General features: G+C 43.0%; 1 protein-coding gene and 1 non-coding gene across 2 annotated transcripts; both read right to left on the reverse strand.

Annotated features, from left to right (window-relative positions):
• Positions 1-2,576: 2,576 nt before the first annotated feature.
• Positions 2,577-79,966, reverse strand: RASSF3 (Ras association domain family member 3). Its single transcript, XM_007179746.3, has 6 exons — positions 79,308-79,966; positions 12,784-12,891; positions 10,328-10,556; positions 8,140-8,249; positions 5,142-5,287; positions 2,577-4,667 (listed from the first exon to the last, which is right to left on the reverse strand). Exons 1-6 carry the CDS (start codon positions 79,416-79,418, stop codon positions 4,640-4,642), a joined length of 732 nt encoding a protein of 243 aa, XP_007179808.1. The 5' UTR covers positions 79,419-79,966; the 3' UTR covers positions 2,577-4,639.
• TRNAK-UUU (transfer RNA lysine (anticodon UUU)) lies at positions 70,471-70,543 on the reverse strand. The gene has a single exon. It is a non-coding gene; the product is annotated as a tRNA-Lys (tRNA).
• Positions 79,967-144,179: the final 64,213 nt, after the last annotated feature.

Consider the following 144,179-nt stretch of genomic DNA (forward strand, 5'->3'; position numbering starts at 1 on the left):
GTGCCTAAAGAGGCCTGCTTTCAGATGAACTGCCCATTCGAGGCATCCTAATGGGCCCTTCACAGGTAGTTTTACTGAAAAACTAGGTAGAGCTTATAGGAAAAGCCAGTGGACAGGCAGGGCGGCTCTGCCACTCACTCCCAGAGGGGCTGCGGGCAAGTTGCTGGACCTCAATGCGTTTGTTTCCTCATCTGTAAAATGGGGATGTTGACAATACCTATCTCATGGGAGAGAAAATGAGTTAATACATATTAAGCTTTTCAGAATAATGCCTGGCACATGGTAAGCACTGTGTTTGAACTTGCTATTATAGTACAGAATGTCCCCAACTTAATGATGGTTTGACTTACAGTTTTTCGACTTTACGATGATGTGAAAGTGATACGCATTCAGTAGAAAATGTACTTGGATTTTTAAAAAATTTATTTATTTATTTTTACTTTTGGCTGCGTTGGGTCTTTGTTGCTGCGTGTGGGCTTTTCTCTAGTTGTGGCGAGCGGGGGCTACTCTTCGTTGCAGTGCGCGGGCTTCTCATTGGGTGGCTTCTCTTGTCGCGGAGCACGGGCTCTAGGCACGCAGGCTTCAGTAGTTGTGGCACTTGGGCTCAGTAGTTGTGGCTCGCGGGCTCTAGAGCGCAGGCTCAGTAGTTGTGGTGCACAGGCTTAGTTGCTCCGTGGCATGTGGGATCTTCCCGGACCAGGGCTCAAACCTGTGTCCCCTATGTTGGCAGGCGGATTCTTAAACACTGCGCCACCAGGGAAGCCCCTGTACTTGGATTTTGAATTGTGATATTTTCCCGGGCTAGTGATATTTTTTGTTTACGAGGGTAAACAACCAATATACTTAGAACCATTCTGTACCCAGACAACCATCCTGTTTTTCACTTTCAGGACAGTATTCAGTACATTACATGAGATATTCAACACTTTATTCTAATAAAATAGGCTTTGTGTCAGATGATTTTGCCCGACTGTAGGCTCATGTATGTGTTCTGGGCAGGTTTAAGGTAAGCTAGGCAGAACTATGACATTCGGTAGGTTAGGTGGATGGAATGCACTTTTGACTTACGATATTTCCAACTTACAATGAGTTTATTAGAACATAACCCCACTGTAGATTAATGAAGATCTGTATAGAGACTTTCCCCCTTCTTTCATAAACACAAAACTCATAATCAGGATCACCTGACAGAGTCCCAAAAGAGTGTACAATTCTTGAGAACTAATTTTGCAACATAAGAATATTCATTTAAACTATTATCAACAGGTAACAAGTTCCTAGGGCAGGAAGCTAACTCCCTTTAAGGGATAAAAATTCCAAAACACTCCCACTGCACCTTGGGTAGTAACCCAGGCCAAACTTCCAAACTAGATTCTTCTGGATATTTTGGTGAAAAAGATCTATACTGAGCCATCATTTCTATCATAATATTTTCACTTACAAAGCAGCTATGGTACTTGAAATGCTTTCCTCCTTACCGATTCACCAGTGCCTCTAGGGGGCAGCGCAGTAGTAAGAACACTTGCACCTGCTTCGCCAGTGCCTCTAGGGGGCAGTGCAGTAGTAAGAACACTTGGACCTGCTTCACCAGTGCCTCTAGGGGCAGCGCAGTAGTAAGAACACTTGGACCTGCTTCACCAGTGCCTCTAGGGGCAGCGCAGTAGTAAGAACACTTGGACCTGCTTCGCCAGTGCCTCTAGGGGGCAGTGCAGTAGTAAGAACACTTGCACCTGCTTCACCAGTGCCTCTAGGGGCAGCGCAGTAGTAAGAACACTTGGACCTGCTTCACCAGTGCCTCTAGGGGCAGCGCAGTAGTAAGAACACTTGCACCTGCTTCACCAGTGCCTCTAGGGGCAGTGCAGTAGTAAGAACACTTGCACCTGCTTCACCAGTGCCTCTAGGCAGCAGCGCAGTAGTAAGAACACTTGCACCTGCTTCGCCAGTGCCTCTAGGCGGCAGCGCAGTAGTAAGAACACTTGCACCTGCTTCGCCAGTGTCTCTAGGGGGCAGCACAGTAGTAAGAACACTTGCACCTGCTTCGCCAGTGCCTCTAGGGAGCAGTGCAGTAGTAAGAACACTTGCCTCCAGCAGGCTTGGAAGCCTAAGAGGACAAGCAGTTGTGCACCCAGCCCATGTGAGACAGTCACATTGACCCCAAGATACTTTAATGTTGAAAGTGGTCTATTTTAAGGGTAGGAGGCCTCTGGGCAGGAACGGGTGGTGAAGGAAGAGGCTAAGAAAGAGACAATGTTCTATTTTGGTAGTGGTCACAGGGCAGCCACTTTATAATAATTTTTAACCTATTCGCATGCTTTATAAACTTGTAAATATATGTATATTTCACAAAACAATTGTTTTAGGAATGTGTTGTATGGGCAGACACTCACCTCTGGTTATTCTCCCCAGAGGATAAGGCAAAGGAAAAAATGACATCTGGGAGAACAAATGTGCCCCATTCAAACCTAGTGAAAGTTGTCACATTCCAGCCCGTGTCCCCACGTATCTGCAAAAGCAGCTCCTTCCACCCGTGACCTTCTTTTATCTGGCATATAACCATAAATAAAAACACTCAAACATCAACTAACAACTTCAACTTTTAATAATGGAAACGATTTGCCATACCAGAAACAATTTTAGGGAAGCAAACTCTTCCCCATAAAAATAAACTCATCAAAATTATAAATATTATAATTTTTTTACTTCTGCAATTTAAAATGCTCCCCTGCAATACTACCGCTTCATTTAACCTCGTTCCTGTACCATCACATATTGAAGAGAAAACAGTATTACAGCAAAACTTAGATAGTTTAATTTAACATAAGAATTTGTACAATGATTTTTAAAAATCTTTGGCCTCAGTGGCCTTTTACACATTAAAAATGCTGCTGCAGTCACCAGTGTTTGGGAGAGACCGTCGGTCTTCAAGAACCACGAACCGACAGAATTTCAACACAGTAAGTTTTCCAAATTGCAACTTGTAGTGCACATGACAATGAGCGAGGTCCTGGATAATACAGACGAGGATGCCTAATTTAGACAATCTACTTCAAGTAAAAAAAAAAAAAAAATTTTTCACAGATACCCATCAGCTACTACTTTAAGGTTCTAACAGTGTCTTCATCTGAGAAACAAAGGCTTCACAAAATATGAACTTACTGGGATGGGTAATTAAAAGACCAGGTGGTCGATAACAGTATACTCACACCCAAGCCATCATCTGAATAGTAAAACCAGTATGAAAATCATGAAGGCGTTCCCTGAACAATGAAGGTAAAAGCGTTGGATGACAATGTCACTAAAACCTCACTGATGCACTAAAAAGAACTTACATGCAAAATTAAACAAGATGTGTCATACATATTTTATAGCTATTTCTACCTTTTTTTTTTCTTTCCAACTTTCCTTAAAAAGCTTAGGAAGATATGATTGTCTCAGTACGTGTGCGGCACAGTAGAAGCGACACTTACATCTGCCTCCAGCAAGACGGGTGTTCTCTGAAAAGTCAGAAGAGCCACCAAGAAGGGAACAGAAATGCAATAAAAAAGGCACAGTTCACTTAAGAGGCAAAGAACTGAAGCACCTTGGAATTTCAAAAAGAATCCATTAGGTGTCACCAAAGTGTTAACAATTCCTTGGGAATTTATAAAAAAAAAACAATATCTAAACTAAAAATAGACTGGCACAGTACACCTTTCCTGTTGTTTTCAGATTAACTGCTGCGTAAAGTGAGGTTATTAACCTGCTTTAAGGAAGGCTCTTATTGCACATGCATTTCTTTGGTTTGCAGGAACATGCATTTCTGTTAAAATGTTTCCATAAAGAACCCCTCCTCCTGTGTGGTCCGCTGGGGGGTGGACACTGCCCACCTCCTTACAGTCAGGTCACCCTTTTGGAACTGAGGGTCTGACTGTCCTGGGTCTTTAATCCATACCCCTGTTCTACATTATGTAAGATCGCACTTCTATTGATAAGACAAAGGGAGAAGGGAAAGCAGGGAGGAGAGGGAAGGAGGAAGAAGGGAGGGAAAGACAAAAGGGAAACCGAGGGAAAGGAGGGAGTGACTGTCACAAGTATACTGGGAGCTCCTCACCTGACAAGTCCCCCGGATGCTAACAATCAGGGCGAGTGCCTCCTCCCCAAACTCCTTTTCCACTTTGAAAACGACCTCGGGGGAAAACTGTCACTTCACGGGAGTCATAGCAGATGCTCACTGCCCCATCGGCCCAGAGAAGCTGCACCAATCAGACCTTCCACTCCGGGAAGGAAGGCAGAAGGGGCGCTGGTCCACCGAGAGGGCGGCTCTGTCCCTGTTTCAAAGATCCACCTGCCTTCTCTGCTCAGCTGCAGTTAGTCCTTCCTTCTGGTCCAGCTCCTACTTTCTTTGGTTCTGCTCCCACATTTTACTCACTCATATTGTCAAGCAACATGACAATGGATCTCATGTCTCTAAACTGAAAGCTTTTAACTCGTCCACAAGCGAATTCACCTTCTCCTCTACCATCCACTTGCCCAAAACACCTCCCCCATCAGGGCTCCCCACTTCCACCCCACCTTCTTCCAAACTTGCCCTTTACTTTCTTTGTCAGACTCCTCCAAAATCCTTCACCAACCCCTCAGAGCTCCTAGCTTCCTGTGCCCTTCAATTCACATGGATCGTTTCCTGTGACCTTTAAAAAAAACAAAACAAACAATAACAGACAGGTAGTTTCAACATAAGACAAGTATTCAGATAGATTCCTTGTTAAGCTTTTAAAAAATCATTTGCACAACCTTAAGCTTAACATCATCATCACATACTTAAAATAACTAAAACAAAATAAGAGAAGAGGGGAAAAAAAACCCAGAGTCCATGCTTCAAAACACTCTAGAATGCTCCAGATGAGACTACAGGTTCACAGCTTGCCAAGAGGTAACACCGCAGTGCCGTTAACAGAACAAGCTTGCAGAATCCCTTACAGAGGATGCCCAAGGTGCAGGATGCTGCGTGACCGGTTTGGGGAACTAGATCTAGAGATTTTTAAAGGGGAAAGGCCCTAGCATCATGGGGCAAGAAAACCGCCCTCCGACAAGAGACACACTGGCTGCTGGTTTGCACACAGGTCCCGCACTGTCCCCGAGGGGCAGGGAGCCCCACGCTTTACCCGGGTTTCCAGGCCTCGCTGAGGGCTTCTTCCAGCTTGTGTCTGTAGGCCGCGTAGCGCTCCTTCAGGTTCTGTAGCTGCTCGTCTTCTTCCTTGTCCAAGATCCGCAAGAAATTCTGTAGCTCTGGCAGGCTGAAGGCTTCCCACTGTGAGAGAACACAAATATGAAAAAATGCCAGGTGTTTAATTCAGCGTCAAGACTGAGGAATACGGACGGCAAGCAGAACACAGGGGGGTGTGACTGCCTTCCCCTCCCAATGCACACTGCCCAGCACCGCCCGGCCCTCTCGGAAGTCCTGCTGGACAAGAGCTGAGCCTCCCGACCAGACCTCCACGCCCTCCACGCCCCGCCCCTCCCATCGCCCTCTTCTCCCCTCCTCCCAGCCTCCTCCAAAAGGGCTCTAAGACCAAAGTCCTCCTTATGCCTAAGTCCATTATAGACACTCTAACCCCGAGAGGCATGAGAGATAACTCCACACTCCCTCCACCTTCCCTCTACGTGGAGCCCTCATTGTCACCGTCTTCTTTCCCAGCTCCCACGATCAATCTCACCACCTCCTAGGCAGCTCTCCCTAGTGCTGTCCACCGCCATCTTCTCCTCCATCCCTGGGACAGCCTCCTAGCTCCACCAAACAGCCAGCCTGAATATGAATACTCTCTGTAAAACGCCAATCTAAGCATGACCCTCCCCTGCTTGGAATCATTCAATGGCTTCCTTTGGTTGTTTCTGCTAAGTCTGAAAGGCCCTACCCTCTCCAGCCACATCTCTCTCACTGTGCCCCTCACTCATTACCTGACATGGCTTTGCACATGCTCTCCCTTCCTCCACTTCGCCTGGCGAACTCCTTCTCAACCTTCAAGTCCCAGCTTAAATGCCACTTTCTCTAAGAAGCCTGCCATGATTTCCTCCCCTTCTCTCCCAGCCAGGATTAAGTCTATTAGGGGCTCTCACTGGGCTCTGGTAGCCTTGAACACAACCTGATCACAAAAGATCTAAAAATTATTATAATTATTTGCTTAGTATCTCTCTCGCCTACACTGCAACTATTGTACTCCTCACTATTTGGGCTTTGTCTTTGGCCCTTGAGTTTCTGAGTTCTCTTTCTCTAACAGCAGCTGGTACTTAGCAGGCACAAAATAAATGTTCATTGGGTTTTTCTTTAAAATTTTTTAAATTTAAGCAGTAAGTATCAAGAAGGGTATATGGCTTCACCTGGGAGGGTTTTTTTTATTTTTCAACCTACATGTCCTCCCCGCCCAAAAGGAGGCCCTGGGTCCTGGGCTGAGAATCACTGTCTCGGCCAGGAGCAATTTCTGATAGGGGATTCCCAGGGGTATGGGGTAGGGAAAAGACGAGATGACCTAATACAGGTGCAGAGAGAGGAGACACAATAAAACCACCAAGTGGGCCAATGACAGAAGGCTCTCAGAGATTGAGTGTGAGCTAGTTTTTAAAGAAAATGAGAAGTGAAGCAGGAGAGCAAAACTTTCTCCATTAGAATATTCTGTTAACTTAAAAATTAACATCTTATTTTTCACATAAATGCCTCAAAGTAAAGACATTATAAAATATCATCTCCCTCCCACTCCCTGACAGCTATGGAAAGTTTCTTCCCTCAATTCAGTTAACCTTGAAAACCCGAGAAACAGAACACAATACAGAGGTCAGAACAGCAGTCCGGAACATTAGAACACAATGTGAAGTGAATTTCAAAACTAAGCCAACATAATTCCCTCCCAGACAATGTAGCTCCAACTGCACTAAACTATGTGCAACACTTAGAAACCAGCACCAAGAAAGATAAGACGCTGACAAGACTACGCTGATGCGTCTGGCTTGGGCTTGCAGAGGGAAGGCTGCTATGTGCCAAACTCAGAAGCCAAATTTTAGACTTCTGCACCCAGCCTTCTCCCCAAAATGAGAGTGGATTTTAAAAATTTCAAAACATGAGAATCGAAAGAAGCTTCCAAAATGTCCAAAATCATTGTCTTCCTAAAACTTCCTAGTTAAGTTCCAATTTACACTGACATATAAACATACTCTTTACTAAGCATGTTTACATACATTTCTAGTTTGCGACTCAAAACCAACTGTTCAAGTCTTTAGTCCCACTTTACAGATTTTAAAACTGAGGACTGAAAAGATTAGAACATTTACCCAAGGTCGTGCTCCTAATCTAACAAGAGGAACAGTAGGAAGCAGAGTCTTGGTTTCCTAACTTTTAACCTGGAAACTCTATTCTCACCACATTACAAAATGTTCTGCATGGACAATTCATGCCATTTCCGATTCCAGACAAAAGGCTGAGACCCAGAGCTTGAGAGATTTCCTCAAGTGACACTTCATCTAGAAGGACAGTCTGAAGTGCTTTTTCCTTCAACTGAGTTGACCTAAATACAATCCTCCCTGGAGAGAAAATGGCAAATGATGTACATAGAAACATAATTTCTTAATCATCTGGGCAAAGAGGAAACAAAGATTCTAAAAAGTTAAATGTCTTTCCTAGTAAAGAGATGGCATTTCCTTTTACTTCCCTTTAGAGCGAAGGAGCCTGGGGGCTTTGGTTAGCAGCAAACATATGGAGAGTGTCGACTTTCAAAGCTCAGCTGGATTAGAGTAATTCCAGGGTAGAGGGGTGAAAATGACTCTCTGGGTGGAGATCAAGTTAAAAAGATTTTATTTCCTCCCACCTCTGAAAAATCACAGACCAACATAATGAGTGTTATAAAAGAATTATATTGTAGGCTAACTTTGGGTTCATTTCTGACAACTCAAAAACACACAGGAAGCTACCCTCCCTCCACAGGACAACCTCTCCTCCCATGACAGGCAGACAGACAGACAGACACACAGACAGACACACAGGCACACACATTCCCTCTCCCCTCCACCGCCCCCAACCCATCCTCCTCTGCAATGGTAAAGTCACTAGAGCAGAGCAATAAGACAGGGCCAGCTGGTCTGTAGAGTCTAAAGCAAGAAGGAACAATCACTTACCTCTCCAAATTCATGTTCACGAAGAACAAAACTGAGTGTGTCTGTCCTGGGCCCTGCTACCAAACGCAGAAAGAGTGGATGTTCCCGGTCTGAGAGCTTGCAGGCGTAGACTGGGGAGGAACAAGCGCCATGTCACAAACAGAGCACGACATCATTCCCCAGACCAGCACCCCTCACCACCCTGCCCCCAGATCAAGGCAACAGTGTTATTACCCTGGCTACCAAGGCACCATCCTCCTCATCTTGTTACTAATAAATAGCCCACAGTGGAATGAATTCTATACTATTTCTATTCTATCTGCATAATATGAACTGTGCCTTGAAAAAAGGAAACCATTCTCAAGAAGGAATTTAAATGAGTATCGCTCCTCAAATGGGCTTATGATTAATTCTGCTCCTCCTTTTTAGAAAGCAAAATAAACTTAAAAAAAGGATTTGCAAACCCCTTTAAAAACAATAAAAAAATACCATCCCAAGAACATGAAATCAGAACTCTAGAAGCAAATCTCTCTACAGATTAATTTAGAATTACCAGCCGCAAACAAATGAAGCAGTCCATCCAAACACAAGCTCTGGTGGCTTTAAGCCCAGCTACATGTATCTTGTGCTATACACACACACACACACACACACACACAGTACTGGCATTGCCTTGCAGGGTTGAAAGATTTGCCGTGTAATATATCAGGAAGATGCTATCACTGTCACATTATGCAGCTGAAGTCCAGGTGGGCAGGCAAAGAAGCTGGCAGGACAAAATGCCATCTGAATTGATCTGTATTATTTCAGTACTTCTGGATACAATTGCATTGTAGGTGCTGATTTCCCTGTAGATGTAAACTTCCCCCCACTGCTGAGCCTGTGGCCTCTGGAGGACAGGAACCTTACCCTATTCATCTCTGTATCCTGCAGGCCCAGCCCGTAATACGGTTTGAAGAAACATGACCATACTCAGCATCTAGCTGGGTTTCATCCCCAGGCAACCAAAGGATTTTCCCATGATGCCAAGATGAGTTTATTTTCTGCTCCAGCTGCTATAGGCTCAACCCAGGAAAATTAGGGAAAGCTTAAATGTTCACATATACACACCATTTTCAAATTAGCACTTAGTGAATCACTGAATCACTTGTTGTCCACCATTGGTATCAATTTCTGTTCAATGATGACCTGACCTGGAATATCTTATTCAGTTTCATGCAGTAATTTAAGATTCTCTTTTTAATCCACTGATTGTGGGTATTAAGTTCAGACAGGCGGACCTCAGATCAAAACGTTATTTGCCCATTGCATGCGCCCCTGGGGGGCCAGGGTGCCAACACGCCCCCGGGGAACACCTAGTGGGAGGCAGGCTAAGGGAAAAGGAGAGCCCAAGGCTGTGGCATTTACATAAGTCTGCAACGTGCACTAATACACATGTGCCTCCTGATCCTCGGGTCTCGGGAATGCAAGGCCACCAATCACTCCATGTTCGGATGCACATCCAACGTCGATGTGCTACTGAAAACTTCAAGCGCAGGTGCATTCCTTTCTGTCCGAAAGAGAATTAAAATCAAAGCGACGGAAAAAAGAAAAGAAAGGGCTTCCCTGGTGGCGCAGTGGTTGAGAATCTGCCTGCTAATGCAGGGGACACGGGTTCGAGCCCTGGCCTGGGAAGATCCCACATGCCGCGGAGCGGCTGGGCCCGTGAGCCACAACTGCTGAGCCTGCGCGTCTGGAGCCTGTGCTCCGCAACGAGAGAGGCCGCGACGGTGAGAGGCCCGCGCATCGCGATGAAGAGTGGCCCCCGCTTGCCACAACTGGAGAAAGCCCTCGCACAGAAACGAAGACCCAACACAGCCAAAATCAATCAATCAATCAAAACATACGCATCTGATTCAAGATCCTCATTAAAAAAAAAAAAAAAAAAAGAAAAAAGAAAAGAAAAAAGGCTATCCTCCTGTGCACATCACAAATCCTCCATAAATACCCATCCCATATGGATGCCTCTGGGCTCCTAAGACCCACAACTGTCCAACTGAAAGACACAGACAGCCAAGAAGCATTAAGCACACACCGCAATCACCATTTATTCCAGAATCTGGCCCTGGGCCCTGACATAACTGACACACCTATCACTCCCTTCCACTAATGAGGCCAGAAGACAGAAATAAAAGCAGGGACCATTTTCATTTTAAGTGTGGCAGGGTACCTTGATCTTCCCTGTGACAACGCTTATAAAGTGCAAACTTGGTAGGGCTCTCGGTCACAAGAAACTTCTTGAGCAGGGCCTCGATCACTTCCCCGACAGTGTTTGTGCTGCTGATGTGAAGTGTATTCATACAGCCATTGCTACTGGGAGCAAGTTTTCCAGAAGTCTGTGAAGGTTTGCAGAGTTCCATCTGTACTTTAATGAAGCCAGTGTAAATCCCATTTGAATTCTGAAGCAGGAATAAAAACACACACATTAGCTGGGCATTTTAGGGAAGGAGCATATCAAAACAACAACAAAAAAGGAAGGTGAAACACTCCTTCTCTTGTTCTTTTCTTTTTCAGCTCTGTGGCAGAAACTCACTCAAGACTGCCCCTCAGGGAATGACCTCGGGGGAGGTTAACACGCTCCAGGAAAGTGCTTCCAGAGGAGAGGTCTGCAGGGCAGATGTGGGGACCAAAGTCCAGGACTCCTGCCACTGAAGCTACATGTGAAAGGTCAGGGCCCACGGGCGAGGTTACAATCCCCTGGCACAGATGCTGGCCAAACCACAAGGCTTATTAAAGCTTGGGGATATGTCCAGGCTAACTGCACAAAGGAAACAACATCAACTGATGACCAGCTATCACACAAAAAAGGAAAGTCACAATTAGGACTTTGAAATACTCAAGCAACAAGGAGCAGACGGGAAGAAAACAAGCTATTTTCATTCCTAGTGGTACCAGAGATTACCAATTTTGCTTAACCTATTTTATATAGCATGGGATCTGCCACAGCATGGGATACATGATGAGGCATTTCAGACACCTCAAGCAGCAACATTTTAAAAACAAATTCAAGCTATGATGTGAACTATAGACATTATAACACAAGCCCTTCTCTTTTTCTTTTTTTGGGGGGTGGGGGACGGGGAGGCCAGGGCACACAGCATGCAGAATCCTAGTTCCCCAACCAGGGATAGAACCCATGTCCCCTGCAGTGGAAGCATGGAGTCCTAACCACTGGACAGGCAGGGAATTCCCAAGCACTTGTCTTTTTTGATTTAACATGGTATTGATGCCTCCTTCTATATATAAGTATGTTTTTAACAGCTTTACTGAGGTACAATTTTTCCATACAAAAAACTGTGCATATTTAATATACACAATTTGATGAGTTTAGCACTTGTCTTAATTGATGTAGAATTATTATTTCTTAGTTGCTAAAAATAGTTACAATAGTCTGGTCTTCACTTTTAACTTTTAGTATGTTTAGGTAAAAAACATTGTAATGTTTTATTTAAACAAATCTTCAGGTGTTATAAATAAATGACACAGTTAACACAGAACATGAAAAATCTCCTTTATAGGCCATTATTTTTCTTCCTTTCCACAAGGTCAATTTATAATACTAATTCACTCATTCATTCTTGTGGAAAGTATTATACAACACTTCACATTTTTTTTTATCTTTGAAACGACATGGAAACTTGCATCTGTTTTAATCTCCAAGGGGAAGAGGAGGGATGTGGAATTTTTCTGCTTTGATAAAAACCGTGTTTGAAGAAGGAGAAGTACGACTGCTGGAATAATGAGGAATAATCTTGAGATCATCCGCTGTCTCCCCTTTTTGGTGGAGTCCCCCTAGGGAGGGATCCTTTATCACAAGGGTTTATATTTAAAAGCTCCTCCCCAAGGGTCACAGAATTCAGTAGGGCCTGTTCTAACCGGTCGCCCTGTCCTTTGCCGAACTCTGTCAGTTCACAGTCAATAGACTGCCAGGCAGGGGTCCAAGGGCCCTGGACATTGGCACCGAGGGATGGCAGGTGCCTCGAGGAAAGTCATCAGGTGGATGGGCGAGGCCAGACCAGTTAGAGGAACGTGCATCTGGCTCTGCCTTGGGCTCCCCTTTCTTTGTCACTAAGCCTGTGCTTCTCCCTCCTACACCCTTGCTCCCCACCGAGCTTCTAACAGCATCAGCACAAAGCTGCAGGAGCCTGAAACAACAGTGTAGAAAGCTGAGTATTACATACTCCATCTTACACATTTTTCTCCAGCTGAGAAAAATCCGAGCTCAATTAGATCCCAATCCATGGGCACAAGATCCTTTTCCTGACACTTCCAAATTTATTTACACAAGATAAAACTTATCTAAGGCCTTATTAGAATCTGAGTTACTGCCCATGTGTTAAACAGGCAAGGGATTACACTCAGCGTTAAAAATCCTTTGGGGGTCATAACGTTTTAAAATAAAATTTTAGGAAGTGCTGATTGATTTTGAGATAAAGCTACTTCAAAATACAGCTTTCATTTGAAAGATGCAGAAATATCCCATTCTCCGGCCCTGTATACCTTGACCATTAAGCTTCTGCGAGTATGATTCAGAGATTTTAAAACATACAGACTGTAGTAGCAACAACTTATAGTTGTCTTTCAACACGTGTCAACCTAAACAGTATTATTAGTATGGCTGCTCACCAAGGTCATCTTCAACTTGTCGGTGACTGCTAAGTTGTATTTATGAACTTTCTCTTTGATTTCCTCTTTGCTGAGGTAATTGTGGGTTTCCTTATCTTTCTCCACATCCTAGAAGAAAAATAAGCCAAGTCACACATGAGCAATCACAGAAGAAAATGCAGATAAGCCAGGATTCTTTTCACATCCCATATAACAACAACTACGGAGCACTTTACCTTGAGACACACACACACACACAAATCCTATGAACTTTATGATCTTTATAGCTTTACCATCTTTATCAGCAAAAAGTATGGTAGTTAATAAGTGTTAAACTAGCACTAATCACTGACCTGTCAAATTCTATACAACTACCAAGGTCATTTAATCTTCCAAACAAATCCTCATGCCAAGATACAAGTAACCAGACTTCCTGGACCCACCCACTCTCAACCCCTGCCCCTCCCAGTCTCACCCCACCCTTGTCTCCCCACACTCTGGAGGGGAAGATTTTAGTTAAATCCTCTCATCACTGTGAAACATTCACTAACTGTTTTTGTCTAAAGAGCTCAACCAGGGCATGACATCATGCGATGGCTAATATGCAATCACTAATGGCCACACTCCAGAATATGTTGGCCCCATGAAGCCCGGTATATCAGGCACCTGACTTATATTGCATTTACTTCTCCCAACAACTTAACCAAGTCGGCATTTTTACTCTGGTTTCTGGATGAGATCAAATTCTAAGAAGTAAATCAACCTACTAATAAAAACTTAACTGCTCTGCAGAAGTGCTAGAGCTTACCTGAAAAACCTGATTCCAAAGCCCACCAACCCTCAGTAACTCCAAGTACTTCCATATGGGATCCCCATTTAATCCTCACTAATTAGCATATCCCCTTGTTACAGACAGGGACACTGAGACTCACAGAGGTCAAGTGGCTTGCCGGGGACAACCCAACTGGTTAAGAGACCAAGCTCAATTTTAATCCAGGTCCTCTATGTTGTCTCCACTAAATCGAATAGATCCCCACCATTCCCGTGTGGGTGTCTGAAAACGTAAAGAAAGCCTGCATAATCAGATTCAAACCTGAGAAGCAACTCAAAAAAGACAAAGGGTCCTAACAATCTTCAGGACAGAGAGGAAGAACAATAAGATCGGATGATTTCTCCCCCAAAATAAAACCTTTAAAAAGGTACCTCTTTTCCAGCCAGATAATCACCCCAACCTCAGAGCTGGAGGTTATCGAAGCAGGTGTTTGTTCCCAACTATGCACTGTGAGCTACTGTGACAGATACACACGGAACGGCCACGACAGAAACTGCAGGAGAGCTTTAAGGGTATAAAATCCATTCAGGTCTCAAGTTCCTGGATTGGAGACCCCGAGGGGGGTGTGCCGACTACAAGTCATCTCAGTAACTTTTCGATGCCAGCCCTGTCCTAGTGTGGACTGAGGGGTCAGTGTTGGGGGGACGGCATGGTCATGGCCCAGCTTTGGGAGCAAGCCTCCAAGTCCCTTGGGAGCATTCTATCTACCAGTGTAAAACCCCAACGCAGTCTTATTTTTGGCGTCAGTGGTTAGGGGGAGAAAACGCCGTAGATTAAAGTAACTTTTCAGAAGCTTCAATGACTATTCCCAACGTGTCTCTCACATTTCTCTGCTGGCCCTGCCCCTTCCAATCCACAATTAGGCAGCTACAGGCCATAGCTAAAGTAGAAAATGAGACAGTCTCTGTTTCAACATTCATTTTTCACTATGAACTGTCCGAAGACTCTTCAAAGCATATCCTAAAAAGTACACAGTAAGAGGGGGGAGGGATAAATTAGGGATTTGGGATTAATAGATACACACTACCATATATAAAATAGATAAACAACAAGGACCTACAGTATAGTATAAGGAACCATATTCAATATCTTCTAACAATTTATAATGGAAAAGAATCTGAAAAAGAATATATGTATCTGGGGACTTCCCTGGCGGTCCAGCGGTAAAGAATCCGCCTTCCAATGCAGGGGACGCGGGTTCGATCCCGGGTCGGGGAACTAAGATCCCACATGCCGCGGGGTAACTAAGCCCGTGCGCCTCAATGAGAGAGCCCGCATGCTGCAACCCACAGCGCCCTCGCACCCTGGAGCCTGTGCACCACAACCAGAGAAAGCCCACACGCCACAACTAGAGAGAAGCCCAAGCAGATCGCGCGCCGTAACGGAAAGATCCCACAAGCCTCAACAAAGATCCCGTGTCTCGCAACTAAGACCCGATGCAGCCAAAAGAAAAGGAAAATAAATTTAAAAATATATATATATCTATAGATGTATCTATAGATATATATATAACACTGAATCACTTTGCTGTACACCTGAAACATAGTAAATCAACTACATTTCAATAAAAAAAATAATTATAAAACAAAAATTTTTTTTAAAGACCAAAAAATGTATACAATAAGAGATTTTCCATTTCATGGGGGTGGGATGAGATGATGGCAGGGCAAAGGGTGCTGGGAAAGTGCCGCATTCCAGCCAGACCTGGGCCTAGTCCGGGTCTGTCACTGACTAATCCTGTGCCCTGGGCTACTAACCTGTCTGCATCTGCTCCCTCGTTTCCTATCAAATAAAGGGACTGGAGTAGGCATCTCCAAGGTGCTTCCTGCTTGCAGAGATTTGCTTCCCCGGTGTGACCAATGGGACAAGATGGCTCCACTCAAGGAATCGAGGAAACCAAAGGCTCACCATTAAAAATATACAAAACAGCAAATTACATGAATATTGTAGCATAGATACACCTTAGGGGCTTACTACTTAAAGAAGAAGGAAGAAGTCTAAGAATGAAGAGACAGAGAAGGGGTGATGGGAGTGATTAAGAGCAAAGGGCAGGGTGGTCAAGTTATCTTGGTCAGTTTTTTGTTTTTTGTTTTTAAATGTCTGTTCAATTTATTTGCCTCTTCTTTTTTTCTTTTGGCCACGCCACGAGGCTTTCAGGATCTCAGTTCCCCAACCAGGGACTGAACCCGGGCCACAGCGGTGAAAGCGCCAAATCCTAACCACGAGACCACCAGGGAACTGCCCCATTTTGGTGAGTTCTTAATCACAGGTTTTGCTGATGCTACTGGACTTAGCGTCCATCCTGAGGCCTCCTCAAGTCATCCTTCCCAGAAGCTTGAGCAAAGTCAAAGGAGCAAGCCAGTCTGGGAAGAGAAACTTGCTCTGGGTCATCCAAATACAGATAACTGAGACATGCTTGTATAACCACTCTGCTGCCTTCATCAGAGATTAAAAACCCAGGAAACTGTAGGAAGCAACGACAGAAAAGAGGTGGACCCAAAGATCCCTTCCAAAGCTAAAATCTCACTATTAAAAGTGAGATCAACTGGAAAGCAAATCCCAGAGAAGCAGCTAAAACCTAAAGGGCTATGATCCTGTATTTTTTTTCATCGAAGTATAATTGACTTACAATATTATATTAGTTTCAGGTATACAACATAATGATTCAATATTCTTATACATTAGAAAACAATCACCACTGTATTTTTTTTTTTGGCCTTGAGTCATAATAACAGGAAAAGAGTTGCTCGCATTATTTCTGATGAGAAATTAGTTGTCTTTTTTCAGTTGAGATATAATTGACATATAACATTGTATTTGTTTCAGGTGTACAGCGTAATTTTATATGTATATAAAAATGATCACCACAGTAAGTTAACACTCATCACCATACATAATTTTTTTTTTCTTGTGACGAGAACTTCTAAGATCTACACTCTCTTCTGTGATCTTGTTTTTGTTTGTTTTCACCACTCCCCGCAGCCTGTGGGATCTTAGTTCCCCGACCAGGGATGGAACCCGTGCCCCCTTACAGTGGGAGGGCAGACTCTTAACCACTGGACCACCAGGGAAGTCACTGTGATCTTGTATATTTAAGTCAACTGAGGCAGCAACTGTACACCAAGGCCACAGATCAAGGCCTATTCATTCAGCAAGTATTTGTTGAGCAGAAGCTGTGGGCCAGGCCTTGCTCTGCGCGGGGACGTCAGACGGCACCTCCGCCCTCACGGCACTTCCTGTCCAGCACAGGTGGAGTATGAGTGTAGAATGTCAAAGAAAAAAGGCCTCCAAGATAACTAAGCACAGTTCCTCCGAGTGAAGGAGTCTGGCAGCAGAGGGAAAAAGACACAGGAGTCGCAAGCTCAGGCCCTGGAGCGGAGGACACTGGTTTCTTTTAGTGTCAGAACTGGAGAAAGTCTCCTGATCCGGAAAACGTCCAGATTGTTTGCCCCTTTAAAAGAGACCCCCCCACCTCTTTCTCTCACACAGGGAAGAACCCCGCCTGTCCTCCAAACACAGTGCCTTTGGGAATACGGCTATCTTCGCAGGATGGAACCCAGAAGGGAGGAAGTAGGTACAATGCGTACAGAAGTGAAATCAAGAAGCAGAGGGTTAAAAAAAAAACCCGTGTAGTGGGCATGGAACAGAGACAGCGGAGCACAGACGTTCATCTTTAATTGTATGGCGAGGAGAGGAAATGGCATGGGCGCGTGAGTCTGTGAATGCATCCATTATTGTTCTTGGCAGCCGAGGAGGGTATGATGCCACGCCTGAGGGTGTCTGTTTGGGAAGTTACAAGTCATCTTTTTTATAAGCCACTTTTCTTTTACATTCCCCAAACCCTCCAGTTTCTCAGAGGAAGAGTTCTTCTATGCAAAATTATAAACCCTAGACTCTTCTCTCATGTTTACATCTAGCAAGCAAGCCCTGGACGGCTGCTCTCGGGTTTGCCTCGGTTCCTGGGTGGGGTCACATCACTGTTTTTACACCGGTGACCTTTCATAAAGGACACGCCCTACCTCGCAGACACATAGGAATCCCAGGCAGTGTGGCCCCGCCCTAGGCAAGAGCGGATCGCAAATCAAGACTGTCCAAGAATATACAGACCCCTACAAACTTGGACAAAGGGTCTGGACACTGTTCATACCCTTCTTGCTAACTTTTCTGTAATTTTGAAATAATATCAAAATTAAAGTTTTTTCCTTCCAGTTTTATTGAGATATAATTGACAGGACTATATAAAATGCAGCATAAAATAATTTAAGTTAAAAATACAATAAAAATAAACCTAACAAATATAAAGCATCTGAGAGTAACTATGTGCGAGAGAAAGAGGGAGAGCGAGAAGGTGAATATGGCCCTACCGCTCCCTCTGTTTGAGCCTGGTGAAGGTGTGTGGTCTACGGCTTAGGCACACGTAGGTCTGAATCACAGCTCTGCCACGTTCTGGCTGTGTGACCATAGGCAAGTTATTTAACCTCTCTGAGTCTCAGTTTTCTTATCTCTTTAGAATGTGAAAAGCAATACGGACTTTATAGAACTGTTATGAAAATATAATACAACTCATTTATTATCAACAACTATTTATTGCCTGCCTACTGGTGCCCATCTCTGTACCAAGCACTTAAAGCCGGGAGAGACCACTGTGGTCCCTGCCTTTCTGCCTTTTCTTGGCTCACAGTCTCGTCAAGTTCGTCTTACTCTCTGCCCCACCCCCTGGCATGTGTGGGGTTGTTTTGTTTGCATCATAGACCTCTTTAAAAAATAAAACTACCGACCCTTTTTAAAAAATGCAAATAGCACAGATTCCCTGACTGAGTGGAGGACAATATATGCACTGTGCCCGTGACAGGAGCATGACAGACAATAAGAGTGTCATCACCTCCCCACTGGGGGTCCTGCCGCTCTCATGGGGAGCAGCTCTGACTCCTGGCCAGGTTTGGGGTCCAGCCTGTGTCAGTGGAGAAGGGTAAACTTACCAAGTCAACAGGTGCCTTCTCTAAGCGAGGCTCCGTTCCAAACTCATGAATCCCTACTTGTCATCTTCTCTCCAGTTGGAGAAACAGGCAGTCACCTACTCATGTCCCAGACAGACTGGGGTACCCAGTGCAATTACAGATAGAACAAATGCCAGCCTTTTACTGTGTACGGAGTAAAACACCAAGCACCTCTCATCCTTAAGACCACACTTCCCTGGACCAGTCAGCCCTGCTGCAAATGGAATTCAGGGATAGCTCAAACGGAATGGAGTCTAGGTAATGACTCCTTCACATGTCTTTCTTCCAGGCTCTGTTCCAACAAAAGACATCGAACCAAGTATCGTGCACCTAAACGAAACAGAAAAATCTCCTCTGGGAGAGATCCTTCTACTGCAATCAGGGAGGGACCTACAAGCAAATCAAAGCAGGTTTGCACATAAGCACAGTATGCAGCAGTGATTTTCAGGAGCTAGTGAGCAAGCCGTCTGGGGGGGCTCAAAAGAAACTTTCAACAAGTCAGGTTAGATGCTCCTGAACTAGATTTTAAAGTGTGATTCGCAGGAAAACACTGTCCTTTAGGTGTGCAAAGTGGAAACCCGGTGATGAATACAGGAAGGGCTGTCACACAGAGCTAAGCTTGCAAAGCCCCAAGAGGGTCTTTTAGGCTGGGAGCATGTCTTGCTCAACCCTGATGAACGTGTGCCAAGAAAGGCCACGGGGGACAGCTTCGTAGTTACAGTTGATGTCTGTCAGACGTTCCTCACTTGCGGTACCACAACCTCTAAGATGTTAAAGTAGGCAGAGGTGGACTTCCTTGGTGGTCCAGTGGTTAAAAGACTCCATGCTTCCACTACAGGGGGCGTAGCGTCGATCCCTGGTCCAGGAAGTTCCACATGCCGCAAGGTGCAGCCAAAAAAAAAATCGGAAGCACATTAAAATGCTAAAACAGAACAAAACAACAACAAAAATAACTTTAAAAAAAGTAGCCAGAGGTGCTGAGGGGACCCAGAAAAGTTTTCCCAGACAAGGATCGGCATGGCTGATACACATCAGTGCCATCCACCAGCATTATCTGCAATGACGGAAACATTCTATATCTACCTTGTCCAAAAAAGAACCAGCCACACATGGTATCTGAACATTTGAAATGAGGAACTGAGTTTTAAATTTTATTTCATTTTAAATAATTTAAGTGTGCATAGCCCCATGCAGCTTGTGGGACTCCAGTGGACAGCGTGAAGCTGTACTGTAATGTGCACAGGTGTGTAAATGAACAACTAGGGAGGAAAAGCCACAAGAAAGCAAAGTAAAATAATATGTGACAGTAAAAAGACAACTGTTCTAGAGCAAGGAAGAGTCTATTCCTGAAGGGAAGAACCAGAACACTTGTTTCTGGGGTGTTGGGGGTTGCTGTTCTTGACCTTAAAAGAACAGCTTGCTGCTTGCTGCCGTGTTCTCACTGCACCAGGGTTGATCCCAGGACAAGTGAGTGCCACGCCTAGAGCCACGCTTATCTTGGTGTCCGGCCACGGCATGCTGATTCATCCTGGCCGCTCTCAGGTTGTTCCCCCTGCCACACGGGAAGATTTGTTTTTTCTTTTTTTTTAATGGCAGGATATAGAGCTAGGACTCTATTTCCATTTATATGAGGATTCGGGGACTCATCTTGCCCAAATTTAGCTTGTAGGCAACTCTTCTATGCAGCCATCTAAGATGTTTGCTGCTCCAATAGCAAAGAAAAAGGAAGGGAGGGAGGTAACACTCCCTCACCCTCCCTGGTTCAAGATATGCATCACTGTTATCTTGGGGTAGGAAAAGTAAATGGACAAATGGAGGGCAGCTAAGAGGGCAAGGGCAATGCACACAGCACTGTGAAACAGCAGGGTGCCCCATGGACCGCTAATCCTCCAAGATGTCCTGTGGACAGAAAGGGCTGCCCCCCTCCTCCTCCACTACCCCCCACTGCACTGATTCCCAATGCACTTTAGAATGCTAAAGGCTCTGAGAAGTCCTGCAGGTGAGAAACCCGCATAGGGTGCACACAGCAAGGAAACCTGAAGAGAACGGACCTTTAATAATGTTTTAAGTGTGACATTAATTAATTATGAGCAAATAAATGGGTACATTATACAGGTACAGATATTTCTTTTCTCATCAATTATTCACTTAGTGAGTAGACTCTGTATTTATTAGAATATATTAGCATACCCAAACCACATCTGTTGAACCCAACAATTTTAAACAACCTCTTTGTCTGCAAGGCTACTTGTTAAACAATAACAAAGAGAACGGCAGAAGGGAGTCTAGATGGGTATTTTAGAGGACTTCTAAAAAAAAAAAAAATGGGCCGCAAAAACAACTGGGCAGCAGCCTTATAAGGACGCGATACTGTACTAGCCTTCTCTTACGTGCACTTGTGAAAGAGAGAGATGGAAAGATCAAAGTGTGCCATCTATTGCCTTTAAATTCTTCCAGCCTTACCCCTACCACTGCACCACCCTACCACTCGGCCCACTTATCTCTCCCCCAAGAGTACCATGTGCTGTCCCCCCCAACGGCCCCCCTCACCTTGTGACCCTCCCAAGGGTCACGAGGCCACCCCACCCAGGAAGCCATCCTAACCACAGCAGCCTCAGGAACCCCTGCACTACCCCATCAATTCAGACTTAGCATTGCAGCACCTTTTACGGTTTGCTGTTTCCTGTGTTTACGCTTGCCTCCCAACAAGTCATGTTTTTAAATCTTTCACTCCCAGAACTGGAACGAGCTGGATGCTGGGCGCCTAGGAGGGAGCTCCATCCCCTTTTCACCTGATTCTGTCTGGTCCCAGAGCCCACAGCTACAAGACTGCATTTAAAACCCATCCTCTTTTGTACATCTTATCGATCTGCATCGTTTTGTTTGCTTCTCAAAACTGAATGCGTCTGCACGGGCACACAAAAGGCCTTTATGGTACCAGATACAAAGTCTGATACGCTTCTGCTATCCATCTGCACCATCAAAGAAGAGAGTCCTTCAAAGCATGCCCCTCGAATACCCCTGCACACCCAGGGCAGGAGAGCAGGCCCAGGCCCAGCATGTTAATAAGATTAATTGCAGTTGTGATACACATTAAAAGCGTTTCATCTGGGCCTTCCATGACCTCACTTTGTAAACCCCCCCGGTTACCAGTCTGCCATACCCTATATGGTTGTACTTTTAAAACCGGGTCGCGTGCCAATCGTCAAACAGCCACTCATTTGTTTGGAGCCAGAAAACAAACTTGGAGGTGGACCAGTCTCCCCAGCGTGCCCCAGCTGGAGGTCCCAACCTCAAGGCATACCAGATTACACTCGGACTTAAAAATCCCAGTTTGACACGTTTTCAAAGGGAGTCAATTCAGATGCTATTCATTTCTGAAAGGTGATACATTTCACAACTGGCTTAAGTTTCTTTAAATTCTAGGCAACAAAGAAAGGAAAGATTATGAAAGGCCTCAGAGCCAAGCACATCCAAATCCCGCTCGATAATTAGAAAAAGAATGTGGCCTGAGGTGAGCCAGCACTCCTGCCCCTGCCGCTGCCCCGGCTCCCATCTCTGAGATCTCGGTAAGAAGAGACTCAGGTTTCCAAAGGAAGACATGGCCTCAAAAACTCAGTTTCCTTGATTATTAAGAGAGCATTGGATTATGGTCCCTTTCAGCAGTAAGTTTTCTAAGATTCTGTACCATCTACAACATCACCCTAATCAAGTACTTACGAAGTCCACTGGGCAGTAGGAAAATTAATGGGAAAAATACATATAAGAGATGGCTGAGAAACCAGGAGGGAAGGGAGACTGGCACTACCATGGCGAGCGGTGACGTAACGCCCGCCCTAAATTTTAGATTAAGACCTGTCACTGCTCAAGGCTCTACGGGTCACCCAGCAGCCGTCCATTTCCTTTGGCTGCAATTACGAGCCACAGCTCCCTAATTCAGGTCACCCCAGGGACGAGAGAGGCTCTTTCAAAGGTCAGGGTTTGGAGGTCAGGTCTGGTGACCACCACATCCCTGGTGAAACCTTGGCAATAAGGGGAGGTTCCAGAGAAAGGAAGTGAGCAGGCTCGTCTGGAAGGAAGCCAGACAGGAAGCATGAAGGAACACTGCAGCAGCCAGGGAGGAGGCGGGTGGAGCCCATCTGGGAAACTCAGCAGGCTCCAGCTCCACGACAGCAGGGATCCGAGAATGAAGGGCAGAGGCTTGCAGACCAACGGAGTCATCCCCCTGCCAGCTGCAACCGAATCTGAACAGAGGACGGAGAGCCTCAAGCAAGTAAGACATGTCTGTAGACCAGCACTCCAAGAAAAGCTATCAGAAGCAAGCTTGGTGTCTTCTTCCTTGCCAATTATAATACGGAGTCTTAAGTTGCCACCACAGGGCTTCCCTGGTGGCGCAGTGGTTAAGCATCCGCCTGCCAATGCAGGGGACACGGGTTCGAGCCCTGGCCTGGGAAGATCCCACATGCCGCGGAGCAACTGAGCCCATGCGGCACAACTACTGGGCCCGCGTGCCACAACTACTGAAGCCCACGTGTCTAGAGCCCGTGCTCTGCAACAAGAGAAGCCACCGCAGTGAGAAGCCCACGCACCACAACAAAGAGTAGCCCCCGCTCGCCGCAACTGGAGAAAGCCCGCGCACAGCGACAAAGACCCAACGCAGCCAAAAATAAATAAATAAAATAAATAAATAAATTAAAAAAAAAAAAAGTTGCCACCACAGAATAAAAGGAGATTTAAAAGCAACTCAGAGTCTCCATTTTCAGGTGACACAGAGTTTAAAAACGTAGATGACAACAACTTGTTCAGGTTGACAATGTCCAGGGAGACAATCACATCCTGCTCCTCTAAGGCCTGGATTTGTAAATCCTCAATTCTTACTCAGTGCAGCCCTACTAATGCACTAGTCCAAACACATCTGTACAGCTCGCTCTCATACCAACTGAGGTGCCGAGATAGCACCACAGGAGTAGGGAGAGAATCGGCAGTCCTTCCAAGCCACGTGTCCAGACCATGAACTTCTTTTTTAATAGACAAAGGTGAAAGTCTGAAGGGACCCATGAGGAGTTAAGCTGCTTTATATCACTCTTGCTCCCATTAATTCAATCCACAGCCTCGTCCTGAATTCTCCTCCCCACCCCCTCCCCGCACTCCACTGCACTCAAGATGGCTCTGCTGATTAAGTCTGTTCATAGCCCTTAAAAGGCATGGCTGAAGTACCAAGTGTACGAGGACTCATTCTTCTGTATCCATGTATTCTTCATAGGCAATACATGGTGTGCTCCACTCTCAGAAGGATAATGATCTGTGCAGAAAATGGGCACACGAAGAACGTTTACAGATTCAGCGCTACCTCAGCTGTCCCGGGTGTGGGTTTTATCTGAGGAATCACCTTCCTCCTTCCTACCAAGGAGGTGACAGGACTCTGGAGTAATTAAAAGATAAGTTAGAGCAATTCATACAGAAATCAGGGGGATTAGTGCCTTGAAGAGCCTCACAGAAGTAACTGCTAAAGATGCTCTTTTCTACAGAAATCCCTTCTTGCCCTCCTGCTTCGCTGTGGATGGGGTGAGAAACACGGAAGACTTCAGGAGAAGACTTTCGGCGGAGTCTTCCGTCAGAGAGTCAGAGGCAGAGGCTTGGGGTGAGTCAGGTGACACCTACAGACAGGCCAGAAGAGAGACTAGGGAGGCAGACACCCCCCCCCCCCCCGGTGAATGCCCAAGGGCCTGGCGCCCCTGGACCACCCCTCCCACCTCACTGACCCCAGCCAGGGGGCTCAATCCGGGCCCAGACGTCCCTGCCCTGGAGGGTTCAGGCAGTGCCGAAACAAACACTTGAACTTTACACTCTTCTCAATACACCTCCCCCATTCTGCTTCCCTTTCCTTTCTGTTCTTCTTCCAAAACTGGACGGGCAGAATTAGCCAACCCGAACCCCTGGAAGGGGCAGAGCAGAAGGAGGATGGAAGCAGCTGCATCCCCCAGGTCCAGATACCGCACCACACCCTTCACACCTGACTCACAGTTCTTAAAATAACTTGTGATGGGGAATCACTCTTATCCCTATTTTGCAAATAGGAAAATGGAGGTTTAGAAGAATTCATGGGCCCAAGAACACGCAGTTAGTGCAGGGGCTGAGGTTCACAGCAGGCCTGTCTGATGCAAAGCCAATTCAGCCAAGAAAGGAGAAAGAGGAGAGAAGGACCGTGGACAAAGGCAGTGAAAGTGCGTGGGGAGACCCTCAGTTTTGTGCACCACTGGCTTCCTGAGGCTGAGGTGTTTGATACACAGGATTCAACCTGAGTTTTGGAGGGTGAGGTACTAACACAACTAGCAATTTACTAGGGAATTGGTAAACTGGCCAGGTCCACAGAGAATTAGTTTAAAAATCACAAACTATATGCCCAACGTTAAGGAACTGGCTAAATACTTTCATACACCTTAAGAGGGACCATACAGGAGCTGTTAACATGAAGCCTACAGAGACATTCTAAGGGGGGGGCGGGGAATCAGAGGAGAAACTGCACATCCAGTATAACAAACTGTTGCCTGAAGACTAGAAGGAAATATTCCAAAATGTTAAGAGGGTTTATGCCTGATTGGTAAGATTTGAGGCTTTTTTTTTTTTCTTTCTGTAAAAACTTTTACAAAATTCTCAAAAACTTCTCTGGTCTGTAGTTAACCGGGGAGGGAGTGGGGAGTAAAATCTAGTGTGGGTGGGAGAAAAAGACTTTCATGTATTAAAAAAAAAATTAAATTAAAAAACAGCCTTGGAATCAAAAGTAAACAAAAGCAGTGCAAGCACTCTGCCAGAGTAACTGAACACACTTTGATGTGCCGACTGCCCCTGACGGGCGAGCCACCCTCAGGGAAACAACTCTGACCTTGAGAACAGAGGCACCGAAGCGACGAAGCTAACGTCGTGACAAAGCTAGCGTCGGCAGCCAAATGCACTTACAGAGGTCAACATATGGAAGTTGCTAGAGAGAGCAAACTAGAGATCTCCCAGGTGACAATAAGCCACTGCGGTCTGGAAAATAAAGAAGGCTTCCCTAGCTATTAAAAAAAAAAAAAAAGACTGCTATTGCCAAGGACTGACAAAAGGAAAAGTAGCTTTTTAAACATTACCCTATTAGTCGACTAATTTATAAATAAAAGCTATATTCTAGTCACCCTGGAAATTGAATTGCCATTAATTGGCAGTGGTGGGGGGGGGGGGTAATTTACAAGCAATTTAGATTTTCTTTGTTGTGCAGGAATGTTTCTGTCACTTGCACAAGGGGAGGGCTCACACACCCTCCAGCTCCGTTTTCCTCCAGGCGTGCACAGGAAGCCCAAGGCCTGAGGAAGTGCCCTCCCGCCCCGCCTTTCCTCAGTACTAGGCGTCCTCGGCAGCCCCGCTGCCCTGCGCCCCCCTCTCCCCCCTGGCACCTGGAGCCGGTTTCGGGGTGCTGCTCAGCTGAGAGGTGTGGGCTATAAAGTGAAAGGCAGACCTGAACTGGAAGAAAGAAGAGAAACTGAAGTGAACTTAATGAATATACTGGCATTAGGGGTCTGAAACAAACATGTGGATCAAAGTTGTGTGTACTTCGCTAAACTGAAGATCTAGACAGGAAGCAAACAGCAGACACTGCAAGTGGAGGGTCAATGCACAGTATTCAACACAGGATGTGCGCCTGCCTCGAGCTGCATCCTTGTCCCCACGGGGGGCATCGCCTGAAACAACAGTGTCCCGGAGGGCATGGGTAACTGGTTCATCCAGTACATCTAAGGAAACACCAAGACAGGGACTACATCCCATCACAACGTACAAGTTCTGGGCCAGATCCCTTACACAAAGGCTGTTTCACCTTTCCACCCCTTCACTTAGGCCACTAATGTGCACACGCCACCCCGCCACCCCGAACTTTTTCATAGACTCCTCTAACACATGACAAAACAAGACTTCTCCAACAGCTACTTAAAGAATGTCCTAGAAATGAGAATATTTAGATTTGAAAGGCATTAGCTCCCCAAGGTTAAACAGGCCGCTTTCAACTCCTGACTATAAAATCAATTCTGATGTGATGCAAGTTTTTCTAGGGTGCGTGTGACATGTAAATGTCTTTCAGTTTAGGACTTTTCTTCCTTAGAAGCAATTTTTTTTCCTTCCAAAACATCAAAATTAAAATAGTCAACTTCCAAGTCCCACTCTGCTGAGAACCATTCCCCAATCACCAAGTTGTCTGAGGCTCCAAGCCAGATTTTTTAAAAAAAGAACTGGTGGATTGGTAACTGCCCCAGGCTGGCAGGGTGACATGTGTGACGCTTATTTAAGGAAATGGACTGGCCCAGGTTTTTTTTTTATGTATATATAAGTTTACTTATTTATTTATTTATTTTTAATTTATTGGCGGCCTTGGGTCTTCGTTGCTGCGCGCGGGCTTTCTCTAGTTGTTGGCGAGCGGGGGCTACTCTTCGTTGTGGTGCACAGGCTTCTCACTGCGGTGGCTTCTCTTGTTGCGGAGCACAGGCTCTAGGCGCGCGGGCTTCAGTAGTTGTGGCACGCGGGCTCAGTTGCTCCGCGGCATGTGGGATCTTCCCAGACCAGGGCTCGAACCCGTGTCCCCTGCATTGGCAGGCGGATTCTTAACCACTGCGCCACCAGGGAAGTCCCCGGCCCAGGTTATTAAACACAGGTTAGAGCTAATGTAACCCTCAAGAGCCCTTGAGGTAGAAAGTTAACCCCACTGTATAGATGCATAAACCCAGGCAAAGGTCACAGAGGTAGCATGCGAACATGAGGCCTGGGCAACTCCAAAACCATGTCCTTTCTACGCATACCAGATGGCCTGGAGAGGCCAGGAGAAAAATCTGTTGCCAACTAGCTGGGTGACCTTAGGAAAGTACATAACCTCTCCAGGTGTCATTTTCTTACCTCTTAAAAGGAAAAGAAGCCTTCCTCTCTCCACCCCATCAGTCTCTGCCCACAAGGAAAGGGAATGGGAGCAGTGACTCTGGAAGGAGAGAAAGTGGGCATGCATGCATAGCCGGCCCTTCCCTCTGTCCTCAGTGGGGGCCAGCATCCTGCTCTGACCCTGTAGGGGGCCCATCCCCAGCACAGCACAGGAGGTCAGCCTCGGGATGGCCCCTTGCCAACAGCGATAAGCTGCAGTCTCCACATCGGCTTTATCTGTTACCAGCAGTACAAGTAAATTTTTTGGTCTCTATCCTTATTCCAGTCTTCTCAACTGATTCAGAACTCAGGCAGGGAAATGGGATGTAGTCTGGTCCTGTAAGATGGGAACATGCCTAAGACAGAAATTCTATTGGTCTAGAGTACAAGCTATAGCCCCCTTCTCTCAAGGAACTACTGATAGAAAGAACACACACACACACACACACACACACACACGGACACCCCCAACTGAAAAACATTTCCCAACACTAACAAATGGAATCTGTTTACTAAGTACACATAATTTCACAAAAATAAATGTCATTTCCCAATCAAAGCAGGTAAACCATATTTTTGAAAGCACAGACATTGTTTTAAAAAGCAAAACACGTGACTTCCCTGGTGGTCTAGTGGTTAAGACTCCGCGCTCCCAATGCAGGGGGCCAGAGTTCGAGCCCTGGTCAGGGAACTAGATCCCACGTGCTGCAACTAAGAGCCTGCATGCCACAACTAGAAGAGCCCTCATTGTTGCAACAAAGATCCCAGGTGCCGCAAGTAAGACCCGGCACAGCCAAATAAATAAATAAATAAATATTGGAAAACAAAACACAACTTAGAAATGCACAAAGCCGTCTAAGGCTCAGGCAGAGGAGGATGGGCCCTAGAGCTGGAGGAGGGTGGGTATGAGACCCTCCACTCCCACCCTCCTCCAGCTCTCCTCCAGGCAAGGGGCTTCTCCCACCACATTCTGACCTTGTCAACACTTCCAAGCCACTCCCATTTCAACTAGTTTCTCTCCCACCTTCTTTTCTATCCCCACTTCCTTCTTAAATTTCATGTGAAAAGATAAGTCTCTTGTTCAACCTCACCACCAAGTAGTATTTTCCTTTCTATCTGCTTAGTCAATGCACCAATTTTAGTATTCAACAAATATCTGTTACGCACGTAAATATTTAGCCAACAGCTGTGTGAGGCACAGACAGGACAGTAAGCAGCACAGCATCTGCCCTTCAGGGCAGGGTGGGACATGAAAAGTGGTTTTAGTGGAGGATAAAGTGACAGATGGTCCAGAAGAGAGTGCAGGAGAGAAAAATCTGGGGAAGGCTCCCTGGAGGAGGTGAGATCTAAGCTGGAACCTGCCTCAGATATTTGCAAATTCTTCTGCAAAAGATAAAGTCATTCCCAGTTTGCTTCCCCATCAAACACACTATCCAGAGCTCTTAAAACCAGAGAGGAGGAACTGGAGCACCTAATGGAAGGCTTCTGAATACCAGAGCGCCTAGCTCAAATCAGCTAATTTTAGACAAAGAGAAAATACTTTAGCATGCTGCTAAAGGGTATGTTTAGAGTTTGCTTCAGTTAACCACTCTGACTTATCGGTAGTTAGAAAGAAAAAGAGAAAGAAAGAAAGACAAGGGGAAGGGAGGGAGGGAGGAAGATTTCAAAGTTGTAACAAATAAAAAACGGTCTTCCCTCTTTGTGTCCCATTTCTTTCACCCTAAAACAGAAAATAAACAATCGGCATTAGGCAATCTGTAACTAATTCCATTCTATACCTAAATACCATAGTATTTGCTTAGTACTTGGGGAAGAAAGTTGACTACAGCCTGAACTTCTCACTGCATATCTTGAGAAAACACTGAACAATGTAAAACACACATGAGCAACAGGCAATAAATTTGGACAAAATGCTGTTTTCCTTCCCTTCCCAATACCACCCAAGAAGGGGCTTAATCACGTTTCATAACCTGAGAGCAACCGCAGGTCTACCCTATGCTCTTAAAACCTAAAAACTAGCCCAGCCTAAGACCAAACCAAATTCCAAAGTTAACGATGGCAAGTTCCAGAAAGCTCAGCTTTCACGATGCACAATGGCACCTGCTTATTTTCTGCAAAAATACATCAGTCTTGGGGATTTCGGCTGCATCACCCAGTACCTTGCGGCTCCTTCTTCAGATCTGTTACTAACTCAGCCTCATTTCCCTAAAAACGCCCCCTAGAACTAGACAGATTCCCCTTCATCCTTCGATTCCTGCCAGTCAGCGAGTCTGCAAGGAAAAAGCAACAACCCCTTTCAGATGGTCACTGCTACTGTATCACTACTAGTTGAGCATTTTCCCCATTCCTTTAACAGAGATTAATGAGTGCCCGACACTGTGCAAGGTGCTTGGGGAAGACTCAAAGACAGACCGGACCCTGGAGGAGCTCAGTGTAGGGGAAGAGGTGGCAGTGCTGGCTAGTTTCTCTGTAATGAACTCCCACTCAGTGACAGTTACTGTGCATGTCGCCATGTGTCAGGCACTCGGGCCGGTGTAGCGACTGCCCTCAGTGGGTTTAATGCCACCGCTGTGCAGGGGGTGAGCTCTATTTATTTTTTGCAGAATCATTTCTAAATTGCAGACGTGATGGCGTTCTACCCCTTCATACTTAAGCATGAGAATCTTAAGAATAAGGTCATTCTCCTGCATAATCAAAACACCCTTATTATCATACCTAAGAAAATCAATAATTTCGTTTCATCATCCAATATCAATTCCATATTCAGAGTTCCCTATTTGTCCCACAAATATCTTTTATAGCTGTTTTTGATCCAATCAAGGTTCTTACCTTGGTTTGCTATGTCCCTTTGGACTTATTTTCATAACGCTGTTGCGGTGAGGTTACCCTCCTCGCCGCAACTAGAGAAAGCCCGCGCGCAGCAACGAAGACCCAACACGGCCAAAAATGATTTCTCTGCGTATTCACTAAAATGTTGGCATTCAAAGAGAGAAATAAGCACAAGTATAAGTGTGGGGAGCAATGCCGCGTTCTAGAACTTTAAATTTTTTGATTCGCAGGTAATTGGAATATTGGGTATATCAAAAGTTCTAAATTGGTAAGTTTAAGGACAGGTAACCGCTGATTCACCACAAATTCCCAACGGCCTGGAGAGCCTCAGCAATCCTGGAGGAAGACAGCAAGTGAGAGAAATCATGCACATCTCAGCTTGGTCACCAGACACCCTGGGCAGGCCTATCTGTTGTTTTCCAACCGATTTCCTTCCCTGCAAAACAGAGATTATAGGCTGGACTCTCATTCCAGTGAGAACTGACAGGCATCAGCAGTAATCCAGTTATTTCCCAGGGGAACAGATCAATTTAGAAGAAAGCGAAGTTAGAAACTTCCTGGGAATTTTCAGGGAGACTATGCAAATATACCAGACCTTTAGGATTCCATTCAATCGGCATTCAGAGGGCCCAGCGCTGTCTGCATGAAACAAACAGTGGTTCCACGCTGTAGCCACAGGACTGGGCTTCTGCCCTGCAAAAGGCTGACTGCTTCAAAATGCTCTCTTGTATAAGCAACCTCCCACCACCTTTCTGCTCAGATGTTACCTTGATCAACAAAGAGCGATCTTTTAACATAACATTTTTCTTTCCTTACTTTCTGAATCTCTTAATCTCACGAAGCCGCCTCAGTTTCTTGTCCTCAGTTTCTTGTCTGCAAAATGAACATGATATAAATACCTGCCCTCAGGTGGTCTTTGTTCAGAGTAACCAAGATAACACACACAAAGCACCTTATAATGATGGCTGGCTACCATCACTACTATTACTATTATTATTAAAGTTGGTGTTTAATAATAACATTAAGTGAAAAGCTAACATTAAAAATTAACGTCTGTCAATTGGGCAGTCTGACTGAGGGCTCTCAAAATCAATATTAAGAATGAACAAGGGCTTCCCTGGTGGCGCAGTGGTTGAGAATCTGCCTGCCAATGCAGGGGACATGGGTTCGAGCCCTGGTCTGGGAAGATCCCACATGCCGCAGAGCAACTAGGCCCGTGAGCCACAACTACTGAGCCTGTGCGTCTGGAGCCTGTGCTCCACAACAAGAGAGGCCGCGACAGTGAGAGGCCCGCGCACCGCGATGAAGAGTGGCCCCCGCTTGCCACAACTAGAGAAAGTCCTTGCACAGAAACAAAGACCCAACACAGCCAGAAATAAAAATGAATAAATAAATAAATAATAAAAATAAAGGAATTCCTTAAAAAAAAAAAAAAGAATGAACAAACTAGTTCTGACAGAAGTCAGATAAATCAGGTTAAATTTTAGCATCTACCTTGTGCCAAACACTCACACATATATTAATCCATTTAATCATCACAACAACAACCCTGTGAGATAATAATAATCATTACACATGTGAGGGACTTCCCTGGTGGCGCAGTGGTTAAGAATCTGCCTGCCAATGCAGGCAACATGGGTTCAAGCCCTGGTCCGGGAAGATCTCACATGCCGCGGAGCAACTAAGCCCATGCGCCACAACTACTGAGCCTGTGCTCTAGAGCCCACAAGCCGCAACTACAGAGCCAGTGTGCCACAACTACTGAAGCCCGCGTGCCTAGAGCTTGTGCTCCGCAACAAGAGAAGCCACCACAATGAGAAGCCCGCGCACCGTAACGAAGAGTAGCCCCCCCTCGCCACAAGTAGAGAAAGCCCGCACGCAGCAATGAAGACCCAACTCAGCCAAAAATAAATAAATAAATAAATTTATTTTTAAAAAAGATCGAGAAATCATTACACATGTGAGAAAACTGAGATGGAGAGATTAATCTGCCCAAATTTTATACAACTGGCTGAGAGAGGAGCTGACATTCTAACCCAGATCCATGCAAATTCTGAACTTTCCACAATACTTCACTGCTTTTCTGATTTTAGAAGATGATTTAGCAGTAGCCTTCAATAAAGTTTCCAGTATAACTTTTAAAACCAGAAATCCATATTCCTTAAACTAAAAAACAACATTGAGAAGTAATGAGAAACTGCCGGTATAAACCACATAGAATAAGCTTGCACTCCTAAATGGAATTCTGTATTTTCTAAAACCCACATTTAGTCACTAAACAAGAGATGGCCAAAGTTTAAGAAAGCACTGTATCTTTTTTTTTCACCAGTCAGCACACACCACATCTTTACTAGATTGTTATCCTCTTCTCTTTATCCCTGTACATATTTAGAAACCTGATTATTCTTTGAAAGGTTTCTTCCTTTTACCTATTGATTCAGTAGATAATCACACAAGGCGGCCTTTGTCGCAAATATTAACTGTGGTTCCTGCTTTAAAAAACCTATTTCTCCAAAATGGCCCCAGGGGATGAAAGAGGGAGGAGGAGAGAAGACGGGGTGTTTGAAAAGAGAAGTACCAGTGTGGGAAAGATGGAGGGGGGCGCGGTCAACATTACATCTCTGCTCCAAATTTGGTACTTACGTAATTACTTCTTCTAGCACTGGGCACTTTTTTCCCAAGAAAGTGGTCCCTCCAGTTTCTATTTAAAGCTTTGAGTTTTATAACAGAAGACACAACACAGTGTTAACATATAACAGCTAAAATTTATTGAACGCTTGACACTATTCTAAGCACTCTCCATGGATATCCAAAGACCACACACACACACACACACACACACACACACACACACACACACACCTCTCAAACCTTAAACCTTGCTGTGGAGCCCTCATTCCCAGCCAAGCAACATCCAGAACCCACCTTCTCCCAGAAACACCACGCCAGGGACAGCAAGGAATTTCTACTTCTACAGAGGGGTGAGTGCTGGCCTCCAGCTAGAGCCTAAAGACCCCATTACACACGGAAACAGCACGCAGCTACATTACAGGTTAAATAATTCAGTGCTCCTTCTCCCCCACCCCACACACCGTACCTCACCTTCCATGCTTCACTCGGTTCTCTTCAGCACTTACCACTATCTAAAATATCATATATTTAGTCATCTTATTTATTACTGCCTCACCCACAAGAATCTGCACTCCCTGAAGATAGAGATTTTTCTGTTTTGGGATCCAGTCCCGAGGGCAAGTCCTGGTACACAGGTGGTGCTCAGTAAACATTTCTGAACGAAAGAAATAAGCAGGTTTTGGTGGGCATAACATCCATGGAAAGGATTCTTTCTGAGAACCTGCTGCATAGCAGATAAGTCAGATAATTTTATCTAAAAAAATGTTATCACCACTGTGGACAAAGAATGTCGCCTACTGTATCAGTAAACAAAGCATGTTGTGGCCAGCAAGCCCTCAGCCACTGCGGCACCCCCAGTGGTGCACCCTGAGGGGACTCAGGATGGGAAAGCACAGGATACAGGCTCTGGATAGCTGGGGTGCACATCAACGGAATTATGTCAGTGAGCCAGACTCTTGCATCTTCCCATACGTAGAAAAGCGCTAAATGCACTAACTTGAGAGGTCTGGTTTTCTTTAATTAACAGTAATCTTTTGGGGACTTCCCTGGTGGTGCAGTGATTAAGAATCCGCCTGCCAATGCAGGGGACACGGGTTCGAGCCCTGGTCGGGGAAGATCCCACATGCCGCGGAGCAACTAAGCCCGTGCGCCACAACTACTGAGCCTGTGCTCTAGACCCCGTGTGCCACAACTACTGAGCCCACGTGCCACAACTACTGAAGCCCGCGCGCCTAGAGCCCATGCTCCGCAACAAGAAAAACCACCACAATGAGAAGCCCGCGCGTACAAGGAAAAGTAGCCCCCGCTTGCCGCAACTAGAGAAAGCCCATGTGCAGCAAAGAAGACCCAACACAGCCAAAAATAAATAAATTTATTTAAAAAAACAAAACAAAACACAGTAATCTTTTGATGTTCCGACTATCTGGCGCTGTTTGTTTGTTTGTTTTGCAAATACCCTGGCTCCTCCCTTAGCTCTTCAGACCTATCTAAGAGGCTGTCTCCCAGGCTTAGGTCCTCAGTATGTCCACCAAATAAAACATAATTCTCAGCTTTTAGGGTGTGCGTTTGTTTCAGTCGACACCACTTACACACGAGCATGCTGAGTTGAACTTGTCGCCGCTACAATTCGACTGAGTAGCGGGGCCAGAATCCGGACCCAGGGCCTCCCACACAGGGGCTCTTTCCCTTTGCAAGATGCATTCTTTTTTTTTTTTTTTTTAAAGGAATCTTATATATTGCTCCCTGCATAGTTTGCTCTTTCTTTTTCTTTTTCTTGTTAAGAAATTCACGTTCTATCTACCTATCTATCTATCTATCTATCTATTTATTTATTTTATTTATGACTGTGTTGAGTCTTTGTTTCTGTGTGAGGGCTTTCTCCAGTTGTGGCAAGTGGGGACCACTCTTCATCGCGGTGCGCGGGCCTCTCACCATCGCGGCCTCTCTTGTTGCGGAGCACAGGCTCCAGACGCGCAGGCTCAGTAATTGTGGCTCACGGGCCCAGTTGCTCCGCGGCATGTGGGATCTTCCCAGACCAGGGCTCGAACCCGCATCCCCTGCATTGGCAGGCAGACTCTCAACCACTGCGCCACCAGGGAAGCCCTGCAAGATGCATTCTTGATTGTCAAGCCTCAGACTCAGGCACAAGCCCTGGTGACACATGTTCACAAGTGAGGAGCCGCTGAGGGACGTTCCACTAACCAGACCACAGATTTCAGCGTTTAACAAACTGCAAGACAGGAAGTTGATGGGACAAGAAAGCCAGGTGACCGCCTTCCAAGTCCTCCAAACCCAAGAGACCAGAGAGCCGTGTCCTTGACGAGCCCCTCCACAAAGCAGATTTCCAAACCAGAAAGAACTGCTGGGATGAGAGAGAGGCAAGTCAGCAGAAACAAAGTTTGCTCAAAACAAAACCAACAGCTTCGCTGAAAGAAAGAGATTTTCCAGAAACGTATCCATTTTGTCTAATTTCCACGTTTTCTGAGTTGGGTATATATTATTTTAGTCATTGGGGAAAGTCTATTTTAAAAAGAAATTCCCTTGCTTTTATGAGGAAAATCAGACGATAGTGTCCCCCCTATTTTTAAAATATATATATTTGTGACCTACTCCCTGAAGGTCAAGAAATTTGAGTATAACGACAAAGTAGTAGCCTTTGTCCCTCATAGCTAACAGCACCAAGCCAGGTTCAGGCAGCAGTTTTCTCACGATACAGGCCAACACAAACTCCTCAGTATTCACAGCTTTAAACACAATGAGATAGCTCGTTACTCGCTTCCTTTAAAATGCCTATTACAATGACTTCTAAATGTAACTGGTTAACGAGAAGGGAATTGTGATTAAGTGGAAAGAAAGAAGTATCACTAGTGCAATTATTCTCTAGTTTTCCTTTTCTGGAAAAAAAGAGGACTTGTTTCCAGCAACATTAGAATAATAATTCTTAGCATTTGATTTTTCTAAACTTCCTTTCACATTTTGCTGTATTCTGAATTGCTGCAAACCACCACACACACACAGAGTGGAAAGGTGACAGGAAAATAAAGACTATGATTTACTTGTATTGTGAAATTCATAAACAAATCTCAAATCAGAATAAAGTACTCCACAAAAACGGGTCCCTCCCTTGGGACTTCCCTGGTGGCACAGTGGTTAAGAATCCGCCTGCCAATGCAGAGGACCGGGTTCGGGCCCTGTTCCGGGAAGATCCCACATGCCACAGAGCAACTAAGCCCGTGTGCCACAACTACTGAAGCCCGCGTGCCTTGAGCCCGTGCTCCGCAACAAGAGAAGCCACCGCAACGAGAAGCCCGCGCACCACAACGAAGAGTAGCCCCCGGGTTTCCCTGCTGGCTCAGTGGTTAAGAATCCGCCTGCCAATGCAGGGGACACGGGTTCGAGCCCTGGTCGAGGAAGATCCCACATGCCGCGGAGCAACTAAGCCCGTGCACCACAACTACTGAGCCTGTGCTCTAGAGCCTGCGAGCCACAACTACTGAAGCCCATGTGCCACAACTACCGAAGCCTGCACGCCTAGAGCCGGTGCTCCGCAACAAGAGAGGCCACTGCAAAGAGAAACCCGCGCGCTGCAACAAAGAGTAGCCTCCGCTCACCGCAACTAAAAAAGAAAGCCTGCACGCAGCAAAGAGGACCCAAGGCAGCCAAAATAAATATAAATTAAAAAAAAAAAAAGTAGCCCCCCCTCGCCGCAACTAGAGAAAGCCCGCGCACAGCAACGAAGGCCCGACACAGCCATAAGTAAATAAATAAATTTATTTAAGAAAAAAAATTAGCTGTGTCTTTCTTCTGTTACCTCAGGAAAGAGTAGCCATCAGATGGATTACCTCACTGTCATCCTGGCGGTTCCTCCAGCACCATGAGGAATTCTTTCTTCCACGAAGAATTTTTAAGCTAGTGACATGTCTTACTCTTCTAGAGACACTCTGTCTTTCCAAAGAGTACCTCTGCAACTATCAAATTTCAGCCATACGCTGATTTTACCACTTTAAATTAGGCTTCCAGACATCTCACGGTCAGCCCCACCTCACCCCCATCCAGTACTACCTAAATAGTGCCACCCACACTTCCTACCACAGATGAGCACAAGGCAATGCCACATTTAAAAAAAAAAAAGCAAATGCACCTCTCCTAACCTCCTTCTGCATTATAGATGCCTTGTGGGCACACTTTTATCCTTCCCCGGTGCCCAGCCCAGCTTCTGGAACACAGCGGACACGCCATGAGGGACTGGGGGAAGGACCAGAGAGAAAGTGAGCAGGTAGAGGCCTCACTAAGCACCTTGGTTCTCTCTCTCTCTCTCTCTCTCTCTCACACACACACACACACACACACACACACAGGACAGCAGCAGAGGCAAGGCCACCAAAAAAGGTGTCCAGTCTAGTAGAGAATCCAAATACCCTGTCTCTTCCTTTTTCCCCTCTCACTTTATTATTTTTTTTATTGTAGTTAAATAAACATAACACTGAACTTATAACATTCTAACCTTTTTTTTCCGGCTGTGCGGCACGTGGTATCTTAGTTCCCCGGCCGGGGATGGAACCCACGTCCCCTGCATTGGAAGTGCAGAGTCTTAACCACTGGACCGCCAGGGAAGTCCCCATTCTAACCATTTTAAGTGGTCAGTGGCATTAAGCACATTCACACCGTTGTGTAACCATCACCACCATCCATCTCCAGAACTTCTTCATCTTCCCAAACTGAAACTCTACCCGTTAAACACTAACTCACCATGCTCCCCTCGCCCCAGGCCCTGGCAACCACTGTTCCACATTCTGTCTCTATGAATCCGACGACTCCAGGTGCCTCACCGAGGCGGAATCACACTTCTGTGGCCGGCATATTTCACTTAGCATCACGTCTTAAGGTTCCTCCATGCTGTTGCACGTGCCACAATTTTACTCTTACTTTGCACTACTACTTTGTTGATGGCCTAGCATTGTCCACAAATTCAGGGACCAGTTTCAGGAAACCCCAGATTTCCCAGCAGGCAGCCAGGCCTATTTCTCTGGTCAGTTTTTGCCTGAGTGGGCCTTCAGCCTGATTTTTCTTATCTCTTGGGCTTACAGCCTCAAGGCTTGTGTAAACAACTTTCACTGCACAGATCTGGGGCCACTCACTCAGCATTTCCCCAGCACCAGAACAGAAGAGTGTTTGGTCTTTTTTATCTTTCGTCTCAACTACTTCGGGAGAGCTGGAGAATGGAAAAAGGAAAGCAGGAAGTCACAGGCAATTTTGGAATCTTCTCTGCACTGTGAACTCATTAATAAGATCTTTTTTTAAGCACCCTTATTGAGATGTAACTCACATACCATAAAATCCACCCATATGAAGCATACAAGTCAATGGCGTTAGTATATTCACAAGGCTGTACAATCATCACCACAATCCAAGTTTACAGTTCTATCAACCCAAAGAGAAACCCTATACCCCTTAGTAGTCGGCACCTCACTCCTTCCCATTAATACGATCTTAAACTTTGTCTCTAGCTGATAGTCTTATATTCCTTCCACATCTCCCAAAGTACTTAGCAGGCACCTGGAAGTCCCATAAATACTTGTCTACTACCGTCAAATGCATATATACATATACCGCAAATAACCTCAAAAATAATTCCTTCCAGTAAACATTGTGTTCAGAAATTTTGTTGCTAGGCATATGCCAAGATCTCTTCCTCCCCCACTAACTTGGATTCAAGTTAAGAATAAAAGAATTTATGATTTTTAAAAAAGTATGTTCCTAAAAAAGTAACTTTTGTTTCTGTTGCGTTTTTTACAATTAAATAATTTTAAAGCAGTAACAAACAGTGGCTAAGATAAGCATTTCAGGAGAGGCCTCCTCTGCAGAACGTCCAGTGTTCTTTTCTCTGGGCCTTGCCTCACTGACACCATGGGAGACTAGATCTGCCCACCTGTTCTACAGAGATTCCAGCCTCTCTCCCATCAATAATGACAGTACAGGCTATGAAATGACACTTCAATTGGTCATGTGTGCTTTAAAGTTCTGATGCTGTGTCCTCTTAAATAAAGCAATATCAAAGAAATGGGATATCACAGCTTTTAAAAAAACAAAAAAAGGCTAATTATTTACTCATAATCACAGAGAGCTAAATACTAGATAAAAAACTTGTGAGCATTCTGCCGATTTCAAAACCTCTGTGGATCTACACCAGTGTTGCTTAGAGGACAGCATGGGCTCCGTCCATGAACCAGTTTTGAATTAAAAATCTCCCCTTACCCTCGTTTCTCGTGGGAGCTGATTCCTCCTGGGACAGGTACTGGTCTCATTTGTTCTTGACAGTCAAATAATCTTAGCAAATAGGTAATTTTTTTTTAATAGCATTCACAGACGTTAACGCTGCAACAAAGGAGACCAGGACATTTACTGAAATCATTTACTTGGAAATGAGAGAAGGCAATCTTGGTGAATTCGTTCCAGGTGGAATATAGTGTTAATTAAAAAGCAGTCAGACTATCGGCAAGATCATTATGCCCAGGTAGAAACGACTCCTCCCGGTGCTACTAATTGACAGAGGAAAAACTGCCATCTGGCACTGGAGCAGGCAGATCTTTTTCCAAAATGGACTTGCTCATGATCCAGAAAAGGGGCTCCACTGAAAACTGCCCTCCGCCAACCTGGTGATCCTTCAGCGTCAACCTGAGCTGGGTCATTGTCCTCAGACATCACTCCGTAGGCATGCTACGGGTGGCTGCTGAAGATGCCAGGACTTCAAAGATAAGAGAATTACATACTGAAACAAAGCTCTCCAAGCACCGCACAATTAGGTAGTATAAGTATGGGATTACTGTGATAACCTTGACATAGTTCCATCATATATTCAAGGACCTCTCCTGGAGGTAAGAGGTAGCAAAAGACAACACTAAGTGAGACGTGCAAAGGCCTCATTCATCTCAGTACCGGATGGTCTCCGAGTCTGAGTGCCGCTCAGGCACTGGCCAGGCAAATAAATTAATCCGTTTCCTCTACAAAATGGACATAATGCCTGTAAACCATGGCCCAGGGATGTGTGTTTAAACAACAGTCTGAGCACCTGCCATGAAGAAAAACACTGTGCTATATATATATAGCACACACTGAAAGATATAGAAGGTTTAAAAATGGACAGTGTCTTTAAAGAAGTCACAGACGGGTTTCTATAAAGCAAAATAAAAATACACTATCTATTCAGAAAATTACATTATTCAAGAAACCGTAAGATTACAATGTTTATTCTGCCATTAGAAACTCTGTCCTCTAGTTTTTAGCTAAGATACCACCCTTCCTCATCTCTATTCAGTAAGTGAAGAAAAGGAAACTGCTGTTACACTGAAAAGCATGGTAATCTATATCTAACCACCAACTAGCTTGTTGTAGCAAACTTCAAAACTGTCTTTGCACTTCCAATAATTCAAAGCAAGAATGTTTAATAATTTACACATAACAATCACCAAGTCTACAACTAAACATTAAATGGTACCTTAAAAGTAACTCTCAATAGATGCCTCTTAAGGTACCATGGTCATTATCATTTTTATTGCCTCTCCAAATATCCTGGGCCTTAAATTAGGTAAGCTGCCAAAGTTCCTGACATTTAGTCAGCACTTTAAAAAAATAAAAATGAAGGAGCATCAGAGAGAGGCACAGCCTGTTAAGAGACTGCTTTTGCTATTATTAGATTTAAGTGTCTGAAATGCAATAGCATATCCTTAATAAGTTAGCTCTGTATATGGTTATAGGGCACTTTCCAACACCAACTTGAAATCTATTTATATCAAATGCAGCCAAGCACATATAGCAAATACCTCTTGGACACTATTCTAAAAGCATGTAAGAAATCAGTGTCAACAGCAGTAGAAGCAGAAGAACTAGCCACACAAACAATCTGACAGGCCCAAGTCATAAAGTTTGCAGAACAGTGTGACTAAAAGTAAACATCCAGTGCAGGGACATTCCAATGCACGTAATATATTTGAAGCAGAAATGTGTAAGAATCTATATGAAACACCTTCAACAGTAAATCTCTCTAGTGCAATTGGCTCTTTAAAGTGCAGGAAAAGGCAAGACCCCTAAAACTCCTTTCCTAGTAAACATCTCCTAGGGTGCAAAAGCAATTTTTTTATGTTAGCATCCAGAGCACAACTCAGTCAGTATTTTTTTTTTTATGAGGATGATTTTTTGGTTAACATCTTTATTGGAGTGTAATTGCTTCACAATGGTGTGTTAGTTTCTGCTTTATAACAAAGTGAATCAGCTATATGAATACATATATCCCCATATCTCCTCCCTCTTGCGTCTCCCTCCCACCCTCCCTATCCCACCCCTCTAGGTAGTCACAAAGCACTGAGCTGATCTCCCTGTGCTATGCGGCTGCTTCCCACTAGCTATCTATTTTACGTTTGGTAGTGTATATATGTCCCTGCCACTCTCTCACTTCGTCTTGGCTTACCCTTTCCCCTCCCAGTGTCCTCAAGTCCATTCTCCATGTCTGTGTCTTTATTCTTGTCCTGCCCCTAGGTTCTTCAGAACCTTTTTTTTTTTTTTAGATTCCATATATACGTGTTAGCATATGGTATTTGCTTTTCTCTTTCTGACTTACTTCACTCTGTATGACAGACTCTAGGTCCATCCACCTCACTACAAATAACTCAATTTCGTTTCCTTTTATGGCTGAGTAATATTCCACTGTATATATGTGCCACATCTTCTTTATCCATTCATCCGATGATGGACACTTAGGTTGCTCCCATGTCCTAGCTATTGTAAACAGTGCTGCACTGACCATTGTGGTACACGTCTCTTTTTGAATTATGGTTTTCTCAGAGTATATGCCCAGTAGTGGGATTGCTGGATCGTATGGTAGTTCTATTTTTAGTTTTTTAAGGAACCTCCATACTGTTCTCCATAGTGTCTGTACCAATTTACATTCCCACCAACAGTGCAAGAGGGTTCCCTTTTCTCCACACCCTCTCCAGCATTTATTGTTTGTAGACTTTTTGATGATGGCCATTCTGACTGGTGTGAGGTAATATATTAGTCAGCATTGATTAGATACTAGCATTTGGTCTGTCAGCTCCTAACTGAACTCACAGGTCATGTGATAAAGATATCCAGGTGTGGCTACCTCAGCCTGACTTTGAGGCCTGCTTCCTCTTCTGCTGGGAGAGGATCAAATTTGCTTATCAAATTGGCAAAATGACATCTGGGAAGGTGGGCCAGCTAACACAGTTAAGATCCACAGGCTCAAAGAATAGGATGAATCCAAGATGAAATTAAATGTATATTTAAGGTCTGTACTTGGGATCCCTCCACTCCCTCAGGGGGAAAAAAAAAAATTGCAGAAGTGTATTACCTATATAACAAGAGAGGAATAAACGGCCCCCTCTATTTTGTGCAGGTCAAAACGCCTAAATGCGGGGAGGCCTTTTTTGAAGAACAATAGTGACAAAGAGGAACAGTTCAAAGGGGATCATAATGAAGACTCTGAAAACGACATGAGAGTACACTGGTGGTGTTTAGGGTAGGAAAAAGGGAAACTGGCAAAGACGTACAAACTGTCTTTATAACCATAAAGAGTATCACTTGTAGGCAGGACCAGCTTTGTGCTCCCTGCAGGGAAGGTCCACCCTGTGAAAGCTATACAAGGAGATACTTTGGCTTATTTCACCAAAAAGCTTTTCTGATCCTCAAAATTGTCCAAAAACGGCTGCCTGGGAAGTTGGCAAGCTCTGGAAGTGTTTGAGCAGCGACAGCATGACCACTTTGGAAACAAGGCCTTTTTGGAGATATTTAATGCTGCTCCCTTGCCTCTCAAGACAGAAGAATTTCTGTCCTCTGACTCTCCTGCCCCTGAGATGTGAGTGGGTCCTAAAGGGGTCTCCGTAGACCCGTTTTCCTCAGATTCTAACCTGCAGGGCGGGGAAGGAAAGTGCATTAGAATAAGCAGAGGCTCCTATTAAAAGCCATCCCAGAACCACCAATCAGAAGCTCCGAGGTTGGCCCAGGCCTGTGTATCTTCAAGAGTTTTATGAGCAATTCTGACACCCACCCTTGGTTAACGCCCCTCCTCTAGAGAGCTAGCCAGGAGTCTCCGTCCACTCCCACAGCTCCTACAACCAGTTCTGTGTCTGTTTTCTCCAGCACAGGTCTCCCTCCTGACCTTCCATCCCACAAGGCTGACATCCTATTGCAAACCTTCCAGAGGCTTCTCCACCTCCACATGCTGCCATACCACTGCCCACACTCATCTTCCCAAAGCAGGGAATACCTCAAAAGGCTGCTCGGCCAGACATTCAAGAGCCTCCTTGACCTGATCGGGATCTGGGAGGCCACTACTCGCCAAGTTTATGCCTGACACATACCTCATGCCCCATCAAACACGAGTATCTGCAACTTGGGGCACAGATTCCACCCCCCCATCCCCCCTGGCCCACCCTCTAGCACCCACATGTCCAAGGTCCAGCGGGTTTTCAAAGCGCAGGCCAGACACCTCCTGCACAAAGCCTGGTACCTCAAGAGTCACAGCTCTTCATCCATGTCACGCACTTTCTAGGGCACGGTCGGCCATACGCATCTCTCATCTTGGGGACTACATACAGCACTGCTGAAGACTGGACCTATTTCCTGCTCATTCTGTTTCATATATTCCTTGGAGGGCCTAAAAACAGTTAATCTTGGGAATAAAACAAATATGGGCTTCATTTATCTTTTGCCAAGGTGGGGATAAGGAGGGGGATGTTCGGTCAAAATGAAACTGAGTTAGTAAATCGTAACTATGTAGAGATTTATCATTTAGTTAATGATTGACAAACTAGTAATAATAAGGAGGGAGGCTAATTTTGCTCATTGTAAGCTAGAAAGACTTAGATTAAAATTCCAGCTTCTACACTTACTACTGGATAAACCTGGGCGAATTACTTAACCTCCCGGGGCTTTAGTTTCCTCATCTGTAAAATGGGAATGAGAATAGTAAGTATACCTCACTGGGTTGTGATGGAAAATAAAGGAGCTAAGGAACACAAATCACTTAGAACAGAGCCTGGCCCAGAGGAGGCCCTCAACAAAAGCTGTAACAACTGTTATTAGATTGTCAAAACGTACACATTTTTTCCTGGGTCTTTCACTCCATTATCAATAGAAGAAATATGTGTTGAAAGGAGAGAAATCAAACACTTATCCCTTCTGAAGTACGAGGTTTCCTACAAGAATTTTAAGTAAAGTGATTTTTTTAAATAGTTCAGCATGAAAACGAGGGGGGAAATGATGAGTCTCTTATCCTGGAAAAACATAAGCATAATTGGGCTAGAATTTTGACAAAGTTGATTTAAAGAAAAAGTGGATGAATGGGGTCCAACCAGCCTTTTTTCAATTGTCACTGAAACAACCACTACATCTGAATAAGTTGCTGAGCAAAATCTTATGGCTGATTGTATATTGTTAATTTATCTTCATCTTATCCAAGTTGCAGCAATCAGCAAACTTCTCCCAAGCTCTGTACTTGAAGATGCAGCAAAAATTCAAACATCTAAAAAAAAACTTGTGGGCAAGGATGTGCAGCAAAGGAACTCTCCTCATACATTGCTGGTGGGCATTTACATTGGTCTAACCATGTCAGAATACATACCTACTAAAGCCAAACACTCATCCCATGACACAGCAATTCCACTCCTCGGTATATACCCAAGAGAAATGAGGGCATATGTCCATCAAAAGACATGTACTACAATAATGTTCAAAGCAGCTGAAAACAATCCAAATGTTCATGAAGAAAATGGATACATTATGGCATATTCATACAATGGAATACCACAGAGCAATAAAGAATTACTGACAGGGCTTCCCTGGTGGCGCAGTGGTTGAGAATCCGCCTGCTAATGCAGGGGACACGGGTTCCAGCCCTGGTCTGGGAAGATCCCACATGCCGTGGAGAAACTGGGCCCGTGAGCCACAACCACTGAGCCTGCGTGTCTGGAGCCTGTGCTCCGCAACCAGAGAGGCCACGATAGTGAGAGGCCCGCGCACCACGATGAAGAGTGGCCCCTGCTTGCCGCAACTAGAGAAAGCACTCGCACAGAAACGAAGACCCAACATAGCCAAAAATAAATAAATAAATAAATAAATTAAAAAAAAAAAAAGAATTACTGACACATGCAACAACATGGATGAATCACATGATATTGCACTGGGCAAAAGACTGCATAGTGAGTGCGTGGTTTCATTTATATGAAGTTCAAGATGAAGCAGAGTTAATTTACAGGGACAGAAGTCAGAACAGTGGTTTTAGCCAAGGAGCGAGGAGATTACTGACTGGGAATGGACACAAAGGAAACTTCTGGGGTGGCAGAATGTACTGTATTTTGATCTGGGTGATAGTTGGTGGTGGAGAGAGGAAGGGGCAGAGAGAGACACGCATTAAGCTGTACCATTAAGATTTGTATATTTTACTTTATATTTGTTATATCTCAATTTTTAACATTCAAATATCTACACAAATAAAGATGAAGCTTCTGTGTCTAAAGACACAACATACTCCATTCTTAACCTCAGGAATAAAATCTTTACCCTTTTTTCTTCTTCTGATAAAAGATGGCAAGATAGAGGGCTAGTAATAAAAAGTTTTACTTTATAAAACAGAATATAGGGCTTCCCTGGTGGTGCAGTGGTTGAGAATCCGCCTGCCAATGCAGGGGACACGGGTTCTAGCCCAGGTCTGGGAAGATTCCCACATTCCGTGGAGCAACTAAGCCCATGCGCCACAACTACTGAGCCTGCGCTCTAGAGCCCATGAGCCACAACTACTGAGCCCACGCGCCTAGAGCCCATGCTCTGCAACAAGAGAAGCCACCTCAATGAGAAGCCCACGCACCGCAACGAAGAGTAGCCCCTGCTCGCCGCAACTAGAGAAAGCCCGTGCGCAGCAACAAAGTCCCAACACAGCCAAAAATAAAATAAATAAATTTATTTAAAAAAAAGAAAAAAACAGAATATAGGGACTTCCCTGGCATTCCAGTGGTTAAGACTCCACACTTCCACTGCAGGGGCGAGGCTTCCATCCCTGGTCGGGGAACTAAGATCCCACATGCTACGTTGTGTGGCCAAAAAAAACCCAAAAAAGCAGAATATATACCAAAAGAACATAAAAACTTTCAAGATGAAAATATTTTTTAAGAAAGGATAAATTCTTCCCTAATGTACTCTCTCCTATAAGTGAAGATGATAATAGTACCTGTCTCATAGGGTTGCTGTGATGATGATGAACTGATAATACAATTAAGCACTTAATACAGTACCTATTCATCACTTAATAATTCACTCATTCAGTACACATTAGTACAGTACACGATATTCATCACTTAATAACTGTTTGCGTTATTTGTCCATTTCCTCCACTCCCTTTTGGCCCAACCCACAAAAATTCTCAACCCAGTGAGTGTTCTACATTTGTTGAATAAACTCAGAGAAGTTCTCTCAAACCATGCAAACCATCAACAATTCCACCTGAATCCATAAGAAAATACCCAAGCTGTCTGGGCCTTGCTTCTCATACCAGCACCTACACAAGCCTCTGGGCATTCCAAGGTATGCTAGAAATCAGGACAAATGTGGCGCATATGCCTAAGGCAATCTGACTAAAAATTGAGAAGAAAACTTACTGATGTTTAAACAGGTATTAAGGGAATTCCCTGGCGGTCCAGTGGTTAAGACTCCGTGATTTCACTGCCGGGGCCTGGGTTCGATCCCTGGTCAGGGAACTAGGATCCCGTAAGCTGTCGGTGTGGCCAAATAAATAAATAAATACATGTTTTAAAAAATAAATACAATAAAATAAACAGGTATTAAGAAGACTATAACATTTGCTAACACATGGCCCTGCTGAGAAATGTTTCGGTCCTTGGTTCCCCACTCCTTCCTATATTCTCTCCACCTTTACTTCGGGAACAGTTTTAACAGCACGGGCACAGGGAATCTAGACTATTCCTGGCTCTCTACCTTACTCTAATCAAAGTACACCTGGCTTTTGATGCAATTTTAACTGATGACGGTTTAGGCTATTTCCTTGAATTAGAAACACCACTCCATCTGGCTTACTAACCCTGCAGAGCAAAATATTTATTTTCAGCAATGTTGACATGCAAAATCGAAAGAACAGGAAACTACAGTTAAGAAAAACAAAATACCACAGTAAGATTAACAAACGATACACAATTTTAAGGATACCCTTAAGGAAGTGGCCTTTGTATGAAAGCACGTTTTCGACACAACTGTATGCAAGCCACAATGAACCTTAACTTTATTTACATAATTAGTCAACAACAAATGAAACTCTGAGATAAAGTGAAAAATCAAATTGTCCTTTTTAGGATTAACCTGCCAATAACAACCTCTGGGTGTTTTTACCCAAAGACTCCAGAAAAAAATTTGTATGCAAAATTTTTTTTCTATATATTACAAAAGAAAAACAGGACAATTATAGGAGGAAAAATAGCACAGAAGCAAAAGGAGATTAACCTATTACCCAGAGAGATGCTGCAAGTTTCATTTTTTTTTTCTGTATATAAGGATAAACTACACATTTTTTTTTAACATGATTGGAACAGATGATTTTCTTTTTTTTTTTTTTCTTTTTTTTTTTTTGCCTGCGTTGGGTCTTTGTTGCTGCGTGTGGGCTTTCTCAGGTTGCGGCAGCAGGGGCTACTCTTCGTTGCGGTGCGCAGGCTTCTCACTGCAGTGGCTTCTCTTGTTGCAGAACATGGGCTCTAGGTGCACGGGCTTCAGTAGTTGTGGCACATGGGCTCAGCAGTTGTGGCACACGGGCTGTAGAGCACAGGCTCAGCAGTTGTGGCGCATGGGCTTAGTTGCTCCGTGGCATGCGGGATCTTCCCCGACCAGGGGTCAAACCCATGTCCCCTGCATTGGCAGGCGGATTCTTAACCACTGCGCCACCAGGGAAGCCCCTAGAAAAGATTTTTAAAACAACATGTGTAGGACTTCCCTGGTGGTGCAGTGGTTAAGAATCCGCCTGCCCATGCAGGCGACACGGGTTCGAGACCTGGTCCGGGAAGATCCCACATGCCGCGGAGCAGCTAAGCCCGTGTGCCACAACTACTGAAGCCCACACACCTAGAGCCCGTGTTCCACAGTGGGAGGGGCCCCCGCAACGAGAAGCCCGCACACCGCAATGAGTGGCCCCTGCTCGCCACACCTAGAGAAAGCCCACGCACAGCAACAAAGACCCAACAGCCAAAAATAAATAAATAAAATAAATAAATTTATATATATAAAAAAAATCTTTTCCGTTTAAAAAAATTCCATGAGTATCTGCGTATTGAATACTTTAACAACAACAGCTAATGTTTGTTGGTCAAAGGGTACAATGTTGCAGTTATACAGGATAAGTCTAGAGAGCTACTGTACAGGATGATAACTACAGTTAAGAATACTGAGGGCTTCCCTGGTGGCGCAGTGGTTGAGAATCTGCCTGCTAATGCAGGGGACACGGGTTCGAGCCCTGGTCTGGGAAGATCCCACATGCCACGGAGCAGCTGGGCCCGTGAGCCACAATTGCTGAGCCTGCGCGTCTGGAGCCTGTGCCCCGCGACGGGAGGGGCCGCGATAGAGAAAGGCCCGCGCACCGCGATGAAGGGCGGTCCCCGCACCGCGATGAAGAGTGGCCCCCGCTTGCCGCAACTGGAGAAAGCCCTCGCACGAACCGAAGACCCAACACAGCCAAAAATAAATAAATAAATAAATAAATAAGAAAATCCTTTAAAAAAAAAAAAAAAGAATACTGTACTGAATACAGGAGATGTGCTGAGAGTAGATTTCAGGTGCTCTCATTACACATCAAAAAAAATGGTACCTATGTGAGGAAATCACATGTTAATTAGCTTGACTCTAGTAATCATTTCACTATGTATATCAAATCATCATGTTGTATACCTTATATACAACGTTATGTTAAAATAATGAATACATATGTATACACACATTTTATTTTTATATAAAAATAAAATAGCTAATATTTATTGAATATTTACAATGGACCAGGCACAGTCTAAGCTTTTTACATGAATTAACTTCTTTGATATCCAAAATAACCCAAAGAAAGCTGTAAATAGTTACAATTATCAACTCCATTAAGGAACTTGACCACACAGCAATGTGAAAGCACTTAATACCATTTAATTATATACTTAAAGAGGATTAAAATGGTAAATTTTGTTATATACACACACACACACACACACACACACACACACATATACTTTTAACCACTGTGATCTGCAAGTAATTTAAAACAGTAGAACGTCTGTATACCTGACAAATGTGATGTTGGGCCTTTAAATTGTTTCCAAATTTTCCACTATTAAAAACAAGACTTTGATGAGCGTTCTTGTAACAGATCTTTACATAGTTGGGCTTTTTGGGGTTTTTTGGCAGCACCGCAAAGCATGTGGGATCTTAGTTCCCCAACCGGGGATGGAACCTGTGCCCCCTGCAGCGGAAGCACAGAGCCCTAACCACTGGACGGCCAGGGAAGTCCCTACATAGTTTTGTTTTTTTTGTTGTTGTTGTTTTTTTTTATAAATTTATTTATTTATTTTTATTTATTTATGGCTGTGTTGGGTCTTCGTTTCTGTGCGAGAGCTTTCTCCAGTTGCGGCAAGCGGGGGCCACTCTTCATCGCGGTGCGCGGGCCTCTCACTATCGCGGCCTCTCCTGTTGCGGAGCACAGGCTCCAGACGCGCAGGCTCAGTAGTTGTGGCGCACGGGCCCAGTTGCTCCGCGGCATGTGGGATCTTCCCAGACCAGGGCACGAACCCGTGTCCCCTGCATTGGCAGACAGATTCTCAACCACTGCGCCACCAGGGAAGCCCAGTTTTGTTTTTTTAAGGATAAATTTTTAGAATAAGTGCTAGGTCAGAGGATAAAGCAAACAATTTAACCAGGTGAGCTGTCAACCAGCGCTCATTCTTATCAGCTTACGAGGAAGCCTAATGCAGTAGAAAAGATAATTTGCAACAAATAATTGTAATTAGATGGCTCCAGGTATAGGAATAAGAATCACTATGTACTTTTACATGACCAAAGAAATTCGGGTATTCAAGAACAGATTACTTGCTTAAATATTCCTTGGAGTCAGTTACTTCTCAAACCCAGTGTCAACAATGGTACAGACTCACAGGATACCACATCCACAGGATTTCCCATTTGTGTCAGTTTTGACCATCACCTACTTTAAAGTTTCAAGTCCAAACCAGCGGGACAGTGGAGGAGAGTATAAAAGGCCCTCAGAAGCCTCAGATGAATTAGTGATCTACATTAAATCCATAAATGCAAAGTTTACCCCTCATTTCTTCATCATAGAAATAACAGGAGATCGTCTATGCTGCTCAAAAGGTCTCTGTCAGAAGGGAACCCTCCTACACTGTTGATGGGAATGTAAATTGGTACAGCCACTATGGAGAACAGTTTGGAGGTTCCTTAAAAAACTAAAAATAGAACTACCATATGATCCTACAATCCCACCCCTGGGCATGTACCTGGAGAAAAACATGGTCCGAAAGGATACATGCACCACAATGTTCACTGCGGCGCTGTTTACAATAGCCAAGACATGGAAGCAACCTAAATGTCTATCGACAGAGGAGTGGATAAAGAGATGTGGTACAGGGCTTCCCTGGTGGTGCAGTGGTTGAGAGTTCGCCTGCCAATGCAGGGGACACGGGTTCGAGCCCTGGTCTGGGAAGATCCCACATGCCGCGGAGCGGCTGGGCCCGTGAGCCACAATTACTGAGCCTGCGCATCTGGAGCCTGTGCTCCGCAACAAGGGAGGCCGCTATAGTGAGAGGCCCGCGCACCGCGATGAAGAGTGGCCCCCACTTGCCACAACTAGAGAAAGCCCTTGCACAGAAATGAAGACCCAACACAGCCATAAAATAAATGAATAAATAAATAAATAAATAAATAAATTTATTAAAAAAAAAGAGAGATGTGGTACATATATACAATGGAATACTACTAAGCCATTAAAAAGAATGAAATAATGCCATTTGCAGCAACATGGATGGACCTAGAGATTGTCATACTGAGTGAAGTAAGCCAGACAGAGAAAGAGAAACACTGTATGATATTACTTACATGCAGAATCGGAAAAAAAATGGTACAAATGAACTTATTTACAAAACAGAAACAGACTCAGAGAACAAACTTATGGTTAGCAGGGGGGGACGGGTAGGGGCGGGGGAGGGATAGTTAGGGAGTTTGGGACTGACCAAAAAAAAAAATGTATATCACTATATTGTACACCTGTAACTTACACAATATTGTACATCAACCTATCAATCAATAAAAATAAAGTTAGAAAAAAAAAGGTCTCTGTCAATAATGACATATCACAGGACTTGTGGCCAACAGCCATGAGAAGTAGCTTTCTTATTGATTCCTGCCAAAAGGAAATAAATGTTTGGAGAAACAACTAAACCATAATGGCAAATGGTTTTAGGATCTTATTAAAAAGAGAGTTACAAAAAAGTTCTAAAAAATAAGTTGAGGAAGAAACATGAAGGAACTGATATTATCAGCCTAAAGCCAGTCCAATGGGTATCTTGGAAGCCACAAATTACACGTAGGCAGCTTGAGCAGGAAGACTATGATAAGAAAACAGAACACTCTTTCACCCAAAGAGAGCACACCAGGTTATTTCAAAAAGATCCTGCCGTGATTTACGCCACGCTTAATAATTCAGGCACCTGTTCCCTTCCACTTGATCACCCTGAGACATAATGAGGATTTAAAAAGAGATATTCAGGACAGCATGGCGACTGTAGTGAATACTGTAGTGCATATCTGAAAGTTGCTAACAGAGTAGATCTTAAGTTCTCATCACGAGGAAAAAAACAATTTCATAACTATGTACGGTGATGAATGTTAACTAGACTTAATGTGGTGGTCATTTTGCAATATATACAAATATTGAATCACTATGTTCGCACACTTGAAACTAATATAATGTTTGTATGTTAATTATACCTCAACAGAATGTTTTTAATTTAAAGAGATTTTCAAGTAAACTGTATAAAACTTAACCACCACCAAAAAAATGTTATAATCTATTCAAAAGTCTCCCCCATGGGGAATGGTGGTGGGGAGGGATAGATTGGGAGTTTGGGATTGACATGTACACACTGTTGTATTTAAAATAGACAACCAACAACGACCTACTGTATAGCACAGGGAACTCAGCTCAATATTCTGTAATAACCTAAATGGGAAAATAATTTGAAAAAGAATAGACACATGTTAACTATTCATGTATAACTGAATCACTGTGCTGTACACCTGAAACTAACACAACATTGTTAATCAACTATACTCCAATATAAAATAAAAATTAAAAAAAAAGTCTCCCCTGCCCCACCAAGCCACACTCACGGTAACTTCAAGTGGGTACTGGTAATCAAAGAAATAGAGCTTAGGAATTTCTTTTTTATAGTTCCTAGGTGAAGATATGCAACCATACATTATTCAGTTAAATGGAACTTTACATATATCACCAAAAGTTACAAACCACTAACACATAATAAACATTACCTCTTCTGCATTCCAATTTTTCCCCAAACCACAAGTTTTCAGAGGCCCATTATAGTCTCAAGAAAATTAGTATACAAGTTAAAAAGAAATAATGTCCTAATCCTCAAGCTTCCATTTCAAAGATGGGACTGAGGAACGTACCCAAAGAACATGAAGGTGCATTCCCTTCCCTATGACTAAGTAGGTCCACTCCTGGGATTATAACCTACAGAAAGTCACACACACGTAAAAATGTGTATTGCAATATCATTTGTATTAGAGAAAAATGGGAGGAAATCATAATTAAATGTCCATGAACAGGAAAATGGATACACTATAGTGTGTTGAGCAGTTAAAAAGAATGAACTAGAGCAGCAAAAACCTCAAAAACAAGGTTGAACAATAGAAGTGACAGATGAAAACATGCACTATGACACCACAGCTACAAGTTTTAAAAACATGTAAAATTAACACTAACTATTGATGATGAATATTTACATAGACACCCGTAGTAAAAATATAAAATACATGGGTGGCAGTGGTAAAAAAAAGAAATGGAGAGAAAGGGAGGGAGAGAGAAAATGGGGCCAGAAGTGAAACCCAGAGTTCAACTCTTATCTGCAGTGTCTTATCTTTTAAGTTGGATGGCAGCTACAAAGGTATTCATACTCCTTTTATATAATTACCGTATTCAGAATTACTTTACAATAGTAAAAAGAAAAATTCTTTCCTAGCATTTTGACCTGCTTCAAGAAATTACTATTTACTTTGACAATGTAACGGTTAAAAAATAATTTCCTTTTCTATTACAACCTTGGATTCCCTAGAAATATCTGATTTGATAACTATGGAGAAAGAGTGGGAAGGAACATCCCAATTTAAGATCGATCCCAATCTCACAGATAACACTCTGTAATGATTCTAGAAAGTACTCACTAACCACCTACCTCTGGAGATAACCTCAATTAGAGACACATATGGCATTTCTGAAAATAAGTCTATAAAACTTATTATATGTTTTGGAGGCAATCTAAACCTTTTTAAAACACAAACCAGTGCTTTTTCTACAGAAAAATAAAAGACACACCCACTCCATCATTTTTGAGCTTTTATCCTTCCAACACCCAAATCCAAGCAAGCTTCTACAACCTTCAGGAGGTATTCCTAATTAGGTCTGCCCTTTTCTATTCTGCCTCCTGGTGCCCCCGTGCTTAACAAGAGTTGCACAGATGAACAGATCAGGGGTAGTATTACCACGTGTTTACTTTAAATGTCTCCTAAATGTATTTATTTTAATCTCTTCTATGCTCATTTATACAGCTATTTGTTACTATTCACAAATTGCATCCTATTATGTAGGTCTCCCCATAGAATCCCAGAGTTCTTTATAGGGAGGGAGCAGGACTCTTTCATAATAACCCAGTTACATGTAGTACTAAACTCTGCACATGATCTGTGCTCAATTAATCCTTACTGCAAACATCTGAGCCATCTCAGTGTGCCAATAAGGGTGAGTGTCTGACTTTACTTCTTGAAACTCATCCATATCCTTTAAATTTTCTTTCTCATCTGCGAGGCAAACACTCAGCGATGTACAACCAGCCTCTAGAGCTCCTTCATCTACCACTCCTTGAAACAAACTCCCAAAGCCTGCTAATTACAGACTGCTCTTTAAATTACAATAAACCACGCAGAAACCCCCAACTTCTTTGGAGTTGTGAGCAACAATCATAATCATTATAATTTCCACCCACGTGGTACACTCATATTTTTTAGATGACAGTACAATTGGGATGAAAATAAGAATGCTATAAATTCAAAAGGCTTCTTCTGAATGTCTACAGTAAATGTGCAACAGACACAAAACTGTAAGTATACTTTTAGGAATTTCATGGTAAACCTTGATATAAAAGGAGACACTGCCTTTCTTTTTTTTTTTTTTTTTTTCCCACACCGCGTGGCATGTGGGATCTTAGAGTTCCCCAACCAGGCATGGAACCCGGGACTCCTGCAGTGGAAGCAAGGAGTCTTAACCACTGGACCACCAGGCAAGTCCCAAGACACAGCCTATTTTCACAATCTGGTATCCATCCCCCTCTCTAGCATCACCTGCCACTACTTGACTTCAGACTAGCCCATGAGGCTTAATTTAACCTTAACCTTATGATTTCTCCTCCCACCATCCCCTACCCCCAGCCCAAGCTCCACACATTCCTCCCCTGATTTTGCACACATGGCAGAGGTACCCTAACTAGACTTCCGCTTCCCCTACTCTCTTCCTCACCTTTTTAAAGTGTGGGTTCTCACACCAGACTGCCCAGTTTCTATTCCTGGTTCCTCTATTTACCATCTACTATTGAACCTCTCTGTGCCTCTTCTGTGCAAAGAAAATAGCCATGCCTACTTCCTGGGTCAGTGTGAGGATGAAATGAAGCAATCAAGGTAAAATGCACTGTAATGAGGCCATAAACATGAGCCACTGTTGTTATCAACCATCAGTACGGCCCTTCCATGTGCATCCACAATGGTCTCTGAAAGGAAAACTCTTTCTGTACTTTCTGTTCCACTTCATACAACACTGTACTTCTGACACCAGCTCTGTGGGAGTTCCCCACCGCACCAAGCAATTCTCTGCAGACACCACCTGGGTGTCCTACAATTTAATTCAATTCTGACACTATCTACCTTGGGGTTAGCAGACCCCACAGGCTAAGAGCTCAGGCCCACACGGCTTCCTTCCCACTCTGGATGCCAATGGCAAGTCCAGGTTGTCACCTGTGCTTCTGACCGACTGGCTGTAAATCAGGTTGTTCCCATAACCACCCAACTGGGGTTTGATCATTTGCAAGAATGGCTCACACAACTCAGGAAAGCACTTTACTTACTATTCCGTTTATTACAAAGGATACAATTCAGGAACAGCCAAACGGAAGAGAGCATAGGATAGGGTGTGTGGGAAGGGCTAAGAGCGGCTATGCACGTCACCCTCCCAGCACCTGTCCTTGTTTACCAACCAGGAGGCTCTCCAAACGCTTTCAGTTAAGATTTTTATGGAGGCTTTATTACGTAAGCATGAGTGATTAACTCATTGGCCACTGGTGATTGAACCCAATCTCTGGCCCCTCTCCCCTCACTAGACCCTCGAATCAGGTGCTTGGTTCCCCTGGAAACCAGCCCCTCAAACCTTAGGGGCTTCTCAGAAGTCACCTTGTTAACATAAACTCAGGGTGGTTGAAAGGAACTTATTATAAATAATAAAAGACACTCCTTTCACTTTTCTCACTCTTAACAGTTAGGAAATGCCAAGGGTTTTTAGAAGTTTCGTACCAGGCACAAATACATATTTCTTTTTTTTTTTTTTTAATTTTTATTTATTTATTTATTTATTTATTTATTTATTTTATTTTTGGCTGTGCTGGGTCTTTGGTTCGTGCGAGGGCTTTCTCCAGTTGCGGCAAGTGGGGGCCACTCTTCATCGCGGTGCGGGGACCGCTCTTCATCGCGGTGCGCGGGCCTTTCACTATCGCGGCCCCTCCCGTCGCGGGGCACAGGCTCCAGAAGCGCAGGCTCAGCAGCCGTGGCTCACGGGCCCAGCCGCTCCGCGGCATGTGGGATCCTCCCAGACCAGGGCTCGAACCCGTGTCCCCTGCATTAGCAGGCAGATTCTCAACCACTGCGCCACCAGGGAAGCCCCATATTTCTTTTTATGTCACAAAATCACAACAGTTCTTTATGACTTTCCACTGCACAGTGTGCTCTGGAGGGAAGGGACACTGGCTTATTCCTCTCTGAATCCCCATAGCCAAGCACAGCAACTGGGTATAAAGCTGGCACTCAATAAATGTTTACTGATACCAGAAAAGCAGGCATAGTAATCTCTCTTAGGCATTAAATCAAAATGGAAGTAGTAGAGATAGCTCGACAGAGAGTAGCTGGCGGTAGGGGAGGATGATCACTCACATCCCTCCACAAATTCTAGAACGCCCACCACACTGCTGGACATTCCAGAGATTTAAAGAATTTACTTCTGTGTAATTAACATTTCCACAGAACAGCAATATTACCTGCTTATACATTTTAGGAAGGAAAGCAGGAAAATGTAGATTTTATGGGAGATCCCAAGGCAAGGCTCATTTAGTATTTCGCTAAATGGAAACTGTAATCAGCCTACTTCCTGAAAAGAAATATAAACAGGGCTTCCCTGGTGGTGCAGCGGTTGAGAATCCGCCTGCCAAGGCAGGGAACACGGGTTCGAGCCCTGGTAGGGGAAGATCCCACATGCCGCGGAGCAACTAAGCCCGTGCACCACAACTACTGAGCCTGTGCTCTAGAGCCTGCGAGCCACAACTACTGAGTCCACGTGCTGCAACTACTGAAGCCCGCATGCCTAGAGCCCGTGCTCTGCAACAAGAGAAGACACCGCAATGAGAAGCCTGCGCACCACAATGAGGAGTAGCCCGCGCTCGCCGCAATTAGAGAAAGCCCGCGTGAGGCAACAAAGACCCAACACAGCCAAAAATAAATAAATAAAATAAATAAATTTTAAAATATATATATAAACAACTTCAGTTGTTTTCTTTTTAAATCCATCCCTGGACACTGCATTAGACTACCTAATTATTAAGTATCCACCGTTGCCAAAGCCAGGAAACAAAATGCAATGATACCACACTCACGACAGTATACTTCACCTTCAAAGACTTTCCAAAAATACAAACAGGTAGTCCCCACCAGTCTTCTGACGTCTCATCAAAAAGAATAAAAGGATTAAAGGAACAGATTTTAATGGGAGAAGAAAAAGCTATCAAGATACCAGCATTTCTACCGAAAGTTCTTAAATATATTTCCTAACATCTTCTTGTCATGTTAATTTTGAGCTGTTTGGGGGGCATGTCCACATTCTAGTCATCAAAGGCTTTATTCTAAGAAAGTTAAAAATATAGTGCAATGGTCTGAGAAGTTTACATTTTCGGTCCACATCAAGATTTATTTTTCTTTTGTTCCTTGAAATAAATCTTAACCACTTCTAATTCAAGGATGATGATCTCATGCTTCCAAATCTTTGCCTCTTGCCTTGACCTCTCTCCTGAGCTCCAGACCCCTGGTCCTGGTGGTCAGCTGGATACTACATAAATGTTCTGTAAATGTGCCTAAAACTGAACTGTCCCACACCTCCTCACTAGACCTGCTTCTCTTCCTCCTGTGCTATTTCCACAACGGTGCTACCATCCTCCCAGCTGCTTTCCACACCTCCTTCTCCTTTTTCCTCCTCTCCTTCCTCTCCCTCCCTCACCTAGTCAGGCAGGTGCCAATCGGCCCACTCAACTTCTGGAATCCTCATCTGTCCCAAGGCACTGCCCTATTTCTAGCCCTAACGACCTTCACACAGGTTACTGCAATAGCCTCCCAGACAACAGCCCTGTCTCTCACTCAACTATGCCATAAACTGCTATTGGTTTCAAAATCACAGACCACATTATTCCTCCCTAAATGGCAACTCCTTACCCAGAAAACAAAATCCACAGTCGTCAGGCTGGCAAGCAAGGCCCTTTAGAGCCAGACAAACTTCCTTCTCCAGCCGTGGCTCTCACCACACCCACAGGGTGACACCAGCTGCCCCATCTACAACACCTGCTGGTTGTCCAGGCACACCAGCACTCCCTCTTCTGCCTCTGCGGGTTTCTGCCCACACCCCGCCCCCCATCCGTGCAAACCCCCTCCTCCATCTAAGTCCACCTGCCACCGACTCAAACTCCCAGTCACCTCCTGTTGTACCATGTACATGCGTCCAGATTTCACTCCCCATCTGTTCTCCAAGAAGCCATCTTTCTAAGCAGTCCTCTTCCACTTACGGTCCAAATACCATCCCTTCCACTGGGGAAGGCAGCTAGCTATCCCCTTCAACAACCCCCTTCCCCTCACCTTCATCCTCACTGCCCATACTCCTTCTTTCTACTCAAGCCTCTCAACTAAAAGTGACGATACCCCAACAAGCTTCCTCGACCTATGGCCTCATTTTATTACACTGTCCTCTCCCTCCCAGCCAAGCTTCCTGGGGGCACAGCCTACAGCCACTTTCCCCAGTCCGTCCACAGGTACTCACTCCTCCTCCCACCGTAGTCTGACTGCCCCTCCAGTTCACTGAAGAGCCTCTCCCCCTGGTCTCCAGAGACCTCCTACTGGCTCCGCTTCAGTCCTTCTTGGCTTTTCTGCAGCACTTGTCCTACTGACCAAGCTCTTGTTCTTTTTTTTTTTTTAATTGAAGTATAGTTGATGTATATTATATAAATTACAGGCATACAACATACTGATTCACAATTTTTAAAGGTTATACTCCATTTTTAATTATACTCCAGTTATTATAAGGCTTTTTTTTTTTTTGGCTGTGTTGGGTCTTCGTTGCTGTGCGCGGGCTTTCCCTAGTTGCGGCGAGCGGGGGCTACTCTTCGTTGTGGTGCGCGGGCTTCTCATTGCGGTGGCTTCTCTTGTTGCAGAGCACGGGCTCTAGGCACGCGGGCTTCAGTAGTTGTGGCTCACATCTTCCTGGACCAGGGCTTGAACCCGTGTCCCCTGCATTGGCAGGCAGATTCCTAACCACTGAACCACCAGGGAAGTCCCACTCCAGTTATTATAAAACATTGGCTACATTCCCAGTATTGTACAGTATATCCTTATAGCTTATTTTATGCCTAGTAGTTTGTACTTCTTACTCTCCTACTCCTATATTACCCCTCCCCTCTTCCCTCTCCCCACTGGAAACCACTAGTTTCTTCTCTATATCTGTGAGTCACCTTTTTTGTTATATTCACTAGTTTGTTATATTTTTTAGATTCCACATATAAGTGATAACATACAGTATTTGTCTTTCTCTGTCTGACTTATTTCACTTAGCATAATGCCCGCCAAGTCCATCCATGTTGCTACAAATGGCATTATTTCATTCTTTTTTTGTTTTGGTTTGGTTTTTTTTTTTTTGGCCACACCGTGCAGCATGTAGGATCTTAGTTCCCCAACGAGGGATCAAACCCACGCCCCCTGCATTGGAAGCACAGAGTCTTAACCACTGGACCGCCAGGGAAGTCCCTCATTCTTTTTTATGGCAGAATAGTATTCCATTGTATACATATACATCTTCTTTATCCATTCATCTGTTGTAGACACTTAGGTTGCTTCCATATCTAGGCTATTGTAAATAGTGCTTCTATGAACATTGGGGTACATTATCTTTGTGAATTAGTGTTTTTATTTTTTTCAGATATATACCCAGGAGTGGAATTGCTGGGTCATATGGTAGTCTTATTTTTAGTTTTTTAAGGAACCTCCATACTGTTTTCCACAGTAGCTGCATCAATTTATATTCCCACCAACAGTGTATGAAGGTTCTCTTTTCTCCACACATCCTGCCAACATTTGTTATTGTATGTTCTTTTTGATGACAGTCATTCTGATAGGTGTGAGGTGATATCTCACAGTGGTTTTGATCTGTATTTCCCTGATGATTAGCAACGCTGAGCATCTTTTCATGCCAAGCTCTTGTTCTTGAGGCAGGCCCCCGCCTCGGCTCCCAGGACACCCATTCTCTCCGGGCTCTCTTCCTACCTCTCCAGCCACTCCTTCTTGACTCATCTCCGTGAGCACACTCTGCTTTGCCTACTCCTTAAACGCTGGTATTCTCCATGCTTCTGGTTGAAGACCTCATGGCTTCACCAAATCCCAAAGCTCTGTCTCCAGAGCATGTCTACCTTCTCTATCTTCAGGATGACAAACCCAGTAAACGTTGATACCCCACAGACATCTCAAAATACACATTCCCAGATTCATTCATCCCACATTTATCGACTGCATGGAGTCAATACATTATCTGAACTTACCCTCCCTCCCAAATCTGGTCTTTCTTCTATATTCCCTTTCTTGGTGAGTGACGGCATCATCTTCCCAGTCACCCAAGCCAGAAACCCACAATTCATCCCTGGCGTCCCATCACTGCCCCAATATATTCAATGCTACCAAATCCTCCCAAGTCAGCAGTATCTCCAACCTGGCCCCGCCTCCACTCTATCCCCACTCTCACTGTCTTTATTCCTCCTCAATCACTAAACAACCACTGGGGACTGGCTAGAACTGACTCCTGATGTAGACATGACTGGACATAACATGTTCTGATAGCCACAAAGAACTTTTAGTGTTTCCAAGCAGCTTTTTTTTTTAATTAATTTATTTTATCTTATTTCTTTGGCCGTGCCACGTGGCATGTGGGATTTTAGTTCCCGCACCAGGGATTGAACCTGTGTCCCCTGCATTGGAAGCACAGCATCTTAACCATCGGACTGCCAGGGAAGCCCTCCAAGCAGCTTTTTAACTTTATATTTCTAACCTTTTTGGAGACATAAATTATACTTCTGGGAGAAATCTATTCCTTTATAGTTCAGCCCATATTTTCCCTTTTGATCACTAAAATTGTTAACATCAGTAAGTGTCTAAATGAGTGGAATGCCATTGTGTAAATTCAGAGATACTGCAAATAATGTTTAATGACTGTAACATTTAGGATCTGGAGACTCAGTGCTTTACTGCCACAAAATGCTAACATTTTAGTTCACATAAACCATTCTGACATGATACTCACTTTTATAAGGCCAACATTTCAAATTAAAACAAACACAAAATGTGAGCAGTTAACTAAATCAACCATCTCTTCTGTATTATCACATCACACATCTTCCAAACCGAAAATGCACCACAAAACTTCAGGAATACTAGGATATGTTTAATGAAAAAAACAGTTGTTGCTAGAAAAATAATTTTTTTATGATTTCCATGGCTGAAAGCAAAACTTGATGTAATTATACATTTAAGCATATTCCTTCCAGCTAAAAGAACAGCTGAAAACCTCAGACTCCTCAGGTGAAAAGGAACCACTCCACCTAGATTTATATCATTCTAAATTATCAATAATCCCTCAAATGTTTAAAAGTCCAATTTTTTAAGGAAAAAGCTTCCCCCATAGCTTCTTGTTGAAATATCCCCTAAAGTATATATGAAATTAGAAACATATGAGAGGGGGCCTCCCTGGTGGCGCAGTGGGTCCAGGAAGATCCCACATGCCACAGAGCAACTAAGCCCGTGAGCCACAACTACTGAGCCCGCGTGCCGCAGCTGCTATAGCCCACGTGCCTAGAGCCCGGGCTCCACGAGGGAGGCCACCGAAATGAGAAGCCCTCGCACCTCAACTAAGAGTGGACCCTGCTCGCCACACCTAGAGAAAGCCCGCGTGCAGCAACGAAGACCCAACACAGCCAAAAATAAATAAATAATAAATAAATAATTTTTTAAAAAAAAGAATCGTATGAGAGGGAAGTTCTAAATAAACGGCTCAGATTAAAAATAATCCTTCTCGGGAATTCCCTGGTTGTCCAGTGGTTAGGACTCCGTGATTTCACTGCTGAGGGCCCGAGTTCAATCCCTGGTCGGGGAACTAAGATCCCACAAGACCCCCGGCACAGCCAAAAACAAACAAACAAACAAACAAAAAAAACCACTTCTTTGGAAAGACAATGCCTCAGTAAGGAACCAAGTTAATCATCACATTCATGAATCATTCGACATGGCCTCTATGAAGCAAAAGTCCCTAGCCCTCAAGAATTTTCACTGTCACAACAGCAATACTTAAATACACGTGTAGCAATCAGAGGACAAGAGATTGTAAGAAACGAGTCTTCAACTGGGTATTTTTGGATCAGTGAATGGAGAGGCTGCTTAAGGCACTCAACACAGAGTGTGGGCAAGAGAAGCCTCTAGAAGTCTGGCATTTGGCTATGTTGTATTAGACAATAGACTCTGACATTTCATAATAGGATTTAACTTGCTAAAAGAAGTTTTCAAGGAACATTTACCCGGCAAGGGTATGTGCAGTTGGAATAAAGGAGACACTAGAAACAAAAAAAATTAGATTTTCCAGAGGAAATGAATACAGTTCCTCACTCCCAAATGTTGCACCAGCCCACAAGCACACATGCTTAATGAGCACAGTGGCTCCTGTCCTAGCATTCTCAGCAAGCAGATGACTCTCATACACTCATCCTGCCCTGTCTTTGAGCAATGTGGCACTCCTGGTGGGCTCTTTCCTAAATAGTTCTTGACACTATATTTATAAATCCTGCAATATAGAAGTTCAGAACAATTAACTGTTCCCTTCAACTTGCACAAAACCCATTCTTGTTGGCACTATACATGGATGAATTAGATACACCGCAGAAGAGCCTCTTTGATTTTTTTTTTGGGGGGGGGAGCTACGTTGGGTCTTCGTTGCTGTGCAGGGGCTTTCTCTAGTTGCCTCGAGCGGGGGCTACTCTTCGTTGTGGTGCGATGCAGTGCGCAGGCTTCTCATCGCGGTGGCTTCTCTTGTTGCGCAGCACAGGCTCTAGGCACACGGGCTTCAGTAGTTATGGCACACGGGCTCAGTAGTTGTGGTTCACGGGCTGTAGAGCGCAGGCTCAGTAGTTGTGGCGCACAGGCTTAGTTCCTCTGCGGCATGGGGGATCTTCCCAGACCAGGGCTCGAACCCATTTCCCCTGCATTGGCAGGCGGATTCTTAACCACTGCACCACCAGGAAAGTCCCAGCCCCTTTGATTTCTTTCCCAAGATGTTCCCTCTTCAGGAAAAGAAATAATTCTACATATTCTACATTTCTCAAAAGATGACTAATCAATTCACTTAAATTCAACCCTACCCAACCAGATACGACTTAAGATAGCTGTTTCCAAACTAATTCATTTGGCATCTCAATACATTTCATGGAATCCCTTTCAAGCCTTATCTGTTACTTTCCCTCCAATAAGGAATGCAGCTCTAGAATAAATTAACTATTTGTCACAGAACTGGACAGGTCTTTTGAGGAAGAAACTGAAGCCCAAAGCAGCTAGGTAACTCCCATAGTTACATCCGCTATTTAACAAAGAGCAGGCCTAGGAGGTTTCCACGTCCCCAGCCCAGCATACTTTCCATTTCACCTAAATGTCTCACTTTCACATGATAGAGAATCTATTACCATTGTTTATCATGACTACTCTTGAAACCAAAAGAAATCTGTTTCACTATGTCACCCAACTTCTTTTTCTTGATTATAATTCTGATGCAAGTCTGATCAAGTCTGATCAGTTGGTCAATCAACAAATATCAACGGCCCCTCTCCGTGCCCTGTGCCAGGCACCACACTAACAGTGAAGACACAGTGGTGATCAGGACAGACGTGGTCTGCCCTCATGAAGCTTACAGACAGGATAATCTGGAAGGCTTAAAACTAATGAAATTTACTCGGGTTCCCTGATGCATCCAACAATGAACCAGAATGTCATCTTTTTCCAAAGCATCCAAGTGCTTCATAAACAACACAGTCCATTCATAAAGTAATTCAAACTTGCGTAGATATAACTGTTCAGGTCCCCAAACACAAATCACCACTTTGCAGATACAAACAGACATACCTGAATGAGATGGGGGAATAAATTCATTTTTCAACAACTATTTGTCAAGTGTCACCTCCAATACTGATAGGCTGAGAATTTATAATCAATTTATAAAAGACAAGATATACATTAAAAACAGGAGAAAATTTTATAGTAGTCTCTAAACACACCTGTGATGTTGTCATACTTACAATTATGCAACAATTTATAATCTAGCAATACCTTCCATACACATTTTCTCATTTAATTCCTCTATGATAGTTTCTTTTAGAGATTACCAAACTGATACTCAAGGAAGTTAAGGAACCTGCTGCAGCTCTCAGAACTGATAAATGACAGATCCAAAAGCAAGAGTCTCCCAATTCTAGATCCCTAGACTTTTCTACTGAACCACACTGTCTCAGTATAAGCACCTACCAAATTGTTTTAAACTGATAATGCTAATACCAGTAGAAATAATATTAGTTAACATTAGTTTATTAAACATGTACTCACATGCCAGATACTGTTCCAAGTCTTTCATACGAATTGATGATATTATTTATAAGAGTACATCAGCAATACTACAGCTCAGTCAAATTAGAGGTTTTTAAAGTGATTAAAATTCTTCACAACGGCATTCAGAATTAATCTAAAGCCGGTTTCAGACAACCAATTTATTGTAAGAAACACACAAGCAAAGGGAGGGGAGGCTGGGGGCAGAAAAGGAATAGCAAACCCCAGGAGGCTCACATGGCCCAAAGGAAGAGGTTTCCCACCAGATTCCAACACTCGGACCACTTCCACAGAGCATAAGTGACCTCTGAAGAGTTAGCCACACAGGTCACATGACTCACTGAGCTTCTTTCATGTCTGCATTCAAACTTTGCAAAAGCGAGCTTGTTTCCAAACTGCGGATGCGTCCAGCAACACTGAAACGCCTAAGCGAGGACACAGACACCCTGTGGGTGGGAAGCTAGCCACGCGTGTGGAACGGGTCTCCACGGCACCGCAGCATCTGCCCTGCAGCACGTTACAAAGCTCACATCAATCACCTCATTTGATTCGACCCTATGAAAACCAGAAACAAGACAGTGACTAAGTCCCTAAACAATGAAGCACAAGGCGATTTAGACCTTCGGAAGGAAAAAGGAAAGCCCCCAGGAAGAAGCGTAATTTGTCACCCGGTCAAGCCAGCAGCCTCGAGCAAAACTGCAGCTAAAATCCTGCACTCAGAGGCAGATCAGACAGGGAGAACAGAGGAAGTTGAAAAGAAAAAAGCTTTCGTACAGTGTGTTAACTTTTTCACCAAGGCTTGGGCAAAAGAACCCCACTTCCATATGCCTGCTCATTCTCTTTCCACTGGGGTGGCTTGCTTTAAAGGAGAAAAGAAGAGGGTGAAGACTTGGATAGGTGGCCTCAGGCTTGGTCAGGAGGAATCAGCCCTTTACCAGAAAACAAAGGCACCACAGTGATACAGAAGGGGGGGAAAAAAAAGAAAATTAAGCCTCCAGGAATGACTGAAGCGCCTTCCTGATCAATTACACTGAGATTCCCAATTCATTTTGGTCCGTAAAGTCAGAGACACAACCTAATTTCCTGCTGTCTTTCATTCTTTGGCTAGGTTATTAGGTTCACTTCAAATCTCTCAACCACTGTCAGTTCTCCATTCAACCTAGTACACTCAAACCTAGTACATGATTATATACAGTAGAACCTTTTACAAACAATAATGGCTAATATTAATTACTGCTTATTATGTGCCAGGCATGCTACTACTTCACAGATGAAGAAACTGAGGCTTAAAGAGGTGCAATGACTTGCCCAAGACAACACGGCTAGCAAAGATTTAACTCAGGCTGCCTCACACGACTGCTTGCAATCAGTCAATCAAGAACACACCACCCGGGACCTTCCTGGTTGCGCAGTGGTTAAGAATCCGCCTGCCAATGCAGGGGACATGGGTTCAAGCCCTGGTACGGGAAGATCCCACATGCCACGGAGCAACTAAGCCCGTGCGCCACAACTACTGAGCCTGTGCTCTAGACCCTGTGAGCCACAACTACTGAGCCCGTGTTCCACAACTACTGAAGCCTGCGCACTCTAGGGCCCGTGCTCTGCAACAAGAGAAGCCACCACAGTGAGAAGCCTGCGCGCCGCAACGAAGAGTAGCCCCTGCTCACCGCAACTAGAGAAAGCCCACGTGCAGCAACAAAGACCCAATGCAGCCAAAAATAAATTAAAATTAAAAAAAAAAACGAACAGGCTTCCCGGGTGGCGCAGCGGTTGAGAGTCTGCCTGCTGATGCAGGGGACCCGGGTTCGAGCCCTGGTCTGGGAAGATCCCACATGCCGCGGAGCAGCTGGGCCCGTGAGCCACAACTACTGAGCCTGCGCGTCTGGAGCCTGTGCCCCGCAACAAGAGAGGCCGCGACAGTGAGAGGCCCGCGCACCGCGATGAGGAGTGGCCCCCACTTGCCACAACTAGAGAAAGCCCTAGCACAGAAACGAAGACCCAACATAGCAATCAATCAATCAATCAATCAATCTTTAAAAAAAAAACAAAAAAAACTAACACACCACCCTTTTAGCCTGTCACAAAATCCAGTTCCCCCCTTTTTTTATAGTAATAGCCTCACCTAAAAAGAACAAAATCCATTTTATTTTTTCTTCTTATAAAGATTGATTTTTTTAAATTGAAGTACAGTTGATGTACAATATATAAGTTACAGGTGTACAATACAGCGATTCACAATTTTTAAAGGTTATACTCCATTTATAGTTATTATAAAATAGTAGCTATATTCCCTATTTTGTACAGTATACCCTTGTAGCTTATTTTATTCGTAATAGTTGGTACCTCTTTACTCCCTACCCCTATTTTGCCCCTCCCCGCTAAGATCCATTTTAATGAAAACTGCACAGGAACTAGTGCAGTGAGAATGGATCTCAAGTTGATTTGCTGATATTGGTGCTAGGTTTGCCTTTTTGAAAGGTACTCCTTCTTCTACAGCACCTACCTTCAAATCCTCTCCATTGAATGGCAGGAATAATTATGCTTTGGGTACAGTTCACAGGACCAATTTCCTCTAGCCGAGACCCACGGTACAGCCGAGGATCCAACCGCACACCTCAGCACAGCAGAACCACCACACTCATGCCAGCCAACTGCACTGCGTGCCCACCCCAGACCATTAGGAAAAGCAAGAAAGGAATTCCCAAACCTCAGACAGATCTGAAACGGCAGTACTTCCCCCCAAAGGAAAACAGGCAAGAAAAAGCAATCCACAAGCGTGTTTAAACAAACAGAAACAGGCCTTAAACATACAAAGGTAATATTGTTTCTTTAAGCCACCTACATAATATTTATATTTTCCCATAGCTGGGAAATCACTGACTACAGTCAAGCAACCCCTGAATTCACCTTTGCAGTGCCATTAAACCTGGATCTGCTTAAACCAATAAAACTTGTTTTGTTTCTCATCTCAAAGCTCCACTGAAATTAGAGTCCAAATAAACCAAATGAACCTTAATTCCCCTGGAAAGCTCCTTTAACTGTAAAAAATCATGGAATGTTAAACTTCATTTTAGTATTGGTATTTTTTTTTCTCCTATGTAATGCACCTAGCTATGTTTTCTATTTTCATAAAAATGTTTTGGTTTTTGTTTCGCTGTTTAAGAACTGTATCAGCGGGCTTCCCTGGTGGCGCAGTGGTTGAGAGTCTGCCTGCCAATGTAGGGGACACGGGTTCGAGCCCTGGTCTGGGAAGATCCCACATGCCACGGAGCAACTAGGCCCGTGAGCCACAATTACTGAGCCTGCGCGTCTGCAGCCCGTTCTCCGCGACGAGAGGCCGCGATAACGAGAGGCCCGCGCACCGCGATGAAGAGTGGCCCCACTTGCCGCAACTAGAGAAAGCCCTCACACAGAAACGAAGACCCAGCACAGCCAAAAATAAATAAATAAATAAAATTTAACAAAAAAAAAAAAAAGAACTGTATCAGACACAAATTTCTATGACCTAAATGGCAAAATACCAAAACAAAATATTCCTCAAAACAAGCATCTGTAGGAAATTTTCAGGGTAAATTTGAGTTGTCTAAGAATATGAGGATTAAGGAGGGTTCATAATCTATCTAAAATCAGAAATAACTCTTCACATCCTTTTAAAAGATTCACTTAATTAAAATATTCTGAAAGAAGGAAAAAATTAAATGAGACCAAACTAGCGGTTAATCAGATTATAACACATTAAGCCACTAAGCCACAATTTCGGACACAGGTGAACCTTAAAGCAGACTGTGGGGACAGATTCCATCTAATTGCAATTTCTCAACCACAAACAATAAGCTCACAGGTAAACAGTATAAAAATCCTCTTTTGTAGGTGGGATTTTTACTAGTTTGTCCTAAACTTTTTTCAGTTCCCAGTATATTTACAAGAGAGCTTAGATTCCTCAAAATTCTACCATAGTGGTTGGAAAACTGATGCTAAATTTATTGAAATTCAAAGATGAGCAGGCACTCCCAGTCACCCTTTTTCACACGGTTAGCAAAAGACACATCATCCAGCTCGCCACCCTCAATATTCCACAGTGTATTCACAGGATGCTGATGCTGTCTTAGCAATGCCTTTCCTGTGCTGTAATTATAGGAGTTAAAAAAGTATTTTGCTCTGAGTTTCAGTGATGTCAGCCTGAAACACATTCTAAAGCATTTCCAAAGGCCAGAACATGCAACCACCCTTTGGTACAAACAAAGTCAAAAATAACCTGAAGTTCAGCTGACCACAAAAAAGGGGAAGCATCTACCCAGCTAAATAGGCATGAGACTCAAAGACCGGTGTTCTCAAGATTTCCACCTACCTAACATATGGTCAAAAGCCATGAACATTGCTCACACCAAGAGGAAGACCCACTCAGAAGTACAAAAAAAATTAAATTCACCGTTGTTTTTTGGTTTTTTTTGGCTGCACTGCGCAGCATGTGGGATCTTTAGTTCCCCAACCAGTGACTGAACACCCTGCAGTGATGCAGTGGAAGCATGGAATCTTAACCACTGGGCTGTCAAGGAAGTCCCTAAATTCACTGTTAATTAAAGGAACGCAATAACAATGAGGTGTCTTTACGAAGTTTTTCCTCTTTCTTAATGACTACATCCAGTGGAGCTGAGGGTGCAGTGAAACCAGATAAAAATACAGTCTTAAATTGACAATAAATAACTATAGCCATAAAATGGTTACACCCTCATGCTCAGTAAATTCTATTTTGTACATCTATCCTAAAAGAAAACAATCCAGGACTTCCCTGGTGGTGCAGTGGTTAAGAATCCCCCTGCCAGTGCAGGGGATACCGGTTCAACCCCTGGTCTGGGAACATCCCACATGCCGTGGAACACCTAAGTCCATGCACCACAACTACTGAGCCTGCGCTCTAGGGCCCACGAGCCACAACTACTGAGACCGTGGGCCGCAACTACTGAAGCCCACGCGCCTAGAGCCCGTGCTCCACAAGAGAAGCCACTGCAATGAGAAGCCCGCACACCACTACGAAGAGTAGCCCCCGCTCGCTGCAACTAGAGAAAGCATGCGCGCAGCAATGAAGACACAACATAGCCCAAAAAAATTAAAAATAAATTAAAAAAATTTTAAAAATAGAAAAAAATCCATAAATGGTAAAGGTTTCTTGCTCTTGTTCACTACTGTGTTATTAGCAAAATTAGAAACATCCATGTTTTCCCTTATTTCAGGAATAACAGGCTACTCAGTAAAATACAATGTAGACATCAAAATGATAGCTGAAATCATGCAGCAATTTCTCATAATTCTAAGTTTAAATAGCAGGATTCAAATCTATTAGTATAATTTTCCTCAAAAAATTAAAAATAGAATTATCATATGATTCAGCAATGTCACTTCTGGGTATATACCTGAAATAATTGAAACCAGGGTCTCTAAGAGATATCTGTACACTCATGTTCACAACAGCAATATTCACAATAGCCAGAAGGTGGAAGCAGCCCAAATGTCCATCGACTGATTAATGGATAAACAAAATGAGGTACATATATATATATAATGGAATATGATTCAGACTTGAAGGAAATTCTGACACATGGATGAACCTTAAGGACCTTATGCTAAGTGAAATAAGCCAGTCACAAAAAGACAAGTACTGTATGATACCACTTATGAGAGACACACAGAAACAAAAAGTAGAATGCTGGTTGCCAGGAGCTGGCCAGGAGGAGAAAAGGGGAATTGTAGTTTAATGAGGACAGAGTTTCAGTTTCCAAGATGAAAAAGTTCTGGCAACTGGATACACAGCAATGTAAATGTGCTTAACACTACTGAACACTTAAAAATGGTTTAGATGGCAAATTTTGTTACCTGTACTAAACCACAATTTTTATTTTTATTTTCTTGTCCATGCCACCGCAGCTTGTGGGATCTTAGTTCCCTGACCAGGGATCGAACCTGGGCCCTCCGCAGTAAAAGCGCAGAGTCCTGACCACTGGACGGCCAGGGAATTCCCAAACCACTATTTAAAAAAATGATAGTACAGTATGATTATATACGTGCAAAACAGAAAAATGAAAAAACCTAGAAAACAATTCTACAAAATAATATTTATATATAAATAATATCTGTGATGTGCTTTTTATAGCATGGTTAACAAAATTTAAGGGGCTCCCCTGGGGGCGCAGTGGTTAAGAATCCGCCTGCCAATGCAGGGAACACGGGTTTGAGCCCTGGTCCAGGAAGATCCCACATGCCGTGGAGCAACTAAGCCCATGCACCACAACTACTGAGCCTGCGCTCTGGAGCCCTCGAGCCACAACTACTAAAGCCCGAGCCTAGAGCCCGTGCTCCGCAACAAGAGAAGCCACCGCAATGAGAAGACCGCGCACCACAACAAAGAGTAGCCCCTGCTCGCTGCAACTAAAGAAAGCGGCGCACAGCAAGGAAGTACCAAAGCAGCCAAAAATTAATTAATTAATTAACAAAAAATAAAATAAAATTTAAGAACATATTGCTCTAGCTATTCATAAAATCTTAAAATCTTTCCAGTACAAATGACATGCATATGAGAAATTACTCATTTTTTCAGCATATACAAAACAAACATGGAGCCAAATTTTGAACTCAGATCTTGCTCTTTACCATGGACAAGAGTTGATCTAACTAAACGGCATGAGAGCAGGTTTCAGTCTGGTTTGTTCACTGAATCCCTAGCACAGTCTAGGCCATTGTGAATATTCAATAAACACTTGAGAAATGAATTTAGGAAACTCCTTTCACAATCCACACACACATACACACACACACACACACACACACACACACACACACACACACTCTCTAAATCTTTTAAATCCAAGATCTTCTAAATCTATTCTTCTGGTCTCCAATTCCCCAACTCATCCTTTTTCCTTCTCTTATTATCTCACTTTGTTTAGTATCTGGCAAAAGAACTGAGTGTTGCAATATATAATTGGTAAATTATCTTAGCTGGTGGAATCATGTAGCAGCAGTGAGCAATTAGTCTATAAAATGCAGATCACTCTGGCTGTTTTAATACTCTATGAAAGAATGAGCCCTCTCCTCTGTACACTGAAGGCACAGTGGCAGCTAGAATGCCATTAGGATGGTTTTATCCTATCAGCTCACAAGTGAAAAAAAAGGGAAGTCCCCCCACACAAAAGTTTCACAATCTCAAAATGCTTATATGTGTGACCCAAGCTAGGCTGAGAAGAAACTATACCAAACAGCAAACGGCAAGTTCCTCTTCACAAAGAAAAATCTTCCCAGTGGGCCTGGCTGGTACCACATCCATTCATCTGCAGCCATCTAAAAGACGGAGATTCATACCCCTGGCAAGAGTTAGCGCAAACAGCATCGTCCAACAGAGATATAACGCAAGCCACTAACTTGAAATTTTCCAGTAGCCATGTTAAAAATAAACAGGTAAAAATTAATTTTATTTGACTCAATATATCCCAAGTATTATTTCAACATGTAATCAATATTAAAAAATTATTCTGGTATAGTTTATATTCTCTTTCCTTTGTCTTGGAAATCCAGTATGTATTTCAGACTCACAGCCTCTCTCAAATCAGGCGAGCCACATTTCAAGCGCTCAACAACCATATGTAGCTAATAACTACCCTATGTGGGCAGCGCAGTTTTAGAACGATGGCCACTTCTATTTTGTGACATTTTTACATTTATTTCACATTTTAATCTTTTTTATGGGCTCTGACATCTCTTTCCTAGTGTGTATCTGGGCCCTCTCCATTAAAAATATGTATATAGCAAGTAAACAAAAACCATTTCACCTAGCCACTGAGAGGCAAACCAGAACTAACTATAGGATGATTATGTTTCTGCTGGAACACAATCATCTACAAGTTTAGGACAGATGTCAGCAGAGAAATGTGGCTTGTTTTTACAGGGGTACACATCTCAGCCAACGTTTCCATCTAAATAGATGTAATAGCTTTACCAGACTTTGCACAATAGGGGTGGTTCCTGAAAAACTGTAAACAGTTAAAAGGTCCCTTTTACTAAAGGAGCTAGCTCTTTAAAGAAAAATGAGAGATGCTTTAATTTGTGTATTTGATAAGCTTTTTAAAAATTACTAAATGAGGCTAGGGACATTATTTTTTCACTGCTCTGTCCCCAGAGCCAGATTTGGGGGTGGGGGGGGGGAGATGCAAATCCTCCTTACATGTCACCTTCTCAGAGAAGTCTTCCTGAATCAGCAATCCGAGTACGCACCCCTCCCCTCAGCCTTCTACTCTTTCCATTCACAGCAAAAATAAACTGTTTGCAAAAATAAACTCAACTGTTGCATGAATGAATGAATGAGTGGCTTTCTTAAAATAAGGGAAAAAACAGTTATATCTAAACTAGAAGTAACAGATATACCAATATCATCCTTTTTTAAATGGCTAAGATACTGTGGAGGCTTATGGTCTAGTTGGGAGGGGGGAGGAACTGTGTACATTTGTGTATAAAGGAAAACTCACAGTACCAAGTACTGGGACTTCCAACCAAAATGATGAGTAGGCTTCCATTCATTCAATCGCCTACTAACTGCCGGGTATTTATTTTAGACCCTGGGTAAACATGCTAGTCTCTGTCCTAAACAAAATATAATAACAAATTATAATTTTTGCTATGAAGGGAAAGAGCAGAGGACTTTAAGAGGGAAGGGTGCCTACTTCGGATTGGTGGTTCAGGAAGACTTCTCTGGGAAGGTGACATGTAAGCTGACAAGGGAAGAGGAACTAAGGGAAGCAATTCCAGGCCCAGGTTCTGTGATGGGGAATAACTTGGATACTGAAGGCAACTGAAGAAGGCTTAATAAGACTAGGGTCCTGGGACTTCCCTGGTGGCACAGTGGTTAAGAATCCACCTGCCAATGCAGGGGACACGGGTTTGAGCCCTGGTCCGGGAGGATCCCACATGCCGTGGAGCAACAAAGCCCGTGCGCCTAGAGCCCGTGCTCCTCAACAAGAGAAGCCACTTCAATGAGAAGCCCGTGCACGGCAACGAAGAGTAGCCTCTGCTCGCCACAACTAGAGAAAGCCCACGCGCAGTAAAGAAGACCCAACACAGCCAAAAATAAAATATAAATAAATAAATTAATTAAAAAAAAAAAAGATTAGGGTTCTAGTTACAGGCTGTTATTTAAAAGTTGCTGCATCAGAGAGCGAACAATAAGCTGAGCCTTGTTATATAATATATATAATATAGGCAATAATTGCTGAGCCAGAATAAAACCTCCTACAGGCCAACATATATATCAGCTCTTCAATGAGACAAGGATACAAACGGGCCAAGTTAGCCAAGATGTACCTTTGCAAGCATACATCTTATAATATCCAATGTTGTCTTTCACCATCCCTTCCAAAGAGGGGTCTGGCTAGCTAATGACCCTGGGACAAATCGGAAGCGAAAAACAAGCCTCGAACTGGGGCTTTTATCAAAAGGCAGATATTTATGTGGGAAGCTGGGAGTAAGCAAGAACTGATGTTCCGGGCTAGAAGCTGGTGATCAGGCCACACTAGAAAGCATTCGGTCAGCCTCATTTTTTTGTCCCAGAAGATGAATGTTTACAGTATGACATGCACTGACTGCCAAAGGAAGTCTAAAAAGAATAACCACATTATTGGATATTTTTAGCTTTTCTTTTCGTAAATGTTTTGTGTCACTGCTTTCCAAATTAATTCCAAATCTTGCAAGTTAGCCAGAAGAAGAAATGAGGTAGAGAGAGTGTATTGTTCATGTATGCGGGTATATAAGATTGGTGACTAATTTCCTTTTGCAATTCAGTTAAAGGAATGTGCCTCTGTGAGTCCTGCTCACACAAACACAAAATTCCAATGGATTAATACTGTGCAAGAACAGAATATATCGGACACGGCAACAAAACGTGCACACGACTGTGCACCCGGCAAAACGGACTGCTGGGAATGTTTATATTCAGTAATATAGAGATTCAATGTTAGTATAAAAAGTTTAACCGAAATACCTTTAATGTTATAAACCATGATTCTTTGCATCCCCACCTCCCGCAGTCTATCACCAAAACTTCCAATGGAAACACTGAATAAAACAGTGCAACTCATTACTGTTGATTCTAGCAATAAGACACAGAACCAGAGAACCACAAAACTATTTAAATTATAATAAGGAAAAAAACCCAGGGGCAAACTTGAGGCCTGTTATGTGGAGTCTCACAGGCTTGCCTTATTAAACCATTCTTCAGTTCAACTTTTTTAAAAGCGTGGATGGTTCAGAAGACAATTTCAAGTTCTTCAAGACTTCTTGACTATTCTACTTCTAAAGCGAATATAGTGTCATGTCTTATTCCTATTATCTACACAAGGCTCAAGCCTTAGCTTACAGTAAAAGCAGAATAAGACATGCTGACAGATTATATTAATAATTTTAGTCCATTTCTTATTTATTTATTTTATTTATTTATGGCTGCGTTGGGTCTTCGTTGCTCTGGGCGGACTTTCTCCAGTTGCAGCGAGCGGGGGCTACTCTCTCATTGCTGTGCGCGGGCTTCTCATTGCGGCGGCTTCTCTAGCTGCAGAGCATGGGCTCTAGGTGCGCAGGCTTCAGTAGTTGTGGCACGCAGGCTCAGTAGTTGTGATTCACAGACTCTAGAGCGCAGCCTCAGTAGTTGTGGCGCACGGGCTTAGTTGCCCCGCAGCATGTGGGATCTTCCCGGACCAGGGCTCGAACCTATGTCCCCTGCACTGGCAGGCGGATTCTTAACCACTGTGCCACCAGGGAAGTCCAACAATTTTAGTCCATTTCTACTCTTGGAAGCCTGAATGTGTAGAAAAGGAAAATTATGGTAACAGACTGTTGACATTCTTGGCTCTGCATGAAACAAAACGGTGAATTCAAAAGTATGAATTATGAACACTGTAATGAAGATATATGAATGACACCTATCGGGTGTCAAAATTTTAAGAAACTCCTAAATTACAGATGTCCATTTTGCAAAAGGAAAATGGAATACTAAAATTATTTTGGGGACTTCCCTGGAGGTCCAGTGGTTAAGACTCAGCACTTCCACTGCAGGGGGTGCAGGTTCGATCCCTGGTCGGGGAACCAAGATCTCGCATGCCGCATGGTGCGGCCAAAAATAAAAAAACAAACAAAAATTATTTTTATAGCCGAGAAGCAGCAAAAAGGAGACCAGAATTTGAGTCAGGAAAACGAGTTCTGCCTTTCCCCCACCTAAATGGAGGTCTTCGGTGAACCACTTAACAAGGCCTAACCTTTCATTAGGTTAATGCTCAGAGGATTCTTGGAAGAATCATGAGACAGGGTACATTGAAAACCCATAAAGAGCCTACAATTATCAAACCAGGAAAGAATTCATTCATTTCAACTAATATTCACTGATGGAGGCCCTGGGGATACAGCAGTAAGCATGACATTCAAACTACCACCAAAAGGGCACACATGTTCATCCCCTCTATATTTTTCAGACCGGTTTTTAAGCCTTTTCCTTTTTTTTTTTTTTTTTTTTCTTTCTTAAAGAGGGCACCAATGTAAAATAAGAAAGAAAATAACATTTTTGTTATTCTTGGAGAAAGAAAGAAGTTGGGCTATGTTCCTTTGCCTGGCAAGAGAAGAAAGAAATTTCTCAACCTCCTTCCCCCTTTCTCCCCATCCTGCTTTTACCACAAACAATTTGCTTTCCCTGGATATTTTCAAGAGTTCTAGAAACCATATTTTCCTGGGTTTTCCACCAGGTGGTATAGCACCAAAAAACTCACTATTATCAATAATAGATCCTTCTGACAACATTTCTCTTTCCACCTCTCTGAAGAAAAGATAAACTTCACTTCTACACCATATGTCAGAAGTGCCTACCTAATTCTTACAATCACCAGCGTAAAAAATGAGAAAAGGCTTATCTAACCTTCGATAAAAGAAATATTCTGTATTGAGTGTCTTGCGGGCTTCCCTGGTGGCGCAGTGGTTGAGAGTCCGCCTGCCAATGCAGGGGACACGGGTTCGAGCCCTGGTCTGGGAGGATCCCACATGCCGCGGAGCAACTGGGCCCATGTGCCACAACTACTGAGCCTGCGCGTCTGGAGCCTGTGCTCCGCAACAAGAGAGGCCGCGATAGTGAGAGGCCCGCGCACCGCGATGAAGAGTGGCCCCCACTTGCCGCAACTGGAGAAAGCCCTCGCACAGAAACGAAGACCCAACACAGCCATTAATAAATAAATAAATAATTAAAAAAAAAAAAAAGAGTGTCTTGCTTTAAATTTATGATGTTTTACTTCCTTAACTCACAAATCTTATCAGGAATTTAACAGACTCACTCTTTAAATAAACCCAAATGCCCACAAAAATTCAATTAGAACACCTTCTGCAACTGGCAAATAAGTCCTCTAACTCAGCACCCTGTATGTGTTATGTTAGAAGGGGAAATACACAGGCAATAAAGTTTCAGAATATACTTTGAAGCTCTTTAAGCAAAGGTCTAGGTCTTACTGTCCTGATTTTCAGCACAATCTTCAAAATACATATTGATGTCAGACCAATTCTAAACGCTAAATAAGTAACATTAAATGAGTATAATATATAGATACTAGATGAATATTACATAAGTTAATGAGTATAACATAGAAACACTGTGTGTGTATAAACCCAGAAAAAAATATTTTTACTTTTAAAGCACTAAAGCATTTTCATACAAGTTCAACATGGATACTTTGGTCCTTGTCAAGGAGCATCTCACACCTGGAGAATTCAAGACCAGCTAGTTTTTTGGAGATACTAGTCACCTCCGGAATAGACTTCAAACTACCACAACCATCTCTGACAATCTCTATTCCAAGTGTCAAATGGTGACAGCAAGAAAGTAGAGAAAGGAAAGAAAGGGGAGGTCAAGAAAGAAAGAGAAAAGCAAAGTGAAAAAAGCACAAGGAAATGCAATCCTTCTACGAATGACTGGAGGGTGGGTATTTCTGACTTCGAAACCTCACAGCAAATTCATGTCCTTAAAATACACTCCACTAAAAATAAGATTTCACTTGCTATGGACTGACTGTTTTGCCCCACCCCTGCCCAGTTCACATGATGAAGCCCTAATGTGACAGGATTTGGGATGCAGGGCCTTTGGGAGGTAACCAGGTCTTGAGGGTGCCCCCCACACAATGAATGGGGTGAGTGTCCTCTTAAGCGGGAAAGAGGCAGCCCTTTCTCCGGGTGAGGACACTGCCAGAGGTCGGCTGTCTGCAAGCCAGGAAGGGGCCCTCATCAGAACCCGACACGCTGGCACCCAGATCTCAGACTTCTAGCCTCTAGAACTGTCAGAAACACATACTTGTTGAAGTCACCTAGCTTGCGGCATTCGTTACAGCAGCCTCAGGTTAAAGTGACTGGTAAATAGTATGGCCTTAAGGCTTAGAAACAATAAAGAACGGAGACCTACTGAACCAGAACTTCACTTGGGGCTACCTGCTACTGAATAAGGGTACCCGACTTCACTCTTGCCCTTCCCTCTCCCCTCTCCCCCCTACTTCTGGTTTGGAAGTTGAGAGGTTCAAAAAACTTCCGAATCGTAACAAGAAATTTGACCTCATAAAGTGGTTAAATAAACTTAAAAAGTCTGGCAAGGAAACCCTGACACATTACTCCGTCCTCACCCCTCCCAGAAGGCATCACCCGGCCTGAACGATTTTCCTTGCTTCTAGTCTCCAGAACTAAGTCTGATGGCGATGTCTGGAGCGCGCCTACTGTTTTTTAAGAGCAACCAATTTGTTCCGGTCCAGCCTTCTCTCATCTGATACGAGCACGTCTGGGTTGGCAGGGCTTCCTTGGTGTGGCTCCCAGGGCCAGGAGGCCGCGGGGTTCAAGCGCCCGACTTCGAAGTCTGCCCAAGTGTCCTGTTTCGGGGTAACCTCCCTGAAAGACACTGTCACGGTCGGCGAAACCGGCCCAAGTACTCTTCCCATCTTCTCCCAAGTCATGCTTCCCACGGCACGCTTCCTCCAAAAAAGGAAGAAACCGGCCGAAGGCTCAGCTCTCGCCGGCCGATCCTACCTAGCACCGGAACTTGTTTGCAAAACATTCGAGGCACCTATACAATTGACTTTACTGGAAACGCACAACCTTGACTCCCGCTACCAAGATTTAATGAACGCCTGCTCTGGTCAGGCCAGGCGTTCCTCTCAGCGCTCCCCCACCGATCCCGCCACGAGAGGCGCCTGGACCGGGAAGGTAGGGGAGGCCAGGTCCCCACATCCACTCCTGGCTGTTACACGGCCCCCAAGCCACTCCAGGGGCCACAGGCCAGGGAACGGACTAATAGTGGGGGCCGGCGTGAGGCCCGCGAGGGGGCGAAGGGCGTCCCCAGGCGCAGGGGAAAAGCGGGGAGTGGCCGGCGGACACCTCCTGGCTCTCAGAACTGCCCCCCAGCCGCCGGCCGCCGGAGGCAGAGCAACAGAGGCCATCTGGCGCGGCAGGCGGGAGCGGGCCCTCCGCCTCCCCGCCCTCCCTCCGGCTTCCCTCCGGCTTCCCTCCCCAGGGCGCCCGGCGCACGCCCGCACGCACAAGCTCAAGGCACTACCCCGGCATCCGGAAAGACAGAAACCCCTTCTCGGAGGCCTCCTCCTCCTCCTCCTTCCTCGCGAGCATCCCCCGCGCGCCCCGCGGAGACCCGTGGACTTGGGGGTCCCGCCGCGCCGGGACTCCGCGGGAGCGACCGAGCGCCGGCTACAGCGCCTACCGGGCACGCCACTCACTTGCTGGCCGGCGCGGGGCTTGCCCTGGGGCGCTCTCCTGAAGAAGGAGGTCCTGGCGGTGAAGAAGAAGTCCTCGGCGTCCTCCTCCAGGCTGCTGTAGCCGCTGCTCATGCTGCTGGTCCCGTCGCGCGCGGGCCGCCTCCCCGGGGAGCTGGCGGCCAGGCAGGGGGTGCCGCGCCCGCCCGCCCCGCGAGGTTCCCGGCGCGCGGCCCCGAGCCGCCGGCGGGCCGTCCTGCTGCAGCTGCGCCCGCCGCTCAATTCGGCCGTCCGGGCCCCTCCTGCCGCCTCCCGGCTTCCCGGCCCGATTCTGGGCGCGGCTGGGGCCCTGAAGCTCCCTGCGACCCCGCCCCTGGGGCCCCGCCCCGAAAGGCCCGGGACGCTCCCCGCGCGGCCGCAAGTGGGGGCGGCGCAGCCGGCTTGTTCCAGGCGTGCTGCTTTTCCCTAGCAGTATTTAGGGAACCCCGGGAGCCCTGCCACGATGGCTGCGTCTGTGCTCCCGGTCGCTTCCCCAGCCTCCCGGATCCTGCCAATTCCTCTGAGATCAGTCCACCCGCCCCACGCCCGGCTAGCTCGGGTTTGGGGGAGGGCCCAAGCAGAGCAGGGAAATTTCTCCGCTGTCCCCGCACTGCTCGCCCCCTCCCGGGGTCCAGCTGGTGGCAGTGGAGATTGCCCGGCCGAGGGACAACCCCCCCCCCCAAGACCCTCAGGCGTCCTGCAGCCGTTTCGCCCCGTCCCGAACTCCGGCAACTCGGCCCTCCAGGAGGGTTAAAAGTTAGCTGAGACGAATGGGGAGGTAACGACTGGGTTGAGTTTATTCAAATGAAAACATCCTTTCCGGAAATTCAGTTGAGCTTCGGTCTTTCCCTCTTGCCCTTCTTTCTAGTGAGGGTTCATTCCCAGATAAGGACCGCCAAGGTCATTATGATCTTTGAGGCCACTTGGTGCGAAGGGGGGTGAACTAGTTCTGCAGTTCGAGTACTTATTAATTAAACCTGCTTTTTAAATGTCCCCTTCCACAATCCGCTTTAAACCTACAAGGCATGATTTCAGCGTTGGGGTGAAGGGTTCAGGGAACTCTATTAACCCTCCTCAAAAAAAAAAAAAAAAATCCCTATTTTCTGAATCCTGTCAGCTAATCCTCTTTTAAAATGCAAATTTTTCCTCCAAGCCACCTGTGGATGTTAGTCATTTACACCTTGGTGTTATTGAATTGATTTAAATCATACTAATTTCCTTGCAGAGATCCTGACCGAAAGGCTGTTTTGAAGTTTCAGCCCTGCTATAGTAAGCCGGCTTTAGGAGAGGTTTCTTAAGAGGGGAAGAGACGGGTTAGAAAACAAATTTTTCAGCCATTATAGCTAAACTTTCTTGCATTATCTCCTTTAGTCCTCAAAACAACTCTATAAGGTAGTTAGGACTATTTTATGCTCATTTTACACCTAGAGCAGCTGAGGCTTAAAGAAAGGAAGGGAGCTGTAAGGTGGCAGGGCTGGGATCATTCTGATCTGAAGAGCTTCAGATACCCTTCTAGGTCCTCTGCTTGGTCCGTGTCAGCCATGGTCGCTTGTGGACTAGCTGGGAGGGAGAGTTGGCCCAGAGATGACAAGAAGGAGAGAATTGGCTCTTGAGTCATCCTATTTCAGGCAGAAAGAAGGCTTGCATACCTGCTCTATCTTCCTTCAGGCTTACTCACATCCAGTTTGCAAAGTTGTCTATTAACCCAAGGGATTCACAGCAACCCCAGGAGGCAGGCCTTGGAGTTACAGCCCATTTTAAAGATCCTGCAACATTAAAGCCTTCCCAGCCACACAGCTACTGAATAATTAGAAACCAGGAATTCTAATTCTATATTGTTTGATCCCTATGTATGCCATGCACATAACCTAATGTAAGGGAATGAGATGATATACTTACTTTATAATAGATTTTTGTCATTTGGTTTCCATTATTTCATTAACATAATCCTCATTAAATACTCCAATTTAAGAGTCATGTGTATGTTAAAGAATTTAAATAACTTGTTTTATTGTGAGTGGAAAGAAGGAAATAACCCCACACAGAACAAATTATTTTACGCAGTTTCTGAATGCTGTGAAGAAACATATTAAAAGAAAAAATACATTAAAGTGCTTTGTGATCCACCACACCATAAATAGGATTTTTTCCTGGTATTGTTTTTAAGTTCCAAAGGACAGAATTAATTTTTATACCTGTCAGCACACCATTAGAATCAGGTGTAACAAAAAGGCATAATTGAATAATTAAGTAGAAGCACTGCTTTTAAACAACAAAAAGCAATAAATAAAGGAAGGAAGAATTGGCATTCTGTTTCCTAAATCAGCATAGTAATCATATATCTATATTTTTCTTTTTTTTTTTTTTTTAAAGATTTTATTTTTTTATTGATTAATTGATTGATTGATTGATTGCTGTGTTGGGTCTTCGTTTCTGTGCGAGGGCTTTCTCTAGTTGTGGCAAGCGGGGGCCACTCTTCATCACGGTGCGCGGGCCTCTCACTGTCACGGCCTCTCTTGTTGCGGAGCACAGGCTCCAGACGCGCAGGCTCAGTAATTGTGGCTCACGGGCCCAGCCGCTCTGCGGCATGTGGGATCTTCCCAGACCAGGGCTCGAACCCGTGTCCCCTGCATTGGCAGGCAGATTCTCAACCACTGCGCCACCAGGGAAGCCCTATATTTTTCTGATAGTATTTTTTTTTAAACACTTGGGCAAACTTTAGTACCTTTTTTTTTTTTTTTCGGCCACACCACGTGTCTTGTGGGGTCTTAGTTCCCTGACCAGGGATTGAATCTGGTCCCTAGGCAGTGAGAGCGTGGAGTCCTAACCACTGGACAGCCAGGCAGTTCCCCTGGTAGTGTTCTTGATAAAAAAATATTATGAATTTAAAATCTGGTTCATGAAATTAGTATTTGTCTGTAAAATTTGTCTGTAAAAATTCAAAATGTCACATTAAGCATTTTTAACATTTAAAATTCAGGGAAGGGGATGGAATAACTAAAATGTGTGCAACCAAGTTCAGCTGAATGGACTTACTGTCAAATACACAGGAGAATTTGTAAGAATTTGTAAGAAGAGGCTTTAGTAACAGTTTTAACCCTTTTTGCTCACCAAATAAACCACCCAGGAGAAAAATAATCCTATAAATGTGATTATAAATCACCAAGTTTAAATCAGATTCCTTAAGTACTATATATCCACAAATAGTAGAAACTCAAATATCAATATAATAAATGTAGAAAAAAATTTAGACACAGCTCACCCTTTGACTAAATATATTTAGAGGTAAAATTTTTCTTTTGTCAACTTGTCCTAATAAAACACAAGATCACAGAGGAAAAGACTTCTAGGTTTGACTATGTAAAATTTTTAATATTTTAACACACATAATGGCAAAAGACAGGGAAAAACTGGGGGAAATATTTTGTGCATAACTGTATCCTTAAAATACAAAGAGCTCATATAAATCAATTAGAATTTCGACACCTAATGAAAAAATAAGCAAGGGACATGACAATCAGTTTATAAAAGGAAAAATAGGGACTTCCCTGGTGGTGCAGTGGTTGAGACTCTGTGCTCCCAATGCAGGGGGACCGGGTTTGATCCCTGGTCGGGGAACTAGATCCCACATGCATGCCGCAAATAAGAGTTTGCATGCCACAACTAAGGGGCCTGCCTGCTGCAACTAAGACCCAGTGCAACCAAATAAATAAATATTTTTTAAAGTAAATAAAAACTATTAAAAAAAGGAGAAATAGAAATACCTTATCAGTCACTTATAAATTAAAACATTCATTCAGTCAACAAATATCTATTGAGCACATGCTATCTGCCAAACACTAATTTCAGCACAGGATATATCACTGGACAAAAGAGACAAAAATCTTTGTTTTAGGAGAGCATGTATTTTAGTGAAGGTTAGAGGGAGATAGGCAAAATGAATAAGGAAAGTATATGTTAGAAGGTAATAAGTACTCTCACATAAAAATTATGGAAGAAAGATGAAGAATGTTTTAAATAGACTGGTTATTGACACTCTCGCCAAAAAGGTCACTTTTCAGCAAAGATGTAGGAGGTAAGGGAGCTAGCCATGCAGATATCCTTGGGGAAAATATTTCAGGCAGAGAACAGCAAGTGCAAAGGCCCTGAGGCAGGAGTGCATTGGCATGTTTGAATAAGAGCAGAGAAGTCAGTGTGTCTGACGTGGGTGCGTGGAAGAGTTATAGGAATTGCGATACAAAAGGTTACAGGGACAGAAAGGTTACTGTTCCTATAGTACCTTGAAAACAATTATAGGGACTTTGATTTTGCTTTTTACTCTGAGATGAGAAACCAGTGGAGGTTTTGAGCAGAGGAATGACATGATTTGACTTACCTCTTTAAAGGAATCCTTTGGTTGCTGTGCAGAAAATAAACTGTTAAGGCTTATGAAAACTCAAGCAAATGAAAACAACAAGGTACATTTTTCACTCATGAGATTAGCAAGTATATTTTAAAACAGGTCATGAAACAGCATGTACGCTATGACTACATTTGTGTAACCATAATTGTAGGTAATAATCTTAAGTTATGCTAAGAACTGAGGTAATTTATCTGGGAGATTTATAATAAAGGTCACATTGACAGACAACTGTTGCTTTGATACCTTTGTCCTATGGAAGAAGCGTGGCCTCAGAGGTTAGGCAGACCTAAATTTGAATAACACTGTCACTTACTCTTGTGTGATCTTTAATAATTTAATTAGCTTCTCTGCCTCAGGTTCATCATGAGTAAAATGGAAATAACAATGTCCCTGTTTTAGCTCCTTTAGTTTACTTTAAGGATTAAACAAGAGAATCCATGTAAAGCCCTTGGCATAAAAATAAGGCCAAGCAAATATTAGTCTTTCTTGCCCTAAATATTAGACCTTGTTACATACTCAATATCCACTACTCACTTCCTTATTAACCAAACAAGGACTTTAGTTCAGGAATCCTCCCCTCCCAGGGAAGGTGATCCAATCCCAGCTTGGGAGGAAAGCCTGATTTTCAGTCAGTTGTGGTGTCCCATGGCCCTTGCCAGGGATCCCTTTATGTGTGAGCAGGTCTCCTATAGACCTGGCCATTGAGACTTTGAGACCTGAGGGAACATCAGCTGGGTGGCTTTTGGGAAAATTTTCCTCACCTTGAAAAGAGACTCACCAAATAAGGCTCTCTTCCACTGGATCTTGTCATCCCTAAATGTGGTTCCCAAGAATTCTGTAGCCATTTTGTAGACAAAACTGAGAGGCTAAAGATGGCAAAGCAGAGTGATGCAAAGAACTGGCATGGGTTTTTGAATTTACCAACTTTGAAGATGCCCCAATTAGGACTCCTTGTTATGTGAGATAATATATTTTTTAAAACTGTTTAAGCCAGTTGAGTCAGCCCATATTATCTTGAGATAGTCCCATCATATCATTTTTTTTTTTTTTTCCTGCTGGAAAGTCCCTCTCATCATGTTTCTGCCAAGTTCTGTTCTCCTTGACATTGGATAGAATCAATAGAGACACAGAGAGAATCAGAAGTAAGATTTTCAAAATGATAAATTGTTCCCCTGAAAATAATTTAGAAAGGTCATTCTCTCACATTGAAATAAGCAGAACCCATCCAAAGGGATTGGTCTTTAAAATGGCTTTATGGACTTCCCTGGTGGTCCAGTGGTTAAGACTCCGTGCTCCCAGTGCAGGGACACGGTTTCAATCCCTGGTTGGGGAACTAAGATCCTGCATGCTGCATGGCGTGGCCTAAAATAATAATAATAATAAAATTTTAAAAAATAAAATGGCTTTAAAAAAGGAAACGAGGCATGCTAAAATTTCTCTCAAAAATTCTATGATGCTCAAACTTAAAGATGATGGCAGTTCATCACTTCAGGGCTGACACTTAGAGGATATGCACCAGGGTAGCTACACTAGTACAATCAGTAACTCTTCTGTCTCAACACAAACAGGGACTGTGGCATCAACTATCACTCTTGTTACATCCATTTTGTTCATGACAACAGAAATAAACAATATAACTGGAAGGCTGTGTGTTTGGTGGTTAGCTATATGGGCTTGGAAATCAGACTGCCTATGTTGAAATGCAGGCCAAGATGGTGTAACCAACAGCATATTGTCTAACTTGGTTACCTTCCATTCCATATCTGGAAAATGGGGGATAATAGTACTTATTTTGAAGAGTTCTTACAGGGAATAAATAAAATGAGGCTCATAATACACTGTGCCTGGCACATAAAAACAACTCAATTAACGTTAGCTAATATGATTACAGGTAAGGATAATAGTTCCATGTTTGGACACATCCCCAGTACACAAGAAAATGATACACTACCTATGAACCTGGAGGTTACCCAGGTGTATAGGACAAGATGAAGGAAAAAACATACGGTCTTTCCCATCGCTAGATTTGCCAACCCAACCTAACTAGGGCCTACTAGAATGAGCCAAAATATTTTACACAAAGGATACTACCTGGCATGATTATTCCCAAATTAACCCCATAGTTTGGTGTCTGTGTCCAAGTAGATTTCATCTTGGGCTTCTGCATTTCCTCATTACTCTGATAAGAATTGGCCAAGGGAGGGCTTCCCTGGTGGCGCAGTGGTTGAGAATCTGCCTGCTAATGCAGGGGACACGGGTTCGAGCCCTGGCCTGGGAAGATCCCACATGCCGCAGAGCGGCTGGGCCCGTGAGCCACAACTGCTGAGCCTGCGCGTCTGGAGCCTGTGCTCCGCAACGAGAGAGGCCCGCGCATCGCGATGAAGAGTGGCCCCCGCTTGCCACAACTGGAGAAAGCCCTCGCACAGAAACGAAGACCCAACACAGCCAAAATCAATCAATCAATCAATCAATCAAACATACGCATCTGATTCAAGATCCTCATTAAAAAAAAAAAAAAAAAAAAAAAATGGTCCACATCAAAAAAAAAAAAAATCTTTAAAAAAAATTAAAAAAAAAAAAAAAAAAAAAAAAAAAAGAATTGGCCAAGGGAAAGCACATAGCTGATGAAAAAGTCCTTTATCATTATGATACTTTATCATGTTACCTTCTTTCTCAGACCCTCAAAGCCCTTGACATTAACACGAACTCTCAAGTGATAATTACTTGTCTCCATTAAAAGATAAACAAAAGACAGATGAGAAGGCTTCCCTTCAGAAGAAGAACGGGCAGCAATCTCTAACTGTAGCTGTGGCATTTTATTTCTTTAAAAAGGAAAAGAGCAAAGCAAATATGTTAAAATGTTAATAAATATTTTATATAGGTATTGAAAAGAGATTTTTTATGGTATTTTCTGTATTTTTTGTATGCCTGGAATATTAATTTTAAAATCAAAAGGAAACTAAAAGATAGTAACTGCAACTTTTTAAACAATTACATTTTAACACTACAAGGAACTTCATCCATGGTTATAGAATGAGAGGAGGGGGTCTCAGACCTAAAACATCTGAAGACTCTCACTATTTTGTGAAAAATATTTTATTTGAAAAAGACAATAACTACTAGAATAGTTTCAATAAGGCCCAGATGGATAAAAATCTAATATGATCTTGGTTTAGGCACTCTGGGGGTTTGTGATGGTGGTAAGAGAAAATTATGAAGACAGGAGAAAAAACATTTAGCACTTCAATGCCTAAGCGTTTCTTTTCTCATGCAAATCTCAACAGAAAACAAGCAAAAATACCCCAGAGTAAAAATCAGTTTAAGACTGAAAAACCAAATATAGCAAAAATAAAATTTTGTTTGCTATAGCTTCATAAATTGTAAAAACCCAACACCACACAAAACCACCACGGGGGTCTAAGACGTTCATTGGTATTTTCCACTTACCATTAACTACATATGGGTCAGTTGAGAATTTTTATAAGCCAAGCTAAAAAGATGGACCTATACATGGTGAATGAGAATTCTAGAATGAAAACTCTAGTTGCCCTCAAATGAGCAAAAAAAACCCCAAACCCAAAACGAAACATTAAAAACATCATTTTGAATCATTTTGGCAAAGATACAGGACTTCCAAAGGGCGTTTGAAACTAAAACTTAATTAGGTGAGTTGTTCCTCAAATAGTTGGGAATTTTACTGAGTAAACATACTTTGTTTGCCTTCATTAAAGTACTAGTTTAATCACATTCAGTGAAAGAAATCCTATAGGAAAAAACCTGAAGCGACTGGTATCTTGTTTTTTAATTCCCAAGATATTATTACCGTAGAGGATCACTCAGACAAGGCAAAAATAAATATAGATAAACAACAAGGACCTATGTATAGCACAGGAAACTATATGCAATATCTTATAATAATCTACAATGGAAAAGAATCTGAAAAATTATATATGTATATCAATCACTTTTCTGTACACCTGAAACTAAACATTGTAAATCAACTGTACTTCAATTAAAAATAAATAAATAAAATTCACTGAACATTTATTGAACTTTTACTATGTGCCAGGCACTATTCTGAGTGCTTGGTCTGTATTAACTCATTTAACCCCCCAAAGCCCCATCGTTATACCCTGATGAAGAAGAAGCATGGAGTAACTCTAAGAGCTACCCTGGATGAAACAGTCTCAGCTCCTACGTTTGCCCTCCTTACCACTGTACTACATTGCCTTTGGGACTTGACCAATCTAGTCAGACTGCCTCAGAGAAAAACCAGGTTTCTGCCAGCCAGAATGATTTGCAGTGAATTGATTTGAAATGCGTTATAATAGAGTGTATTTGTGTGAAAAATATTTGCTATCTGAAGTTTTTAAATGAGAGAAATGATTATTCTTATTCAATTGGCTGGGACTTCGAAGTTTCCAATATTTATTTTGACCAGTCCTTCCAACTAATTTAAGTCCCCACCCTACCCCGACACTTCTGCCAAGGGCTTTTAGCTCCAGATCTTTTATTTTGAATACAGGTAGGGAGAACCTGCACTCATTCGGCCATGGAATAGTCACCATTATTACGGCCCATTCACACGGGCATTGTCTCTTGCAGGGGCCTCTAAAAGCAGAGCTGTGACCGGGAGATTTTAAAAAAAGGAGTCACTATCCATTGCTGAGCCTACTTGTCAAGGGATGTTCTCTCCACAGACATGTTCATTTTATAACCTGTGAAGAATAAAAGGACATTTTCTGCAATTTTTGCTTAAAATTTAACTAATCTCAAGGGGCTGGGAGGTGGAGGGAAGGATGGAGAATTGGGAGAGCTCTGTGGTGAAGGGGTTCAGAACAAGCTTCCCCAAAATGTGCCACTTTGGCATGTGGATTATTTTGAGCTAAAGGCCGTCAAAACCCTGAGGGCTCAAGAGAAACGTCTGCCTCTGCCTGAACTAGCTAGAAGAATTTAAATTGGGGGTCCTTCCCAGAACGATAATTATTACCAGAGAGAAATTTATCTGCGTGACCTATCTGCAAGGCAGGGCAAACGTCTGATTACCAAACATCTGCTCTCCTTCTTGTCCTGTGAACTGCCCTCCTCTCCTGTGAAGACCCAGGCCCCTTTCCCATTCCTTAGCGCAGGATGGCATATACACCTCATTTTAGCCTTCTGTCTTCGAACTTCCCATACATATGAAATTAAATTTGCTTTTCTCCTGTTAATCTGTCTGATGTCCATCTGATTATTAGACCAGCCAAAAGAACCTTTGAAGGGTAGAGGAAAATTCTCCTCAACACTAGTTGACTGTGGAACATTTATCACAAACACAAGGCAGAGATCTGATGACTGTTTTTCAGTAAATAGTACCTATACCCAGAGCCCAAAATGTCTGACTTTGAAATCTGTGTCTTAAGACAACTGCTTTAGCTAAATATTAATGCTTTTTTTTTTTTTTTTTTTTTGTCCAGGAAAGGTTAATGGTGGATTCAGAATTTCTATGGAGGAGGCCTTAGGGGCAGCATAAACTGGGCTACATAAATTGTCCACATAAAAGAAGAGAAGAGGGCTTCCCTGGTGGAGCAGTGGTTAAGAATCCGCCTGCCAATGCAGGGGTCACGGGTTCAAGCCCTGGTCTGGGAAGATCCCACATGCCACGGAGCAACTAAACCCATAAGCCACAACTACTGAGCCTGTGCTCTAGAGCCCGTGAGCCACAACTACTGAAGCCCATGCTCTGCAACAAGAGAGGCCACTGCAATGAGAAGCCCACGCACCGCAACAAAGAGTAGCCCCTGCTCCCCGCAACCAGAGAAAGCCTGTGCAGCAATGAAGACCCAACCCAGCCAAAAAAATAAAATAAATTAAATGAATTTAAAAAAAAAAGTTACATTAAAAAAAAAAAAAAGGAGACAAATTGCTGATGGGGCTAGATTTCTGGAGGAAAATTAAAGCTCTCCCCTGCTCTCCTCTGGTGCTCTGTAACCTCCATTCTTTTGTTACATTAAGTACCATTTCAGACCTCACTATGTGCACAGCACCAGAGAAACCAGGTAAACTATAAAAGAAGTGTAAGGTAGGTTCCCTGCCCTCCGAAAGCTCGTACTTCAGTTGGTGAGAAAAACATACCCAAGGGAACCATTACATAATGGTGACAGACAGACTGTGCCAAGGCCATCTATGAAGATGTGTCAAAATATAACCCAAAGATCAGAAAATGTGAAGAGATTTGGTGAGACATAAAGCAGAGAGACAAGTGGAGAAGAGAGTAGGAAGTTCAGGGATGAGGGGAAAGGTCACCAGCAAAAACCTAAGCACAGCCTATTAAATGGCTGATTCAAACACTTGAAGATGAGAAGAAAAGTTGACAAGAGAGATGAGGGGCCATGGTGTAGAAATATAAGCCAAGGGGCCTCCCTGGTGGTGCAGTGGTTGAGAATCTGCCTGCCAATGCAGGGAACACGGGTTCGAGCCCTGGTCTGGGAAGATCCCACATGCCGCAGAGCAATTGGGCCCGTGAGCCACAACTACCGAGCCTGCGTGTCTGGAGCTTGTGCTCTGCGACAAGACAGGCCGCGATAGTGAGAGGCCCACGCACCGCGATGAAGAGTGGCCCCCGCTTGCCGCAACTAGAGAAAGCCTTCGCACAGAAACGACGACCCAAAACAGCCATAAATAAATAAAATAAATTAATTAATTTAAAAAAAAAAAGAAAGAAAGAAATATAAGCCAAGGAGTTAAGACTTTATCTGCCAGGCATTTGGGAACTACCAGCCCGGGTTTGACATGAAGGAGGGTGTTGGGAGGCAGGGTCGGGGGCTTGTGTTGTAACACCAACCAGAGAAGAACAAACAAGCTTGACCATCTCTTGTGAAACTTCCTGTGGTTTTGTGAGGGACTCTCACAGTGCAGAGAGGATGAGTGCTGGTTTTGCATTGTGAGACATGACTCCAAATCCTTGAACTTTGTATCACTGACTGCTGCTGTCAAAAACAACCTAGCAAAATTCAATCTCCCGCTAAACTCAAAAAATGCAAGTGATAATGACAGTTCACTGAGTTTTGACAATTGTATACAACTGTGTAACCCACCATGACCATAATCAAGATTTAGGACAGTTCCCATCACGTATCTTTGACTCTGCCTATTGTATTCTATTTTACCATGATTTTGTCCTTTTTTTTAAAACCTACTACAACCATGATTTAATGTCAATGGTTTCTTTCAACAAATATCTCATGTTTCTCTTCTGGATTTTAAATGATCATTATACAGCCTGAATGTACATTTTACCTGGGGAGGTCACAGGGGGAGGAAGAAAATTTTTCCTTTATCCTCTTAGGTCCAGGTTCTAGGGCCCTACAAATTAAACTGACAAAAGACACATTTAGAGAAAAGGCTTTGTTACATAGGCATAAGGGAGCTTCCCAGAAAACGATGGAAAGCCCAAAGGGGCAGATAGACCCAGGGTTTAAATATCTTTCTATCAGTGTGAAGGGGGTTTTGGACCACAGCAAAGGAGGAGGGGAGGTTGTAGGAAGGGCACCAGGTAAATAAGGGTTGTTTAATAGGATTAGTTAAGCAGACTTAAGTCCTCTCATATGATAAGAGTCTCTGGCCATTCTCTGCCTACAGGAGAGGAAAACACCTTTACAAATGGAAATCTCCTTTATAAAAATGGAAATTTCCTTTACAAAAGGGAAATTTATACTCTGGTTTTAGAGCTTTTCTGGAGTTGGCTGTTTCTCAGTTGCTTTCCACTCAAAGGATCTTTAGTATTTTGGGGTGTTGTGTCCTGACCCCCCTCAGTAGCACATTGGAAATAGCAAAACTACCAAAAGTCCTTTAAAGGCTGCCATATTCCCTTTTGCACCTTCAACCTACTATTGGGGGAACCACTGACCGAAACCACCCACCCCAGCCAGGCCCGATAGTAACCACTTGCATGAGTTATCTTAAACAGGAGGTCCTGGTAAGGAATGCAGAACTAACAAGCTACCACCAACTGGAAGAATTCGGGAAAGGTCAAAAGGAGAGAGGAGACTCCAGTCCATATGTCCTACCAACCTCGCAGAATCCTTCTTGCTGAAATCCATCTTGGCTGAGTAATGCGTGCGCCACCAGGAAGGACCCTGAGTCAGAGTCACTGGCCAGAGACAAGCTGGAAACTAACCCCATCACCATAAAGCCGGAGACTGGGAGCCACGTGACAGAGCAATCCTCCTGGGTTCCCTTACCCTGCTGCTCTCCACCCTGGCGCCCCTTCCCAATAAAGTCTCTTGCTTTGTCAGCACGTGTGACTCCTCGGACAATTCATTTCCCACTCTCGGGCCCTGGAAGGGGTCCCCCTTTCCTGCAACACCACTGCTTGTCCCACAACCAACCCCTCAAATAAAAAAGAGCAACCCTATTCAGCTTTGCTTTAACAGCTTTAACAGAAAAAAAAAAAAAAATGCACTTTATTAGTTATATGTGTCCTTACCAGGTAGAATGTACATTCAGGCTATGTAATGTTTGTTTAAAACCCAGAAAAGAATAATGAGATATTTGTTGAAAGAAACTGTTTACATTAAGTTATGGTTGTAGCAGCTAAAAAAAAAGTACAAAATCATGGCAAAATAGAATACAATGGGTAGAGTCAAAGATAAATGACAGGAACTATTCTAAATCTTGATTGTGGTCATGGTGGGTTACACAATTGTATACATTTGTCAAAACTCATCAAATGGTGCTCTTAAAAGGGTGAGTTGGGCTGTATATAAATTATGCCCTAATTTTTTAAATAAGGGGAAAGGTAATTAACAAACCAGGCAAAAATAATGCAAATTTTGTAACAAACAGCAAATATCCATAATCCAAAAAATGTTCCTAAACATCAAGAAGAGCAGTAAACCCAACAGAAAAATAGGCAAAAGATAAGTTCAGATAGTTCACAGAAAAACAAAGGAAAATAGCCCTTAAACCTACAAAATAAAAGTGTAACCTCACAATAAAAATGCAAAATGGGGGCTTCCCTGGTGGCGCAGTGGTTGAGAATCTGCCTGCCAATGCAGGGGACACGGGTTCGAGCCCTGGTCTGGGAAGATCCCACATGCCGCGGAGCAGCTGGGCCCGTGAGCCACAACTACTGAGCCTGCGCATCTGGAGCCTGTGCCCTGCAACGGGAGGGGCCGCGATAGTGAAAGGCCCGCGCACCGCGATGAAGAGCGGCCCCCGCACCGCGATGAAGAGTGGCCCCCGCTTGCCGCAACTAGAGAAAGCCCTCACACGAAAAACTAAGAGACCCAACACAGTCATAAATAAATAAATTAAATAAATAAATAAAGTATTAAAAAAAAAAATGCAAAATGGGGGTGGGGGAGGGGGAATGGGCTGAAGGCAATCAAACGGTACAAGTTTCCAGTTATGAGACAAGTACTAGGGATATAATGTAGACGATAAATAAAATTAACACTGCTGTATGTTATATGTGACAGTTAAGAGCATAAATCCTAAGAGTTCTCATCACAAGGAAAAACATTTTTTTCTATTTCTTTAATTTTGTATCTATATGAGATAATGGATGTTCACTAAACTTACTGTGGTAATAATTTCATGATACGTGTAAGTCAAATCATTATGCTGTAGACCTTAAACATATACAATGCTGTGTGTCAATCATATCTCAATAAAACTGGAAAGGGAAAAATAGCAAACTAAAACTACTGCGAGATACAACATCTTTTCTATCAAATTGGCAAAAATCCAAAAAAGTTAGACAACTTTGTTACTGAGGTAGCAGGGAAACAGGCGTTCTCACATGATTGTTTTCTTGTTTTGGTTTGGTTTTTTGGTTTTTTAGGTATATGAAAAGAGATTTATTATGAAGAATTGGTTCACAAGGTTACGGAGGTTGAGAAGTCCCATGATCTGGTCTGCCAGCCAGAGGCTTAGGAAAGCCAGTGGTATAGTCCCCGTCCAAGCTTGATGGTCTCTGAACCAGAGATGTATGTAAGTCCCAGTCTGAGTCAGATGGCTCAAGAACCAGGAGTGCCGATGTTTGAAGGCAGGAGAAGATAAACATCCCCACTCAAACCGAGAGAGCTAATTGACCCTTCTGCCCTATTTGTGCCCTCAACGGATTACATAATGTCTACCCACACTGGTGAGGGGGTCTTCTTTACTCAGTGTACTAACTCAAATACTAATCTGCTCCAGAAACCCTCACAGAGGGCTTCCCTGGTGGTGCAGTGGTTAAGAATCCACCTGCCAATGCAGGGAACACGGGTTCGAGCCCTGGTCCGCGAAGATCCCACATGCTGTGGAGCAACTAAGCCCGTGAGCCACAACTACTGAGCATGCGCTCTAGAACCCGCGAGCCACAACTACTGAAGCCCGAGTGCCTAGAGCCCATGCTCCGCAACAAGAGAAGCCACCGCAGTAAGAAGCCCGCGTACCTCAACGAAGAGTAGCCCCTGCTCGCCGCAACTAGAGAAAGCCCCTGCACAGTAACGAAGACCCAACGCAGCCAAAAATAAATAAATTAATTAAAAAAAAAAAAGAAACCCTCACAGACACATTCAGAAATAATGTTCTACCAACTATCTGGGCATCCCTCAGACCAGTCAAGTTGACGCATAAAATTAACCATCACAGTGACTATTTTTTCTTTTTTATCATGAGAGTATTTTGCCTTTTACTCAGTTAATTCTTGTCATTATATTACATCTTCAATTATACAATCCTCTTTGTTTCTTTTTCTAAATTGCAGTATAGTTGATTTATAATGTTATATTAGTTTCAGGTGTGCAGCATAGGGTTTCAATACTTTTATAGATTATACTCCATTTAAAGTTATTACAGGGAATTCCCTGGCAGTCCAGTGGTTAGAACTTCCTGCTTTCACTGCCAGGGCCTGGGTTCGATCCCTGGTCGGGGAACTAAGATCCCACAAGCTGCGTGGTGTGGCCACAAAAAAAAAGTTATTACAATATAACAGCTATATTTCTCTGTGCTGTACATCACATATGGTTGTTTGAATGCAAAATGGGTACAACTCTAGGGGAGGATAATCTAGCAATATCTAGCAAAATTACATATACATTTCCTCTTGCGGGAAACAATTTCAAAGACACACTGACGAAAATATAAAATGTCTCATGGTCAAGGTTATGACTGTACCATTATTTATAACAATTAAAAAAATGGAAAAACCCAAGTATCCATCAATTGGGCAATGGGCTAAATAATACTATGTAGCCATAAAAAGAAATGAGAACAATCTCAACCTATTGCTATGGAATGTTCTCCAGTATTAATCATTCCAATAGACTAGTGCAGAACAGTTTGTCACATGCTATCTATTTGGAGAATATTTTTTAAAAGAAGCAACAGAAGGATAAACTAAAAGAAATAATAAAAATTAGTTACTTCTAGAGGAATGGAGGGAACCAGTGGAGGCACAGGAGATAGAATCACAACTATGTGAACATATCTTGGTATATAGTTTGGATTTTGGAACTGTGTGAATGTTCACATAATTAAAATCAAAGTTTTATCAAAAGGGGGAAAAAGCAACCCCCGTACAAACTGAAAACACATTAAGATAAATGAAACTAATGATATTTAGTATTGCAGACACACAAAGAAAATAATTGTTCTGAATGTCTTTAAAATAGTATTTTGACTGTATGTCCCTTAGTGAGATGTTCTAAGTATAAAACATTTACCAAGAACTCTTAAGCTGCAAAAGTATTATAATGGTATTATTATTTTTAAATGATTATAGGAATAGTTGTAGGATAAAGTTATTAAGTGACAATGAAGGCATTGTTTTTATGTGCATAGTTTTTAGAAATATATTTTGAAGTATGTATGGATGATATGATGTCTGGGAATTGCTTGAGCAAAAGAAAGGAAAAGGGAATGAATAAAACAAGGGTGGCAAAATATTGACAACTGTTGAATGTTCCTGATGGGTACATGGGAATTCATTATACAATTCGTTCTCATGTTAAGTTTTATAATAAAAAATTTTTAAAGATGCTATTTTTAGTACCTCCACTTGAATACAATCACCGACTCTCTTACATTATTTAAAAATAAATTCAGCTGCGACCCAATCTCCGAGGAAGAAACCTCTTAGTGTACTTTCATCTTCAAAGCTCTTTAAAAACCTCAAAGATAAGAGTTTTATTGTGTCATTGGGGGGTATTTCAGTTAACTGCTGCATTTCTAGGTGGAGAAATTAAACAATAGGAGTATAATAATAATAGCTTGATGTATCTTGGGCCATGGTTTTTAAAATGCTCATGGCACTTTCTCACGTAGTTATCTCAGCTTCACCTAAAGGCTCTGTAATTACTGCCACTTCACAGGTGGGAAACTGAGTCTTGGAGAATTTCAGCGATGGGCCCATGATCACAGCTGAACTGACCCTGGGACTCAGGTTTCCTACCAGCCCGTTCAACTATTTTATACTGACTACAGAAGAAATTAACAGCAAGAGATGAGATTAAAATTCACGATATTTTAGCTTTTACTTGAGCACTCTGGTTAAATAGTATACACATTAGAAAGATCACCTTAAAACCCTAAATTTCATATGTAATGAATAGTCTAGCACTAGTTAAAAACCTTGCTATGCATTTGGGCTTTTCCTTCATGCGTGTGTGTGTGTGTGTGTGTGTGTGTGTGTGTGTATGTGTTTGTCCACCTGTCTTCCTTTTCAACACTACTAGGAAATCAAGGGTGTCCCTTCCCATTTATTTGAAAGTCAGGTTCATGGGCATATGTCTACAAAATAATCGTGGCAGAACACAGTGGTTATTTAATGTGTTTGCGCTATCTTGACACAAGATAGCACAAACTATCCTTTCCTTTATATAGGGAAGAATTGAGCTAGGAGGTTAATGTTCATCAAATCATCACAGAATGCATTGTTACAGGGCAAGCCGAAGTCTTGAACACCTCCTCTTCTTCTTTTTCTTTTTTTTGATAAATTTATTTATTTATTTATTTTTGGCTGCATTGGGTCTTCGTTGCTATGCACAGGCTTTCTCTAGCTGTGGCGAGCAGGGTCTACTCTTCATCGCGGTGTGCAGGCTTCTCTTGTTGTGGAGCACAGGCTCTAAGCACATGGGCTTCAGTAGCTGTGGCTCAAAGGCTCTAGAGAACAGGCTCAGTAGTTGTGGCGCACGGGCTTAGTTGCTCCACAGCATGTGGGATCTTCCCAGACCAGGGCTCGAACCCATGTCCCCTGCGTTGACAGGCGGATTCTTAACCACTGCGCCACCAGGGAAGCCCAACACATTTGGTATTATTTGAATACTTTGTTTTACTATTTTTCAAAAGACAGTATAATTATTTCTAATTTTTCCTTAAGTTTTTTTATTTTTTATTATTTTTATTTTAAAAATTTCTTATTGAGGTATAGTTGGTGTACAATGTTATATGTTTCAGGTGTACAACATAGTGATTCACAATTTTTAAAGGTTATATTCCATTTATAGTTATTATAAAATATCAGCTATATTCCCTTCAGTGTTTTTTAAAATTTTGGTCACAGAAACTTTTTACAAATTAAAAACTAAAAACAAGTCATGGAAAAAATTATAGGAATTAAAAGGTAAATATTTTTACCCCATTAAAAATATTCAACCACATTAGAAGTTACATAAAAACAGGTTTTTATATATGTATATTATATAGACATTAAAATCATCTTATTTAGTATCATGGAGAAATATCCATGATTTCATATCAAGTAAAAAATGTAGGATACAAAACTAAATACATGGCACAACCCCAAGTTTGTCTAAAAATAATTTGCACAGAAAAATGATTAAAAGCCTAGAATATTTATATATATCATCTTAGCCTGGAGGATTATGGGTCATTTTTCTTTTCTTTTTTTATGTTTTTTTACATTTAATGGATTTTCTATAATAGATATATATTGCTTTTATCATAAGAAAAATATATTTAAAAATCTTTTCTATGCCAGATTTTAATCTACACGAATGAATATTTTAAATAGTGATTATACAGAGCCCTCACCAACTCTGTGGCATGTAGAAATGGACTACAAAATGTACAATTGACTGGACAGTTCACAGTTCACTTTTCCAGTTTTCTATCCATCACAGCAGCAAAAGCTCAAATGTAAAGAAATATTCCCCTGTGACATCTTCCTTTATTCCCTTTCTTTATTCTCAGTAACCATGTGAATAAAACTTGGAATAATTTGCTCTTCCCTGATGTACTAATTTATCAAATGGATTTTGATAAATATAGAAAGCTAAAGATGCAGCCATGTTTATTTAAAGAAATAAATAAGGTCAGCCATGAAAGAACTGAATACTATGATCTTGAAAAAATACTGGGTTGAGATGCCATTGTCTGTGTTGAGGTATTTTTAACTAGAGCAAAAATAGAACTGTTACAGTTTCCATTTTCTTCACACAGTTACATGCTGTAAGTTGTTGGAATGATAAAAACCAACCAGGACCTTGCCTCTTAGTATAGAAGCCACAACTGTGCAAGCTCAAGCGCCTGGCAAATACCAACAGAATACCACCCTCTGCACTAGAAGCATCTGTCCCTTATCCCACACGTGAAATGGGGGTGGAGGTCGGGTGACACCACCAAGCTCCAGGCACATTAGTCCTCTGGATGGTGACCCACCACTATCAAAACCCAGGACTTTAAAATTAAATTATAAACACAACATTGTAAATCAACTATACGTCAATAAAATAAATTTTTTAAAAAAGAAATAACATTAAAAAAACACAACACTGTAAATTAACTATACTTCAATATATTTTTAAAAATAAAATAAAAACTAAATTAAATTATGTATTTTACATTCCACTTAACAATACCCTGGCCAGGCAACATAGCAGTCTTATAGATAAAACAGCTTGCTTCTACAGAATAACAGTGCAATGGACACAGTGTAAGTTGCTACACTCCAGCCAACCAACTCTTTCCTCCTCCCCAGGGATTTGCTAAGGATTTGATGCTTTCCATTAGAAAGCAATTCTCTGTAAGGACCTTTCTTTCTTTTCTTTTTTTTTTTTAAATTTTTATTTTATATTGGACTGTAGTTGATTTATAATGTGTTAGTTCCAGGTGTATAGCAAAGTGATTCAGTTATACATATACATATAACTCTTCTTTTTCAAATTCTTTTCCCTGTAAGGACTTTTCCTTATAACTCCTCACCGCCATCTCCCAAGGGTGGCAGACTTTCTTGGACACTTTGATTGAATGTATTTATTATACGCATTTCCCCTGGAATTCATAGGAAAGGTCACAAGCATAAAGATTCAAGAATTTTGAAGGGAAAGAAAGGAGGTAAGGAGATAAGGAGTGGAACAATAACTTTCTTTTTTTTTCGGAATCTCATTAGTAGAAGGCAGCAAGACCTCTGAGGGTATGGAAAGCTGGCAGGAGAGTCCAAAAAAAGAAATTTGGACAACAGGGGAGACATGAGCTCTTCACGACAAACTTTACCTCATAATTTTGTCTGACTCTGGCTTCATAAACAAAAGGTCCCTCTGCCCCTCTGGGCAAAAGAGGCAATCAGAATAATTAAATGTTCAGGGTTTGTTAGATGTTAAGTATCTGCAATTCAGCTGAGAAAAGAACTGTTGCATCAAGCGGGGATTTCTCTGTTTAGAACTGCCCTGCAGAAATCAAGCTGGCACCAAAGACTGCTCTGTTTCCCTCGGAGTTTTGCTGCAACCCATAAGTTATCATCAAAGGAAGGAAACGCCTGAGAGATCTTAAGGTTTTAATTGTTGCTGAGTACAGATGGCTTGGATTACTGCACAGCAACGCAGCTCAAGGTCAGGGTCTCTGGCTGTAATCAGCTGCCTGAATACATGGTTTTAGTTGGCCGACAGCATTTCTGGGCAAGAGCTGTGCAGCTACACTGAAGCAAGGTTAGAGCCTGGAACATTGGCTGATGAAGATTAAAATGTACGTTTATCAGAAACTGATAGCACAGATAAACCCACCATGTTTTTCATGCAAAATAAGACCTTGGCAGTGAGGTTCAAAAGAAAAGAGGACTTGGGGGGGATAGGACAGGACTGGGGGACAAGACGTCAAGCACACTCCACGCAGGAGCCTTGGTCTCTTCTAGTCTAGGACAGTGAGGGCTGCCAGGATGGAAGACCTGAGGGACAGGGGGGTGGAGAGGTGTGCCTGATGCCAGCAAATATTGTGTGGATGACTAAAACACAAGCCTGATTTCCCCTACCTGACACGGAACGCTTGAGCTCTTTACCCCATGAACAGCGAGTGAAAAAAGGGATTCTTTTTCATTTCAGAAAGAGCCCAAACAAAGCAGCTGCATTAACTATGCCAGAGGGTGGAGACCATTTTGTTCCCACTTTGGGACAAAGACTAAATGCTCTGTGCCTTGTGTATGTTCCCGAGAGTCCCTCTCATTACCTTGTGTAGGGAGTGGAGGGGAGGTGGGGTAAAGGAGATCTCTGGAGGGTTGAAAACTGCTCGTGTTGCAAGCAAAAAGAAAGTAGAGGGTTCTCTCTGAAATGTGTACTTAGGGTTTATGCCATTGTGTACTAGTGTGGATCAAGCCCTTCAAAATGAGTGGTGGCTCAAAGCTCCTTCTGCGCTTTCAGCCTTCCCAGGGAGAGGTGAGAAAATACATGGGCATACAAACTGGTCAAAATGGTAGGAAAATCACCGGCAGAGCCAAATCAAAACTCTGGCCCAACCTTCAGCATCCTTCCTGCCCTGCGATGCCCAAAGCACAGGAGCCACCAAAGACCCCAGGTATGATTCTGCAGCAGGTGTGAAGGTGGGTGTTGGGAGGGAGGTTGTTTCAGAATGAGATTTTTTCAAACTCCATACCTTCTTTTCCCTCATCTTAAGATGTACCCCCCGCCACTCCCCCCTAAGTCCCACCCCTCCAAGAATCTCTGCAGGGTGATGAGTTATCACTGATAGGACTGTTTGTAGCCTGAATGTCTTAGAGACAAAAAAATATTGTTACCTAGAGTGTTCTTCAAACTCTAAAAATGATCTCCTATGAATCAAATGGTAAAGCTTTTAATGTAAAAATAGACATAATGATTTATTTAGAAATTACCTAAGGAAAGGTCAGTCTAGATACCCTTTTCTGGACGTAGTCTTTTCACTAGAGTGAGCTGGCCAGTGCTGGTGGCCAGGTGTCTAAGCAGAGGAGGAAAATGTGGTAAATTTCAAAGAGCTGGGCAGACTGGTGGTGACACACTGGGAGATCTGTAAAGGGAAGGCTTCACGATTTTACAGCAGACCTGGATCTACTGCTTGGGGAGCCTTTGACCTAGTTCATTTTTTCTGTCTTCTACAATAAAAAGTATCTTGATCTCTGAATAATGTTTTCAGATTTGAAAAGATGACGCATCCTTCTTCAGGCTTTGGCAATGATATCCTCCTTATATGTAACATTTAAAACTTGCCTCTAAAACTGATTTTTTTTTTTGGCCATACCACGTGGCTTGTGGGATCTTAGTTCCCTGGCCAGGGATTGAACCCGGGCCCACAGCAGTGAAAGCGATAAGTCCTAACCACTGGACCACCAGGGTATTCCCAAAACGGATTTTTTTTAATCTTTATTTTTTCCATTACTAGATGTGACTACTTTCTGGTATTATAATTCCACATAATAATTATTATTATTATCATTAAATTATTGAATTTTATTATTATTTCCATATTTTACTTTGTTCTGAAAGAGCACTTTATCTGTAACCGCTGCTACAAAAAAAACAACAAAAACCAATCTGATGGTTTACGGTGCTCTGTTAGATCTCTTATGAGCTGTGTATACAGTCCTAATAAATTCTTCCCTGATAAAAGTCCTGCCAACGATCAGAATTGTCCACAGACCCACAGGGTGTCTACTGAGATGCTCAGCCAGTTTTGATGTGCTCCATGTGGCCCCAACTACCATTGTCAACTTATTACAGAAAAGTCAAGAACTGGATGACTGGTTAGATTAAACAGTGTTTATCAAGCCTCTTCTTCTTAAATCACGGCTAATATTAAGCACACTTTACATTGTGACTCAATATATAGGTTTTACATATTGTTATAGGTTTTACATATTGTTTACAAATTGTTATAGGTTGAATTGTGTCCACCCTCCAAAGGTATATTGAAGTTGGGATCCCCAGTACCTGTAAATGTGGCTTTATTAGGAAATAGGGTCTTTGCAGATGTAATCAAGTTAAGATGAAGTCATTAGGGTGGGCCCTAATCCAGTATGACTGGTGTCCTTATGAGAAGAGGGAAATTTGGATACAGACACACACACAGAGAACACCATGTGACAGCAGAGGCAGAGATGAGTGATGCAGCCGTTAAGCCAAGGAATGCCAAGGATTTCTAGCCATCGTGGGGAACTAGGAAGAAGAAAGGAAGAATTCCACCCAGAGTTTCAGAGGGAACATGGTCTTACTGACATCTTGATTTTGGACTTCTAGTTTCCAAAACTGTGAAAGAATAAATTTCTCTTGCTTTAAGCCACCCAGTTTGTAGTACGTTGTTATGGCAGCCCTATGCAACTAATACAATCATTACAACAGGGTTTTTGCTAAATGATACTTATCTTTACCATGTGCAATTTTATTATATTCTGTTGTATTTGTTGAAAATGCTGTCATAACCCAGTCCACTGATTTCACAACCCACAGTATGAAAATACTGGACTAGAAGTGCTCTTTAGGCTCTTTCAAAACTTGAGAGTCTGTAACTCTACGACACACAAATGGGATGTAGATCAGAAGAAGCAGAATGCAAAAAAGACCTAGTTCTGTACCCTATTCTCAGTATAACCAAGCTTTACCCTATAATTCTTTATAGATTCTGGAAAAAAATATTTTAATCTTAGACAACACAAAGCTGTAACATTAAGAAGAGATTGTTTTTTAATAACAGTTGGCTATTGCTCATAACTCCTTCAAATAACAGCTATTAAAACACCTAATTATGGGACTTCCCTGGTGAAGCAGTGGTTAGGAATCCGCCTGCCGATGCAGGGGACACGGGTTCGAGCCCTGGTCTGGGAAGATCCCACATGCCGCAGAGCAACTAAGCCCGTGTGCCACAACTACTGAGCCCGTGTGCCACAACTACTTAAGCCCCCTCTCCTAGAGCCTGTGCTCCACAACAGGAGAAGCCACCACAATGAGAAGCCCACGCACCGCAACAAGAGTGGCCCCCGCTCACCTCAGCTAGAGAAAGCCTGCACACAGCAATGAAGACCCAATGCAGCCAAAAAAAAAAAAAAAAAAAGACTGTAAGCTCCCTGAAGGCAGAAACCACGATTTAGACATCTTTGCATCCACTGCATAACTCCAACACAATGCCTTGCACAGGGCAGTTGTGCAATAATATTGGTTGAAGGAATTCACTTCTGAGAACACACCACCACTCCTACTGTTTCTTTCTCCTGCATAAACATTGCCAGTTTCTCAAAGGAAGACTAATCTGAAATGCCACAATGAACTTCATGGGCATTAAATGTACCTCATTAATCTAAATGGCAGCAGCAAGTGGAACTGTTCTCAACTTCAAAGATGGGAAAAGCTTAAAGGACCCACGTGAGGTCCATCATCTGTCTGTCAGCAGGGCTGGAAACAGAAGGTAGAATTCCTGACTGCACGACCCCTATGGGGTGGGCTAGTCCTTTTTAAAGAACCTCATCAGAGTAGAGCTTAATAAACTACAGTACATTTCTGGGGGAAATGGGATTTCTGAAAGGGAAAAAAGGCTTTCCCTTCTTTTAGTTTGTCATTCATGGGAAGACCACGCAACAAATTTAGGAATCATTTGCAGAAAAGAAAAAAATTATCCTACCAACTATTTTTGCTTTTGCAAAATACCTTTCAGTCCTTGGTCAGAGGCGTGCACACTTTACGTATCTGCCATCATAGCGTGTGTACCTCTGTGCATTCTGAATCCTTTACTTTGCAAAATACAGATCATTTTCCAGGGTCCAACACTTCATCAGAAGAATTTTTTTTTTTTTGGCTGTGCCCTGCAGCTTGTGGGATCTTAGTCCCCCGACCGGGGATTGAACCTTGGCCCTTGGCAGTGAAACACAGAGTCCTAACCGCCGGACCGCCAGGGAATTCCTAGAAAAATTATTTTTAATGGCTGCATCTTAGGCCACTGTGTGAGTACGCTATCATTTACTAAGCCATTCCCCCATTTTTTGTCATGTAAACTAGTTTTCAGGAGTTAAGTATATATTCACAAAAGCATTTGTGTCAAATTAACTCCCTTCCTCCTGTGAGTAGAAGCACATTTATGGACATTTGCAATATTAGACTAACTTGCAAATAAGACTTACCAGCCCATCAGTTATTTTTCATTGACCCACTTCTCACAATCAAAGCAATTAAATCAGTATTTTCACTAACATAACACACTATCTCCCCTGGAAGATGGAATTTCCCTCTCATTGTAATGGAAGACAGTAGAGCAGGCAGAAAGGGGTGAAGGGTGTTTTTTCGGTCCCAGTTTTTCATCAGTGTGTTGTGGCCTTTGTGGTTTTCTCCCCAAAGCCATCCGTCATTTTTTAATATGTATCAGCCTTGTGGCTTTGGTAGGATTTACTCCAGCTCCAAAAGTTGGTCCTGATTAGTCTAAAGGGGTTTCCTGGGCTTCCCTGGTGGCATAATGGTTAAGAATCCTCCTTCCAATGCAGAGGACATGGGTTTGAGCCCTGGTCCGGGAAGATCCCACATGCTGCAGAGCAACCAAGCCCGTGCGCCACAACTACTGAACCTGCGCTCTAGAGCCCATGAGCCACAACTACTGAGTCCTGTGCGCCACAACTACTGAGCCTGCACTCTAGAGCCCACGAGCCACAACTACTGAGTCCTGTGTGCCACAACTACCGAAGCCCGCGTGCCTAGAGCCCGTGCTCTGCAACAAGAGAAGCCACCGCAATGAGAAGCCTGCGCACTGCAACGAAGAGTAGCCCCCGCTCGCTGCAACTAGAGAAAGCCCGTGTGCAGCAACAAAGACCCAACGCAGCCAAAAATAAATAAATAAATAAATAAATACCTAAATTCTTTAAACTCAATCAATCAACAAATAAAGGGGTTGCCTTCAAACAAAGCAGAATGTGCCCTCCCCCACACCCTACACACCAAATTGAGAAATGGGGGGATGGTGAGGCATCTACTGGCATTTACTGTTTGGGGGGCCAGGGATGCTGTGGGACAGTCTTGCACCTTGAAGACCTAACTTCTCAAAATGCCAATAGCACCCCTGTTGAAAAATACTTGTCAACAATCAGTCTAGATAGACTCATTGCCCTTGCCACAGTGATTGGTTGAGGTGTCCAGTCTTCAGCTAATCAGACCTTGCCATTCCCCTACTCAGTCCCAGAAACTCAAAACTGAAGTCTTTTAATTAAGTATAATTTACATACATAAAATGTGTAACGCTTAGGAGTACAGCTCAATGAATCATCACGAAGTAAATATACCCATGTAACCACCTAGATTAAAATGTAGAACATTGGCAGCATCAAGTCCCTCAGGCCCCCTCCAGTTATGATCCCTTCCATCTTCCCCAAAGGAAATTACTTTCTAGACTTCTGACATCACAGATTCGTTTTGCCTGATTTTCAACCAATTCTAATTGGAATCGTATAGTATGTCTTTACTTGAGTCTGGCTTCTAAGACGCAGCACTTGGTTTGTGAGATTTATCCACAGTGCTGAGTGTGGCAGTTACTCAATTTTTATTGTTGTATAGTATTCCATTCACTACCACAATTTATTTGACTACTGATGGATATTTGGATTGTTACAAGTTTTTGGCTATTATAAATACTGTTGTTATTACCATCTTGTACATGACTTATGGAGAACACATGCTTACCTGTTCATCACATACCTAGGAGTGAAGATAACGGGTTATAGTATCTGCATCTTTAGTAGATACTGCCAAATGGTTTTTCAAAGTACTTGTGCTAATTTACACTCCCACCAGCAGCATATGGGAGTTCCAGTTGCTCCATATTCTTGTCATCACTTGATATTTTCAGTCTTTTAATTTTAGTCACTCTGCGGTATAGTGCTATCTCTTTATGGTTTTGATTAACAATTTCTTTTTTTCTTTTCTTTTTTGTGGTCACGCTGCATGGCTTGCAGTTCCCCAACCAAGGACTGAACCTGGGCCAAGGCAGTGAAAGCACAGAATCCTAACCACTAGACCACCAGGGAACTCCCTTGATTAGCAATTTCTCGATCTGCATTTCCTGACTAATGCTGTTGAGCACATTTTAATATATGTGTTGGCCAGGGCATTCCCTGGAGGTCCAGTGGTTAGGACCCTGTGCTTCCACTGCAGGGTGCCTGGGTTCAATCCCTGGTCGGGAAACTAAGATCCCACAAGCCACGCAGTGTGGCCAAAAAAAAAATGTGTTGGCCATTCTTCTTTTGTGAGATGAGTACCTATTCATCTCTTTCCCCCATTTTTCTTTTCTTGTTTTTAAAAAAATATTTATTTATTTATTTATTTTGGCTGTGCCGGGTCTTAAGTTGCGACATGCGAACTCTTAGTTGTGGCATGCATGCGAGATCTAGTTCCCCGACCAGGGACTGAACAGGGACCCTCTGCATTGGGAGCACGGAGTCGTACCCACTGAACCACCAGGGAAGTACCTCCCCCATTTTTCTATTGAGCTTTTTTTCTTATTAATGTATAGGGGTTCATTATATATTTTGGATAGGAGACCTTTGTCAGATATGTTTTTCCCACTCTGAGACTTGCCTTTTCACCTTCTTAATGATGCTCTTCGATGACCTGAAATTCCTAATTTTAATTTAGTCTAATTCAGTGGTTGGCAAACTTTTTATGAAAAGCACCAGATAGTAAATATTTTAGGCTTTGTGGGCCATTAGATTTCTGACACAACTACTCAACTCAGCCACTGCAGCATGAAAGCAGCCATAGTTAATATGTAAATGAATGGGCATGGCTGCTTTCCAGTAAAACTTTATTTACAAAAACAAGTGGCCAGATTTGGCCTGTGGGCTGTAGTTTACCAGTCCTTAATCTATTTATCAATATCAATCATTTCCTTTATGGTTAGTGTTTTTTTGCATCCTACTTTATAAATCTTTGCCTACCCCAAGCTCATGGGGACATCTTATGATATCTTCTAGAAACATTATTGTTTTAGTTTTCACTTTTAGATCTACAATCTAACTGGAATTTATTTTTTGTGTATACAGTCAGATAGGAGTCAAGTTTCTTTCTCTTTTTTCATATAGATATCCAATTGATCCAGAAGCATTTATTTAAAAGACTGTTCAGAGCATCACATTTGTCCTAAATTAAATATCCATAAATGTGTGAGTCTGTTTCTGGGCTCTCAATTCTGTTCCATTGGTTTATTTGCTTATCCTTGAGCCAAAAAGTCACACAGCCTTAATTATATTGATTTAATTTTTCTGAGAAAAAAATAATTTCCATATTGTTTTCTTCAAGATGGCCTTAGCTATTCTTGGCCCTTTGTGTTTCCAAATATATTTTGGAATTGATATGTAAATTTTCACAAAAGACCTGTTGAGAATTCTATTGGGATTGCACTGGGGAGATCAATTTGGGGATAACTGACATATTTACAATGTTGAGTCTTCCAATCCATGAACACAACATAGCCCTCCTTTTTTCTTTCAGTGTAGCTTCTTTAGTTTCTCTCAATAGTCTTCTGTACAGACGTGCTGAAAATCTTTGTTTTATTCCTAGGTATTTGATTCTTGTTCATGCCACTATAAATGTTGTATTTTTAAAATTTTATTTTACAATTTTTTTATTGCTGGCATACAGAAATACAATTGGTTTTGTATATTGACTTTGAATCCAGTGACCTAAATAAATTCACTTATTAATTCTGATAATTGATCTGAAGATTCTTCAGGGTTGTTCGTGTACATAGTCATGTCATCTGCAAATAAGGACAACTTTTTTTCTTTCTATCCTTCTATCGTTGTTTTCTATTTCTTGCCTTATTACACTGGCGAAAGTGTCCAGAACCAAGTTAAAAAGAAGTATCAATTGCAGTCAAATTTAACAAGTTTCCAGTCTCAGAGGAAAACTTTCAACATACCACTATTAAGTTGATATTAGTTGACAGTACTTTTGCAGATAACCTGCATAAGTTAGCTTTTGTCGCATAACGAAAGAACCACAAAAACCAAGGGTCATATAACGATAGATATTTCTTACACATTTGTGGCAATCAGCTGATCTGGGCTGGGCCTCACTGGGTTGTTCTGCTGGCCTTGGCTGGGCTCACACATGCATCTACAGGTCGCTAGGGGCTACGTTCTCACCTGGGCTTGACTGAGTACCGCAGCTGGGCCAGCTGTGTTCCACCTGTTTCTAATCCCCTTCCTGGGGCCAGTGGGCTAGCTTGAGTAGGTCCTTCTCACAGTAAATGGTAGAAGAACAAAAGAGCAAGCCCCAATAGGCAGTCTCATTTCAGAACTCTGCTGGCATCACATCTGTAAATATCCTAAATATTATGGCCAAATATGTCCAAAATGAGTCATATGGCTGAGTCCAGAGTCAACAGTAATCTTGCCCATGGTGGAAGGGCACCGTAAAGTTACATGGCAAAGGGTGTGATACAGGAGGGGTGAGGAAGTCAGGCCATTAATGCAGTCTATCACATCTTTATCAGAATAAGACCAAGCCCTTCCATTTCTAGTTTGTTGAGGGTTTTTGTCATCAGTGGTGTCACATTTTATCAAATACTTTTTTTTTTTTTGCATGTATTGAGGTGTTCATACTTTTCTTAACATGGTGAATTACAATGATTTTGGATTGTTAAACCAACCTTATTGTGATTGGCAGTCTCTAGGACGACCTGTGATCCCTGCCTCCTGGTATTCACGCCCTTGTGTAATACTCTCCCACTGAGTGTGGGCTGGACCTAGTGACTCACTACTAATGAATAGAAAATGATAATAATGATGTGATAGGAAGTCACTTCTGAGATTATGTTACAAAGACTTTAACTTCAGTCTCTCTCTGTATCTCTCTGTCTCTCTCGGGAAGAGCAAGGTGCTACGTTGTGAGTCTGCTATGGAGAGGCCCATTTGGTAAGGAGCAGTCTCTGACCAACAGTGAGTAAAGATGTCAATAGTCACATGACCAAGCTTGGATGTGGATCCTCCCCGAGTCAAGCCTGGAGGATTAAATAAATTTATGAATGGAGGTAAAACACGTAGAAATACTTTGGCACCTAGTAAAAGCTCAATACAATTGAGCAATATTACCTCTGAGCCTGCCTTGTGTATCTATTAAATGGGAACATTAAAACCTATTTCATAAATGAAATAATGTAGTAGTAAGCACTTAATGAATAGTCACTATTGTTCTCTTAACAGTTTAACTGCTGTTTCCTAAAAGTAGGAATTGAATTTTAGTCATCCTTGAGTTCCCTAACACTCACAACAGAATACATGTTCAATCAATACTTTGGAATTAATTGACAAATTCAATCTGTCTTCATACATGTAAAATTAAAAAAAACAAGCTTCATAGACTGGAATAATTTAAGTTCTGTATTTTCATCTATTGAACGACGGCACTAGACTTACTCTCTATGGTTTCTTCAAGCTCCATTCATTCATTCATTCATTCACTTGTTCATTAGTTTAATAAATATTTATTGGACCCCAACCATATGCCAGTCTCTGTGCTTAGTGCTGGGATTCAATCACGAGGAGAACAGATGTGTCTCATGCTCTCCTAAAGTTTACAGTCTAATGGGCGGAAGACATAAAATAAATAATCACATACATACACACAAATCTACAATCACAAACTGTGATGTAGGAACCGTGAAAGAAAGGTTCAGGGAGCCATGGGAGAAATCAAAGGGGAAACTGGGCCTAATTCAGGGTAAGAGGAAGCTTATAAACGTCATAAACTATGAAGTCTGAGCTCGGTAGAAGGACGTTTGCCCTTTGCCTATCAGAAAGAATAGATTAAAGTGAGTGATTCTAGGGCTTCCCTGGTGATGCAGTGATTAAGAATCCGCCTGCCAATGCAGGGGACACAGGTTTGAGCTCTGGTCCGGGAAGATCCCACATGCCGCCGAGCAACTAGGCCCGTGAGCCACAACTACTGAGCCTGTGCTCTAGAGCCCGCGAGGCACAACTACTGAAGCCCGCACGCTTAGAGCCCGTGCTCTGCAACAAGAGAAGCCACCGCAATGAGAAGCCCGCGCACCGGAACGAAGAGTAGCCCCCACTCGCCGCAACTAGAGAAAGCCCGCGCCCAGCAACAAAGACCCAACTCAGCCAAAAATAAATTTACAAAAAAAAATAAAAGAACCAATAAAAAAAATGTTAAAAAAAAATAATAAAGCGAGTGATTCTAGCACGAACAGAATCTCCAAACTCGCTCTGCTTGTCCCCACCGTCCCCCAGCGCGCCTCGGTCTGTGTACATAGCCACTTACGGCCGGGCGCGGCCAGCATCGGGGAACCTGACGAGAAGAGAGGAGAGACCATTTGAACAGAATTCATCTCCCAGTTTTAATGAACGCGTTGGAACGGTACAAAGGAAATGTCACAAATCTCTCCGCAGAACACCTGTGGTAGGAAGATAACTGCTGGAAATGACCAGTGTGATGCCGTGAACACCAGATCAGAGGAGGCCGCCAAGAGCCTGGCTTTCTCCCCGCTCATGGTAGCCAAAAAACACAGGTGTCTTCAAGAAAAGAAAGTGCACAGGCAAGTGCTGAATGATCAGGAAACTCTCGAGCGCTGAAGCCTCAGCCCATCTCCAGACAGAACTCACTGCAGGGCCTTTCTCTTCTTCCTCCGGTGCCAGGGAATAGTGAGGCTTCGCAGCTGCCTTCACGTCGGAGGAGGGTTGTTCTCATTTCCTGTCGCCCGGTGGCCTCCCAGTCCTCTGAAGCCCTTGTCTTGAAAACCTGACAGCCTTTCTACTCTACGCAGGATGTCGGGGCCCAGCATCTGCGGCGTGTCATTATAAAGGTCAGGGCAGGACAAACTGAGATGACATTCCCCAGGCGCCTCTTCCACAGGCCAGTTAACATCTGGAAGCTTGACTTTCAGGTACTGCCAGTTTCATACCCACCCTGCCTCTCTATTCCTGTAGACCTTTCCTGTCATGGGTTATTCCTGTTGCTGGAATTCAAAATTCTCTTATTGCTTAGGTAAAACTCGGTCCCCCCTCAGAGTGTCCCATGAGTTAGGCTTCACCTCCACAGCATGTACACTGGTGTAAGCTTTTCTGGAGTCGGAGAGACCCCCGAGGTACAAATATTTACGTGTTTCAGGAAAATGGTTCCAGATGAAATCACTGCCAACTCCTTGAACCTATCCGGAGTGGTGTCTAAGGAGTGGAGAAGCAGTCAGAGGTAAAGGGACACAACCTGGAGCGAGGTTTCTAGATACATCTTAACCCAGGATCTGGCTTGGCAGATGACTTGAGACCCCCTCAAGACCCTCCCCTGTGGCAGGCTTCACCGGGCTGCGATGAACCACGCTGAAATAACAGAACCTGACTCACTTTTTCAACGCTCAACAGATCCCTGTGGTCAATGCCGTGACTGATGTTAATACAAAAGCAGTTAGGTTCCTGTGGGGTTGCTCATATAGGAGAGGGTGTGAGGGGAGGGGGAAGGCAGGCAGCTCAATGGCTCTTTAGGCAGACAATTTTTCCCTTTGTTTCTGGCTACCAGCTAGAAGTATGTTTCAATTCTCTAGTCAGCAAGTTAAGCCAGATGCGCACACGGTGCCTTGACAAAGAAAGAGGCCAGTATGAAAAGATATTAAAATTCAAAACACACTTCAGAGATGGCCTCCTCCTCAAATTGCACAGTCGTGGGGAGAATTCCTAAATCAGAAAAGAGGTCAAGTGATGGTGTTGAGTTCAGCTTTGTCTGTCCCTTGATATCAATATGATGCCCAGATGAGAACTACCCAGGAGAAAAGGCTAAGCTAAAACATCTGCCCTCCTAACCCATCAGCCACTAAACATCAGCTTTAGGATGGCACCAAAATAAGCATTCTGAGAGGAGCCATGCATATCATCAGCGTCTGTCCACTTTTTTAATTAAATCAGTCATTTACAGGGGACGCCCCTGGTGGTCCAGTGGTTAAGAATCCGTCTTGCAATGCAGGGAATGCAATGCCAGTTCGATCCCTGATCGGAGAACTAAGATGCCACACGCCGCGGGGCAACTAAGCCTGCGCGCCACAACCAGAGAGCCTGCGTGCTGCAACTAATGAGCCTGCGCACAAGCAGAGAGAAGCCCACGCGCCGCAAGGAAAGATCCCGCGTGCCGCAACTAAGACCTGACGCAGCCAACAAATAAATAAATAAATAAATAAATATAAAATCATTTATAAAGATACATCCTGTGCTTGGGGTTCAAGTTGCAAAGAAAATCCTACATGCAGAAGTCTATTCTCCAAAGCTTGTACAACTTGTAGGGCAGTGTCTGTGAGAGCCAAGATCAAATCTGAGCCAACTAAGGCCAAAGTCAGAGTAAGCCATAGACATTCACAAGCTTGAGGATGAGGAAAAGAAAGTTGCACACACTATAGGTCCTGTGTTTTGTTCTGGTTTTGGCTGTGCCGCACAGCTTGTGGGATTTTAGTTCTCAGACCAGGGACTGAACCCAGGCCCTCAGCAGTGAAGAGTGTGGAATCCTAACCCCTGGACCGCCAGGGAATTCCCAGGTCCTGTGTTTTTCATGGGCAGATTGTCCCCTAGAGACTTATTTTTCAGCTGGTTGTTTGAAAAGACCTAGGAATACATTTCCCCACAGGAGCAACAGTGTTACGATAGCTGTGTTCTCTGATCAGTCCACAGAATTCTGTTTGCCGCAGTGTAATCGAAAGCACCTCTGGTCATTGTAAAGCCCCCAAGCCTGTGCCTTTGAGCCCCTGGGTGACGGTGATGAGCTGGAGGAGGGGGACTGCTTATTTGTAACTTGCGGCACCGCTGCCGGAAACACTCCGCAGCCAGATGGAAGGGGCCAGCGGTGCACCGCACAAAGCGCCCGGCTGAAGGCCAGGTCGGGGCTGGGATCCAGTCCGTCCTCCACCAGACGAACCGGGGCACCTGCGGCTGTCAGAGGAGGAGCCTTTTTCTAATTTGTGCTCAAAAGCTACGCTCCAAAGGAACTCTGTAGGCTTCAGCTACAACAGCGAAAGACAGCTCTTCTAGAGGAGGGTATCGAGAGTGGAAGGAAATTTGGGCACAAGAGGACATCAGTGGTGGGGAAGAGACGAAAGCCGCCACCCACATACGCATTTCTGTGTCTGGGTCACTGAATGCTGGACTGGGCACAAACACGTCCTGACCAGAACCTCTTCTGAGGGCAACACTTGGTCCCCGTCAGCTGTTCTCGCATTCCACCATGAGACTTCCTCTGCGACCTGGCTACTTCAGTGAGGGCACGGCAGCTACCTCGGCAAAGGCTCTTTACACTGTAGGGCCGGTGCCGGGGGTGAATGAAAATGGGACACCTTTTGGAATTTCCATAGCACGTGACCCCCAAAGAGATGAGGCAACGCACGGCTGCGGCTCCTACTCAGGCGGAGTCCAGAGGCTGTTCTGGAAGCAGGGAAGGGGGAAGGAGGAATGGCCACTATGTGCTACACTGGGGGCTATGAGGAAAAGGAGCTGGGAAAAATGACCCTATCTCAACTCCAACGGGGATGAGTGATCCTTACAAAGGCCTAGGGCCCTCTGTTTTAATAGCAAGAAGGAAAACAAGGGGCTTCCCTGGTGGCGCACTGGTTAAGAATCCGCCTGTCAATTCAGGGGACACGGGTTCGAGCCCTGGTTCGGGAAGATCCCACATGCCACGGAGCAACTAGGCCCGTGAGCCACAACTACTGAACCTGTGCTCTAGGGCCTGCGAGCCACAACTACTGAGCCCGCGTGTTGTAACTACTGAAGCCCGGGTGCCTAGAGCCTGTGCTCTGCAACAAGAGAAGCCACCGAAATGAGAAGCCTGTGCACCGCAACGAAGAGTAGCCCCCGCTCGCCTCAACTAGAGAAAGCCCGCATGCAGCAAAGAAGACACAACGAAGAAAGAAAGAAAGAAAGAGAGAGAGAGAGAGAGAAAGAAAGAGAAAGAAAGAAAGAAACAAGCAAGTGGTTAAAACAGCAAATTTTACATCTTGTTTCATGTTCTTTCATGAAGTGTTTAGTGGCCTTGTGTTATCTTAAACTAGTTAATAACCAGAGTTTCATTGTTTCATATTAGATAAAAACTAGATATTTCTGGGAAAAAAAATAAATAGCAAAATTTTATGTTACACACAGACGCACACAATTAAAAAACAAAAAAACAGGCAAGCACACACACACAGACATACGCACATGGACACAGCCCGGGGTATGCAGGGCAAGGCAGGAGAGCCTACCCACAGGCTCTTCCGGCATCGGCTCGACTTAGAGAAACAGCAGCACTTGAGCCGGCCTGGGGGACGAAGCCGCCTCTCCCCCGCCGCGAGCCCAGGCAGCAGGCTCAGAGGTGGAGGCCGGGAAGCCCCGCAGGCCCAGCACCCCGAGAGGCAGCTCAGGCGTGTGGAGCCCCATCTCCCAGACGCGCAGTTCCCTCAACGGGACTTGGTGAGGCTCGTTCAGGGAATGGGGTTTCCAGCAGTTGCAGCTCTAGAAGGGTGCTGTTCGGAGTATGTTAGCTGTCGTAGGGCACCCCCAAGTCCTAGTCTCCCTGCCGTAGTCCTCATGGGTGGGCAGTCACTGGGGCCCCGGGCTCCCGCCACCCCTCCGCTTCCCGAAGTCGTCGCCGGTCAGCTGGTGGATGAGGAGAGAGGACCGGTTGCACCTGGGGGCCGGGCCTGAGTGTGGCCGGCGGCACTTCCACCATGTTTCCCGGGCAGGAACAGCAAGTGCACGGCCATCAACGCCAGGGCGCCTGGGTAACGTAAGGCAGCTACGTGCCGGGGAAGAAGAGCAGGACGTGGACACGTGAGTGAGGCCAGTCACTGCCTCTCTGCACAGAGGACGTTCTAGTTTGTGGCCCACGACGGGGGGAGGTCCTTCCATTTCTTTGTACTTGCACCTGCTCAAGCAAGAGAGTTGCTGCTGTCGCTTGACTGATAAAGGCAGGACCAAGAACCAGGGTGTGACTCTCACCCTCTCAGCTTCAGGTGAAATGTCACCCAGGTTCCTCCCATGGGAATCGCTGTGCTCACCCAAGCCTTTATCTCCAGCCCGGCTCCTGCCACAAGCTTCTTCTCCCCAGGCCTCGTTTGAAATCGATCTGCCGAAACAGTTGCAAACCCCAGCTGTTCTTTTATTCCTTGGCGAGTAGCTAGAGAATCAATTATCCCTGCCCTCAGTGAACTGCAGCGTCTGCTGATCTGCCCAAGGATAGGATGCGAGGTCTCAGCCCCCCGCCCATAAAGCTGTACTTAATCTGGACCTAATCACTTGAACAACTGCTTTTTACCCGTGATCCCCACCTGGCAACAACAAAACACCACCTCAGACTTTCAAGAGTCTAGGTTCCCTAGTCCTCAAGGAGGATAGGGACAGGCATGCCTACTAATTTCCATTTTACACGTGCAGCATGTACAGAAGGGTTAGAAAAGCAAAGTCTTGTTTATCTGCAGCAAACCTGCCGCCATCTTTATGTTTAAGTCTCACTATGGGCTTCTGACAGTAATAGTCTGTGGTCTACTGGTCTCTGCCTGGGAAAATTCTTGGAGTGTCTGCATATGGAACCCTCAGTTCATATTTGATTAGAGTTCTCAGTATTGCCATCTTAGGATTTATTTACTACCACCTCAGTCCCCACATTTCCACCTACTCTCTCGGTAATTGTGGCAATGAACTCATCATTGAGCCATTGGGAATTGGGGCTCGGGCTCCTTTCAGGACCCCCTCAAACTTCTGGGTTTGGTTAATATACTTACTGAGTGTCCACTAGGTGCCAGGCACTGCTGAACACTGAATTTTGAGGCCAGTGGCCTTACTTCCAATGAGTTCTGCTTTGGAATGTGTTTTTCAGATGCTTTGCAACAGTGCCATGCAAATGGATTAAATGATAAAATAAAAAAATGTAACAAGATAGTTCACATTCCTTGGGGGGAAAAAACCCAGAAATGTCTAGGATGGTGAGCATTCTTAGAAAAGTTTCTCTCCTCTCTTATTCTGGGTAGAGTTCCATCAGCAAGACTTCAGTCCTTAAGGGATCGGTGACTGGTGCAAAAAGAGGTCCCCACAGTGCTCTCCTAACACACACACCACAACTGAAGCAAGAAAATTTTCTCTGCTCATGAACGAGCCTTTTGTTTCTTGCTTGCAGGATAATTGTAGTTTACCTTCTTTTACGTATGCAGAGTTTAGTTTTGAGGTTGTTAAAAATGTATGCGAGGGAATTCCCTGGCACTCCAGTGATTAGGACTCTGGGCTTTCACTGCCGAGGGTCCGGGTTCAATCCCTGGTCAGGGAACTAAGATCCCACAAGCCACGCAGCGCAGCCAAAAAAACAGAAAAAAGAAAAAAAAAGTATGGAAATATACAGAGAGAAAGCCAATTGTTTTCTCAAAGAACATGATTGTTTCTCTGTTAGTGATGGCAGCTTGTAGAAACGTGATGGGGGAGAGGAGGCATTTACTGAATTTAGGGGCTAACCAGGAAGAATTATCTCCCAACCTAATAAAGGTACGATAGCAGTTATCAGAGAGCAAGGGCCCCTCACTTGTTTGTTTATAAAAAAATTCTTTTGAAATTACATGTTCCATAGTCAAATAGCAAATATTGTCTACCAGTTGTGAGTTGAAGTCCATGTTGACAATTGGCAGTGTTTAAGACAACAACCCCAGCACTTTGGAGGCTGTATATTGAAAGCCAAAAGATCTAGTCAATTGATTGGAATCGGTGACTGTGTACATCGAAAGTATTATTAATATTTTTGAGAACCCAATCTGTGCAGGCTGGGATAGGCACTAGGGATGCAGCCTTGAACAAAACAGACAGAGCCTCTCCTCTCCTGAAACTTACGTTCTGGGAGGGGGAGACAAGAAATAAACAAAATAAAGTCAGATGGTGGTAAATGACATGAAGAAGATAAGACAGGGATATTAGAGGATAATGATGGGGGGAGGGGTGCTGAGTGCTGAGTCTGAGTGGTCAAGGAAGACTTCATGGAGAAAGTGACATTTAATCTGAGTCCTAGATCAAGGAGCCAGTTGAGAGATGATCTGGGGGGAATATTCTAGGCAGAGTGAACAGCAAAGGAACTCAGGACTGAGTTTGGGCCATTTAAGAGGTCCAGCAGGAGTCAGGGGAGCTGGTATATAGTCACTGAGTGAGGCAGTGGCATGAGCCACGATCAGCAAGGTAGGCAGGGGCTAGATCACGGAGGACCTTGTAAGGCATGGTAAAGAATGCATGTTTTAAGGACTTCCCTGGAGGTGCCTTGGTTAAGACTCTGTGCTTCCACTGCAGGGGGCACTTGTTCGATCCCTGGTCGGGGAACTAAGATCCCACCAAAAAAAAAAAAAAAAGAATGCATATTTTATTCTAAGGGCAGTAGGGGTTTAAACAGGTGTGTGATGTAATCTGGCTTATATTTATAAAACCGGATACTATAAAACTGTTAGAAGAAAACATAGGCAGAACACTCTTTTGACATAAACCACAGCAATATCCTTTTGGATCCATCTCCTAGAGTAATGAAAATAAAAACAAAAATAAACAAATGGGACATAATTAAACTTAAAACTTTTGCACGGCAAAGGAAACCATAAACGAAACAAAAAGACAACCCACAGAGTGGCAGAAAATATTTGCAAATGAAGCAACTGAAAAGGGATTAATCTCCAGAATATACAAACAGCTCATGCAGCTCAATATCAAAAAAACAAACTACCCAATCGAAAAATGGGCAGAAGATCTAAACAGACATTTCTCCAAAGAAGACATACAGATGACCAAAAAAAGCACATGAAAAGATGCTCAACGTCACTAATTATTAGAGAAATACAAATCAAAACTACAGTGAGGTATCACCTCACACCAGTCAGAATGGCCATCATCAAAAAGCCTACAAACAATCAATGCTGGGGAGGGTGCAGAGAAAAGGGAACCCTCCTGCACTGTTGATGGGAATGTAAATTGGTATAGCCACTATGGAGAACAGTGTGGAGTTTCCTTAAAAAACTAAAAATAGAGCTACCAAATGATCCTGCAATCCCACTCCTGGGCATATATCTGGAGAAAACCATAGTTTGAAAAGATACATGCACCCCTATGTTCACTGCAGCACTATTTACAATAGCCAAGACATGGAAGCAACCTAAATGTCCATCAACAGAAGAATAGATAAGGAAGATGTGGTACATATATACAACGGACTATTACTCAGCCATAAAAAAGAATGAAATAATGCCATTTGCAGCAACATGGATGGACCTAGAGATTACCATACTAAGTGAAGTAAGTCAGACAGAGAAAGACAAATATCAGATGATATCATTTATATGTGGAATCTAAAAAAATGATACAAATGAACTTATTTACAAAACACAAACGGACTCACAGACTTCAAAAACAAAACAAACTTATGGTTACCAAAGGGGAAAGGTGGGAGAGGGATAAATTAGGAGTTTGAGATTAACATGTACACACTACTCTATATAAAATAGATAATCGGACTTCCCTGGTGGTCCAGCAGTTAAGAATCTGTCTTCCAGTGCAGGGGATGCGAGCTCCATCCCTGGTCGGGGAACTAAGATCCCACATGCCGTGGGGCAACTAAGCCCGCGTGTGTGTGTGCACTCGGCTCCCGCATGCCACAACTAAGACCTGATGCAGCCAAATAAATAAATACTAACAACAACAACAAAAATAAAATAGATAATCAACAAGGACCTACTGTATAGTACAGGGAACTCTACTCAATATTCTGTAATAACCTATATGGGAAAAGAATATGAAAAAGAATGTATATATGTATAACTAAATCACTGTGCTGTACACCTGAAACTAACACAGCGTTGTAAGTGAACTATACTCTAATGTAAAATAAAAATAAAAATTAAAAAATCTGGTTTACATTTAAAAAATATTCTCTGGCTGCTATGCTCCCCAGTAGGGAACACAGGAGCCTGTCACAGTGGTGCAAGTGACAGATGATGGTGGCTTGGACAGGGTGGCACCAGGGGACACGGAGGAGAGTAGACAGATATTGGTTATGTTTTGGAGACAGAGCCAACTGAATCTGCTCTTTGGATGTGGGGAGAAAGAGAAGGATGGAGGAAGGTTCCCAGGTTTTTAGCTTGAACAGCTAGCTGCAGAGAGGTGTCATGTATTTAGAAGGGAAAGATGGGGGCAGAGGTGGGAAGGAAGGAGCCTTACGTGGAAAGGATGGAAAGCTACAGTTTGTTTGTTTTTTTTTAATAAATTTTATTTATTTATTTATTTATTTTTGGCTGCGTTGGGTCTTCGTTGCTGCGAGTGGGCTCTTCTCTAGTTGTGGCGAGCGGGGGCTACTCTTCATTGTGGTGCGCAGACTTCTCATTGCAGTGGCTTCTCTCGTTGCGGAGCACGGGCTCTTCAGTAGTTGTGGCACGTGGGCTCAGTAGCTGTGGCTCACGGGCTCTAGAGCGCAGGCTCAGTAGTTGTGGTGCACGGGCTTAACTGCTCCACGGCATGTGGGATCCTCCTGGACCAGGGATTGAACCTGCGTCCCCCTGCATTGGCAGGCAGATTCTTAACCACTGCGCCACCAGGGAAGCCCTACAGTTTGGTTCTGAGGTACTTTTCACTCACTCGTGTGGCGATACAAAGAAGACCAGTTGAATTAGCACAGAATTGCCTAGAATGGTCCTCCTCACCAGCATGTCTAAGGAGCATTTATATACAAGATAAATGCTATCAAGATGCAGACCACTCTCTGAAGCAGGAATGGGGGAGGCTCCCTGGGGCATTTTTTGTTAAATGTGCTCCCGCTGTTACAGAAGCGCATTGTATAGGGGTCGTATCTGCATAATAATTCTGACTTTGGTATCAATGAGCTGTTCAATGGTACCACTTGGAACTCTATTGCCTTCAAAAAAAGGGAAGAGGCAGTTCTGCTTGTCAGGATATGGGGTCTTTGTGACCACTGGCATCCAGTCCCTGGGGCCAGGAACGCACCATGTGCCGCAGTGTGCTGGACAGTCTTCACAGAAGAACAAATGTCCAATCCAAAATGCCTGTACCTTTGGAAAGCTTATTAAAAATTGCTGCTTCTCTCTTTCTTCATCTTTAAAATGAAGACATTAGATGAAATCACTTCTGAGGTTAGAGCCAGCTTCCTTATTCTATGACTCACAAGATGTATGAACAACAGTGGTATAAGCAGGCTTTAAGGGGCCTGGTGGGAGGTTGTGGTGGCCATATGCCAATGCACGGCTCAGCTCCCCTGCTGTGGGGAGCTTGTAGGACTGAGGGCCAGAGCTGCTGACCTTCTGGATCAGAGCCCCTCCTCCCACAGGCTGCTTCCGGTCAATGACTGAGCAAGGACAGGGGACTAATGTGGGCCCATTCCTGCAAGATGCAGACTCCTTTAGTGATCAATTTTTTTTCAAGTCACCATCCTTTACATTTGTTTAAAAACCACTTTATTGAAGTATGATTGACATATTAAAAAAGCTGCACATACTTAAGGTATACAACTTGATGAGTTTGGAGGTAAGTATATACCTGTGAAACCACACCACAATCTATGCCATAAACATGTCCATCACCTCCAAAAGTTTCCTTTTTATTATTATTTTGTGATACAAACACATAACATAAAATCTACTCTTTTAGCAAAATCTTAAGTGTGCATACAGTATTGTTAACTACAGGCACTCTGCTGTACCTGGAGCTCTAGGACTTAGTCATCTTGCGTAACTGAAACTCTACACCCTTTGGCTAATACCTCCCCACTCCCCCCGCCCTCCAGTCCATGGCAACCACCTTTATACTCTCTGCTTCCATGAGTTTGTCTATTTTACACCCCTCATATAAGTAGAATCACGCAGTGTTTGTCCTTCTGTGTCTGGTTTATTTCACTTAGCATAATGTCATCCAGGTTCATCCATGTCGTCACAAATGGCAAGATTTTTTTTTATTTTTATTTTTTTAAATTTATTTTTATTTATGGCTGTGTTGGGTCTTCGTTTCTGTGCGAGGGCTTTCTCTAGTTGCAGTGAGCGGGGGCCACTCTTCATCGTGGTGCGCGGGCCTGTCACTATCGCGGCCTCTCGTTGCAGAGCACAGGCTCCAGACGCGCAGGCTCAGTAGTTGTGGCTCACGGGCCTAGTTGCTCTGTGGCATGTGGGATCATCCCAGACCAGGGCTCGAGCCCATGTCCCCTGCATTGGCAGGCAGATTCTCAACCACTGTGCCACCAGGGAAGCCCCAAGATTTTTTTTTTAGTTAATTAATTAATTTATGGCTGCGTTTGGTCTTCATTGCTGCGAGCGTGGGCTTTCTCTAACTGCGTTGAATGGGGGCTGCTCTTCGTTGCGGTGTGCAGGCTTCTTATTGTGGTGGCTTCTCTTGTTGCAGAGCATGGGCTCTAGACACGCAGGCTTCAGTAGTTATGGCATGTGGGCTCAGTAGTTGTGGCATGCAGGCTTCACTGGTTGTGGCTCGCGGGCTCTAGAGCGCAGGCTCAGTAGTTGTGGAGCACGGGCTCAGTTGCTCCGCAGCATGGGGGATCTTCCCGGACCAGGGCTTGAACCCGTGTCCCCTGCACTGGCAGGCGGATTCTTAACCATTGTGCCACCAGGGAAGTACAAGATTTTTTTTTTTTTTTTTTTTTTAGTCCATTTTTTAAATGGACTCAAGGACTCTCCACTCAAGGATTTTTCAGAACTGCTGCAGCCTCCGACTCTTCTACCCAATCTCTTTCTTTCCCCTTCCTCTTCAGGTGTCAGGTCTGTTGCTGCCTGGAGTCTCTTCCCACTTGCCCTGGCTCCCTTTCCTTCCCCCTGTCACAGATGGTCCCATAGTAAATCTCTTACCTGCCTAATCCCCTCCTGGCTTCTGCTTCTTTGAGGATCTAAACTAACACAGTGTATCATGAAATCGCATTAATCTACTTTAAGATGGAGATTTTCGACACTATAACAAAGATTACAGTTTTATCAAAGAGTTTCTTAAGAGGAATAAATCTCTTGTTTAAAACTTTGAGAATCAGACAAATCTGCAGCCTGTGGACCAAAAACCACAGTTACAGAAAGACAGAGAAGATGAAAAGGCAGAGGGCTATGTACCAGATGAAGGAACAAGAAAAAACCCCAGAAAAACAACTAAATGAAGTGGAGATAGGCAACCTTCCAGAAAAAGAATTCAGAATAATGATGGTGAAGATGATCCAGGACCTCGGAATAAGAATGGAGGCAAAGATTGAGAAGATGCAAGAAATGATTAACAAAGACCTAGAAGAATTAAAGAACAAACAAACAGAGATGACCAATACAATAACTGAAATGAAAACTACACTAGAAGGAATCAATAGCAGAATAACTGAGGCAGAAGAACGGATAAGTGACCTGGAAGACAGAATGGTGGAATTCACTGCTGCGGAACAGACTAAAGAAAAAAGACTAAAAAGAAATGAAGACAGCCTAAGAGACCTCTGGGACAACATTAAACGCAACAACATTCGCATTATAGGGGTCCCAGAAGGAGAAGAGAGAGAGAAAGGACCAGAGAAAATATTTGAAGAGATTATAATCGAAAACTTCCCTAACATGGGAAAGGAAATAGCCACCCAAGTCCAGGAAGCGCAGAGAGTCCCATACAGAATAAACCCAAGGAGAAACACGCCGAGACACATAGTAATCAAAGTGGCAAAAATTAAAGACAAAGAAAAATTATTGAAAGCAGCAAGGGAAAAACGACAAATAACATACAAGGGAACCCCCATAAGGTTAACAGCTGATTTCTCAGCAGAAACTCTGCAAGCCAGAAGGGAGTGGCATGAAATACTTAAAGTGATGAAAGGGAAGAACCTACAACCAAGATTACTCTACCCAGCAAGGATCTCATTTAGATTTGATGGAGAAATCAAAAGCTTTACAGACAAGCAAAAGCTAAGAGAATTCAGCACCACCAAACCAGCTCTACAACAAATGCTAAAGGAACTTCTCTAAGTGGGAAACACAAGAGAAGAAAAGGACCTACAAAAACAAACCCAAAACAATTAAGAAAATGGTCATAGGAACATACATATCGATAATTACCTTAAACGTGAATGGATTAAATGCCCCAACCAAAAGACTTAGACTGGCTGAATGGATACAAAAACAAGACCCATATATATGCTGTCTACAAGAGACCCACTTCAGACCTAGGGACACATACAGACTGAAAGTGAGGGGATGGAAAAAGATATTCCATGCAAATGGAAATCAAAAGAAAGCTGGAGTAGCTATACTCATATCAGATAAAATAGACTTTAAAATAAAGAATGTTACAAGAGACAAGGAAGGACACTACATAATGATCCAGGGATCAATCCAAGAAGAAGATATAACAATTATAAATATATATGCACCCAACATAGGAGCACCTCAATACATAAGGCAACTGCTAACAGCTATAAAAGAGGAAATCGACAGTAACACAATAATAGTGGGGGACTTTAACACCTCACTTACACCAATGGACAGATCATCCAAAATGAAAATAAATAAGGAAACAGAAGCTTTAAATGACACAATAGACCAGATAGATTTAATTGATATATATAGGACATTCCATCCAAAAACGGCAGATTACACGTTCTTCTCAAGTGCACACGGAACATTCTCCAGGATAGATCACATCTTGGGTCACAAATCAAGCCTCAGTAAATTTAAGAAAATTGAAATCATATCAAGCATCTTTTCTGACCACAACGCTATGAGATTAGAAATGAATCACAGGGAAAAAAACGTAAAAAAGACAAACACATGGAGGCTAAACAATACGTTACTAAATAACCAAGAGATCACTGAAGGAATCAAACAGGAAATAAAAAAATACCTAGAGACAAATGACAATGAAAACACGACGACCCAAAACCTATGGGATGCAGCAAAAGCGGTTCTAAGAGGGAAGTTTATAGCTATACAAGCCTACCTAAAGAAACAAGAAAAATCTCAAGTAAACAATCTAACCTTACACCTAAAGAAACTAGAGAAAGAAGAACAAACAAAACCCAAAGTTAGCAGAAGGAAAGAAATCATAAAGATCAGAGCAGAAATAAATGAAATAGAAACAAAGAAAACAATAGCAAAGATCAATAAAACTAAAAGTTGGTTCTTTGAGAAGATAAACAAAATTGATAAGCCATTAGCCAGACTCATCAAGAAAAAGAGGGAGAGGACTCAAATCAATAAAATCAGAAATGAAAAAGGAGAAGTTACAACAGACACTGCAGAAATACAAAACATCCTAAGAGACTACTACAAGCAACTTTATGCCAATAAAATGGACAACCTGGAAGAAATGGACAAATTCTTAGAAAGGTATAACCTTCCAAGACTGAATCAGGAAGAAACAGAAAATATCAACAGACCAATCACAAGTAATGAAATTGAAACTGTGATTAAAAATCTTCCAACAAACAAAAGTCCAGGACCAGATGGCTTCACAGGTGAATTCTATCAAACATTTAGAGAAGAGCTAACACCCATCCTTCTCAAACTCTTCCAAAAAATTGCAGAGGAAGGAACTCTCCCTAACTCATTCTATGAGGCCACAATCACCCTGATACCAAAACCAGACAAAGACACTACAAAAAAAGAAAATTACAGACCAATATCACTGATGAATATAGATGCAAAAATCCTCAACAAAATACTAGCAAACAGAATCCAACAACACATTAAAAGGATCATACACCACGATCAAGTGGGATTTATCCCAGGGATGCAAGGATTCTTCAATATACGCAAATCAATCAATGTGATACACCATATTAACAAATTGAAGAATAAAAACCATATGATCATCTCAATAGATGCAGAAAAAGCTTTTGACAAAATTCAACACCCATTTCTGATAAAAACTCTCCAGAAAGTGGGCATAGAGGGAACCTACCTCAACATAATAAAGGCCATATATGACAAACCCACAGCAAACATCATTCTCAATGGTGAAAAACTGAAAGCATTTCCTCTAAGATCAGGAACGAGACAAGGATGTCCACTCTCACCACTATTATTCAACATAGTTCTGGAAGTCCTAGCCACGGCAATCAGAGAAGAAAAAGAAATAAAAGGAATACAAATTGGAAAAGAAGAAGTAAAACTGTCACTGTTTGCGGATGACATGATACTATACATAGAGAATCCTAAAACTGCCACCAGAAAACTGCTAGAGCTAATTAATGAATTTGGTAAAGTTGCAGGTTACAAAATTAATGCACAGAAATCTCTTGCATTCCTATACACTAATGATGAAAAATCTGAAAGAGAAATTATGGAAACACTCCCATTTACCATTGCAACAAAAAGAATAAAATACCTAGGAATAAACCTACCTAGGGAGGCAAAAGACCTGTATGCAGAAAACTATAAGACACTGATGAAAGAAATTAAAGATGATACCAACAGATGGAGAGATATACCATGTTCTTGGATTGGAAGAATCAACATTGTGAAAATGAGTATACTACCCAAAGCAATCTACAGATTCAATGCAATCCCTATCAAATTACCAATGGCATTTTTTACGGAGCTAGAACAAATCATCTTAAAATTTGTATGGAGACACAAAAGACCCCGAATAGCCAAAGCAGTCTTGAGGCAAAAAAATGGAGCTGGAGGAATCAGACTCCCTGACTTCAGACTATACTACAAAGCTACAGTAATCAAGACAATATGGTACTGGCACAAAAACAGAAACATAGATCAATGGAACAAGATAGAAAGCCCAGAGATTAACCCACGCACCTATGGTCAACTAATCTATGACAAAGGAGGCAAAGATATACAATGGAGAAAAGACAGTCTCTTCAATAAGTGGTGCTGGGAAAACTGGACAGCCACATGTAAAAGAATGAAATTAGAATACTCCCTAACACCATACACAAAAATAAACTCAAAATGGATTAGAGACCTAAATATAAGACTGGACACTATAAAACTCTTAGAGGAAAACATAGGAAGAACACTCTTTGACATAAATCACAGCAAGATCTTTTTCGATCCACCTCCTAGAGTAATGGAAATAAAAACAAAAATAAACAAGTGGGACCTAATGAAACTTCAAAGCTTTTGCACAGCAAAGGAAACCATAAACAAGACGAAAAGACAACCCTCAGAATGGGAGAAAATATTTGCAAATGAATCAACGGACAAAGGATTAATCTCCAAAATATATAAACAGCTCATTCAGCTCAATATCAAAGAAACAAACACCCCAATCCAAAAATGGGCAGAAGACCTAAATAGACATTTCTCCAAAGAAGACATACAGACGGCCACGAAGCACATGAAAAGATGCTCAACATCACTAATTATTAGAGAAATGCAAATCAAAACTACAATGAGGTATCACCTCACTCCTGTTAGAATGGGCATCATCAGAAAATCTACAAACAACAAATGCTGGAGAGGGTGTGGAGAAAAGGGAACCCTCTTGCACTGTTGGTGGGAATGTAAATTGATACAGCCACTATGGAGAACAATATGGAGGTTCCTTAAAAAACTAAAAATAGAATTACCATATGACCCAGCAATCCCACTACTGGGCATATACCCAGAGAAAACCGTAATTCAAAAAGACACGTGCACCCGAATGTTCATTGCAGCACTATTTACAATAGCCAGGTCATGGAAGCAACCTAAATGCCCATCAACAGACGAATGGATAAAGAAGTTGTGGTACATATATACGATGGAATATTATTCAGCCATAAAAAGGAACGAAATTGAGTCATTTGTTGAGAAGTGGATGGATCTAGAGACTGTCATACAGAGTGAAGTAAGTCAGAAAGAGAAAAACAAATATCGTATGTTAATGCATGTATGTGGAACGTAGAAAAATGGTACAGATGAGCCAGTTTGCAGGGCAGAAGGTGAGACACAGATGTAGAGAATGGACATATGGACACCAAGGGGGGAAAACTGCGATGAGGTGGGGAAGGTGATGTGCTGAATTGGGCGATTGGGATTGACATGTATACACTGATGTGTATAAAACTGATGCCTAATAAGAACCTGCAGTATAAAAAAACAAACAAAACAACTAATACTAAACTTTCATTGGGTTATTTGTATGGAAATATGTTAATATAAATGTTTCAGACATTACATGAAATTTCTAAAAATCTTATATTTGTATTTGTATGGAAATATGTATGGAAATATGTTAATATAAATGTTTCAGACATTACATGAAATTTCTAAAAATCTTGTATTTGTATGGAAATATGTATGAAAATATGTTAATATAAATGTTTCAGACATTACATGAAATTTCTAAAAATCTTATATTTGTATTTGTATGGAAATATGTATGGAAATATGTTAATATAAATGTTTCAGACATTACATGAAATTTCTAAAAATCTTATATTTGTATTTGTATGGAAATATGTATGGAAATATGTTAATATAAATGTTTCAGACATTACATGAAATTTCTAAAAATCTTATATTTGTATTTGTATGGAAATATGTATGGAAATATGTTAATATAAATGTTTCAGACATTACAGGAAACTTCTAAAAATCTTATATGTTCTGGTATAATGTTATAAGTAATAATCCTAGTTATTACTTTAAAATGTATATCTCAGAAATAACTAATTTTCTTGTCAACTGCATTATTATGAACTTTCATCAAATCTTTAACCATGGTCATTTTTAAGTCTTTTGTCATTTACAGACAGTTCTGGGTGTACTCTGATGATTTTGCAAATATGTTCCTATAAAAGAGTTTCATCTTCAAGAAATTCATGGAAAAGACTCTGACAAGTACAGGTTTCTGGTAACTGACTGTACTGCTGAACTGAATGAATAAGCATTTTCAGAACTCTAATGAAAAACTGATGAACTCATAAAACTGCTAACAAAAGATCAAGATGAAAAAAAAGAAATTAATTACATGGGACTGAGTGAAAAAAATAAAAAAATAAAAAAAAAAAAATAAAAAAAAAAAAAAAAACTTTGAGAATCAGACTCTTCCAGTTTTCAGTTATAGCAGTATTATATCAAAATTAATTATTCATTCATCCAACAAATATTCACTGAGCCTCTACTATGTGCCACACACTGAGATCACAGTGATGGGGAAAGACAAAGTCCTGCTGATGATTGAATGAAAGTCTACTGCTTCCTATAAGGAGGCAGATGTGAGCACATCTGGGATCCACAAAAACCCACCTCCCTCCCTTATAGTCTAGTGGAGGAGACAGCCTCTTTATATTCAACTATTTACATCTCATTTGGTCTCTAACAAACATCCCAAACTCAACATGTGCAAAACTGTTCTCCTCAGCCTTCCCCCTCTCAATTGATGGAAACTCCGTCTTTCCAGTTGCTCATCAGTGTCAGCTATATCTTCCAAATATACCCAGAATCAGACTACATCTCCCCTCCTTTACTGCTACCTGGCCTGAGCCCCCATAAACTCCTGCTTGGGTTTGTTTGTTTGTTTGACCACGCCTCGCAGCCTGCGGGATCTTAGTTCCCTGACCAGGGATCGAACCCATGCCCTCGGCAGTGGAAGCCCAGAGTCTTAATCACTGGACCGCCAGGCAAGTCCCCTGCTTGGGTTTCTACAATAACCTCTCAGTGAGTCTTCTCGATGCTATGCTTGCCCCTCTATAGTTTATTCTCAACCCAGGAACCCCAGTGATTCTTTTAAAAGAGAAATTAGAACATGTCACTCTCTTTTCAAAGCCATGTGATGGCTCTTCATTTCACTCAGAGTAAAAATCAAATCTGTGTAGTGGGCTACATGATCACCCACCATCACCCACACCTCTTCCCTTACTTCTCTTCATCAACTCTGCTTAAGCCACACTGGCTTCCAACAGGCCAGACCCACTCCTGCCCAGGGCCTTTGCACCAGCAACTGGAATGCTCCTTCCACAGTTATCTGTATGGCTCACTCTTCATCTTCTTCAAGTCTTTCTAGATGTCACCTTCTCAATGAGACCTACCCTGACCACACTAGAACATTTGAAAACCACTTACCCCTCGGCACTCCAGATTCCCTTATCCTTTTTCTACGTTTTTTCCTTTTTCCAAAGCACTTATCAGCATTTATTATGCTGTATAATTTAATTATATATTTTGTTTACTGTTTATGGTCTGTTTTTTTCCCACCAGAATGTAAACCGCACAAAGGCAGGTACTGTTGTCTATTTTGTTCACATGGTTGGTATTCAATGCATATTTCCTGAGTGAAGACAATCCTGCCTTGAAGATAGGAAGATGTGATGGAGAGTGACTGGGGAGGGCTACTTCAGTCAAGATTGCTCCCTGGACGACGAGCTCCTTGAAGACAGGGCCGTTTCTTCAAGGAATCATCAGTGTCCTACTCAGAGTGGAGACACAGTAAATACTTGTTGAATCTCATTGATTGAATTGAGCCAGAGGTGGGACCAGGCACCTCCTTAGGATGGTCCTAAAGGAACTGTTTACTGGGTCCTCTTAACACTCACTTGGTTGTGATACCTCCAGGAATCTGCCCACGTCTCTTTCTGCACCTGCCAGAATTCCGCACTTAAGAAAACCTTTACACCAGATCCTTCTGCATTCTGACAGCACTGACCCTGAATTTTTATTCTGGTCACGTTTTAAGGGGAACAATGACCCAGAAAACAAGGAGATGGTCAGAAGTCTGAAAAGAGATGAAGGATATGTTCTGTGTTGTTCCTCAGATCAGAGATTGGGCCAGTGCGCTAAAACCTCAGGGAGACATATCGTATTCAGTATCAAGAAGTCTGCAGCCCTGACCATGTAGAAGATGACTTCTTAAATTAATAAGCTCCCCTTCAGGGGAGATGTTTAAGCAGAGACTGGATGGTCATCTGGCTCAGGCTGTAAGCCCGATGGGGAAGGCTGTTGGGTGGATTGACGCCCAAGGTCTCATCTCCCCCCGAGATGTGGTGGTTCTGTGGCCTTGACGGAGCACCAAATGTTTGTGACCCCAAATGGCATATTTCTCTATTTTACTATAATTCTTTTTTATTAAAATTAATTAATTAATTAATTTTTATTTTTGGCTGTGTTGGGTCTTCGTTTCTGTGCTAGGGCTTTCTCTAGTTGCAGCGAGCGGGGGCCACTCTTCATCGTGGTGCGCGGGCCTCTCACTATCGGGGCCTCTCTTGTTGCGGAGCACAGGCTCCAGACGCGCAGGCTCAGTAGCTGTGGCTCACGGGCCTAGTTGCCCCGCGGCATGTGGGATCTTCCCAGACCAGGGCTCGAACCCGTGTCCCCTGCATTAGCAGGCAGATTCTCAACCACTGCGCCACCAGGGAAGCCCTACTATAATTCTTGATAAAAATTCCAAATTTCCTAGCAGTAATTTACCAGCACCACAGTGATCCAAAAACACTGCCCTTTTGGGTATTTAACACCCTGGTCCAGCCTCGCTGCCCAGTAGTTCCATACCCCAGAATCATTACACATACAGCTGTTTACTTCCTACTTATTGCTCAACCATTTGTAATCTACAAAAGGACTTTACCTCTTCACTTTAGTTAATGACTGAACCTGGTGCATTATTGAGTAGCCTTTTAAGAGTATAATAATAAAGTTACTGGGGGAAAAGTGAATCACTTTCAGACCTTTAACACTGATACTGAGAATATAAAGCACTGTGTGATATCTAAAAGAGAAGGTGGAAAGATCTACAAGATAAGGATAGAAAGAAAATATTCAAATCACAGGACTTTAGAAGTAGAATCCAAGTTGCTCACTTCGGAAAAAAAGGACAATGAAGCCATGGTTCAAAGTTCTTGCTCAGGGTCTTCTGAGCCTCAGTTCTTGGTGTTCCCACCACATTTTATTTCTCTTTCTCCCTCCCCCCTTCTACCTAGTCCCCCAGCCTCCAAAATTATATTCTCCCACATCCTTTTTCTTTTTTTTTGGCCGCACTGCATGGCATGTGGGATCTTAGTTCCCCGACGGGGGATTGAACCTGTGACCCCTGCAGTGGCAGCACAGAGTCCTAACCACTGGACAGCCAGGGAAGTCCCCTCCCACATCCTTTTAAACACAACCAAACCATAAAGAAAATGTTAATTGTTCTGAGAGTCACATTACAATATTTAAATTAGGTCAATTTCAAGGCTCCCCGAAATTTGGGGTGTTGTTTCCCTACTGACCAACACCAGGGGTTTCCCAATGGCTGTTGGAAGACCTGTTGCACTCGTGTAAGGCACACATCTCGTGATTTATTTGAAAATGGTATCTCTCAGTCTCGCCTACTGAGAAACTGAAAACAATTTTGGAAATACCTGTAGTTGTAACACTAGCTGTGGACCTTTGGCAAGTCACTTAGCCCTTTGGAACTCAGACTTCCTCTTCTGTTAAGCACTCGCACTCAGTGAATCATGGTCTAAGCCAGGTTCTCTGCGAAATGCCTACCTTATAGGGTTGTTGGGAGAATTAAAGAAAATAGTAATATTAGGCAACATTAGGTGAATTGGTTCCTGCCAAGTACTGGCCTAAGTACTTTTCGATGGATTGTCTACATCTCCACAACGACCCTAAGAATGAGATATTACTACATTGGTTACATACCATTTATAGATGAGATTAAATGACTTGGTAACCAAGGCCACCCTGCTAGCAGGGGGCTGCATGCCTTTATCTCCTTGCCCTTGGTCACTGTGGGTAGTGGATATAATGTAAAGTGCAATAGAAGGAGAGCTGCCATCTTTGAGGGTATGGAGGTCCCTAGCACTCTCCTTTCATCGGCCCCCACCCCTCTGAATTTAAATAAGGGTGAAACCGAGATCAAATAGTCTTCTAGGGCAAGCTCGAGGTGGGGGGGAGGGGAAGGATTCATAGAAACAGTAGCCTAAGAAATGTGTGGGAGCAGGGCTGTCGGAGCAGGACATGGTATCCTGCAGCGGGCAGACAGGACTGGAAAGTTTACCGACCTCTTGGACACGAGCTTCCACTCTTTTCTTTTTCTTTTAAAGCAAGGATTTAAAAAAGAAGGGGGGGGCGGGGAAGGGAAGGCAAGGGAGCTTTAGTGGCAGGATGAGCCTCTGGATAAAATCACTGTTTTAGTTTTCTCATTTGTAAGATCACTTATCCTCTGTAAACCTTGATCTCCTCATCTGTAAAAATGAAAATATCTTGCTGATGGAATTGTAGTAAGCATAAAATGAAATAATACGCGACAAGCACACAGAAGCTTAATTAATATTAGCAATAAACGTAATAAAGATATGTCTAAACCTTAGTTCTGTCCATACATGCTCTATAAAAACTAGCATTCTTTGTATGTCTACTGTTTTTTCCATTGGAATCCGTGGCAAACGCTCAAACATATGGTAGCTAGTGCTAGAGCGCCCTCTGGTGGCTCTGCTGTCACAAACGAAACCTACTATCCTGACCTCGGCCTCCCTGGACCCTCACATGAAGGCTCTGCCCTGCTGTTGACCCCAGTCTGCAGGCACCCAAAGGAGAGAAGCCTGAAACCGACACAACATTGTAAGTCAAATATACTTAAGCTAAAAAAAAAAAAAAAAAAGAAAATGTTACCATTGACTCACAATGATTAAGAATAATTCCCTTAGTCTGAGTTTGGGCCTTACGAAATTAGCTGCTATTCAGCCATTTCTAACCTATGAAAATGGCAATTTCGTATGGTTGCACCTAATCATTGCTGCTAGATGGGAGTAATTCAAAATCGGAGTGTGTCATTTAAAATGCTCAAAACAACGGAAACAAAACACAATGACTGAAAGAATGACTTTGTGGCCCGTGGGATCTGGAGCTGAAAGAGGAAAAGACAACCTCTCCTCAGGGATTTTAATAATGGGCTGTTTCCCTAATCCCCTGTAACTTTTCTAGCATCTTTCATCCTTAAAGCCCGTCCTTATCTCAGTCAGAAGCACAGGTGGTGGGGCTTCTGTACCCCTTTTTCTGCTAGTTCACTTAGACCTTCCATTTCTTTCCCCTACTTTGAGAAAAGATCCACTCTCAGAGCCTCAAGAGGATAAATGATTGTGAAGCCCAGGCCGTCTGTGTAGCCCTTCTGAGACAGACCAGATTTCGGGGGTGGGAGGTCACAAAATCAACAACTTCTCTGAGTCCTGACTTTACTGATTACAATTTTGGAAAATCGGAAGAGACCCAACCATTCAATCATTTCCCAACGTCACTCACCAGATCTTAAACTTTTATGTAGTCTCCCACATAGTGGATTGCATTCAAAATTTGTTGTTGTTGTTTTTAAAGGCATAGTCCCTTAAGATTTGGTGAGTGAGGTGGAAAAATGATTGCGTTTGGGTCTATTCCATCACCCATCTTTCAAAGTCCTCACCATATCAAAAAGCAGTTGCAGGGCTTCCCTGGTGGCGCAGTGGTTGAGAATCTGCCTGCTAATGCAGGGGACACGGGTTCGAGCCCTGGTCTGGGAAGATCCCACATGCCACGGAGCAGCTGGGCCCGTGAGCCACAATTGCTGAGCCTGCGCGTCTGGAGCCTGTGCCCCGCGACGGGAGGGGCCGCGATAGAGAAAGGCCCGCGCACCGCGATGAAGAGCGGTCCCCGCACCGCGATGAAGAGTGGCCCCCGCTTGCCGCAACTGGAGAAAGCCCTCGCACGAACCGAAGACCCAACACAGCCAAAAATAAATAAATAAATAAATAAATAAATAAGAAAATCCTTTAAAAAAAAAAAAAAAAAAAAAAAGCAGTTGCAAAATAAGAGAGAATAATTTTCTTGGTTCTTGGCCAAATTCTACAGCTTCTAGGTGATTCTGCTTGAAATAATCTTCTTGAGGGTCTCCACAGACTTGAAACCATTCTGAAGTATATCCTTCTAGCAGTGGCCAAAGCTAATAGTACTGGGATTATAATTAGTCTGAGAGATCTTATAACACAATCAGCTGAGACACACACTTCCAAAAACTTAATATCCTGAGTCTTGAGATATCGCCAGGACTCAGAATCCTGTAAATGACTTTGGAACCATTGCATTGATCATTTTGCACCTTTAAAGCCCATGAGAAAAGCTAAGTACAGTATCAAATCCCAACTCAACTCACAAGAGCAGATTGATTAGGTAGAATATTAAAACAATGTATTATATTGGGTATGCCTTATGAAAATAAAAATTACTCCAAATTGAATTTAATTCTCATCACCCCCTGTGAGGTACATATCATTATCCCCTAGATGTACTTGCAGGAAATTATATGCTAGACTGGCATTCTCAGTTGGGGGCATTCTTACCTTAAAATAGAGAAATTTTATACTCAGCCTGTTGGGAAGCCATTTTTCACATGTTCTGCTTTGGCCCTACCTAGCAAACTGAATCTGCAGCTCCCCAGAACATCAACTTTTAAATCTTAAATTCTACAACTTAAAAATAATTGAACTAAAATCAATTAAATATCAAATTACTTTATAATTTTCTAAAACTTTTAGAGCCACATAGGAGAGCTCAGTGTTACTTTTAAAAAATCTATATAAGAAAATAATATGAATTAGTCAAACACTGAGAGTTGAGGTACCTTTTAAGAAACTTCCTAAAGAATTTGTTTAAACCTTACACTTGAACTCTACATTTTTTTTTCAAGCCGAACAAGCATATATTTGTTCTCCCTAGAGCTTCGCACAATACCTCTATTATTCTCTCTGCTCTCTCCAAAGGCATCCTATTAAATTACAAGCTGTATCCCTAATCCAAGCTTTTCTTTCAGAGATGAAGGCATTTTCTGAAGTCAGTTTTAAAGCTGGTACAACTTTGCAGGAATTCCAATCTACTCCAGTTGTAAAATTTACATCAGTCACTAGTTAAAATGAAGCCATCAGTATGCCAGAAAAGCTATTATTCGTGCCCTTTACAGATTCCCCATTCGTTCCCTATGCCCCTGCCAAGCATAATTAGGTTACATGGGAATTTAGCAGATGTGAGAGCCACACACGCTGAACAAACTCATCACAACAGCTATTACCGCTCTGATCAAAAGTTAACTTTGGGGACTTCCCTGGTGGTCCAGTGGTTAAGACTCCTCGCTCCCAATGCAGGGGGCCCAGGTTCGATCCCCTAGATCGAACTAGAACTAGATCCCACATGCATGCCGCAACTAAGAGTTTGCATACTGCAACTAAGACCTGACACAGTCTAAATAAATAAACAAACAAACAAATAAATATATTTTTTAAAAAGTTAACTTTGTTAGGGGAAAAACAAGTGGCAAAATCATGGATCTGGTCTTTTGTGCTCAGCATTGGTCAGGGGGCTGCAGAGAATCAGCCTCTTGGTCTCAGACTGAATAATAACCTCATACACCTGTGAAGGAAAGGTGAATATTGCTGCCTGATTTCGGTAGTCCAATTCAGACACGAAAATGAGCTCCTAGAAATTGACAAGACACTCAAGGATCATTTAATGCCACTGACCCCAACCACCTGGGGGGAAAACAGCTGACTTTTAAAGAAAAATCTTGACAGATCAGGAAAGAAGATGCTAGAAATAGTCAAGTTTGCAGAGGAGTGGGTTTCACTGCCAGTGGTATCGCCTTCCTTCTGGGAATCTCAGCAAACCAGGGAGGACAGTGAGGAGGGAGGTCTGGCAGAAACCAGGCTAAGGATCGATCAGAAGTAGATCACGACCAACTAGCTGGAGATCCTTTTGCCTTAGTAGAACCAGTAAAAAAAAATGATGGATTCCTGAACAGAGTGTTCACGCTGAGGTTCTTTATCAGATGAAGAAACAACCAACATACTCATTCAAAGTTCAATTCCTATTTTCAGTGGCAGTGAGCACACCTGTCAACCAGAACTCATCCTGAACATGGATCAATAATTGTACAGATCGACGCCTTGTATCTTATCCAAAATCTGTTGGCTAAACTATCGGCACATTCTATCCTGTTATTTCTAGAATCACGACCCATGGTTAAGCTTCTGATGCAACAGGCCCTGAGGAAAGGAGTCATGGCAAAGAATGAACATGAGCTAGAACTTGTGAAGAAATACAGGTAAGCCATGGGGATAAGGAGCCCACTCTCCATTCTCCTGGCATTCAAGTGATGGCACTGCCCCCAACCCAGAACACTGCAAGCACCACATAGCACCTACCTGAGGGTTCTTTTGGCTTGAGTGTCTTACTTCACAAGTGGGCATACAGCTTGGTAATTTGCCATTTTGTGGATAATCCAGATGTACCAGGTCTCGGCAGTAAGAATGACATATGTATTTCCCCTCTGAAAGAGTAAGTGCAAAAGTTTCCTGGTTAGATATATATGGGTCTCTGTCCATCTGACAGGCAGAGGGAAATTTAAGCCCCCAAACAAAAACCCAGCATCTGACCCAGAGTAGTGGAGATGTGTCTGTGTAGGACCCATTCTTTCATAGCAGTGTGCTGGGCCATTTACTTAAAGCTGGCCTTCTCTGAAATCCAAACATAATACCAGTGAATACATTTCAGAAAGACAGATTAGATTACTATAAATATCTTTTTTGCAATTTAAAAATTGAGATAAAATTTATTTAATATAAAATTCACCATTTTAGGGCTTAAAGACTTAAATGTAAGACATGACACCATAAAACTCCTAGAAGAGAACATAAGCAAAACATTCTCTGAACACAGGCAAAACATAAATCGTAGCAATGTTTTCTTAGGTCAGTCTCCCAAGGCAATAGAAATAAAAGCAAAAATAAACAAATGGGACCTAGTTAAACTCATAAGCTTTTGCACAGCAAAGGAAACCGTAAACAAGATGAAAAGACAACCTACTGAATGGGAGAAAATATTTGCAAATGATGCAACCAACAAGGGCTTAAGTTCCAAAATATACAAACAGCTCATATAATCCAACAACAAAAAAACCAAACAACTGAGTCGAAAAATGGGCAGAAGATCTAAAGAGACATTTCTCCAAAGAAGACATACAGATGGCCAGTAGGCACATGAAAAGATGCTCATCATCACTAATTATTAGAGAAATGCAAATCAGAACTACAACACAATGAGGTATCACCTCATACTGATTAGAAGTCTACAAATAATAAATGCTAGAGAGGGTGTGGAGAAAAGGGAACTCTCTTACACTGTTGGTGGGAAGGTAAATTGGTGCAGCCACTATGGAAAACAGTATGGAGTTTCCTCAAAAAATAAAAAATAAAGTTGCCATATGATCCAGCAATCCCACTCCTGGGCATATGCCCAGACAAAACTCGAATTTGAAAAGATACATGCACCTGTATGTTCACAGCAGCACTATTTACTATAGCCAAGACATGGAAACAATCTAAATGTCCATCAACAGATGAATGGATAAAGAAGATGTGGTATATAAATACAATGGAATATTATTCAGACATAAAAAAGAATGAAATAATGCCATTTGTAGCAACATGGATGGACCTAGAGATTATCATACTAAGCAAAGTAAGTCAGAAAGAGAAAGACAAATACCATATGATATCACTTACATGTAGAATCTAAAATACAACACAAATGAACATATCTACGAAACAGAAATAGACTTACATACATAGAGAACAGACCTGTGGTTGCCAAGGGGGATGGGGGTTAACGGAGGGAAGGATTGGGAGTTTGGGATTAGTAGATGCAAACTATTATATATAGGATGGATAAACAACAAGGTCCTACTGTATAGCACAGGAACTGTATTCAAAACCCTGTGATAAACTATAATGGAAAAGAATACATATATATGTATAACTGAATCACTTTGCTGTGTGGCAGAAATTAACACAACATTGTAAATCAACTATACTTCAATAAAATTTTTAAAAAATTCACCATTTTAAAGAGTAAAATTCAGGGAATTCCCTGGTGGTCCAGTGGTTAAGACTCGGCGCTTTAACTGCTGAGGTCTGCGTTCAGTCTCTGGTCGGGGAACTAAGATTCTGCAAAGTACGCAGCCAAAAAAAAAAAAAAAAAGTAAAATCCAATGATTTTTAGTATAATCATAATGTTGTACAACCATAACTATTACCTAATTCCAGAACAATTCCATCACCCCAAGAACAAGCCCTCTACCTGTTAGGGGCCACTCCCCATTTCCTTCTTCCTCTATCCCCTGGAAACCACTGATCTACTTTCTGTTCCTACGGATTTGCCTATTTTGGACATATTGTGTCAATGGAATCATACAATATGTGGCCTTTTGTGTCTGGCTCCTTTCTCTTAGCACAATGTTTTTAAGGTCCATCCATGTTGTAGCATGTATCAGAATTTCATTCCTCCTTATTGTTGAATAATCTTTCATTGCCTGGAAGTGCCACATTTTGTCTATCTATTCATCACTTGATGGACATTGGGTTGTTTTCATTCCTAGGAGTGGAATTGCTGGGGCATATGGTAGCTCTGTTTAATTTTTTGACGAACTGCCAAACTGTTTTCCAATGTAAATCTCTCTAAAACAGCTCTTTCAGCCACATCACAACACACAGATAAGAACTTCTACAACTCTATTCACCAGCTAATAGAATTCTCTAAACAGTAGTCTAGTAATGGAACCCATTCAAGCATATATAGCTTATATTATGATATACTTAAAGGGCCTTATTATGAAATAACTTTCCCTATGAAAGTGGTGTCCAGGCAAGAAGAACCCCGAAGGAAAATTTGGAGTGGGGCCCTACATGTAGTTCTTCTTCTAGCCAAGGATAAAGCAGCCTACATCATCATTATTATAAAAATGTTTTGCGTGCTGATGCCAGGATTAAACCTATTGGAGGTTAACAGGGACCTGGCTTTCAAAATGGCATCCAGAGGTGACCTAGAAGCCAGTCTATAGCGTCACAGCCAACTAACTTGCAGGACTAACTCTGAATGCATGCCTACATTCTTATATCCATGCAACAAATGTTCGTGCCTACTTCATCCCCAGGAGCATTAGACAGTTAAGTACGCAGTCAGAGAGGACCCTACTCTCAGTGGGAGAAACAGATAAGAGATGCATTGCACTCACAATATAGCGTGGTAAATGCTATAACAGTACGGAGAGGGGCACAGGACAGATGCCTAAGTCAGTCTGGGAAGGCCGAGGAAGGCTCCTAGAGGAGATGACACTTAAGGTGAAGTGGTCTAGGAATTAGCTGATTGTCATCGGAGGAGGTGAGGAAGGACAGCTCAAGCAGAAGCAGCATCGTATGTATGCAAGTGATGGAGGCTGGACAGAGAAAGTGCTGCTGACTCAGCAACTGACCTCAGGGGGGCAGCGAGGCAGGATGGATTCAGGGGCAGGAGACCCTGAAAAGCCGAACCAGAGGGCAATGGAAAACAATGGAAATATTTTAAGCAGAAGTGTGATAAAATCAGGTCTATATTGTTAAAAAAAAAAAAAAAAAGTCCTTCTGGTAGCAGTATGGCGAGTGGATGGGGAATCAGAAAGATTCAAGGAAGGAGATAAATTAAAAAGTCATTTCATCCGCTTATATAATCTCTACAGTGAAGTCTCTAAACTGTTTTGAACCCACACCACTGTCAGTAAAAAAAAAAGAGAGAAAATTGAACATATATCTCTAATGTATGCAGAGTAAGCAATATATTTTTCTTAAGGCTTTTATTTATTATTTCTTTTTTATAAATTTATTTATTTATTTATTTTTGGCTGCATTGGGTCTTGGTTGCTGCATGCGGGCTTTCTCTAGTTGCGGCGAGCAGGGGCTACTCTTCATTGTGGTGCACAGGCTTCTCATTGCGGTGGCTTCTCTTGTAAGCAATATATTTATAATTGTATACATGTATTACTGCATTAATACATTGCATATATAAGATATATAAGAATAGAAAATTTTAAGGATGATACTGATAGAATGTCTAATATCTTCTCAGTCCCTAGTGGATTATCTTGTACACCTGCAGGTACACACATAGTATTGCCTAGACTCCTTTCTTGGCCTCCCTGTGACCACACCCTCTCCACGGAGCTCACGGGACATGCCCACCTGGAGCCAACATGGCTGCCTTCTGGGTATCACCCCCTGGGTACCCAGGACTCAGAATTTCTCTGTCCAAATGGTCTCCAGCCTGGTCCCAGGGCCCATGCAGGCCTATTGCCCGGGTCCTCCTTCAACAGGAGATGCCAGTGTGATCATCCTGAGGCCCAAGGGTTGGTCAAGAGTAATGGTGTTGGTTGGGGTAGTGGTGTTGGTTGCAGTTAAACACATGCGCTGAGGTGTCACAGGACAAGGGGCACTTGTGCAAGGCTTTTTGTGCTACAGGACATAGCTGGGGGCTGAAGAGAAGGACCGGTGGGCTATAGACCTGAGGTCTCAAGTTTTAGGAGCTTGAGAGTTGGCCTTGAGCACACTCTAGTTTGGAGACTGCTGAGCTTTAGAATGAAATCACTGTAAGGCAGCTGGCACTTTCATCATCCAGTGAAAACTAGAGAACATTTTTCACCTAGAAAATTAGCAAATACACAGTGCTGGTGAGAATGCTGAGAATTTGATACTTTCAAAGAGTGCTGGCACAGACTGGTTCAAGATGGTGGAGTAAAGGATGTGTTCTCACTCCCTCTTGTGAGAGCACCGAATCACAACTAACTGCCGAACACACAATGACAAGGAGACACTGGAACTCAGCAAAAAAGATACCCCACATCCAAAGACAAAGGAGAAGCCACAGTGAGATGGTAGGAGGGGCGCAATCACAATAAAATCAAATCCCATAACTGCTGGGTGGGTGACTCACAAACTGGAGAACACTTATACCACAGAAGTCCACCCATTGGAATGAAGGTTCTGAGCCCCACGTCAGGCTTCCCAACCTAGGGTTCTGGCAATGGGAGGAGGAATTACTAGAGAATCAGATTTTGAAGGCTAGTGGGATTTGATTGCAGGACTTGGACAGGACTGTGGGAAACAGAGACTCCACTCTTGGAGGGCACACACAAAGTAGTGTGTGCATCGGGACCCAGGGGAAGGAGCAGTGACCCGATAGGAGACTGAATCAGACCTACCTGCTAGTGTCGGAGGGTCTACTGCAGAGGCGGGGGGTGGCTGTGTCTCACCGTGAGGACAAGGACACTGGCAGCAGAAGTTCTGGGAAGTACTCCTTGGCGTGAGCCCTCCCAGAGTCCACCATTAGCCCCACCAAAGAGCCCGGGTAGACTCCAGTGCTGGGTCGCCTCAGGCCAAACAACCAACAGGGAGGGAACCCAACCCTACCCATCAGCAGACAAGTGGATTAAAGTTTTACTGAGCTCTGCCCACCAGAGCAACAGCCAGCTCTACCCACCACGAGTCCCCTCCATCAGGAAACTTCCACAAGCCTCTCAGATAGCCTCATCCACCAGAGGGCAGACAGCAGAAGCAAGAACTACAATCCTGCAGCCTGTGGAACAAAAACCACATTCACATAAAGATAGACAAGATGAAAAGGCAGAGGGCTATGTACCAGATGAAGGAACAAGATAAAACCCCAGAAAAACAACTAAATGAAGTGGAGATAGGCAACTTTCCAGAAAAGAATTCAGAATAATGATAGAGAAGATGATCCAGGACCTTGGAAAAAGAGTGGAGGCAAAGATCGAGAAGATGCAAGAAATGTTTAACAAAGACCTAGAAGAATTAAAGAACAAACAAACACATAAACAATACAATAACTGAAATGAAAACTATACTAGAAGGAGTCAATAGCAGAATAACTGAGGCAGAAGAACAGAGAAGTGACCTGGAAGACAGAATGGTGGAATTCACTGCTCAGAAGAGAATACAGAAAAAAGAATGAGAAGAAATGAAGACAGCCTAAGAGACCTCTGGGACAACATTAACTGCAACAACATCCGCATTACAGGGATCCCAGAAGGAGAAGAGATAGAGAAAGGACCCAAGAAAATATCTGAAGAGCTTATAGTCGAAAACTTCCCTAACATGGGAAAGGAAATAGCCACCCAAGTCCAAGAAGCACAGAGAGTCCCATACAAGATAAACCCAAGCAGAAACATGCTGAGACACACAGTAATCAAATTGGCAAAAATTAAAGACAAGCAGCTGAAAGCAGCAAGGGAAAAATGATAAATAACATACAAGCGAACTCCCATAAGGTTAACAGCTGATTTCTTAGCAGAAACTCTATGAGCCAGAAGGGAGTGGCACAATATATTTAAAGTGATGAAAGGGAAGAACCTACAACCAAGATTACTCTACCCAGCAAGGATCTCAGTCAGATTCTATGGAGAAATCAAAATCTTTACAGACAAGCAAAAGCTAAGAGAATTCAGGACCACCAAACCAGCTCTACAACAAATGCTAAAGGAACTTCTCTAAGTGGGAAACACAAGAGAAGAAAAGGACCTACAAAAACAAACCCAAAACAATTAAAATGGTCATAGGAACATACATATCGATAATTACCTTAAACGTGAATGGATTAAATGCTCCAACCAAAAGACACAGGCTTGCTGAATGGATACAGAAACAAGACCCATATATATGCTGTCTATAAGAGACCCACTTCAGACCTAGGGACACATACAGACTGAAAGTGAGGGGATCGAAAAAGATATTCCATGCAAATGGAAATCAAAAGAACGCTGGAGTAGCAATACTCATATCAGATAAAGTAGACTTTAAAATAAAGAATGTTACAAGAGACAAGGAAGGACACTACATAATGATCAAGGGATCAATCCATGAAGAAGATATAACAATTATAAATATATATGCACCCAACATAGGAGCACCTCAATACATAAGGCAAATGCTAACAGCTATAAAAGAGGAAATTGACAGTAACACAATAATAGTGGGGGACTTTAACACCTCACTTACACCAATGGACAGATCATCCAGACAGAAAATTAATAAGGAAACACAAGCTTTAAATGACACAATGGACCAGATAGATTTAATTGATATTTATAGGACATTCCATCCAAAAACAGATTACACTTTCTTCTCAAGTGTGCACGGAACATTCTCCAGGATAGATCACATCTTGGGTCACAAATCAAGCCTCAGTATATTTAAGAAAATTGAAATCATACCAAGCATCTTTTCTGACCACAATGCTATGAGATTAGAAATCAATTACAGGGAAAAAAACGTAAAAAACACAAACACATGGAGGCTAAACAATACATTAGTAAACAACCAAGAGATCACTGAAGAAATCAAAGATGAAATAAAAAAATACCTAGAGACAAATGACAATGCAAACATGAAAATCCAAAACCTATGGGACGCAGCAAAAGCAGTTCTAAGAGGGAAGCTTATAGCAATACAAGCCAACCTCAAGAAACAAGAAAAATCTCAAATAAACAATCTAACCTTACACCTAAAGGAACTAGAGAAAGAAGAATAAATAAAACTCAAAGTTAGTAGAAGGAATGAAATCATAAAGATCAGAGCAGAAATAAATGAAACAGAAACAAAGAAAACAATAGCAAAGATCAATAAAACTAAAAGCTGGTTCTTTCAGAAGATAAACAAAATTGATAAACCACTGGCCAGACTCATCAAGAAAAAGAGGGAGAGGACTCAAATCAATAAAATTAGAAATGAAAAATGAGAAGTTAAAATGGACACCGCAGAAATACAAAGCATCCTAAGAGACTACTACAAGCAACTTTATGCCAATAAAATGGACAACCTGGAAGAAATGGACAAATTCTTAGAAAGGTATAACTTTCCAAGACTGAACCAGGAAGAAACAGAAAATATGAACAGACCAATCACAAGTAATGAAATTGAAACTGTGATTAAAAATCTTCCAACAAACAAAAGTCCAGGACCAGATGGCTTCACAGGTGAATTCTATCAAACATTTAGAGAAGAGCTAACACCCATCCTTCTCAAACTCTTCCAAAAAATTGCAGAGGAAGGAACCCTCCCCAACTCATTCTACGAGGCCACCATCACCCTGATATCAAAACCAGACTGAGATACTACAAAAAAAGAAAATTACAGACCAATATCACTGATGAATATAGATGCAAAAATACTAGCAAACAGAATCCAACAACACATTAAAAGGATCATACACCATGATCAAGTGGGATTTATCCCAGGGATGCAAGGATTCTTCAATATATACAAATCAATCAATGTGATACACCATATTAACAAAGTGAAGAATAAAAACCATATGATCATCTCAATAGATGCAGAAAAAGCTTTTGACAAAATTCAACACCCATTTATGATAAAAACTCTCCAGAAAGTGGGCATAGAGGGAACCTACCTCATCATAATAAAGGCCATATATGACAAACCCACAGTAAACATCATTCTCAATGGTGAAAAACTGAAAGCATTTCC

Source organism: Balaenoptera acutorostrata, chromosome 11, assembly GCF_949987535.1.
Source record: "Balaenoptera acutorostrata chromosome 11, mBalAcu1.1, whole genome shotgun sequence".
Classification (NCBI taxonomy): Eukaryota; Metazoa; Chordata; class Mammalia; order Artiodactyla; family Balaenopteridae; genus Balaenoptera; species Balaenoptera acutorostrata.

What these genes read in the sequence shown, in the direction of transcription:
- RASSF3 (XM_007179746.3), bottom strand. Translation starts at nt 79,418, where the DNA reads ATGAGCAGCGGCTACAGCAGCCTGGAGGAGGACGCCGAGGACTTCTTC. An exon ending in AGCCCCGCGCCGGCCAGCAA is followed by an intron (nt 12,892 to 79,307) that starts GTGAGTGGCGTG and finishes TTTTTCTTCTAG; the next exon opens with GATGTGGAGAAAGATAAGGA. An exon ending in ACAAGTTGAAGATGACCTTG is followed by an intron (nt 10,557 to 12,783) that starts GTGAGCAGCCAT and finishes TTCCTGCTTCAG; the next exon opens with AATTCAAATGGGATTTACAC.